The sequence below is a fragment of the Acinonyx jubatus genome, chromosome E1 (assembly GCF_027475565.1).
Source record: "Acinonyx jubatus isolate Ajub_Pintada_27869175 chromosome E1, VMU_Ajub_asm_v1.0, whole genome shotgun sequence".
Lineage (NCBI taxonomy): Eukaryota > Metazoa > Chordata > Mammalia > Carnivora > Felidae > Acinonyx > Acinonyx jubatus.
In genome coordinates, this window is record NC_069397.1 from 10,857,069 (window position 1) to 10,976,987 (window position 119,919).

General features: G+C 55.3%; 6 protein-coding genes across 14 annotated transcripts; 3 read left to right on the plus strand and 3 right to left on the minus strand.

Moving 5' to 3' along the window:
- Positions 1 to 5,313: 5,313 nt before the first annotated feature.
- SHMT1 (serine hydroxymethyltransferase 1) lies at positions 5,314 to 31,659 on the plus strand. Its single transcript, XM_015079580.3, has 12 exons — positions 5,314 to 5,608; positions 12,935 to 13,049; positions 14,371 to 14,516; positions 17,537 to 17,652; positions 18,019 to 18,179; positions 22,485 to 22,566; positions 23,412 to 23,624; positions 25,628 to 25,744; positions 27,241 to 27,363; positions 29,446 to 29,562; positions 30,150 to 30,260; positions 30,606 to 31,659. Exons 2-12 carry the CDS (start codon positions 12,954 to 12,956, stop codon positions 30,776 to 30,778), a joined length of 1,455 nt encoding a protein of 484 aa, XP_014935066.3. The 5' UTR covers positions 5,314 to 5,608; positions 12,935 to 12,953; the 3' UTR covers positions 30,779 to 31,659.
- Positions 31,472 to 45,509, minus strand: SMCR8 (SMCR8-C9orf72 complex subunit). Its single transcript, XM_027047581.2, has 2 exons — positions 42,620 to 45,509; positions 31,472 to 36,698 (listed from the first exon to the last, which is right to left on the minus strand). The coding sequence occupies exons 1-2, from the start codon at positions 44,977 to 44,979 to the stop codon at positions 36,245 to 36,247; spliced, it is 2,814 nt and encodes a 937-aa protein (XP_026903382.1). The 5' UTR covers positions 44,980 to 45,509; the 3' UTR covers positions 31,472 to 36,244.
- Positions 45,510 to 45,759: 250 nt separating this feature from the next.
- On the plus strand, positions 45,760 to 71,846 carry TOP3A (DNA topoisomerase III alpha). 2 transcript variants are annotated; one of them, XM_027047578.2, is made up of 19 exons: positions 45,760 to 46,158; positions 48,982 to 49,041; positions 50,216 to 50,289; positions 51,102 to 51,177; positions 52,568 to 52,676; positions 53,672 to 53,815; positions 53,973 to 54,143; positions 54,419 to 54,519; positions 56,142 to 56,216; positions 57,515 to 57,597; positions 58,664 to 58,871; positions 60,712 to 60,897; positions 61,089 to 61,218; positions 63,913 to 64,026; positions 64,128 to 64,293; positions 65,474 to 65,617; positions 68,114 to 68,236; positions 69,261 to 69,904; positions 71,252 to 71,846. In XM_027047578.2, the coding sequence occupies exons 1-19, from the start codon at positions 45,979 to 45,981 to the stop codon at positions 71,428 to 71,430; spliced, it is 2,967 nt and encodes a 988-aa protein (XP_026903379.2). In that variant the 5' UTR covers positions 45,760 to 45,978; the 3' UTR covers positions 71,431 to 71,846. The 2 variants fall into 2 exon arrangements, with proteins under 2 accessions (XP_026903379.2, XP_026903381.2); XM_027047580.2 differs by lacking the exon at positions 56,142 to 56,216.
- Positions 71,847 to 77,684: 5,838 nt separating this feature from the next.
- Positions 77,685 to 82,890, minus strand: MIEF2 (mitochondrial elongation factor 2). 6 transcript variants are annotated; one of them, XM_053212554.1, is made up of 7 exons: positions 82,634 to 82,890; positions 81,658 to 81,833; positions 80,566 to 80,720; positions 80,199 to 80,379; positions 79,779 to 79,883; positions 78,578 to 79,672; positions 77,685 to 78,227 (listed from the first exon to the last, which is right to left on the minus strand). In XM_053212554.1, exons 3-6 carry the CDS (start codon positions 80,707 to 80,709, stop codon positions 78,618 to 78,620), a joined length of 1,485 nt encoding a protein of 494 aa, XP_053068529.1. In that variant the 5' UTR covers positions 80,710 to 80,720; positions 81,658 to 81,833; positions 82,634 to 82,890; the 3' UTR covers positions 77,685 to 78,227; positions 78,578 to 78,617. The 6 variants fall into 6 exon arrangements, with proteins under 6 accessions (XP_053068529.1, XP_053068526.1, XP_053068528.1 ...); XM_053212551.1 differs by lacking the exon at positions 81,658 to 81,833; XM_053212553.1 differs by lacking the exon at positions 81,658 to 81,833 and having other exon boundaries at positions 82,238 to 82,890.
- A 1,226-nt stretch (positions 82,891 to 84,116) lies between these two features.
- On the plus strand, positions 84,117 to 99,139 carry FLII (FLII actin remodeling protein). Of its 2 annotated transcripts, none has more exons than XM_027047572.2 (30): positions 84,117 to 84,274; positions 85,959 to 86,069; positions 86,378 to 86,449; positions 87,651 to 87,731; positions 88,030 to 88,115; positions 88,239 to 88,400; positions 88,694 to 88,797; positions 90,586 to 90,761; positions 90,856 to 91,013; positions 92,110 to 92,194; positions 92,605 to 92,752; positions 92,923 to 93,059; positions 93,258 to 93,470; positions 93,756 to 93,935; positions 94,584 to 94,666; positions 94,800 to 94,874; positions 95,115 to 95,198; positions 95,315 to 95,486; positions 96,028 to 96,132; positions 96,223 to 96,414; positions 96,603 to 96,791; positions 96,880 to 97,019; positions 97,115 to 97,361; positions 97,509 to 97,663; positions 97,779 to 97,839; positions 97,925 to 98,053; positions 98,137 to 98,243; positions 98,337 to 98,442; positions 98,561 to 98,626; positions 98,713 to 99,139. In XM_027047572.2, the coding sequence occupies exons 1-30, from the start codon at positions 84,212 to 84,214 to the stop codon at positions 98,845 to 98,847; spliced, it is 3,822 nt and encodes a 1,273-aa protein (XP_026903373.1). In that variant the 5' UTR covers positions 84,117 to 84,211; the 3' UTR covers positions 98,848 to 99,139. The 2 variants fall into 2 exon arrangements, with proteins under 2 accessions (XP_026903373.1, XP_026903374.1); XM_027047573.2 differs by having other exon boundaries at positions 92,926 to 93,059.
- LLGL1 (LLGL scribble cell polarity complex component 1) lies at positions 99,099 to 117,117 on the minus strand. 2 transcript variants are annotated; one of them, XM_027047575.2, is made up of 23 exons: positions 116,947 to 117,117; positions 113,373 to 113,470; positions 111,113 to 111,194; positions 110,895 to 111,025; positions 109,785 to 109,943; positions 109,543 to 109,705; positions 109,324 to 109,459; positions 108,945 to 108,999; positions 108,628 to 108,782; positions 108,322 to 108,545; positions 108,059 to 108,126; positions 106,820 to 106,973; positions 106,642 to 106,746; positions 105,641 to 105,933; positions 105,154 to 105,301; positions 104,717 to 104,870; positions 102,434 to 102,729; positions 101,656 to 101,920; positions 101,355 to 101,469; positions 101,045 to 101,157; positions 100,642 to 100,762; positions 100,408 to 100,487; positions 99,099 to 99,788 (listed from the first exon to the last, which is right to left on the minus strand). In XM_027047575.2, the coding sequence occupies exons 1-22, from the start codon at positions 117,025 to 117,027 to the stop codon at positions 100,409 to 100,411; spliced, it is 3,195 nt and encodes a 1,064-aa protein (XP_026903376.2). In that variant the 5' UTR covers positions 117,028 to 117,117; the 3' UTR covers positions 99,099 to 99,788; position 100,408. The 2 variants fall into 2 exon arrangements, with proteins under 2 accessions (XP_026903376.2, XP_026903378.1); XM_027047577.2 differs by lacking the exon at positions 116,947 to 117,117 and adding an exon at positions 113,786 to 113,928.
- Positions 117,118 to 119,919: the final 2,802 nt, after the last annotated feature.

Genomic DNA, 119,919 nt, shown 5'->3' on the forward strand with positions numbered 1-119,919 from the left:
ACCGTAATAGGCGGCCATCCTGTTCCCATTTATATAAGTGAAATGAAAATATGGTCACCCAAAAACCTGCACATGGATGTTTATAGCAGTTTTGTTTGTAACAGTAAAAGATTGGGTGCTAGGGCGCCTGGGTGGCTCAGTCGGTTAAGCGGCCGACTTTGGCTCAGGTCACGATCTCACGGTCCCTGAGTTCGAGCCCCGCATCGGGCTCTGTGCTGACAGCTCGGAGCCCAGAGCCTGTTTCAGATTCTGTGTCTCCCTCTCTCTCTGACCCTCCCCCGTTCATGCTCTGTCTCCCTCTGTCTCAAAAATAAATAAACATTAAAAAAAAATTAAAAAAAAAAAAAAAAGATTGGGTGCTAATTCTGACCAATGCGTTTTCTGCACTTGTGATGATCATATTTTTTTCACCTTTATTCTATCAATATGGTAAATTGCATTGATTGATATTCAGATATTGCAATATACTTTGCATTTCTGGGATAAACCCCACTTGATGAAATATATGAGCATTTTTATATTTTTCTGGATTTAGTCTGTTAAGATTTCATTAAGGATTTTTGCATCTCTGTCCATGAGGGGTATTGGTCTGTAGTTTTGTTTTCTTCTAATGATTTTTGTCAGGTTTTTGTAATAAATAATGCTGGGCTCATAAAATGTGTTGAAAGGTGTTTACTACTTCTCTATTTTTCTGAAAGACTTTGTATAGAATTGGCATTATTTCTCTCTTAAATTTTTCATAGGTAGGAAAACTATTTGGGCCTGGAGTTTTATTTGTAGGAACTTCTTAAAAATATGAATTCAGATTCTTTACTTGATATAAGGTTATTCATAATTTCTATTTCTTCCAAGTCAGTTTTGATAATGTGTGCCTTTCAAGGAGTTTGTCCATTTTAATTCTCTTATTATGCTTTCAATGCTTTTATGATATGTAGGGATGTCTCTACTTTTTTCATCCTGATAGTAGTAATTTATATCTTCTCTCTTATTTTCTTGATTATTCCAGCTAGAGTCTCATCAAGTTTATTGATTTTTCTACAGCTTTTGATTTCATTGATTTCCCTTCTCACTATATTCATGTATTTCTTTAAACGGTTGAGCACAATTATGAAAGCTGTTTTAATATTCTTATCTGCTAGATTCAACACCTCTGTCATTTCTGCATCTGTTTCTATTCATTTATGGGTTTTCCTCGTTATGGGTCACATTTTTCTGCTTCTTGGCTTGTCCACTAACTTTTGATTGGATACAGGATGCTGTAGATGTTATTTGTTGAGTAGCTAGACTTTGTTGTCTTCTTTTAAAGGTGTGGACTTTGTTCCAGGGACGCCTGGGTAGCTCAGTTGGTTGAGCGTCCAACTTCAGCTCAGGTCATGATCTCATGGTTTGTGAGTTCGAGCTCCACATCAGGCTCTGTGTTGACAGCTCAGAGCCTGGAGCCTGCTTCGGTTTCTGTGTTTCCCTCTCTCTCTCTCTCTCTCTCTCTCTCTGCCCTGCCCTGTTAGTGCTCTGTCTCTCTCAAAAATAAACATTTAAAAAAATTAAAAAACAATTTAAAGGTGTTGGACTTTGTTCTGGAAGACAGTTAAGTTACTTCTGGATCTGTTTGATCTCCTTGAGACTTCTCCTGAAAGTTGTTTTTAGGGGTGCCTGGGTGGCTCAGTCGGTTAAGCATCTGACTCTTGCTTGCACCTCAGGTCATGATCTAATGGTTTGTGGGATCAAGTCCCACATTGGGCCCTGCACTGACAGCATGGAGCCTGCTTGGGATTCTCTCTCTCCTCTCTCTCCATCCCTACCCCCCCCTCACCTTCTCTCTCTCAAAATAAATAAGTAAACTTTTTAAAAGTTTTTTTTTTTTAATTTCAAAATAAGCAATTCACAGGAAATTTCAAAGGTAGTACAAAGAGGGCCTATGTACCCTTCACCAGGTTTCTCCCATGGCTTCATCTTCCATAACTACAGTACAATACCAAATCAGGACATTTACATTGATAAAATATGTGTGTATAGTTCAATGCCATTTTATCACGTGTATAGATTCATGTAATTACCATCACAATCAAAACAAAACCATTCCATAAAGTTCTGTCTCATTGTACCCCTTCATAGTTCATGCCCCAACCCCACTCTGGCAATGAGCAATTTGCTCTCCATTTCTCTACTTATGTCATTTCAAGAATGTCATATAAATGGAATCATACAGTATGTAACCTTTGGGACTATCTTTTTTCGTGTGGCATCGTGCCCTGGAGATCCGTCCAACAGCTCAGAACCGTATACGTCGCTGGCTAGTATTCCATGTTATGGATGTTTGTTTAACCATTTAAGCAAGCCGTAACTATATTTTTATTTACATTTTTTTAAATGTTACGTTTTGTTACAGTTCTTTTTGTTACAAGTCTACTGTTTAATCTCTCAGGATTAAAAGAAAAAAAGAAAAACCTATTATTAGGATTCTAAAGAATTACACAACAAAGGAATGTCAAGAGGAGGGCACAATTGCCCCATTCTCTGGGAATACATCAGCTATTTCAGCTTAACCCCTGAACAAAACGAAATACATTGTTTATTTTTTCTAAGTGACATAATGTGGCATCGCTATCTTCATCTGACCTTATAACTTCCAAACAAAAAGCTTCATCTTAAGCTTGGTAAAAAAACTTTTAACAGGATGATAGCCTGCCTCAATATGTAGCGTGTATCTTAGGGGACACATTTTTAAATGATTATAACACAGGAATAAAGCTATTAACAATGAAGTCGTCAATTCAGAATCTGGAATATTCAGTCCAAGGACTTTGCCTCAAAATCTTCATCCCTTGTTTGCCTCTATCTGTATTCTCTTTTTGGCAACTGAATCAGTGCCTTGAGACCAAAAGGATATTTCTTTTCATCACAGTAGATTACATGTTATTTAGTGTTTGCTCCTGTTGTCTTGCTTGAGTTTTCTTTCCTTTTTTCAAAATTTTATTTAACATTTATTCATTTTTGAGAGACAGAGTGTGTGGGGGAGGGGCAGAGAGAGAGGAAGATGCAGAATCTGAAGCAGGTTCCAGGCTCTGAGCTGTCAGCACAGAGCCTGGTGAGGGGCTCAAACTTAGGGACTATGAGATCATGACCTGAGCCGAAGTCCGAAGCTCAACCGACTGAGCCACCCGGGGCGGGGGGGGGGGGGGGGGGGGGCGGCAATTGCTTGTGATTTCTATTTGCTGCTTCTTTCTCATGTTGACCTTTCAAAACACTCCTTCTATGAGGAGTCTGAAAATTTTCTTCTACCTTTTCTCTTCTTTTCACCTCCTTGATCATCTCCTTGTTCAGAATCAGAGGCTCCACGTGACCCCCGTGTTAGCTGAAATTCCGCCTTTTGATTCAACTTTTGTGTTTCCCTCTGGGCTGTCCAGCTCTTTTCTTGGTTATCTTTTTCCTTCTGACCCTCTTCGTCCTTTTTAAGCTGCTTTTTAGGTTATCATATCGCTCTCTGAAGGACAAGGTTATGTTACCATTTTGGATCGGCCTCTTGGTTTTAGAATCTTGACTTGTGTAAATAGGGGATTGGAAAAAACGAACAGCTCATGTGACAGCTGGTTTAACCATTCACCTGATGAAGGTCATTTGAGTTGTTTCCGGTTTGGGTGTATAACAAATAAAGCTGCTATGAACGCATACATAGAGGTTATGTGGACTAAAGTTTTCATTTCTCTGGGTAAGTGCCCAGGAGTATGATTGCTAGGTGATATGGAATGTGTATGTTTACTTTGTTAAGACACTGACAAACTATTTTCCAGAGGGTACCATTTTACATCTCTACCAGTAACGTATGAGATCCAGTTCCTTAGCTTCTTCTCCAGCATTTGGCATTAGCCTTATTTTTATTTCTTTATTTGTTTTTAAGTAGGCTCCATGCTGGGAACGGAGCCCAACACAGGGCTTGAAATCACCACCCTGAGATCAAGACCTGAGCTGAAATCAAGAGTCAGATGCTGAACCAACTGAAACACCCAGGTGCCCCAGCACTGTTTTTTTTTATTTTTGGCCATTCACATTGCTATGGAACGAACTGTGTCATTCCTCCTTCCCCCACCCCAAATTCATAGCTTGGATGCCTAACCCACAATTTGACTGTATTTGGAGATAGGGTCCTTAGGAGGTAATTAAGGGTAAGTGAGGGCACAAAGGTGGGGCTTCGATCCAATAGGATTAGTGTCCTTATGAGAAAAGATACCAGAGATCTTGCTGTCTCTCCCTCTGTGCACACACACAAGGAAAAGCCATGGGAGGACACAGTAAGAAGGGAACCATATACAAGCCAGGAAGAGGGCCCTTACCAGAAACCAAAAGGGGGATTCTGGTTAAATTGACCAGGCCAGGGTGATCGGACATCATCAAGGACGGTGGATAAGGAATGCAACCAGATATGGGGGGGTGGGGAGAGGTTCTGTTTAAATTGCCCTAGCTGAATTCTTCCTAAAATTGGACAAATACAGAAGTCCAAAAAGAGTAGCTGAAAAGGTCAGGGAGTGTGACTGGAGTTTGGTCAGCGAGAACATATTTGTCAGTTCTTTTCCCTATACCGTGCAGCCCCTTGGTTTTTTTTTTGTTGAGCCCTTATAATGTGTCATGTACAGCTTTAAGTGTTTTAGATATGCTTATTAATCCTCTTGTCAGGCAGATATGATTATCTCCACTTCAAAGTTGCCGAAGATGAAACTCCCGGGAACTGACTGGTCTAGGACTCCAAACATGGAGAGTTGGAACCCTGGCGCGTCTGGGTGGCTCAGTGGGTTAAACGTGGGACTTTGGCTCAGGTCGGGACCTCCCCATTCTGAGTTTGAGACCCGCCTTGGGTTCTGTGCTGACAGTTCAGAGCCTGGAGCCTGCTTGGGATTCTGTGTCTCCTTCTCTCTCTGCCCCTTCCCCACTCACGCTCTGTCTCTCTCTCAAAATTAAACATAAAAAAAAAAAAATTCAAACCCACATTTGTACTAGTTAAATGATTAGTTAAATGAACACTGCTAAACTGTAAATAGGACAATGTAAATGTCAAATATAAGCCACAAAATTCACCCCTAATCCTATGGCCTACCCTAATTAACAATTAACAGGGAAAGGCCCTCCGCTGTCGCCCAGGAATCCACCCCCGCCCCTAGCCTGCAGCCAGAGACAAGGGGAACAGCTGCGCCCCGCAGCCTTTCCTGGCCGGGCGGGGACGGGAAGCCCCGCCCACCGCTCCGTTGCAGCCAATAGCGCCTGGGCCTTTGGGGGCGGGGCCGAAACTGTGATTGGGCACTTCTGGGGGCGGGGCCGGGCAGGGAGCTGAGGGCACCGACTGGTGTGCGAGTCGCGGCGCGCCAAGTTCTGGGTTCCGGACTCTCACGCAGGTGTCACGTGGCGGGCACACTGTCGGGCGCGGGTCGGCGGGTCTACGAGTGGCAGTGGCGGCAGCAGCGTGGGGCCTCGGGGTCGCCCGGCCGGTGTGCGGGACACTGCTCCGGTAGGTGGGCGGCTTTGGGTGCCAGGACCTTGGTGTGCCCAACGCTCTCGGGGCGCTTTGTTGTGTGCGCCTTTCCGCCCCGCTTCCCCCGGCGGCTCTGAGAAGCCGGAAAAGGTGAGGAGCGCTTTACTAGTGCCTGGCATGAGGGGTGGGACGGCGGCGAGCCCGGATGCCCGGTCTCTGGTCACTGGTGGGCTCGGCCTTTGACACAGATGCGACGGCTTATTGCTGTTAGAGGAGTCGCTCCCTGCTGAGCAGTTTTCTTGTAGAGCATTTTAAATTTAAGCGCAGCCCTTCACCTCGCTACAATATGCTCTCAACAGCGCTGCAAGTGGAGTGCTATCACGTGGCCCATTTTACAGATGAGGAAGGTGAGGCTCGAAGAGAAGAGCCGACTTAGGCGCGACCTTGCAGATAGCAAAATGGCAGAGCCCGGAATCAAACGGAAGCTCTCAAAGGCTGTGCGTTCAACCATTGCATATATGGCCTGCTCTGCTTTTGGAGTGTGAACAGATCCCCGCGGGGGAGAGGCTGCGCCTGTTGTCTGCAGTCTGTCACCCCCTGTTCTAGGAGACAAACGTTGCACTGTAGGATTCTTGGCCTGGTGCCCTGTGCTTCATGGTCCTGGAAGTGAAGTGACCCTTGGTCCGCTGAGACCAGCACAAACATGTGTCTTTAGGCAGTTGCTAGACTGGAAACACCAGTTCAGGTTCTTATGGAATCACATTTTAAATTTCTTACTTGAGGGAACACACACTGGAGGTGGGCAGCTTGTGCTTTCATTTAGTGTGCAGTGTTCTGGGAACATGTTTTGGAACTAAAGGTAAACCCGAGTTCAGATTCTGGCTCTTATCTCTGTAGGACTTTAGACCACTTAGCTCTCTTAGCCTCGGTTTCCTTCTCTATAAAGTAGGAAACACAGAATCTGTGTGTGGGACATCCAGATGGCATCCAACAGGGTAGTTCCCTCAGGAGACTTCTGGCTGGTTCCACTTGCAAAGGCCCAGGGAAGATTTGTAGGCGTGGGGAGGCTGAGGACCTTGGCAAGTAAATTCGCTTACCAGGTCTGTTTCCGTGAGGTTGAGGTGAGGCTCGTGCTACACGTGCAGAGTGCTATTTCCCCAACAGAAATATCCAGCACTTGATGATAGTAACGGCTGCAGTGGGCTGTGTTCTCCAGGGGTGCTCAGCCCAGGTTCCTGAGTGGTGACAGAGATGGCCCTAAGGACCCCAGGTTTCTTTAATAACCATAGTAGCTGGTAGGTTTCAGTGCCTGGCCTGTTCTACGTGCTCTACGTAGGTCTTGTAGCTCATTTAACTCTCCCTCCCAGTTCAGAACTGTCTTCCCTCCTGTGTTTTATATGAGGGGACTGAGAAACACAGGTGTCAGTAACTGGGGTTGCACATTAGGAAGAGGAGAGCAGGATTTGAACCCGGCAGGCTGCCTTCAGCACAGTTTCCTCGGGTGTGGGTGGGGAGTGGGAGAATTGGAGGGGCCTGGCTTGTGAGATGTCTGCCACCTGCTCTTACATACCCTTGATCTCCCCCAGATGGGTTTCTGTAGTTGTTACTTTCAGATTTCACAGATGGATTGAGGAAATGGCTTAAGACCAGATTTCTAGAACCCAGTTTGAAACTTGTACTGTCAAGGTGAAGAATCTGTTCTCCCGTCCCTGCTCTCACCCTTGGTCCTCAAGTCTCATCTCTTGAGCCCCTGCTTTGTTCCCCCAGCTTCAGCCACAAGGGCCTGATTTCTGGCCCTTCACAAGTCAAATTTCTTACCATTTTAGGGCTTTTGCACTAAAGGCTATAAGGGGAGGAACACTTTCAGAGGGGAAGGTGTTCTTATCCCAGATCTCATAAGCTTGGCTCCTTCGCACTTAAGATCTCAGCTCAGGCACCTTCCACGTCTGTTCTAAGTCCTCATAGCAGTCATCACCAGCTGAGATTATCTTGTGTATTTCTTGTTTCCACGTTTATTAGTCTGCTCCTCATAAGAGCAGGGCCCCTGTCTCATTGACCCGCGTATTCTTAGTTCCTAGCTCAGTGCCTGGGACACAGGAGTTGCTCTATAAATATTTGTTGCAGGAATGAATGAACTAATTGCAGGCTAATAACAGGAGTAGGGTAGATCTCTTCAGTATCAAAAGCTTGTTTTGAACTAAACATAGAATTAACCGGATGATCCAGCAATTCCACTTTGGGTCTAGACTCGAAAGGATTGAAAGCGGGGACTTGGTATTTGTTCATGTTCACGGCACATTAACAGCATCACTTATGGTAGCCAAAAGGTGGAAGCAACCCAAGTGTCACTGATGGATGAATGGATAAACTATATACTGTGTGGCATCTATATACAGTGGAATATTATCCAGACTTAAAAGGGAAGGAAATTCCAGCACGTGCCGCAACATGGGTGAACTTTGAAGACCTTGCACCACGTGAAATAAGCCAGACAGAAAAGGGCAGTGTGTGGTTTCGTTTACCGAGGTAATTGAAATAGTCAAATTCATAGAAATGGAATAATTGTGACCACCATCTTGGAGAGGTGTTCAGTGGGTACCCAGAATTGCAGTTTGGGATGATGAAAAAGTTCTGGAGATGGATGGTGGACGTGGTTGCACAACAAAGTCCGTGTATTTAAGGCCGCTGAATTGCACTTAAAAGTGGTTAAAATGGGGGCGTTTTGGTGGCTCAGTCGGTTGAGTGTGACTGTTGATTTTGGCGTCAGTCATGATCTCACCCCGAGTTGGGCTCCGTGCTAAAGGTGGAGCCTGCTTGGGATCCTCTCTCCCTCTCTCTGTCTGCCTCTCCCCTGCTTGCTTGCTCTCTCTTGCAAGCTCTCTCTCTCTAAAAAAAAAAAAAAAACATTAAAATAAATTTTTTTAGAGGGGCCCTTGGGTGGCTCAGTAGGTCAAGCATCTGAGTTCCACTCAGGTCATGATCTCGCAGCCCACAGGTTCAAGCCCCATGTTGCACCTTGTGCTGACACCTCAGAGCCTGGAGCCTGCTTCAGATTCTGTGTCTCCCTCTCTCTCTGACCCTCCCCGACTCGCAGTTTCTCTCTCTCAAAAATAAACATTAAAAAATATATTTTTAGAGAGAAAGCATGGGGGCGGGGTGGGGAGAAGGTGGGGCAGAGAGAGAGAGAGGGAGACACAGAATCCTGCTCCGGGCTCTGAGCTGTCAGCACGGAGCCCAACGGGGGGCTCAAATTCACAAGCAGTGAGATCATGACCTGAGCCCAAGTCGGCAGCTTAACCGACTGAGTCACTCAGGCACCCCAATAAACATTAAACACCCCATTAAAAATGGTTAAAATGGCATAGAAAGACAAATACCATTTTGGTTTCATTTATTTGTGGATTTTAAGAAACAAAACAACTGAACAAAGAAAAAAGAGAAATTAATAGACTCTTCAATATAGAACAAACTGATGGTTGCCAGAGGGGAGGTGGCTCGGCGGGGGGGGATGGGTGAAATAGAAAAAAAAATTTTTAAATAAAAATTTTAGGGGCGCCTGGGGGGCTCAGTCGGTTAAGCGTCCGACTTCAGCTCAGGTCATGATCTCGCGGTCCATGAGTTTGAGCCTTGCGTCAGGCTCTGTGCTGACAGCTCAGAGCCTGGAGCCTGTTTCAGATTCTGTGCCTCCCTCTCTCTGACCCTCCCCCATTCGTGCTCTGTCTCTCTCTGTCTCAAAAATAAATAAACGTTAAAAAAAATTTTAAATAAAAATTATTTTAATTAAAAAATGGTTAAAATGGTAAATCTTATGTATATTTTATCAGTTAAAAAAATGAGGAAAAAGTTCAAGGTATATTATTTTTCAGGCAACCTCCAAACCTCAAGAAAATATGCTCTTTTCTAAAATACGTGTCTTTTCTAAATATAATATTAGCTTAAAAAGGATGACCTTCCCTCTGCCTCTTAAAAGAGGGATCTCTTTCTTGTTTCATCAACTATCTGGTCCTCCCCGGTCAAGTTGACACATAAATTAGCTATTTACATTCAAGATCTTTGTCTTCCTTACTGTAATTCAGATTGCCCCAGGATATAGTAGGTCTAATTGACTTCAAAGATACCACAGATGAGATCTATAGTAGGTGTAATTGATTTAATTGAAACAAAACAAAGAATCTTGATCTCTGTGTTTGAATAAAGCATTCAAACTTCTTCATGGTTAAAAGAAAAAGGCTTAGCTTGGACTCAAGAGTATGGGTTTAAGAAGGATGTGGATTAAGTACCCCATGTGGGGGATGGCTTGATCCTGAGTGGTATGGGATACAGGTGGGTGGGCAGTGACAGCTGGAGGGCGGGGCCACACGTGCAGCCCCACCGCCCCCCACAGCTACGGAGGTAACTGACTTGGAATTAGCATCTTCCGGTAAGGAAAAGATTTGAAGTGAGGGCACGGGACTGCAGGTGGTCTGCTGAAGGGAAGCCAGTGAGAGCAGAGATGCTGGTGGGGACTTTTTGTTCTTTGTCCTGAGCACAATGGACCTGAACTCCTTTCCCAGAATGATTGTAGATCTGACCTGCCTGGGAGGAGGGGGGCCCCAAATGGACTTTAGTTATTTGGCGGTTGAGCAATAGTTTCTCTGTGTTGTTTGCCTGCCACCTTCGAGCCCCTTTTAACCTTGAGTAGTCAATATGTAAAAGAAGCTTTTCTCTTCCAGATTCTAGGACCAGAGGGCCTATTTTGACTCTTGTGCTGTTTTTGGTGGGTTTACCACCTGCCAAGGGCATGTGTGTTGACCCGAGGCAGAGGGTCTTGGGTTGCTGGCCGTGCTTGAGTGTGGGGATCAGCACGGAGAAGCCCTCCCTGGACACGGTGCCCTAAACCATCCCTTCACGTGGCTTATTTCTAATCTCCTGGTGCTTGGGTTAAAATAATGACTGATTTGAAAGCCCAGTTAAGGAATTTCCTGGTTAACAATTACTGGTAGTTTCTTCTTGCTGGCTCTACTGGAGGTTAGGGACGATCCCTGTGATTTGGGACTACTGTTTTATTTAGCGGGAATGCTTGTCTAGCAAGTGAGAGCGTGTGTGAGCTTGCATAGGAAAACTACACTCTTCTGCTAAATGCCCCCTTCCCTCTCCCCCTGCTACCACCCTCCTGACACCAGATGCATGCGTTTTCCACACATCAGCAATTCTGTGACACCAGCGGGTGGGGGGGGGGGGGTGTCCTACAGTTCAATTCAGTTCTGATGCTAATTGGAGTTAGTGCAGACCTCACAGGTTAAGGGCTCAGTCCCAGAAGACTGCCCCCCAGTCACAGATGTAGAAGGTCTCCAGGTTACCCACAACTTCTGTATGACTTGGCTACACATTGGAGGTTCCTGTGAATCACCCTCCTTGGATTCAGTCATTTGCTAAGCTCACAGAACTCGGAAACATTTGCTTACCTTTACCAGTTCATTCTATAATAAAAAATACCATAAAGGCAGGAAACAGATAAACAGCCAGATGAAGAGACACTTAGGGTAAGGTCTAGGAAGGTCCCAAGTGCAAGAACTTCCGTCCCCCTAGAGTTGGGGGTGCACCATCCTCCGGGTACATGGATGTGTTCACCAGCGTGGAAGCTCCTTGGGCCCCATACTTTTGGAATTTTCACCGAGGCTTCCTCACCTCTGCCTGATCAATCACTAGCTCACTTTCTAGCAACTCTCCCCTCTCTGGAGAATGGGGAGTGGGATGGAAAATTCCAAGCTTCTGCTCATGGCTTGGTCTTTCTGGTGACCCGTCAGGAGCCCACCCAGAGTCACCTAAGTAGGACAAAGGCACTCATCCACCGCCCCGCGCCCCCCCCTCCCCCATCACAAGGGTTTTAGGAGCAGAGATTAATTATCTATTTCTTATTATTTCACAGTACTCTCAGGAAACGGGCTCTCTCCTCCTGACTGGCTTTCCCCGTCTAGACGTCCTCTAGATTTATCTCCACCAATAGGTCCCTGACCCAGCGGTCAGCCTTGTCCTCTGTGCCATTTTCCTTGTTCTATCCAGCTGCACCCGTCTTGTCCGCTGCTGGGCTTCCCCACAAGGGGAGCCCCACGGAGGCAGGCCCAGTACCAACGCTGTGGTTGCCACAGGGAAGGTCCTCGAGAAATACTTGGCAAATGAATGAACTGAAATCAAAACTTACCAAATGAATGGCAAAGTGCTGAAAAGCCGCCAACTATTGATTAAGGGAGCTTAGTTCCTGTGAATATTTACACTTTAATACTGGAGGATATCCTACTGCTCACAAATTCTCGTTCTTTGCAGAAACATAGGTTAAGAAACTTGCGTTTTCCAGTCATTCATATATATATATTTTTTTAAGTTTATTTTTTTTAAACTTTTTTTTAATGTTTATTTTTGAGAGAGACTGAGTGTGAGTGGGGGAGGGAGGGAGGGAGAGAGAGAGAGGGAGACACAGAATCCAAAGCAGGTCCCAGGCTCTGAGCTGTCAGCACCGAGCCGACGCGGGGCTTGAACCTAGGAACTGCGAGATCATGGCCTGAGTTGAGGTCAGACACTTAACCGACTGAGCCACCCAGGCGCCCCTATTTATTTATCTTTCAGAGAGAGAGAGTATAAGTGAGGGAAGGGTAGAGAGAGAAGGAGAGAGAATCCCAAGCAGGCTCCGCACTGTCAGCACAGAACCCATTGCGGGACTCGAACTCACAAACCGTGAGATCATGACCTTAGCTGAAAGCAAAAGTCAGATGCTTAACTGACTGAGCCACCCAGGTGCCCCCTGGTCATCTATATTTTAATGGGATGCCATTTTTCTGCTGATTTTTCAGACGTGCAAATATGACCTGTAGTTTTTACAGGAGGGTTTATGTTTAAGCAAGCATGTGCCTCAACTCATAGCTGCTGTAGGAACTCTGTGGGGTACTTAGAATGTGTGTTTGGGGGTTTTGAGTCCGTCCTTCATGGCCAACCTGCTGTGTAGCCCTGGGCTGAAATCCTTTTCTAAGCCTCATTTTCATTACTTGAAAAATGGGAAGAAAAACCCCAAAGTCAGCAATTCATTTGTTCAGGCATTTGGCAAATCTTCCTTCTTGTATGGCTGTGCTGAGTTCTGGGTGGGGAATTAAAAAAAAAAAAAAAGGTTAACCCTTCTTGCCTTCAAGGCACCTACTTTAGGTGGGGAGATACCCTGTAACCAGGAAAAGTTTAGTTTTGAAGAGGGTCCTGGGCTCTCTCTAGGCTGGATCAGGCCTCATCCGGGAGGGCGGGGAGTTCTCTCTGCTCACGGGCTAAGAAGCTGATGTCCACAGTTCAGAAAGGAACCGCACAGTTGTTTTGCAATAGGATGTCGTCTTCATGTTTGCCAAGCAGTTCTGAGGGAAAGGCCATAGAGATGTCAGGACGTCGGCAACTCGGGAGAACCCACAGGTTGCCGTGAGCTTTGACTGAGTTTAATGCGGGCAGCGTTTCCATTTTTAGGCAACCTTGAACCGGTGCAATGACAACTCAAGTCAACGGGGCTCACAAGGATGCTGACCTGTGGTCCTCGCATGAGAAGATGCTGGCACAGCCCCTGAAAGACTGTGACACCGAGGTGAGATGTCTTCACTGATGCTCTGAAAGCGGAGGTGGGCGCCGGGCTGGCTCAGCAGGAAGAGCATGCGACTCTTGATCTCGGGGTCATGAGTTCAAGCCCCGTGTTGAGGGTAGAGATTACTTAAATAAATAAACCTTTAAACTTGTTTAAACAAATAAGCAGAGGCTCTTGTTTAATTCTCCAGCTCTACCCCTAAAGAAACCTTATTCGGGGACAGCTTTGCCGTTAGTAGAAGAATGCCAGATTTAGAGGCAGTGGCTGAGAAAGTGGCTAAGAGTCCTCCGCTGTGGGTAAATATGGAGATTTCTGAGTTTCTGCAGAGTGCAGAGCACTGTGCTGGCTGCCCTGGAGGAAAGGGTCCTGGGAGGGGTCATTGAGATTTGGCCCTTTCCTTCCAGGCCAGAGGAGTATATGTAGACACCGAGAAGCATCTTTTGTGTGTGTGTTTTTTTAACAGCTTTATACTCAAGAGATCATTCACTTCCCATACAAGTCACCCAGTGAAAGCACACACGTCAGTGATTTTTAGTACGTTCACAGCCAATTTTAGACCACTTTTATCCCCCCAAAGAGAAACCTCGACCCCATGAGCAGTCACCCCCGTGCCCCCTCCCCACAAACTCCCCAACCCTCGGCCACCAGTGGTCTCCTTTCTGTCCATGTGGATTTGCCAAAGCAACTTTTATTTTAAGGAAGGAGAGCAAGGAATATAGTTCAGGGAGGGAGAAACTTGGTGAAACATAGGGATAAAAATAATGAGATAGTGTAAAATTAAAAATCGGTGGGGTACTTATTTATTGATTTTTAAGGTGGGAGACTTATTTTTTTTAAGTTTTATTTATGTATTTTGAGAGAGAGAGAGAGCACACGCGCACAACTGGGGGAGGGACAGAGAGAGAGAAGGAGAGAGAGAGAATCTCAAGTGGGCTTCACACTCTTGGTGCAGAGCCCGAGGCGGGGCTTGAACTCATGAACCACGAGATCAAGACCTGAGCCAGAGTCAGCCACTTAACCAACTGAGCCCCCCAGGTGCCCCGGGATACTTATTTTAAAGATCATTTTCTCTCAATTTTGTTTCCCTTGATCCATTGTCTTCTAGTAATTCCTTCCTGAACGCTACAATCTGAGGAAGATCTCTCTATTCTTTAAGTTCTATGGGAGTCTCCTCAGTCGAGTTGTTAGGGTTTATGGTCCACTTTCGGGGGTAAAATGCGAATCTTTAATAGTGCGTCTTCGCGTTAATAGGCTATTGCTTTGATCAGAGCAAAATGCTAACCTGAAATGTCCAGACTTTCACTGTCTCTTCTGATCTTCTCAGGTTTACGACATCATCAAGAAGGAGAGTAACCGGCAGAGGGTTGGGCTGGAGCTGATCGCCTCAGAGAATTTCGCCAGCCGGGCAGTTCTGGAGGCTCTGGGCTCTTGCTTAAATAACAAGTACTCTGAAGGGTACCCAGGGCAGAGGTATGTGAATGTCACCGAAGGCCTGCTTCTGACACAGTGACGTGGGCTCCTGAGTCTGAACAGAGTCCAAACAATGTGGACCTGTCAGAAAACAGCAAAGCACTCAACTGTGGGGATTTCTATTCCGCGCTGGTCCTGTCGTAACTCGTTTGCGATTCCCAGCATGTTCTAGTGCTGATATTCTTAGAACAGCTAGCTATACTCAGGGTCCTTTACCAGTCCCTGTGGGGGCTTTCTAGAATAACAGGCCAGTCCATAAGGAGTCTGGAGCTGCTGGGCCACTGTCGAGCCTCTAGAAAAAAAGGTCAGTGCCCTGAGTGGCACTGTGGAAGGTTGCTGCTCTGTGAGTAATTAAATCTGTACCGGGAGTGACCTGGAAGTGACAACTCAACCTGTCTTCGCTGCATGGAATGTTGGGTTTACCTGCGCTGTGATCTGAGAACCACAGGAAGTTATATTCATTTTTGGTTTTTTTAAAGTTTATTTATTTTGTGTGAGAGAGAGAGAGCTCACCACATGAGCAAGGGAGAGACGGAGAGAGAGAGGGAGACAGAGAGTTCCAAGCAGGCTCTGTGCTGTTAGCACAGAGCCCAACATGGGGCTCGAAACCACAAACCGTGAGATCATGACCTGAGCCGAAACCAAGAGTCAGGTGCTGAACTGACTGAGCCACCCAGGTGCCCCTCAATAACCCCTTTTTGACCACACTTGAGTTTATGCCATCGAGGTGACTCAGGGTGGGGCCGCTAGATGCGGAAAGACCAAACGGGAGATTAGACAAAACAACATGAAGAACACAGCTTAGATCCCAGGCCCAGATCAGGCTTCTGAATCCCCTGCCCCGAGAGCTGAATTTCCATGCGGAGCTGGGGACAGCATCTGGGAACAGCTCTGACGTTAATCAGAGTACTTGCTGGGTTTCATCAACCCTGAGCACTCACTTTTTCACATTTTCACATCTCTGAAACTAGGATGAAACTGATTGATGGCAAGCCATCGTTTAATTGAAAATTCTCGGCGGTTAGTAAGATAGCAGTTGCCTCGTAACTGAGGGTGAAATGCAGTGCTGTGTTCTAGGCATTGGGCTGAGCATGGCCACGTTTGTGTTTGTGTGTCCTGCAGCCTGACTGCAAAGTCCGCACTCTCACCCCCCCCTCCAGATCAGGAGATGGACTCAGGTAGGTGAAGGAGGCTGCACCAAGGCCCGTGGTAAAGGGCACAATGAGGTTTGCATGCTCCAGATCTGGGATGCGTGTGGCTCATCTGTCTGAGGCAAGGCAGGAGGGGCGCCGGAGCCTCACCATGACCTTGAATGCCATCCTCATGGCTGCTCCCCTGGAAGATGGTTAATTGCCAAGTCCCTTTGCAGCCCTGACATTCCTGAAGGTCCTCAATGCTTCCCCAAGCATGGCCTGCTGTCCCTCAAGCTTGGGGAGACCGCACCCTTCTTTGGTGACAAAGCAGAGAATGTGGGGCTGGAAGGGACCTTCCAGATTATTCAGCAAAGCCCCTTTCTGTTTCAAGACTTGTTCATCACAGCATCATTCACAATAGCCAAGAGGGGGGAGCATCCCAAGTGTCGGCGGATGGATGAATGGATGGATGAATGTCGGTTAAGCGTCCGACTTCAACTCAGGTCATGATCTCGCGGTCCGTGGGTTCGAGCCCCGTGTCGGGCTCTGTGCTGACAGCTCAGACCCTGGAGCCTGTTTCAGATTCTGTGTCTCCCTCTTTCTCTGACCCTCCCGTGTTCATGGTCTCTCTCTCTTTCTGTCTCAAAAATAAATAAACGTTAAAAAAATATATATACAGATACATGGGCCACCTGGGTGGCTCAGTCAGTGGAGTATCCAACTCTTGATTTGAGCTCAGGTCATGATCTCAGGGTCATGGGATCCAGCCCTGCGTCGGGCTCTGCACTGAGTGTGAAGCCTGCTTGAGATTCTCTCTCTCTCTGCCCCTCTGCCCTCCGCCCCCCCCCCCCCACTTGTTTGCATGCTCTCCCTCTCTGTCTAAAAAATAAAAATATAGATACTACATGCTGCCACTGTGAGGTATCCAGAGTTGTCAAGATCACAGAGAAAAGGGAATGATGGTTACTAGCAGCTGCGGGGGTGGGGGGAGGGGAGTTGCTGCTCCTTGGGTATAGAGTTTCGGTTTTGCAAGATGAGAAAGTTCTAGAGATCTGTTACACAGAACGGGAATATACCTAGCCGTGTGAAGTACTTAAACACCAGTAAACTGTGTGCTTAAAAATGGTTCAGATTTAAATTCTGTTATATGTCCTTTACTGTGATGAAATTAGTATACATATTAAAAATTTTTAAGGTTTCTGTGACTGTCAGGTAGAGGTGTTACAAATGGTCTACTGAGTTATTATGATGAATATACAGATAAAAAAATATGTGGTAAATTTTCATATGTAATTATGAAACAAGTATAATTTTATTAGAACTGCAAAAACAAAAAATATTCCACACCCCCCCCCCCCAGCCCTTAGAAACCCCTTTCCACATTTCTGTCACTAGGACGCTGACTCCTCTTGGAACCTTCTATAAGGGAAAGCATACAGTTGTAACTGGCTTATTTCACTTAGCATAAGGGTAATGTCCTCAAGATTCATCCACGTAGCCTGCGTCAGAATTTCCTTCTAGAGGCACCTGGATTGAGCATCCGACTTCGGCTCAGGTCATGGTCTCGCAGTTCGTGAGTTGGAGCCCCGCCTTGGGCTCTCTGCTGTCAGTGCAGACTCCACTCTGGGTCCTCTGTCTCCCTCTCTCTGCCCCTCCCCCACTCTCAAAAATAAACATCAAAAAAACCCAAGGAATTTCCTTCTAGATGAGGTGATGCTTGCTCAGTCACACAGCCAGCTTGGCACGGAGAGGAGATGAGTGGTATGGGGGCTCGGGGTACGTGCTCTTACTGCTTCTCTGCTTTTATTCTTCTGTCGCAGCCTGAAGCGTCTTTGGCCTCTGTACTGTGCACAGAGGTTGGGGGCCTAACTCTGCTTTCTCCCGCAGGTATTATGGCGGGACCGAGTTCATCGATGAGCTGGAGATCCTCTGTCAGAAGCGGGCGCTACAGGTCTATGATCTGGACCCCCAATGCTGGGGGGTCAATGTCCAGCCCTACTCAGGTAATTGCCTGGGCAGACCCCTGCCTGCCAGTCTCCCAGGGCCGCCTTTCACCCAAAGGAGTCTTAACAAGGACTCTGCCCACAAACGAAGTAAAAAACAGGATAAGCCCCTCCTGGGTCGGCGCATCTCTCTCTCTCTCCCTCAACCTTGGTGTCCACCTGACTCACCCTTCCTCAACACCTGTCCCTTATTCTCGGGGGCTTTGCTGCAGGGGACGCTCCGTGGCGCTGTGGGGGGTGCACAGTGGTGGCCAGGCCTGTTCTGTCCACTCCTGGTTGATGGCCTGCCTGGTGGCCAAGCTCTGGGGCCCTGCTTGGGGCCTCGTGGGCAGAAGTCACCATACCGCGTCTGGTCTCGTGTTCCAGGCTCCCCGGCAAACTTCGCCGTGTATACCGCGCTGGTGGAACCCCACGGGCGCATCATGGGCCTTGACCTGCCCGACGGGGGCCACCTGACCCACGGGTTCATGACAGACAAGAAGAAAATCTCTGCTACGTCCATCTTTTTTGAATCCATGCCCTATAAGGTAAGAGGGGGGTCTCTCTCCATTAGCTCTGCTGTCCTTTGGCTCAGAAAGCCTCCAGTGTTTGGCTGCACCTGTAGGAACAGGTAGTCTGCTCGTCAGGCGCTAAAGGAAGTCCCCACCTCTTGCTGTCACCCCCCTCCCCGCCCCCACAGCCCCAGCGACTCCTCAGGCATCCAGGGGGCAGCTGAAGCACAGGGACACGGGTCAGGGAGGCGGCTAAAGAGAAGGCCCAGCTGCAGCCAGGGCCCCCGGGGACAGCCCTGCTCGGAACCCCCGGGGCAGCACCCCCCCCCCCCGCGCCCCAGCCCAGGACGGTGGCTATCCTGGAACAGGGGGCCTGTGCACCCTGCCGCCCCTCACACACCTGTCAGCTAGCCACAGCCTGCACGAGCCACGTGCCCCGCATGGGACTGGCGCGTATTCGAGGGGGGCCCTTGTCATTATAAATGGTTTGGTCGAACGATGCATGGCACGCTCATGGGCTCACGGTCAGTGATGGGGAGGAAAGCAGTAACCAGCACGCGTGCCTGTGGGGTGGTGGGGTGGTGCACGTGGTGACTCTTCCTCCTGTCCCGGAGCCAATTCCTCGTGGCGTCCGCTGCCCAGCGGGCCGCTCCAGGCGGGTTCACGTGTCCCACGGCGAGCGAAGGTCGTGGTGCCTCGTTATGCTCGGCTGAGTGTCAGACGCATGGAAGTCAAGCCAGTGTTTCATCTTGGCGTTTCGCGGTCTCTGTTGCTTGCCCTTGACTGTTCGCCGTGTGTTAGCCTTTGGCTCAGTCCTAGTCGTCGCACGGGTGCTTTTGGGGTGCAGGTGACGGTCCGCTTGTTTTCATGGAAAGCTGAGGTGTTTCGCACCAGGGGTGTCCTCATTGGCCAACAGTGGACAACCCCTCGAAGGTGGATTTTGAAACGTGACAGGAGGAAGACGGTGCTCCGCCTTTGCGCATGGAACTCAAAAGCCAGTTTCTACAGTTTCTCTCCCTACGGAAAGAGCGGTGGTGGAGCGGAACCCCGGGCTGGTGTTCTGGTCTCATGTGCGGCCTTAGGCAGCCTGACTCTTTAGCGTAATGTCCTCCATTACCCAAGAGGCTCTTCTGGGTGTTAGTGGGCTCAGCACCCCCGTCTCTGCGTCTTTGACACACACCGTGCAGGCTGTAGCCCCCTCTGTGGGTGGAGGGTAGAGGCTCCCCTGGTGGTGGGCCTGCAGGGGTGTAGAGAGGAGGGGCCTAGGGGCCTGGCCAGCCGTGGGCACCGGCCCTGTGCAGGGAGGAGGACACAGAGCTGACTGGGCTCCAGCAGCAGCTGCCACGCCCCTCCCCTGCCCACCAGGCTGCCTCCCTGCCCAGCCTTTCCCAGCCCTGCCCTCGCCATGGGGCTCTCTCCCTCACGCTGGGGCTCTCTCCCACCCTCTGGCAGCCGCCTCACACGGGCCCAGGCATTTCATCTCTCCAGGGGGAAACAGCACCTTGAACCTTCTGTCACCTCCTCTCTCCTCTGTGACCATTCCCCTCTCCAAACGTCCTAAGCTTCCTTCCTGTCCCTTTGCACCTCTCTGGCCCCTCAGAAGTTTCTTACAAATGCCTGTGAATTCTCCCTGGAGCTGTTTTATTGTCGAATGTTTAGAGTTTTGTTTTTTTTTTAAGTTTATTTATTTATTTTGAAAAGAAGAGGGTGCAGACGTGGGAGGGGCAGAGAGAAAGGGAGAGAGAGAATCCCAAGCAGGCTCCTCATTGTCAGCACAGAGTCCGATGCACGGCGCGAAGCCACGAACTGTGAGATCATGACCCGAGCTGAAGAGTTGGAATGATTAGGGTTTTTAAAAAAAGAGGAAAACCTGGAGCACCTGGGTGGCTCAGTCGTTAAATGTCCAACTTTGGCTCAGGTCATGGTCTCGCGGTTCGTGAGTTTGAGCCCCTCTCTGTGTCTCCTCTCTCTCTCTCCCCCTCCCCCACTTACGCTCTGTGTCTCTCTCAAAAAATGAATAAACATTAAAAAAATTAAAAAGAGAAAAATGTTCTAGGGTGCCTGGGTGGCTCAGTCAGTTAAGCATCTGGTCCCACATCAAGCTGTGTTCTGATAGTTTGGGATTCTCTCTCTCTCTCTCTCTCTCTCTCTGTCTCAAAAATAAACACTTAAAAAAAGAGAAAAACCTTGTTAAAAAATCCTGCAAGTTCAAAGAGGAAAACGTGGAAGAGAGAACAGCAACACACTTTGGGGGGGGTAATTCTCTTTTAAAATTTTTTTTAGAATTATGTCCTTTTTTTTTTTTTTTTTTTTTTTTTTTTTTTACTGTGGGTTGGCTGTTGATTTTCATCAAGGTAACAGTTTCTTTGCCAAGTTCAGGTAACAGATAGAACCGGTCCATTCCATTTGAAACAAAACCTTCAGCCCGCCTGTGCAGAGGATGTCTCAGCTGCACACAACTTGCTGTAATCCTGTCGGAATTAGAAGCGCTTTTTTCCTTTGGAAAGGGCGGCCGCCGTCCCGGAGTCTCTCCCCCCACGGGGTAGGGGTGCAGAACCCAAGGCTTCTCTTACCACCTCCTCCCCAGAGAGCTCCCATGCCCCCTCCCCTAAAATCTTTCCTTTTGACTTGTACTTTCCCCTTGGCACAAATGATGTAACACAACTTCAAGACACTGAATTTACTAAGAACTGTGTCGCAAGGGGGGGCCTGGGTGGCTCAGTCGGTTGAGCAACCGACTTTGATTCGGGTCTCGATCTCGCCATCCCGTCTGTGAGTTCGAGCTCCACATCGGGCTCCCTGCTGTCGGCACAGAGCCTGTTTTGGATCCTCTGTCCCCCTCTCTCCGCCCCTCCCCGACTTGCTCTCAAAAATAAATATAAAAAAAAAGTTTTATGTTTCACATCCAGATGGGTCCATGGTTTATCTCAAATCGATTTCTGTGGGGGACCATAGGGTGGGGGTCAGATAACACTCTTTTTTCCGGCTGACCTAGCGCCACTTACCGGAAGACCATTCTTTCCCTGCAATGTTGCTGTTGTCATGGATCGGATTGACCCCCTGTCACAGGGCTTCTGTTTCTGGCCTTCTTCTGTTCTGTCAAACTGTCCTTCCACAAGCTCGTGCTGCCTTAATCACTGTAATTTTTTGTGTTTTAAAATTTCTTTCAGTAACGTTTTGCATGGAAGTCTGGAATACCTTTTGGTAGATATTTTATGGGTTTTGAAACTAATGTGATATTATTTAAAAAAAATTTTTTTTTTTACATTTACTTAATTTTGAGAGACAGAGCATGAACAGGGGAGGGGCAGAGAGAAGGAGACACAGAATCCAAAGCAGGCTCCAGGCTCCAAGCTGTCAGCACAGAGCCCGATGCAGGGCTCGAACCCACGAACCGCGAGATCATGACCTGAGCTGAAGTCGGACGCTCAACTGACTGAGCCACCCAGGCGCCCCACTAATATTATTTTTTTAAATGTTTGTTTTTGGGGGGGGGGGGGCCAGGATGGGCAAAGAGAGAGGGAGCGAGAGGATCCCAAGCAGAATTCACGCTGTCAGTGCAGAGCCTGATTCGGGACTCCATCTCAGGAACTCTGAGGTCATGACCTGAGCTGAAATCAAGAGTCCAGGGGCTTAACCGACTGAGCCACCCAGGCGCCCTTAATATAATATTATTCTTATTAAATTTTCCTTTCCGATGTTTTGCTGCTTATATGGACGAATAGAACTGGTTTTTGGTTTTTGACCCCACATCCAGTGACCTTGCTAAATTCAATTACTAATTCTAATAGCTTGCCCCTAGAGGCTTGGATCTCCCAGGTAGGCGGTCATCGTGTCTGTGAGTAATGTCAGCTTTGTGCGTCTCCTAATCCTGGTGTCCTTATTTCTTCCTCTTGCCTCTGTGTACCTGGGACTAGAAGAGGTGTTAGCAGCATCTCGTCTCATTCCCGAAGGTAACAGTGTCTTAGCACCTGCCCTGTGCGGTGCATGTTTGTGGCTCCTGTTTCACTCTGCAGTGGCGTTTTGGTTCCTTCTCTTTCCCGGAAGAACCCCGAGGCGGGGGCTCACTTTTCCTCTCGGGACCCCTCAGGGCATCCTGCCTCCATAGGCGATACCTGGCTGTCCACGCCACGTGCACAGGCCAAATACACCGGTACCCCACCTTGCCCTCAAGTCACGCTCTGGGACGTCTTTCCTGTGTCCATGGTGGAGTGGAGCGAACAGCTTTGGGCAGGTGGAGGAAGTCATCTTACCCTTGATAGTTGGCACGAGGCCCGGTGGGAGGACAGGCCCGGTGTGGTGGACGCAGCCCGAGCCTGCTGTCTCTGTGACATTCCACAGGTGAACCCAGACACTGGCTACATCAACTATGACCAACTGGAGGAAAATGCCCGTCTCTTCCACCCAAAGCTGATTATTGCAGGTGATGAGCTGGGGGGGTAAAGGCACCGTATTCGTAGCAGCCCCCTTGCCTATTACAAAATGAAGATGTGATGTTCCCCAGCTCGCTGTCTCTGCCTCGAATAGCCGGGCTTCTTGGGTCTAAGTATATTCTGTTCTTTCAGGACAAAGATCTGTTTTGCCACCTTTAGTACTAGGTGGCAAAAGATCTGAGGCTGTTGTCAGAGAAGCATCCAGAAATGTTAACGCCTGGAGCACTTGGCTAGCTCAGTTAGAGTACGTGGCTCATGATCTCAGGGTCGTGAGTTCGAGCCCCGTGTTGGGTTGTAGAGATTACTTAAATGAATAAAAACTTTAGAAATGGGAATCCCTGACTAACTGATGGAGGAAATAATAATAGTTAGGGGCCATCCCAACCACCGTGAAGAGGCACATGACCTGAAGAGGCAGGTCAGAGTGGTTGCCTTCGGCACATAAGGATGTTTTTTGTTTTTATTTTTTTGTTAATGTTTATTTATTTTTGAGACAAACAGAGGGTGAGCAGGGGAGGGGCAGACAGAGAGGGAGACACAGAATACGAAAGAGGCTCCAGGCTCTGAGCTGTCAGCACCGAGGCGGACGCGGGGCTCGAACCCACGGACCGTGAGATCGTGACCTGGGCCGGAGTCGGATTCTTAACCGACTTGGCCACCCAGGCACCCCCACAAGGATGTTTTTGAGGGTGTTTTTCATTTCCGTTCTCGGGGTTTTGGAGGGAGAAATCTTTAAGCTTTCGAACATGCCCATGGCGAGGCCCACATGCAGGCTTGCGCTCCAGGATATCTGGCTTGGGTATCTGACTTGACTTTGTCACCTTTGCCGTCCCAGGGACCAGCTGCTACTCCCGAAACCTGGATTACGCTCGACTGAGGAGGATCGCAGACGACAACGGGGCCTATCTCATGGCCGACATGGCGCACATCAGCGGGCTGGTGGCTGCCGGCGTGGTGCCTTCCCCCTTTGAGCACTGCCACGTGGTGTCCACCACCACCCACAAAACCCTGCGAGGCTGCCGCGCCGGCATGATCTTCTACAGGAGAGGTGTGCTCCGGGGCGTGGGGTACTGGCGGGCTGCTGGCGTTGGCCTTTCTCCTCTGGGGTGCACGCTCGGTTCGGGAAGCTAGGAAAACCCAGGGTCCCTTGAAGGGTCCCTTAAAGAGCTAGTTAGGGGGCGCCTGGGTGGCTCAGTCGGTCAAGCGTCTGACTCTTGGTTCCAGCTTGGGTCACGATCCCACAGTTCGTGAGATCGAGCCCCACGTTGGGCTCTGCGCTTACCGCATAGAGCCTGCTTGGGATTCTCTCTCTCCCCCTTTCTCTTCCTGTCCGTCCCCACCTCTCTCTCTCAAAATAAATCAACTTAAACAAACAAACAAAAAAACCTACTTAAGGAGGGGGCGATCAGTCTGCAGAAAAGATCTGGAAAGAAGCCCTAAGCACGGCTCTTGCTTCGTTCCTTGGGCATCTGGGTCCTGGAAAAGGAGGAAAGGTATTGTGCCGTGGGTCGACTAGTCTTACCCACAAGGGGCAGGCGCCGTAGCAAAAACAAGATGTGCGAGGCTGGCCAGGGGCTACCAGAAGGCCTCGTGGTGCAGCGTTATTCTGGTGACCTCGCTGTGGTCCAGGACGCCTATCCCAGACAAGGACTCACAGTAATCAAAGCGCGAGACACTGATGTATAAACCATAGTTACCACTTTAGTCCTTTTAGTGAGGAATTTCTGTTGACTGCCTCCAACCCACATGTAAGCACTCCTTTTATTTGGCGATCCCCGCCCTTGGGAAAACCAGATCTGTGATCAGATCATCTGGCCCATGATGAGACCGCATCCTCACGCACCTCCAGAGAAACCAGCCCCTGGGTGACTGGGTCTCTCTCCCCTGCGGCCTCCTTGCCTAGCCCCCTGGCCAGGACTGGACACACCCATATGCCTGCTAGCGTTCTCAGGTCCTGCTGTCTCAGGATCTTCTTCGGTTGTACCCACGGTTCAAGGCAGGTGGCCAATCCCACCTGCCTAGAAACTGTTCCTTTCTTCCCACTGAGCACTGATGTGATTTGCTGCACCTTGAACAACTCCTGAATCTGCCACGGACGCCCTCTGTGATCCCGGGCTGCTTGTGCAGCCTCTCTGTGCCTCGTTTCCTCACCTCCAGAGAGGGGATCCTAATAATAGCACCCGTCCCTTCCGACCCTTTGGGAGGAGCACATGAATTAACCTTAATGTAAAGTGCCTCGCACGGTTCCTGGCTCACAAGCAGCTCTGTAGAGACAGTAGTTCCTACAACTGATGATTAACTTTGTTTCAGAAAGGAATCCTATTCCTCATTAGAGCCATTATCATATAATATATATCATTATATAAACGAGTCTTCTGTCCTTCAACATAGTCGTCTCGGAAGACTGCTCTCTTGGACACTTGAGGAAATACGCCCAAGGCACATTCTTCATTACGATCTCAGTGTAGGGAAATTTCCTTTTTTTTTTTTTTTTTAATGTTTATTTTTGAGAGACTGAGAAACAGAGCATGAGCCGGGGAGGGGCAGAGAAAGAGGGAGACACAGACTCAGAAGCAGGCTCCAGGCTCTGAGCTGTCAGCACAGAGACGGACGCGGGGCTAGAACTCACGAGCTGTGAGATCATGACCTGAGCTAAGTCAGACACTTAACCGACTGAGTCACCCAGATGCCAGAGGAATGATGGGCGTTCTATCCTTAACGGTTCTTTTTTTTTTTTTCCTTTTTTTTTTAAGTAAGTAAGCTCCACGCCCAACATGGGGCTTGAACTCAGGACCCTTAGATCGAGAGCCGTATGCTGTACTGGCTGAGCCAGCCTGGCCCCCCTTTGTGGAGGGAAATCTCTGTCCTTTGATTTCATGTACAGAGGGTGGTCTGCCCCCGCTCCGGAAGCAAGGGGCCCCTCTGCTCTGTACCATCCAGCACTCGAGGCCAGGCTTGTGCTTAGCACACTCTGGGTTTGAGTCCGGGTAGGGAGAAGACAGAGGGGACAGCCCGTCTCACGTTCCCATTGTGTTGTTTTTCTTCATCCAGGAGTGCGCAGCGTGGATCCCAAGACCGGCAAAGAGACGCTGTACAACCTGGAGTCGCTCATCAACTCTGCCGTGTTCCCGGGCCTGCAGGGAGGTCCCCACAACCACGCCATTGCTGGTAAAATGCCACCAAACCCCACCCGGAGCCCTTGGATGGCACCTGGGGCTGCGCCCTCATCCATGGCAGCCCCACGCAAGCTAGGGGTCCTCCTAACTTTGCTCTTCCGTGGCCCCTAGTTCCCACCTCACCTGTCCACCAAAAGTGTGTACCAGGACTTGCACATCGGGGAGAAACTAGAACATCTCTGTCCAGGAGATGCTAACGAGCGAGAAAAGGGAAACTGGCGACGGGTGTCAGTCAGGGACAAGGGGAGCGAGCGATGACCACTCCACACGCACGGCCACCCGTAGGCAGAACCGTGTTGGGTGAGCTTCTGTACAGTGGGTGCGGCCCGCTTTAAGAAATAACGGGGAGGGGCCCCTGGGTGGCTCGGTGGGTTGGGCGTCCGACTTCGGCTCAGGTCATGATCTCGCGGTCCGTGAGTTCGAGCCCCGCGTCGGGCTCTGTGCTGACAGCTCGGAGCCTGGAGCCTGCTTCGGATTCTGTGTCTCCCTCTCTCTCTCTGACCCTCCCCTGTTCATGCTCTGTCTCTCTCTGTCTCAAAAATAAATAAACGTTAAAAAAAATTAAAAACAACAACAACGGGGAGGGGATTTAGCAACGAGAAGAAGGCATGGCAAAAGGAGTGGGCGATTAGCACCCAAACCAGGCAAGGGCACGTTGCCTGTCCGCTGACATCCTGACCCTTGCACTGCTGGCCTTGAGGCCGCATGGGAAACGCCTGGGTCCTATGGCATGGTCACCCAGCAGGCTGTCATCGAGCCATTCCGTTCCTGTACAGACAGCTTAGGAAATGTGTGATGATCAGAGTTTTAGGCCCCTGGGAGTAGGGAGGGGGTGGGTCTCCACTGGTGTCTTCCCTTCTCCCTTTACACCTCTCCACGTCCGTGGTCTCTTCAACTCTTGGGTGATGGGATGACCCACCCTGCAGGCGTTCCGGGCCCCTTCCTGTCGTTTCCACCAACACCGATTAGAGGCTTCTGCGCCAGCGCTCAGGCACACGTCTTTTGCCTTCTTCACCTTCTGTGCCCCCTTGAACAGCCCTTGGGATTGACCAAGGTGCCGGAGGAGTCTGGACGTGCAGGCAAACAGGCCTGCACCTCTCACCGGGCCTCTGATCTTTCGGATCTGCGTGATCTGGCATCAGAGCAAAAGCTTTTTGGGGCAGCTGAGTTTTCATGTTCGCAAAGGACCGTAAAACCCATCTTGCTTAGGAGCTGCTTTCCTGTGGTGATCTTACTAGCACAAGACTCCCAGGCCTGGAGAAAGGCTACCTCAAAAGCACCTCCTCAAAGAGGAGAGGCCTGTGGGTTCAGCCAGGTAATTGTAGCATTAAAAAACTACGTACCATCTGGTGGAGGGGGACTGTGGACCCCCTCTTTGGTGATACTGAAAAGCAAGGAGGCCTGAGTGGAAGCGAGCGGTGTTCTTGGACTCCTGGTCGGTCTCTTGGTCCCCTCCTGCCTTCCTGACCCCTTCTCTCTTCCCGCCAGGGGTCGCTGTGGCCCTGAAACAAGCCATGACTCCGGAATTCCGGGTGTACCAGCGCCAGGTGGTGGCCAACTGCAGGGCTCTGGCTGAGACCTTGATGGAGCTGGGCTACAAAGTGGTAACAGGTACCAACAGAAAGTGCTGGATGGCCCCCCCACCGACCCCGGGACGGGGGTGCCCCTGCTCCTCGGGGTGGCACTTTAAACCTCGCACCTAGGCCTGGGCGCTGCAGCCACGGCTGTGCATCATCTGTCACTGGCATGTGATGCGACGGGTCCTCAGGAGACCTTTGTGAAAGGCCTACCTGAGGCTCGACTGAGAAAGGTTTGGTACCAGTGGTCACACGGCTGGTGGAAGGCACAGTCACAGCTTGGAACACAGCAGGCTCCCAGAGCAGTCTCCCCGGCGATGCCCCACGCCATCCCATGGGGGTGTCTCCACTCACCCCTGAGGGCCCGGGTACAACAGGCGTTCCCAGTAGGAGTTCATGGGAGTATTATATCCATGTCTGCTTGAATACAAAAGCTGGTGGTGCTGAGTAAACTCCCATGAGATGGACCTTCCGGGTGAGGGCCCGCTCGGGGGGGGGGGGGGGGGTGCGGTCGCTTCTGTCACCGCGGGTTTCACGGCTAGGACGGCATTTTTCTGGCAGACTTCTGCTCACAAGGCCGCTGTGGATGCTGCCAGTGGGGTGGTCTAGGGAAGCGGGTCCCGGTAGGCCACTGACTCAGGTGCCTACTCCCTGCCCGCGGCCCTTTACGGGGATTTCAGGCCCCGGCCTGAGGAGTGGGCTCCCCACCAGACTATTGGTGAGCAGCAGAGCTGGGACAAACGCTGTCTCCTCGGCAGGTCTCGGGAGCACCCGTTTTCCGTTTCACTTCACTTCCTCTTCCCTTTCTTTCTCCTTCATCCTCTGCCTCTTTCAGTTAGAAAGCCCTAGAAATCTCAGTGTGGGCTGTGAACTTCAGGGTCCCTTAGATCACTCTGTCAGACATGGATGTGCACACCAATACCGCAGGCACCCTGTTAACATGCAGGTTGTGAAGGGGCGCCTGGGTGGCTCAGTCGGTTAAGCGTCCGACTTCGGCTCAGGTCATGATCTCGCGGTTCGTGGGTTCGAGCCCCGTGTCGGGGCTCTGTGCTGACCTCTCAGAGCCTGGAGCCTGCTTCGGATGCTGTGTGTGTGTCTCTCTCTCTCTCTCTCTCTCTGCTCCTCCCCTGCTCCCTCTCTGTCTCTCAAAAATGAATAAACTTAAAAAAAATTTTTAAAAGATACAGGTTGTGACTCGGCAGGTCTAGGTTGGTTGGGGGGGGGGGGGTGTGTGTGTCCTGCATTTCCATCCAGTTGGCGTGGGACCCACACTTGGCACTACAAGGAGTTAGACCAACGTCCCTGTGGCTACAGACAGCAGACGGCAGCCCCTCAGCCCAGCGAGGCCCAAAGTCTCACGTCAATCTCGGGAGAGGTCTCCACTTTCCTGAGCTCCCAGGCCTGCCCTCACCCCCAGTTCACTCTCCTCTGAGGACACAGTGTAGATGGCCGAAGCAGATCGTGGCGACCGTAAGCCCAGGAGCCAGCGTTCGTGATAACCTGCTTTGTGCATGGTATGGGCGAAGTGCCATACGTGGCACCTTATTTAAACTTCGCGACAGCCTCGTGAATTATTGCTCTTATTTTGGAAATGGGCGTCTGAGGTCCCCAGATGTTGAGCTGCCTAAAGCCACAGCAAGCGTGGGGGCGTGGCTTAATCTCTGGACTGTGGGGTCCCGCACCTTTGAAGTCATTGCTGTTGTCCAAGTGAAGGGCCCGGGATTAATGAGATTTCAAAGTGGAAAGATCCAGGTGCTTGGAAGACCCCTGGTGGCCTTGGTCCAGTTCCAGAAAGTTCTCGTGGCCTCGATATCCTCATGTGTTGGGTCAGGGCGCTGGGCAGCCTAAGCTGGAAAAGCTACCGTTGGTTCCCCTCGGGCTCAAGGACCTGCTCCCAGTCACCAGGTACCCTTTGTAAACTATCACCTCTTAGGTCCTGGGGCATCTTTTGTTTAGCATGGGACTAAAGTCTCTCAGGACACGTGGTGGGGGTGCTCACCTTCCTCATCACATCTGCTTTAGCCTCCTTGATCCCTACCCTCATTTCTTAGGAAGAGAGATTCCTTCACTTGGGAGTCAGCTTTCCACATTCCTACATGTCCAACTTGGTTTCCAGGTGGTTCTGACAACCATTTGATCCTCGTGGATCTCCGTTCCAAAGGCACGGATGGTGGCAGGGCCGAGAAGGTACTAGAAGCCTGCTCTATAGCCTGCAACAAGAACACCTGTCCAGGTAAGAATCTTTGGTGGTCTTCTCTTCTGTACCACTCCTGTCTTAGATTTCTTTTGGCCAGAGTTGTAGCCGATGATAGTTTGGCTCTGGGGACAGACATCAAGGGATTCTCAAGGGGCACATACACCGTATGGCATGGGGCAAAATCCTGGCTCTCTTCTGGCCTGCTCCTTCTGACGCGGCTCTAACCCTGCCAGGCACAGAGGGGGAGGGACTGAGGTGGACTGCTCGGAGGGGCTACAGGCATTTGGAGAAGGGAAGCAGAGGCCTCTGGAACAGGCTGGGTTTCTCAGGGGGTTGTAAAAAGAATGTGGGTGATGCATCCCTGACTCACAAGGATGCTAGCCTCCCTTTTGGGAGGTCATGCCACTGAAGGCAACCTCCTTGCCGTTTCATCACAGTGGCCACAATGTGCGACCGTCTCCTGTGCCTTTGTGGCCGCCTCTGGCATTTAAATCAGCAGCGCTCTGCTTCCGAGATACAGTGGGCACCCACAGGCCAGTTTTTTGGCCAGCTGTCTTCTTAAATGCACAGGGGTCAGTGGGGAGTTGGGTGCAGCCAAAGGACAGAGCCCGTTTGTCTTGAAGGTGACAAAAGCGCACTGCGGCCCAGCGGACTGCGTCTGGGGACTCCGGCACTGACATCCCGCGGATTTTTGGAAAAAGAGTTCCAAAAAGTGGCCCAGTTTATTCACAGAGGTAAGGAGAAAGGGTTGGAGGTTTGCCGCTTTAGACTGTGTGTGTGTGTGTGTGTGTGTGTGTGTGTGTGTGTGTGTGTGTGTGTAGTTTCTGATTGTGGCTGAGCAGGGCTGAGCGCTGGGGACGAGAGACGGCAAAGATCACTTTAGCAGCCCATCTAGTCTGAGAGGCTTGTAACTTGTCCTGCCCAAGGAAGGGGGCCACATGAGAATCCTTTCCGAGGGGGATGTGAACACCTAAGGCTGTCACGCCCCCGGGCCTCGGGAGTGTCTCCCGGGCCCAGTGGGGCTGCCGCACTGGCACTGTGAGCCCACACGGGACCCATTCTGTCTCTTGCGGGCGCAGGGATAGAACTGACTCTGCAGATTCAGGACGACGTTGGTGCCAGAGCCACCCTGAAGGAGTTCAAGGAGAAACTGGCCGGGGACGAGAAGCATCAAAGGGCCATCAGGGCTCTCAGGGAGGAAGTGGAGAGCTTCGCGGCTCTCTTCCCTCTGCCTGGCCTGCCTGCCTTTTAGAGGAGCTGCCAGCCCCCACCTGCCCGTGGGCACCTGCCCGGCACCCGACTGTCGGGACTGCACAGGGACCGCTTGCTCGAGGACCTGGTGCCCTCGTGGGGAGACAGGAGAGCTGTGCCACACAGGACCAGGCTGGGTCAACTTCATGCCCTCGGAGGGGGTTTCTTTTGGACTTTCCTCACATTATCTCCAGAAATCAAAATTTGTTTAAGACCCATTGTTAGTAATTCTGGGACAGGTTATTAAGGAGTTTAAATTTGATCCTTTCTCTCAGTGCTTCTGGAAAATTGCAATTATTTAGCCTGGGTCCAGGGCAGATGAGTGGAAAGACCCCAGTAGTTGCACTCGCCCTTCTCTGAGTTCCCGGGCTTCCTCCAGACTCTGCAGTACAGAAACACCCAAGTTCAGAGCTTCTAAAAGCTGCCTCTTCTTAATGTCTTGTTACGCAGCGGGCTGCTGCAGCACCGACTGATGACCGTTACAAATGAGAAGGCGAATCCTGAAGCTAGGTCCGGACTACCAGTATGGTGGGAGTTCCTCCGTGGCACTCAGGGTGTCGTGGACACGGTCTCGTTCGCCCCCCACCCCCGGAGGGTACCAGGGCCCATCAGGTGTAAGCACCGGCTGAGGAGAGATGGCTTTCCTTCCCTGTGCCAGATAACCAACTCCCCCCTGTAATCAGGAGACCAAGCGTCACCTTCCCAGAGAAACTTTATTTTTCACAGAGCCAAAGTGCAAAACATAGATGACCATTTTTAATAAGCACAATCGAATGTGTAACCACAGAATGTCTACAAGAATCATAAGAGCTTTAAAAAATACAACCAATTTTTATATTTCAAAAATATCTGAACTCAAATAAATTAATTTCTTAAAAAGTACACTTCGCACACTATTTGTTTGGCATTTACTCCGGTTAAACTCTGGTGCGGCCAGACCCAAGAGCCGGCGTCACACGCGTGTTTGAAGTACTCGCGTGGTGACGACCACAGCTCACGTGGTGGTAGAGGACTCACGTTCACACGCGTGGACAGAGGGACATGCGGTAATAAAATAGCTTTCCCAAAATAACAAACACGAATTCATCACAGACTATGCTTTTCACCGTAGTCTTCAAAGGTGGCGCTTATATTAACCCAACCTGTGTAGCCAGCCAGTGTGGGGCAGTCGGTGGGTCCTGCCCGGAAGGCGCCCCTGGGGTCGAGGGTCCAGCACGTTACTGGCATCTATACCAGCACGGGCGGGGACAACGGCCGCAGACTCCCACAGGGTGTGGGTGACACAGCAGTCCCCATATCTCTGCCTCAGTTTGGGAGCCATCATGCTGCCGGGACAGTCTTCCGTTCGGGGGCCTGGCTCCTACCCCGGCCAGGGCATCTCCAAGACCCTCCTGTGTAGCCTCCACTTTGGAGCTAGATAAGGACTCCCAGGAGGCGTGGGCTCCACACCAGTGGCTTAATTCACTGCAAAGTGCTCGTTCCACCCCCCCCCCCCAATCCCTCCTCCTCCCCACTATGGTCATACCAAACCTGAACAGAGGAGGCTAGATTAGGTCAGTGCTCACAGCGTTCTCCTTTGGGAGCTCAGGAAAACTTGGTGTCTCAGGCCCTATCAGCTGAGACTGGTTTTATTTCCGGCCAGAAGTAGCAATTTGATGCTTTCTCCTTTTTGCAGTCTGCTAACACTGTACCTCTTTTAAAGATTCCAGTTTTGTCACTTTCTGTCACAATACTGGGGAAAAGCCAGAAAGCTAGTTGGTTTGCTTCTAAAGCACAAACCAAGGCACTTTCTTCCGAGCTTTCTAGGGAGATGGGAAGTAAAACCGGATTGCTGGCTTGGGAGATCAGCTCCTCGGAAGATCGTCCACACTCCCCGACGGGTTCCCTGCCGGCTGAGTGTTACCGCAGAGGAGAAGCTGACCTGCCTTGCAACAGCAGGTCCGGGGAGGTCGGGACATGCGTCTCGCACTGGCAGAAGTGGGTGGTCACCGTGCGTGCCGCTCCCAGCCTCCAGAAACATGTCGTTGAACTGTAGCAGCCCTGGCACTTGGGGTAGAAACTGTTGGACTTCCTAGGATTTGAGCTGGGATATGTCATTTGAGGTTGAAACCTACAATACCTTGACTATAGCAACGGAGAAGCAAAAAGCTAGATGGGAAATGACAGGTGGGCTGTCGCGGTTCATTTCCAAATTCCAGCGCAATCTGTGTAACTCCAGCCCTTGCAAGTTAATCATGGAAAAGTCACAATTTCTAACACCCCAAGATTCCACCGAATGGAGCAAGGTCCCTAGGGAAATGGTGAGGTGTGAGGCAACAGCTCAGGCTGGAGCGTCCCAAGGGCCACACGTGGGCCTCTAGAAACCACGACTGCGTAACTGCTAACCTTATCAGGCTGCTCTCAACCTGGACTGCTTGAGAAAGGGTGGCTGGGGGCAGGGGAGCGGTAACGGATTGGAAGTGAAGTTGAAATAAACTCAGTTTTGGTGCCTGGGCCTTCAAAATGAGTCAGGACTGACAAAGTCAAGGGGCACGGATGGCCTCTGTTCTCTGCAAAGTGTTTTCAAGATGTTTTATCTGAGGCAAACCTGAAACGAATATTTTTAAAGAGACAGCCCTGTCGCATAGAGCTCCCAGCCTTAAAATTTGCAGACGCGGGACTTCTAGTGGGTTCCGCTTCTCCAAAGTGGAGGGGATCTGAGAAGGGCAGTCCCACAGTCTCAAGTGTCTGCCCACACTGGCTCAGTCCCTCGGCCACTTTAAAATCCCTTTGGAAAGAAACATTCTTGGCATCAAGCAATCCTCGGAAACTGCCACACTGAAAAGCTAGGTTTTTACCAAAATTTAAAACTGGAGTCTAACTACTTGTCAGGGAAGCCAGCTTTCTTTCACGGAGGAACGACTCAAGGGAGACGCTCCTCACCCACTCTTTCTGAGGCTGGCCCCAGGACAGGGCACACCCGTTCTGTTCACACCCGACTGGTCTCTTGGCCTCAGAATCCTGGGGCCTCTGGAACCATCCTCGAGGCAGAGCTTCCAAGCAAACACCCTCCAAAGTGACTTCTACTTCAGACTACCGTGTTGCCTGGCCTTAGCTTCTAGAAGGCCAGATGTGACTGACCTTCTGCCTTAATCAGTTTCCCAGGTGACAGCAATGTTAACTGTAGAGTCCATGATGCTGTGGAACAGGATGAAAAGCAATGGTGGTGCCAACGATCGCTTTCAACTTTGTCAAACGGACCCCACAGACCCTTCTTTCCCTTGGAGATAAAGTGTCGTAAGGTCATGTCCCTGGAGGACTGAGTAGACAGCAGTGAGCCACCCAGTTAGAAAACAGAGCAGCATCTTGAACATGAGGGACACGGGAGGCGGCAACGAAGAGGGGAGCCCATGGAGAGAAACAGGCATCCTACGCAGCCTTCCCCACATGCAAACACACGCTTGACATTTAAAAGCTGCCAAAACATTCCTGGTGACTCTTCTGTGCGTGAACAAAGTAACGGGCACGGGTACAAAGAACACCTGTGAGATGTAGACAGACCGTCTACCTTAAAAGGTCCTCAGTCCCAGCCTCGGGAGCGAAATCACACACCCTCTGCCAGGAACGTGGACCCTGACCGGAAGCCGGCGGCCAGGAGCCAACGGGCCACATCCTTGTGTGGAAGACCCGGGCGAGGAAGGGGCCACGGGAGGGATGTGACGCAAACCCCCCCCTTGGGTTCCCGCCTCCGCTACCTGACCTCGACGGTAGGCCACAAAGCTGACAGACCAGTCTCGACAGCAAGACCCCAACTACCCGGAACACGGCACCGGCAGGTGCACACACGTGTGCTCAGGAGCAACCGCCCGTGGCTGGTTCGGGTCTGTTTTATCACAATTTTCTTGGAACGAATTAAAAAGCAGAAATATTAAGAGTTCTTCCTAGTTGGAGAAAAAAAAAAAGCAGCCATACAAAAAAAAAAAAAAGTGTAAAAACTTCAAGGTTGCAAGAAACTCTATCAAGAAACCAACAGCAACTGAGTAAGGAGCCTCAGGGGGGTCATGGTGGGTGAGTCGGGGATTGTCTCCTTCCCTGAAGGGAGGACTCACACGGGACGGGAGTGAGCTGCCGAGAGGTGAATGTACTTCCGGGGGCCCGCATAGGGGCGGGAGCGAGCCGCAGTGAGGAGCATGTACTTGGGGGACCCACATGGGGACGGGAGCGAGCTGTGGTGAGGTAAGCACACCTTGGGGACCCGCGCGGGACGGAGTGAACAGTGGTGAGGTGCGTGTATCTGGAGGGCCCGCGTAGGGGCAGGAGTGAACAGCGGTGAGGTGTGGGTATTCCAGGCCCGCGGGGGACAGATCCACGAAGACAGCCAGCCACACAAGGAGGCTCTCCTCCTTCCTGGGGGAGACCCTGCCCGTGGGTTCTCACCAGCTGGGCTGCCCGCCCGGACCAAGCAGCCGGGTGGAACCGCGCCGCCGTCACCGTGCCCACAAGACCTGCAAGAGGTAGTGAAGTGGTTGCAAAGGTTTGCTGTGGGTGGGGGACTGGGGTGTGACCTCGGCCGAGTGCCAGCATGTCTGCAGACCTTCCCCAAGAGGACAGCGTGGACTCGCTCCCAGAAAGGCTGGTGGGCTGGGCCCCAGAGGCCTGCCGGCTCTTGTCACTTGCACGGGGGCAATGGCACCGTGGCCCCGGGCTCTCCAGCTGCGAGAGCAGTTCTCACTCACAAGCAGGGACTAGCGACTAACGCTAGTCCCTCCTGCTGACCCGGGGGAGCAAGGTACGAGCCCCCCCCCCCCACTCCCCCAGGCACTTCTGTGCCTAGTGGGGAAGCGAGCACCAGACAGGGTGCTGCTCGCTCTGCCTGCAGCCTTGGGGCGCAGGTCACGCGTCTGCCGCCACGGCTGCCTCCCCTCCGTGTCACTCATTCAGGGGCTTTCTCTGGGATGATGGGCTCTAGGGGGCCGAGTAAAAGACCCTAGCCGGGGTCTGAATGGGGCAATGGATGTTCCGTTGTCCAGTTTCCCACCAAACCATTTCAGTTAACGGGGCGCTTCCCTTCATTTTGCTGCCCATGTGTCTGGGAGCTGAATGCGTAGCCTGCTCCTCCCGCGTGGGCTTCACCTTTCCACCCCTCACGCCCCCCACCCCCACCCCCCGCACCGCCAAAAGGGCGCTGGCTCTCTTCTGGCCTGGCTACCAGTCCTCAGGGAGCCAAGCAGCCCCCTCCTCGCCAGGGGGGCCGAGAAACCTAGTACTGTCCTTACTGACGCCTTCGGAGAGCCAGGCGCCCGCCTCTGCCAGAGTCCCGACTCCCAAACCGCCTGAAGCCACGTGGGAACCAGCGCCGCCACCTTGGTTTCCTTGCCACTCAGGTCACTAGCAGCCTAGACGGCTCAGAGGGCCGCCTGCTCGTGCCAACCCCTCCCCTCCCCGTACCCTGAGTCACAGGTCTTGGTCACAGTGGCTGGGACTGACCTCAGATTTTGTACAAAAAGCTGGGGACGTAGTCGAACCTGAGCGTGGGGTGGCCGGTCCCGGGAGGCTCCTGCACGTAGTGCAGCTTCAGCAGCTCAGCCAGGTACTGGACCACCTTCATGTCTTCGTTCACCAGACCCAGGTTCAGCTTCAGGAAGCTCGCCCGGCGGCTGGCCAGCAGTTCCTCGGTCTCCCTGTCGTGGGCAGGCAGGTGCAGGTGGTGGCAGAAGGTGTAGAGGAAGGCCTTGGAGCAGAGCTGGGTGAGCACGCTCTGGACGTGCAGGTAGTAGGTGCTGCCCCGCTTGATGTGAGTGCGGTGGTCGGCCAGCCGGGGCACCAGGGCGCCTCTGTAGAGGGGGCAGCGCAGGGTTTTGCTGTCCAGGTCCAGGATGCTCGTGTAGCGGCTGTAGCGGCTCAGGGTGTGGAGGGTGCCGGCGCCGGCTGGGGACGTCACTCTGAAACACACAGGCCAACGTCAGGAGGAAAGACTCGGGGCGGGGCGGGGGAGTCTTCCCGTTTCCAGGCCGGCTTCCGCCGGCCAATACTCACTAGCTCTTTCTGGAAGGCAAATCTGATCATGATGCTCTTCAAAGGGCTCCTCGCCACCCTCGTGACCGAGTTCAAGTGCCCTGGCATGGCCCACAGGCCCTGCTTCCTGTTGGCCTCTGAGGCCCCATCTGTTACATCCATGACTTCCTTGTGGCCACGCCAAGCTTTCAGAAGGGCCTCAAAATCACCGGCCTTCGTGCTCTGCCCAGAATGCCCTTCCCTTCCATTGGTACTTGGTTTATGGCAATTCAAGCCTTACTCAGCCATCCCTGATCCCTTCCTCTGCTTCCCTGCTTTTTTTGCTTTGTGACCCTGGCCAAGTTCCTTAGCCCTTCAGAGCCCCCTCTGTAAAACAGAGATCACTGGTCCTGCCTCAAGCGGTCACCGCAGAGACAAAGTGGGTTGTGCTTAGGAGAGTACCTGGCCCTCAGTATTACCAGCCCAGCAATGATCAGCGTGGGGACTGCCACTTAGCTCTAGTCTCTCCCACTGGACAAGGCTTCTGCAGACCCAGGACCATCTGATTTGGCCTCCTGCCCCACTGCCCACTACTGTGCCCATACATCAGAGGCAGGCAAGGCTTGTTCAGTGAGGGAAGGGGTCAGAGTGATCAACCCTAGTAGCTCTGTACAATCCTCTAGATCAGGGGCGCCTGGGGGGCTCAGTCAATTAAGCATTCGACTCTTGGTTTTGGCTCATGATCTCACGGTTTGTGAGTTCGAGCCCTGCGTCGGGCTCCGTGCTGACAGCTCGGAGTCTGGAACCTGCTTTGGATTCTGTGTCTCCTTCTCTCTCTGCCCCTCCCCAACTTGTGTTCTGTCTCTCTGTGTCTCAAAAAATAAATAAATGTAAAAAAAAAAAAAAAAAAAAAAAAATCCTCTAGTTGAATTTTCCCAGAGAGTCACCCTGCAGTCTGGCAAATATCTGGCTGACCAATAGGCGGACACAGTTCTGGAATTCAGGGCTTGTGCCAGACCTGAGATACTGTGGACAAAGGACTGACAATCACTCGGGACCAAGGTAACCTCCTATTTTTTCCTTCCTGGGTGCTGTCATCTTGTGTAGTTAACAGCATCTACTACATATCAGGCAGTGACCTAGGGGCTGAACAGGCAACGAAGAATGAGCCTGGTCAGGCTGGGAAGAAAGCACAGGCACATGGTAGGTACACTGAGTAGAGATGTGGTCTGGGTCTCCACGGGGAGGCCCGGGGCCAGGAAAATCCTGGAAGAACGGCCTCGGAGCTGGGCCTTACAAGAAAGGTGGGCTCCAAGAACCTCAGGGGGCATCCAGACCATACAAGAACAGGACCACAGAGACGGGAAAACAGAGCCACATGGGCCATGTGTCGTGAAAACCACGAGGAGAGCAGTGGGCTGGGGACCCCATCACATAGGCGATGAAGAAGCAGGGCTTGCAGGTGGCTCACTGGCTTCTCGGGGACACCGCCTTCTCAGTCCACTCCTGAGGCACCCTTACCTCCCCCGGAAGGGGGCCCAGGCCGCAGGCCAAATGCCTCCTCAGCCTTGGCACATCCGGCCCCCCGAGGTTCTGCCGCAGCAGAAAAGCCAGGCCTCACCCCGTCTTCCTGTCCCTCCATTCCAGCCACCTGTCCTGCTGGAACACCCTGCCTCGGCCCTGCCACTCCCAGGAGCTCTGACACCCCCACACCTACCCCTACCTACAGAGGCACCACTTTTTCAGAAGATGCTGCTCCTTCTAACTCTCCCTCCACCTGTTTGCCACGAAGCTCGTCAGGAGGCGAGCTAGCACGGAAAGAGGCAAGCCCCAGGCCTTTGGTCCTCTGCTCCTCCCACACCTGTCTTAGGTTCATTACCGCCCATCCCAACACCGGAGGCAGCCTCTGGACACATGTGGACACTGAAGCCCAGAGAGGGGCCGTGGCTCACGCAAGGTCCCCCAGCTAGAAAGTGGCTGAGTCAGGACGCAACCAGGGCCTCTACCCGCCCCTCCACGCCCCACAACTAGCACTCTCTCCCGTGAGAACTGAGCTCTGTTTTTCAAACAGTCCAGCGCTTGTTCCTGCTACCTGGAAGCAATACAATTATCCCTCATTTTGATTTCAAATGGGAAACCAACATGAGTTGGTACCCATGAGTATTTACCCATCTCTTATACCCACGTGTGATAGATCGGACAGATGAGCATTTCCAGGCAGAAAGCCTACTTCAGTGGAAAAAAAATCCAAGGGCAGTGAAACCGGCAGTTTTGGGGTGAGAGTCTTTAAAAACAGATTATCATCTGAGCTGATTTTGGCTGGAGTCAAAGCACCTGAGAGGGGACAGACCCTCCTGGGTCAGAGTTCTCGGATTCCAGATTAACCCAGCACGGGGGGGGGGGGGGGGGGGATCAACCCCTGCCATTGCTGAGCAACCCATCCCTGGGCAGGAACTTCATGGCCACTCTTCTACTACTCCTCTTGAATGCTGGCCCTCAGACGGGCCTCAATCTGCCTCGCAGTTTGAAGACTGCTTCTGCCTGCTGGGCTGACTCACCACCTCTCCACAACTCTGAGCGTGTCCAAGGACAGGCTCCACCCGGGGGCTCTGCGACATTCCGGATGTGCACCTTCCCCACAACTGCACACGGTAAGCATCTTAAGCCCCACTCACAGACGTGTCCAACAAGCTTTGCGAACGAACGAGAAGACTGGCCCAAATTCACACGGTGGATAGTGGCAGCGTCAGGACCTGAGCTCACAGCGCCCACTGTGTCCCTCCCTAACCACAAGGAACCACGACTCCTCGGGTTTTCATCTCAGAATGAGAATGAGAATTTCATGCTCGGAATTCATACTGGGTCGACTGCTCACCTCCCAGGATTTCTTTGGGTGAGCGGTGGCCAAACCAGTCCCCACTCCCGTCACGTGCCCCCTAGGGAACAAGGCCTCCGACCCCTGCCCACCGTATCTCGTTCCAGAGCGGGACCCTCTGGAGGCAGACACTGCCAATTCCCAGCGTGTGCGCACGCCCAGAAGGTCTGAGAAGCAGAGCAATGGGAGGCACTTCCCCCCTAGGGAATGTCTGCAAAGCTCTCGCCTGTCACTTCTGATGGGTCCCTCGCCTTCACAGAGGGATGCTGAAAGGCTCTAGAGCCTGGCCGGGGAGGGCCACGCTCAGCGGCCGCTGCCTTGGCCCGCCTGCCGTGAGTCGGTACGCGTCCCTGCGAGGTTATCCGAGAAAGGCTCACAGTGATCAGGTACAGACCAGATGCGATGGGCCCTTCCACACCTGCTCTCACGACGCAGGTCTCGTCAGCTCCGTGTGCAGATACAACAAACAGGCTCAGAGGTCAGGCTGACAGAGTGGGGACAGAGCTGGGGCTGGCGTGGGGGGCCCCATGAAGACAGCGCCTGTCCTATCACGGGGATGCACCATGGCTGACTCACAATTCTGGCAGCAGGCCGGGTGGCCGGCATTTAATAGCCGCCTATAAACTTTTGGCAAATGGTCATTCAGTGATCCAACCCTCTCATTTGCTCAGGAGGGAACAGAGCCTCGCGTGGAGGAGTGACCTGTGGCTAAATACTGGTAGGGCCGGCCCGGGACTCAGACCAACTCGAACCCTTTGCACCGCGGGGAGCCCGTCCGCCAGCTACTCTCTCGCACCCACAGACTTCATTACTGGATCATAGCAGGTGTTCCAAGGCAGACCAGCCTAGGCCTCAGAATCCTCAACACAGCACTCCAGCCAGGTACCCAAGAGAGCAGAGCTGGTGTAAGAGATGAACTTCTTTTGCCGTTCTGACACATTCTAAGGAGGGAATTTCAGGGAAAGCAGAAAGGGCGACACCGTCCTGAACCTGGCCCTGGATAAGCGGGCCGTCAACAGATTGATGTGCGTTTTAGATTCTCCATCTTTAGAGGTGAATAAGTGGAAAGGTCAAAGGTTGGGGTGAAGGAGTCAGTTGGAGAAGAGGTGTGTTTAAGGGACACCGACGCGTTATTCCACCAAGACAAGTAGCAAAGACAATCCATGAAAAGTCCTTCCCTTCCTGCAACAGATGGGTTAAACCCGAGCATAGGGCTGGCATCAGCCGAGGGACGGGATCCCGAGAGGAAGGACAAAGCCCACAAGGGCACCCAGTGCAGCCCTCTAACTCCTGATTCTGCATCCACAAGCAAGGACTCAACTCGGTGGCTTCCTTTGTGGCCCAAGGAGGGGACTGTTCCAGGTGTCTTGGCCATGTCATACCAAGTCCCCATGACATGCTGGCAAGCCCACCCTCCTGGTCACTCAAGCCAAACACCTCAAGCCTTCCCCAAGCACCTCTGTCCCTCATTTCCCACACTTCACTAACCTGCCCCGTTGGTTTTCTTATAACACACGATGCACCTGCTGTTGGAACTCTCCTCCCTGTTCAGCAAGGCTCTGGCCATCCGTCTCTGCTCCCGAACTACGAAGTCTTCCAGGGCAGCATCCTTGCTCAGGTACCCCCAGATGGTACCCCAGCACCCGCCAGCGTGGCCAACGAGCCAAGTCAAGACGGGGAAACAACACTTGCTTGAATCTCGGCACCACGACCCTGGGGAAAGCCTAACGCAGCAAGGGTTAGAGTGAGGGCCGGGTAACTTCTGCAAGAGGAGCAAACAGGGCAACTCGGGACACGGTGACCTCACTGATACCGAGGACCTCAGCAAAAGGCAAGACGGAAAATCAGAACAAACGGTTGCTGACTGCAGCGGGGCAGAAATTCCTTTTGCTCTTTCCATGTGACATGGGAGGTGCAGGCTGCCTGCGTCAGCGCCTCTGTTTTACAGATGTGCAAAGTGGGCCGCTGGGAAGAGGATGAGGGCACACCCTGAGGGAAAGAGACCCTTAAACCAGACAACTTGTCAAGCAGTATTTGGAAAAAAACAAAAGAGAGTCTGCTAAACCTCCAGTAACTTGGAGAGATGAAAGAGCATTCAAACAGAGAAAGTAGGAATTGGGCCTTGCATTTCCTTATTATTTAAAAAAAATATTTTTTTTAATGTTTATTCATTTTTGAGAGACAGAGAGAAAAAGAGAGAGAGAGAGAAAGCGCGCGCATGAGCAGGGGAGGGGCAGAGAGAGAGAGGGAGACACAGACTCCGAAGAAGGCTCCAGGCTCTGAGCTGTCAGCACAGAGCCCGAAGCAGGGCAGGAACTTTCGAACCACCATGAGATCATGACCTGAGGCAAAGTCAGACACTTAACCAACTGAGCCACCCAAGTGCCCCTTGCATTGCCTCATTAAGACAGACTTCTAAGTTGGGGGGTGGGGGGGAACAGCCTTCTAGGGTGAACAGGACAGTGGAGTAAAAGCCACTGGACCCCTCTGATGTCCCTGTCACCAGTGATGGCTGCCATCTTCTAGGAATACCACAGACCTTTCTCAGAAGCAGGTCTCTCAATCATTTATACCATAGTGTGAGTTTGAGGATCACCAAGAGCCTGAGATCTGGAAGTCAGCCGTCCCCCAACGCTTGCTGTATACCAGATGAACTCCATGTCCTACTGAGTCAGAATCTCTTGGGGGATAGGGCCCAGAAATTCACGGTCTAAACAAATTCCCCTAAAGAATTCTGACCCGACAGGTTGCAGACCTCAGTTGGCAACCACTTAGGAACTGCAACCCCTCATGGGAGGGACAAGGAAAGAGAACCAGAGAAACGGAAGGACGTGCCCAAAGTTACAGAGTGAGTGTTGGGGGTCCAGTCTGGAAGCCAGGTCTCCCGATTCTGGCCCCACCACGCGGACGTGTTAACCTCACCCAGAGGGATGGATGTTCAAAACCTCGTCTCTGACTGGACAGGGCCCTTCCCCACCCCCGGTAAACAGTTACCTCTGCAGGCCGATCAGCTTCCACTTCTGAAAATCTGTGATGTGCAAAGGAGAGGAGACCCAGTGCTTCACCGGTTTGGCGTGACGGCTGTGGTTGGGGACAAAGATGGACAGCGCCGTCACGAGCTTCCTCACTATGGCCTCATCCTCCCCCAGGACCACAAGGGTCCTCCCGCTGAGCAGGGAGTAGATGGCTGGATGGGCAAAGGGGTACTGACGGATGAATTTTAAGGCGTTCTGGCCAGCCCTCTTTTTATGCCTCTCAGAAGAGGGCCCGGTGGGATGAGCAGAGGAGGGAGTCCTGTCTGAGCTGGTGGAGGCTATACTGCTCATATTACTGGTAGTGTCCGAGTAGTTGTCCAGGCTGGTCTTACTGACATCCCGGCTAGCCAGCAGGCGGCTTGGGTCCAGCTCAAAAGCAGGGAAGCCTTCAGAACTGTTGTCTCGGGAAGGGCTGGCGTTTTCCCCCGCAAAGTCCACATGGAACCCCTGGTCTTTCTGCCTGTAGCGCTGCGGGGGGCTGCTCACTACTCCGTCCGGGTCAGAGTGTGTGGGGGCTGGGGTGGAGAGGGGCACCCGCAGACTGTCACTCTCCTTCCCAATGCAGCAGGAGGAGTCCGTTTGGGACAGGGTGTTTTCTAAGCTGCCCTCCTCTGCCTCACCCAGCTCTGGCGGGCTGATGCTCGCCTGGAAGTGGATGGCTCCCTCGCTGTCATCTGCGTACGACTCTTCTTCGTTAATGGCACTTGGGTAGCTGGCCTTAAAGTCATCAGGGATGAGGGCCTCAGAGGGGCAGGTGCTGAGGACTTCGATGCTGTCCTCGCTGATGGTCCTGTGGCTGACCGCTTTGCTCCGGACCACCTGGGGGCTCAATGGCACCGTGAGGCTGGCCTGGCTGTCAGACTTAGACAGCACAGAGGTGGACTTCTCCGTGCCCAGAACCTCGATGCTTTCGCCACTGCTGATGCTCCCTTTCATATCCATATCCAGGCAGTCCAAGTTTTCCTGGGGGTCAAAACTGCTCAATTCTGTCACCTCCACTTCCTTGTACTCCTCATCTCCAAGTTCCTGCTCCATCTTGATCGGCACAGACTCCACACTGGACTTGTAAGAACCAACGCTAATGAACACTTGAGGAATCGGACACTCGTCCAGAGACCTGGAAGGCGGCCTGCCTGGACTGGGCTTAGGGGGCGCGCTCTCTTGCTTCTCTACCATCCGGTCGTCCACCTCCACAAAATCTTCAAAGAGGAAGTTTGTTATGTGCTGTTGTTTCAGAAGCGCTCTGTCAATCTGGCTGGTCAGGAGGTAGCACAGGTCTCCTCTGAACATGTGCTCTATGTGGCTGAGCTGAGCCAGGGTCTGGGTGAAATACTCCGTGTCACAGAGCTCTTCCAAGGTCTTCAACTTCTTGTCAAAACACTTGGTGGACTTTGCTTTGATGAGCTTAGGGGTGTAGGCAGGTCTGCAGGTGTAAAGGTCCGCGTCAGCCGACTCATCAGGGTTAGAGGTAGTGGCTACCTGGTCGGCCTGATCCTGCGCGTGCTCTGTCTCCGCAGAACACAAGGCAGACCCCTTCGACTTCCGATGAGGGTATGAGAGGATCTGCTTCAGCAGATCTTGATGTTCAATTATGGACTTCTCCACACTGGCCAGCTCGTTGGCTTTCTCAATTGCCTGAGATGAGTAAAAGCCCTTGTCGTTGGCCTTCTTCTGGATCTCCGTTTCGGTGTGCAGCACTGTCCTGGTGTAATCCAAGTCTTTCAGCTTTTTTTCAAGTTCTCCCGCAAATGCCTTCCTGTTGCCCGTCTTCAAGCACTCCGAAGCTTTGGAAAACTCGGCTGAGAGCTCCTGAAACTGCTGCATGATTTTGTGCTGGTCCGCTGAGATATAAGCCATGCAAAAGGGCCTCACAAAGCCCCGGGCCTCCAGGTCGTACAGGGTAAGGTGGTGCACGTACGCAAAGGCTCCCTCCTTGGAGTCTCCCAGCACCACCTTGGAGTCCTCCACAAAGTTCAGCTTGGGGTAGGCAGAACCCGGGGGATGGCCCACAAAGGAGGCCTGGTAATCCACAGACATGATCCGCAAGGAGAAGTAATTGAGATCAAAAGTACCAAAAACTTTGGTGTCATTGGGGATGGTCAGCAAGGGTTGGGGTCCCACCTGCTCGGAGAACTCGGAAATAAGGATGAAGTCCCGAGAGAACTTGGCCCCGGACAGTTTGGACCATGGGTTGGCTCCTTGGCTGGCGAAGGGGAAGAGTGGCACCGAGTACTCCTCGGGCAAGGCGGGCTCATTGTAAGGCTCCTCCTCGTACTCCTCCTCTTTGGTGAAGGCCACCACGTCAGGGGCGCTGATCATATTTCCAGATGTACGGAGAGAACATTGAGAAGTGAGAAAGAATGCGGGGTAATCAATGCAGGGAAGCCATGCCTCTGGAAGAGGAAGCAAAGTCCTTGCGGTCTTCTTTGCGCCCTCAGGGGTACTAGGCTGTCTCTCGCACACTCGAACGCTCGAACTCCCACAATCCCGTCAGAGATACAGCTAACTCTTCCAGAGCCCCGAGGGGCCTCATGAACTCCGCAGGTCCAGAAGACCGGGTAGGCGGGTTACCCTCCTCCTCCTCCTCCTCCTCCTCCTCCTCCTCTGGCGAGGGCGTCCGGCGCAGGACACCTGCAGCGAGGTCACTCGCACACCCGAACCCACCGCGACAGCAACAGCCCAGCCCTGAACCGGTGCCTAACGCGGGACTACGGGCCGCCGCAGGGGCCAGTCAAGCCCTGCCGCCCCCACGGCCCGAGGGCAGAAACCGTCGCGGCTCCTTAGACGCCACAACCTGGAGCAGGCTACCGCGGCGCCGCCATCTTGGCATCACATGACTCGCGGTGTCTTGCGCCGCGTGACCCGGAAGCGTCCGCGTAGACTTCCGAGCGGGAGAGAAAAGGATTGTGAGCGAACGACAGCTCTGGGCGGAACTTTCCAGCGGCCTCTCCCAAGGACAATCGATTTACCAACCACTGTCGGGAAAGAAAGGAAGTGGGGCGGAGGAGCGGAAACGCACAAGGGGTCCCGAGCGCGGGGTCGTCTGGGAGTTGCAGTTCGCGGTCCCGTGGCGCTCGCACCGGGCGGATGTAGCCCGAGAAGGCGGGCGGAAGCCGGACGCCTAGGTGCGGGATTCCCTGTCGAGGCCGTGGGTCCGAAGCCCCGCGGGCTTAGGGGTGGTGGCCGGGACGCGGCAGGTGGCGCTGGCGGCTTTCGGGGGCCCCAGTTCCCTTACGGTGGACGCCAGGTGGGCGTCACCTCTGGCTTTTCCAGCATGCTTGGGCACCCGGCGGGCGGCAGCGGGCGCGGGGCCTAGGGATGATCTTCCCTGTCGCCCGCTGCGCTCTCCGCTGGCTGCAACGGCCGAGAGCCAGGACCTTGTCCCGCGCTGCCATGGAGGTGGCCTTGCGAGGCGTGCGGAAAATTCTCTGTGTGGCCGAGAAGAACGACGCGGCCAAGGGGATCGCCGACCTGCTGTCCAACGGTCGCATGAGGCGGGTAAGGCGGCGTATTTCCGATCAGCTGTGCGGGTGAGGGAGCTGTCCCGATCACCCAGCGAGACAGCGCGGCTAGCGCTGGGAATACAGACGGAGGCCGCTTCTCCCACTTCTGGGTCATTGCAGTGGCTTCCTGTCTTCTTTTCGGACTGGTAGGCATTTAAAAGCGAAGACGCTTCACCCATGTGCTTGAAAACCTTGGCTCCTCCTTGCGCACAGCCGCGGTTCCCAAACTAGTCTGATAATCGGTACTAGCTGGGACACTGGCTATTCTGTGGGTTTGGGGTGAGACCAGGGAAGGCTGTGTCTTAACAGTATTCCCTGTGATTTGAAATTTTAAGTTATTGGGAACCCCTGTTCACAGCACTTTAACTTGGCGGTCAAGCCCTGTCCCAGCATTCCCAGCTAACCTGGCTCTCCCCATCAACGGCGCATCCCCTGGGTTCTGCGGCCCCACTGGCTTTACAGTCTGTAAACGCGTATTAAGAGGGCGGTACTACCTAGGCTATGGGATTAGAGGGAACAGCTGCCCTATTCCTACTAGTACAAAGTCACTCCCGAGAGACAGGCAAGTAAGGGATGAAAATTTGTTCTGGACACACTGGAGGTGCAAAGGAAGGGAAAGGTAAAGAATTTGTAAAACAGGCAGCATGGAGATGATAAGAACTGATCAGGAAAATCTGTCAAATAAAAGTGGATTGCGAAATGGTTTTCTGGAGGCAGAAAGCAGAAGTTCCCTGCTCTTTTCTTCTTTCAAGATCTCAAGGTCCTTAGACCTCCATTTCTAGCTCGTGGAGAGTGGGAGCAAGAGCTGAGGTTGTGTCTGAAGAGTTCAGACCTCTGGCCCCTCACAGGGAGAACTCTGATAGCTTTCTCCCTAACCTTTCACTATTCAAATTCTGGGCAGCCAAAGTGACTTTATAAAACACAAGTGTGACTCCAGTAATCTCCCACTTAAAACCCACATTGCTTATCTCAATTGATGCAGAACAAACATTTGATAAAAATGTAATCCCCTTCGTGATCTTACAGAATAGAAATCCTAAAGGAGCCACAAAGAACCATTGGTGCTAATAAATATGTTCAGCCAAGTTATGGGATACAAGATCAACGTACACAAATCAGTAGCAATGAACAATCTGGAAAGAAAATTAAAAAAAAAAACAATTCCATTTACAATAGCGTTCAAAAGCACACTGGAAACTGCGACCTTCTTTATCTGGGTAGTTTTTTTCATGGTTTTATTTTTATATTCAGAAAGATGCATCTTAAAGAATTCTGTAGATTTAGTGGCAGCAGTATGGGAGTTCCTACAGATTACTTAGAGAAGGGACTTGTATTTTTTTTTTTTTTTTTTTAGAGTGGACAGCACTGCAAAAAAGATCACAAAAGCAGGGGCTCCTGGGTAACTCAGTTGATTGAGCATCTGACTCTTGATTTCTTTGGCTCAGGTCATGATCCCAGGGTCGTGGGATCGAGCCCCGCGTCAGGGTCCTGCGCTGAGCCTGGAGCTTGCTTGGGATTCTTTCTCTCTCCCTCTCTCTCTGCCCCTCTCCCCCGCTCACATGCTCTCTCTCTAAAATAAAAAGAGAAGGAGAGATCACAAAAGCTACATTCTTGATCTATCAACCGGGTGTTTTTTCTTTCCCCAGACTCCGAAACTGCTCTAAGTTTGGGGTATCCAGTTTCCCTGAGCACCTCGCCCACACATGGGAATCACACATAATTGTGTGCCACCCCAAAATGGGAATTACAGGGGGGCAAGTTTGAAATGTCAGGAAAGACATTTCACATCCTCGAGGCTACCACTGGTAGAGGAGACTGCCTGCTGGAGCTCTGGTTGTGGGATCACACACATGTTATCAGACAAGTTATTTACCTGGAGAGGATCAGAACGGTGGTTTTAGACTGTTCCCAAGAGACACAAGGGACAATGGATGTGCCCCTCAGGAGTCACTTGGGACTGGGCTGGGGAAACGTACCTGTAAAAGTACTTTTTTTTTTTTTTAACGTTTATTTATTTTTGAGACAGAAAGAGACAGAGCATGAACGGGGGAGGGTCAGAGAGAGGGAGACACAGAATCTGAAACAGGCTCCAGGCTCTGAGCTGTCAGCACAGAGCCCGACGCGGGGCTCGAACCCACGGACCGTGAGATCATGACCTGAGCTGAAGTCGGCCGCCCAACCACCTGAGCCACCCAGGCGCCCCCCTGTAAAAGTACTTTTAATGCTGCTGTGGAGGACGGTGGGATCTATTCAGAGAGGGTCTGATTCGTCCATGCTCGCAGCTAAAGAATTGCTTTATAGACTGGCTTCCAGTGCTGACTGGGGCTTGTAGTGTTACTGGATTTTAGAGCCAGAGGAGCACTTAGAGGTAACTTTATTCAAAAATAAATTGATGTTCAGAAAGGCGAATGATTTGCCTGTGCCCAGCAGTTTTACAGGTGCGGTTGTACAGCCAAAAAGTAGTAGAAGGATATGGGGAAGAGGGAGAAAGTGGGCAAGAGAATTCCGTCCTAATCCTTTCTCTGCCTCTAATTTGTGACGTGACCTTGGACTCGTCCAGGCTCATCTATTCGTCGTTATATTAGCTGACCTCAGGGTTACCTTCTGGCATAAAAACTCCATGGACTGTACCAAGCATGTGCTCGTAACTGTTTTGAGGATCCTCTTGATAACTGGCCTTAGTAATTTAGCCTAGTTTTTATCTTTAGGAAATACTGTTATTTTTCAGTATGACCACTTATCAAAGTTCTGCTTGATCTTTAGGCCGAGGAGTCATTTGTTTTCAATGTAACTTATTTATTCTTGTTTTGTGTTATAGAGGGAAGGATTGTCTAAATTCAACAAGATCTATGAATTTGATTATCATCTGTACGGCCAGGTAGGTGCTATAATATTTCTGTCCTGCAGCTGAAGTGTGCTGTTAGATCCATGGGCCATTTTGGTGTATGTTCCTCGAGTTTTTAGTTATGGCTGTAAAAATAGAAGCTGCTAACTACAGGTTGCCGCTGAACTGCTTGTACCTTAAGAGTTATTTCAAGGGGCGCTCGGGTAGCTCAGTCGATTAAACGTCCAACTTCAGCTCAGGTCATGATCTTGTGGTTGGTGGGTTTATGCCCCATGTCGGCCTCTGTGCTGACACCTCAGAGCCTGGAGCCTGCTTTGATTCTGTGTCTCCCTCTCTGCCCCTCCCCTACCCACACTGTGTGTGTGTGTGTGTGTGTGTGTGTGTGTGTGTGTGTCTCTCTCGAAAATAAACATTAAAAAAAAAAAGTTATTTGATCAAGAAGGACAAGCCTGGCCATCATAGAAGAAGTCACTATCTTTCAAGAATAATTGTTAAGACCTAAAGATCTCTGGTTACAAACGAATATTTTGTAATTTATAAGGAGGTCTCTTTTTAATGAAATATGGCCCCTTCTCTTTGTAACAAGAAAGAAACTAAAACACAGTAGTTTGAGGAAACTTTAAATCCTATAAAAGGCATCATGGTGCTAGAATTAGAACGGTCGTTAGTTTGGTATTTGGCTTCAAAGAGATGCATTTATGTTCATTTCTCCCCAACTAGGTTTTGTTTTGTTTTGTTTTGTTTTGTTTATAGACTTAATTTTTTTAGAGCCATTTTAGGTTTTTGGAGCAAAATTGAGAGGGGGGTACAGAGATTTCCAATAGACCCCTGCCCCCACACATCCACCACCCCCCCACCATGATCAACATCAGATCACCAGAGTAATGCATTCTTTACCATCACAATTGTACCTACACTGACACATCATAATCACCCAAAGTCCCTAGTTTACATTAGGGTTCTCTCTTGGTGTTGTGCGTACCATGGGTTCGGACAAAAGTAGAACGTACATCCGTCATTACAGTATCATGCAGACTATTCCCACTGCCCTTAAAGTCCTCTGCACTCCATCTCTTCCTTCCTCCTCACCTCCCCTCAACCCTCGGCAACCCCTTTTTTCTCTTTAACAGAAGTTCCTCCCTTTTATTTGAATGATGTGGCAAAATATAATTGCCGAAAGACTAACTCGAATTTTGTTATCCTTCAGAATGTTACCATGATAATGACTTCAGTTTCTGGACATTTGCTGGCTCATGATTTCCAGATGCAGTTCCGCAAATGGTCAGTACAATGCCTGGGGGAAGAACTTTCTGATTATTACAGTAAGTTGTGAAATGCTGCCGGGATTTTGAGGCATGTTGATCTTACTGTATAATTTCTAATACCCAGATGACTGTCTTTGTCCATTCGGGCTGGTATAACAAAATGTCATCAACCGTGGGGGGGCTAATAAACCATAGAAATTGATTTTGCCTGGTTCTGGAGGCTGGAAGCAGGAGATCAGGGTACACGTAGACTGCTGACCTCTCACCATGTCCTCAGCTGGTGGAAGGAGCGAGGGAGCTCTGTGCGTCTTCTTTTATCAGAGCATTAATCCCATTCATGAGGTACCACTCCCGTGACCTAATCGCCTCGCAGAGTCCCCACCTTCTAACACCATCACATTGGTATTAAGATTCCAGCATGTGAATTTTGAGGGGACAAACACCATGGAGACCACGGCAGTGACCTAAAATTTACTGAACCGTTGTGAATTTTTACCGTGTGTTGAGAACAAACAACCACTTTGAAGTGTTATTTTCCTTAGAATAGCCAGACCTATTTCATGTAGTCGCTGTGTTACATTTATCCTATCGCAGACGTGCGTGAAAGGGCTCCAGAATTTCTTCTTAGCAGCTGCTGCTGTCACAGAAAGCAGAAAGTGCTTTGTGCAGAGGGTCATAGCCTTGCTTTTAATTCTCTGGCATTTTCACGTGGGACTTCTGTTGGGGATCCATCCGTGAGCTCACTGAGCGATTTTTTTCTTGTAAAAATGGAGGACTTTCCATCCTGTGCTGAGGTTGGATGTTTTGTGTTTTCATCCTCTTTTCTAGGCACAGCTGCAATCCCCTTGTCCTCTTTGAAGCAGAAATTGAAAAGTACTGCCCAGAGAATTTTGTAGACATCAAGGTAGGATCTTTTGGAAGACATACAGCACTGGAGTTGAACAACTCCAGAGTGCAAAATAATTGAACAGTGATTTCTGTATTTTGAATGCATCAGAATTTAGAGATCACGTTTCCCACCAAACTTAGTGCCATGATTTTAAAAATTATTCCTACTCAGGGCACCTGGGTGGTGGCTCGGTCGGTTAAGCGTCTGACTCTTGATTTCAGCTCAGGTCGTGATCTCATGGTTGGTGAGATCAAGCCCCAAGTCAGGTTCTGCACGGACAGCCTGCCTAGGATTCTCTTTCTCCCTCTCTCCCTCTGTTTCTCCCCTCCCCTGCCCCCTCAAAATAAATAAATAAACATTTAAAAATTCTTCCCACTCATCGTATAAATGAGGCCACTTATTTTTTATTTGTTTATTTTCAAAGATTTTAGTTTTAAATAACGTCTCCACCGATGGAGAGGTCACAACCCCAAGATCAGGAGTCACAAGCTGTACTGACTAAAAATAAGCCTTTTTGGGGCGCCTGGGTGGCTCAGTCGGTTGAGCGTCTGACTTCGGCTCAGGTCACGATCTCACGGTCCGTGAGTTCGAGCCCCGTGTCAGGCTCTGGGCTGATGGCTCAGAGCCTGGAGCCTGTTTCCGATTCTGTGTCTCCCTCTCTCTCTGCCCCTCCCCCATTCATGCTCTGTCTCTCTCTGTCCCAAAAATAAATAAACATTAAAAAAAAAAAATTAAAAAAAAAAAAAATAAGCCTTTTTACTAGTAGTGGTTGTTTAAATAAATCCTAGGAATAACATTGTTAAATGATTTATTCTAACTGATGAATCACTAAATTCTATTCCCGAAACCAATACGACGCTATGTGTTAACTAATTAGAACCTAAGTAAAAAAAACTTGACACGTCGAACAAGTTAAAAAACATTAATCCTAGCTTCCATCCCAAATTAGCATGGAGAGACAACAAGGTGTAAATGGTCATGTGACAGGCGAGTTATGAGTGCTCAGGGCACCTGTAGCAGTGGTCTGCTAGCTGGGAAACCTTCTAGGGGTGAAACTCAATTAGGGATCAGTTTCGTTTTTGACCAGGACGTGATCAGAACCACGAGAGTTACAAGTGTGTGTCAGAGCTGAGGTTTAGGTCTTGTCACACTAGGGCAGGTGCATTAAACCCTCCACCTTCTAGAAGCTCACTTTCGGGTCCGTGATTCTAAGCTGGAGGGTTGTGGTAGCAGCCTCGGCATCCTTACAGGTAGTAGGAGCAGTTTCCTCAGATCGCTCCCTCTCACCAAGGCGGCGCATCCCGATAACATCACTGATGTTCGGTTTGGTCACACGTCCTTAGCGTAGAGGTGTCACCTCATGGCGACTGCGCTCTCACCGCTCTTCCCTGGCTGGGAATTTCAGAAAACTCTGGAACGAGAGACCCGGCAGTGCCAGGCCCTGGTGATCTGGACCGACTGCGATAGAGAAGGGGAAAATATCGGGTTCGAGATTATCCACGTGTGCAGGGCTGGTAAGTGACGTGGCTTCTGGGTTTCCACACCCTGGGGCCACAGAAGTAGATGGTTCCCCTGTGTGAGTGGGTCAAGGCTGAGTTCCTCCTTACAGACTCTCCCCGCTGGATCCGTCAGGTCTCACCAGCAGTGTGTCCAGAGCAAGTTACTGAACCCACGGGAGCCTCAGCCTTCTGGAAAGTCAGGCCAGTCTGACACAGTTCCTAGGGTGGCACGAGGACTAAAAGAGTTACCGAGTGGCACAGATCCCGCAGCCCAGGGCTTGTTTCGCGTCAGGTCCAAGTAGATTGCCAGCTGCTTGAGAGCAGGGACTTCTTATCATACCTTTTATAAGTATAGATTGAATATTTGCAAGAGAATGCATATGCCGTACGGACAGTACAAAGAGTAATTCTAGAATGTTGTTCATCTGCCGTATTCTTTGTATGCTGCCTGAATATTAATAAATACTTGCTGAGACGAATTTAAATGCCTTCAGCGGGGCTAATGATTGCAGGTAACTTAGCGGAAGTGATGCACAGGTCATTCTCAGGCTTCAGAGAGTGGACGGTTTCTATTTTCCCTGAGTGTTTTTGTGTCGAAAGCTGTAACGACTGCTGGGAATTTAAGTACGTTAACTTTCAGGGACAGTGTGTATGTCCTATGTTATTTCCGTGCCAGGACATGAAATTCCCTTGTAGGACCTTCTAATTGACAACATTTTATTTTCCCCAAACGTCTAAGAATGAGTGAGATTAGAATCTTGAGAGGCTCATAAGGAGAATAGCTAAAATTCACACACTGTTACTTCTGACAAAACTAAGCTTAGCGGTTACAGCAAAGTTTCCTTCTTAGGTGGCTAGCATACTGTTAATTTCACCTAATCAGAAAATTGGGTGCCTCACAACATCTCGAAATGGCTTATCTTTCATTCAAGGTGGTTTAAGAAAAGCGAGCCCTTTATGATGGGAAGGCAGTGTGGTTTGACTTTGATCTTGGTGACTCTGTTCCACAGTGAAGCCCAGTCTGCCAGTGCTGAGGGCCCGTTTCTCTGAGATCACCCCCCGAGCCGTCCAGACGGCCTGTGAGAACCTGACCGAGCCTGATCCGAGAGTGAGCGATGCTGTGGACGTGAGGCAGGAGCTGGACCTGAGGATCGGTGAGCCACTGGCAAACTCCCCTGGGGGTCTGCGTGGCACATTGGGGGTTGGGTTATGAACCAAGAATGAGGCTTGTGTGTAGATATGTGCAGCTGGCTTTGATCTTACGGTCCACCGCTTTCTCCTTCCTTCCTTCCTTCCGTCCTCACTTCCTAGGAGCTGCCTTCACTAGGTTCCAGACCCTGAGGCTGCAGAGGATTTTTCCCGAGGTGTTAGCGGAACAGCTGATCAGTTACGGCAGCTGCCAGTTCCCAACCCTGGGGTTCGTGGTAGAGAGGTTCAAAGCCATTCAGGCTTTTGTGCCAGAAATCTTCCACAAAATTAAAGGTATGGCCGGAGGAATTGTTTACGGTGTAGAACCTAAGGGCCTGGGAAGAACCAGGAGCAAAAATGGCACTAATTAAATGTGTGAGTTTTTTAGTCTTGCTGCCCTTCGTCCCACCCCATTATGATGCGCAGAATCTACTTAGTTACCTGAATGACCCATAATCCCAAAGCCATGTTTCCTATTCCTTTGGAATTTCAGTGCAATGTGCTTTCTTCTCTCTGTCCCATCATATGGCTTCTCTGAGTCCTGCCCTTCCTGTTTGTCCCCGATACAGTAACTCATGACCACAAAGATGGTGTCGTAGAATTCAACTGGAAAAGGCATCGCCTCTTTAACCACACAGCTTGTCTTGTCCTCTATCAGCTGTGCATGGAGGTAAGAGATATTTGGAATTTTAATGATCGAGGAAAACTGTTCTGGAAGTTCCCAGGCCACTCCTTCTGTGTTAGCAGAAGTGACCCTGTTCCCTTTTCCCACTGAACTGTAGCTTTCAGCTCGCATCTCAGGACCTCACTTTTAGGGAACCTGTAGGACGAACTCCATGAAAATGGTACTAAACGATGTGAAACCACAGGAGCTGCAGACCTTTTAGATAAAGGCAGAAATTTTAAGAAATACATAGCTGAAATCTCTCCCTAAAGTAGAATGCTGTTAGCAGAGGTCACTCAAGATCCTCTAGACCTGTCTGGAACAGTAGACTTCTAGAGCTGGAAGGGGTTTGGACAGCATCTGGTCCAGCTCCCTCTTCCCCTGGTTAGATGAGATCTAGAAAGATGAAAGTCACAAACGAGCAAGTTAACTTCATCCAGGGGCAAATGCCAGGAAGGAAAAGTAGGGGGAAGGAACAGAGACCAGCCTGGGGGCAGGGAGGGGACCGTTCTAGGCATGGTGGTCACGGAAGGCCTCTCAGGGCCACATCTGAGTGAAGGCCAGAGTGATTAGCAGGAGACAGCCAGCCACAAGGGGGCCGGGGGGGGGGGGGGGTAGAGAACACGTGTCAGTAGAGAAGTAGAGAGAGCGGCCCATCAGAGGACCACAGGCCAGTCGGTGGCCGAGTTGCGACCCTCATACTGATCGTCCACCTTGTGGTGCTGCTGCTTTTCAGCCAGTACCTGACTGCTGGCTCTAACCTGGAGGCTGCACACAGTGGTGCCTGAGAGAAACTCTGAGATCTCTACTTTGATGAGTCACATGTGCTCCCGGCTGTAGCGCCCTGGCAGGTTTATTAATTGATTTGGTGAAGGGGGAACAATGACCGGTGAGCACCGGCTGCAGTGCCAGACACGCTTTATGTTACACTATCCTGTTTCGTCCTGATAGCACCTGTGAGGGTGGCGATCCTGTCCCCGCCTCACAGATGAGGTGGGAGAGAGTGAAGTAATTTGTGCGTACTCTAGAGCCGGTAAGGGGCACAGCACAGCTGGCTTCTAGCGTACCTGACTCTCCAGCTCCTTCCGGAGACCACCCTGCGTCCAGGAGTCACTCTGTCCACGCCTCTGCCCTTTGACCCTAGAGGTCACGGAACTACCTGGCACGTCTCTGACACTGCACATTTACCTGTTCGAGAGAAGGAAACACCCCTGTTCGCTGGGGTGCGGTGAAGATGGTCACCACATTGGGCTTTCCAGCTTGTAGTGTACGATTTCTCCTATTTCTAACTTGGTACCATCCTGACGTTTTAAAATGTAACACCGTGCACGTGTAGGTAGGAAACAGTGCTTAGGAGATGCACAGGCTGTCGTGTTTCGCGGGCCCTGGAAGGCACCTTGGGGCTTGTAAAGTTACCCCTCAAAGTCTTGGTTTGGGCGGGAAGGTGGTGAGGTCTCCACCACACCGCAGGCTTCGAGCCCACCTCGCTCGAGGTGCTGTCGTGGCTGGAGCAGGGGCCTCTGCTCGTGGTGAGTGTCCTCCAGAATGGTGAGCAAAGGCTACCGCAGGACAGCTAGAGAAGGTGCGCAAAGAGGTTAACGTGGCCTCTGCTTTTTCTGGCTCTCTAGGATCCCAGGGCAACCGTGGTAGAGGTCAAGTCTAAGGCAAAGAGCAAGTGGAGGCCTCAAGCATTGGACACTGTGGTATGTTCCAGATGACTGCACCGGGCGCTCTGATTGCCTGGTGCTGGGACCAGGTTTCTACAGCAGACGGTGGCCGGTGGCACAAAGCATCACCCTTCACAAGGCCAAGCGGGAGAGCCCTTGGGGAGAACAGAAACCCCAAAACAGAGGCTGCTTAGTCTTTTCGTGCTTTTTTAAGTTAATAAATGCAACGTAGCTGCTTTGTGTGGGGTTTGGCAAACAAAAAGAGGAAGACACGTCCCCCGTCATCCTTACGTAATCTCTGATCCAATGTGAGCATCTCCTCTTCCTGTTTTTTCTCGTACACGTAATTTTTACAATGTTGTGATTAGGATAGCTTGTCTTTTTCCACCCGAGCATTTTTCTTTAACGTGTGCCTAATCTATGTAAACGTTTTTTAAAATCTGTATTAAGAGCCTACCTTAGGACAGGGTTTCTCAACTTTTTAGACCCACGAAGAGCCACCCTGCTGGACACGAGTTGGAGTTAACTACCTTAGGAGTTCCCCTTCCCAGTCACCACCAGTCAGGACAATTCAGGGTACAGTTGCCGTCAGGATTCACCCTGGAGGTTGAACATACAGAACAAACAGGCTAAGAAACACATGGGGATTGGTGGGCAGTGTGGTCTTTACCTTGGGCGTGGCCCAGTGTGTGTGTGTGTGTGTGTGTGTGTGTGTGTGTGTGTGCGCGCGCACACACGCACGTGGGAGTGATTTGTAGGAATGACAAGGGGAGAGTTACAGACCCATTGCATAGGACAGGCATAAGTGTATTGGTCCTCACTGGTTAAATAGGCTTTGACATAGAGCCGCTGACATTGGTGGAATGTGACCAAGGGGAAGGACAACCGATTATCTCCCAGGAGTTTTTGAAGAATGGTATTCATCATCCAGAAGTTAGTAGGGCTCCAGTGGTTTTCCCAAAGTGTGGTTCCCAGACTGCCTGTATTAGAATCTGTGTATTGGCTTGCTGGTTAAAAAAAAAAAAAAAAAAATGCAGATTTCTGGCCTCTGTCCCAGCCCTCTTCTATCAGAATCCCTAGTGCTCAGGGCCCAGGAATCTTTTCTCTTCCTAAGTGATTCTCGCTTCTGCCCATCAGAGCCTGAGAACCACTGGGTTGGAATCTGCCTCTGCCTGGCAGGCCCAGAAAGCTTTCTTTGCTACAGTCTTTCTCCCTCTGCGTGACAGCAGCTGGAGTGACAGTGGCCAGACATTTGTGAAGATGAGTTGTGTGGCTGTGTTGTGCCCTCTGACTCCCACACTGCACTCTAACTTGCCTGTTGACACATTTAACAGGAGCTTGAGAAGCTGGCTTCTCGAAAGTTGAGAATAAATGCTAAAGAAACCATGAGGATTGCCGAAAAGCTCTACACTCAAGGGTAAATATTTGGGAATAGAATTTGGTGCATCTTTGTCAGGGTGAAGTATTTTATTTTGCTTCATTTTCTTTTAAAGATACTATTTTTAAGTACTTTGTATACCCAACATGGGGCTCAAACTCACAATCTGAGATCAAGAGTTACATGCTCCACCCACTGAGCCAGGGTGAAAATATTTTAGAGCTTATGAGTAAATACAGACTGTCTAGATATCACCTGAGCTCTGAAGTAGAAGAATTTTGACATTGACTTTTCTGATAAGGAAAAGAGCCCGTTGAGTGAATTCACATCTCAGTGTTGACCTCTCAACAGTCCCCCCCCCACCCCCCGCCAGGGCCTTGGCAGGTGGCAGACCGCACCTTTAGTAGTCGTTTGCCATCATAAATCATCGCGCTTCAGGGGTTGTGACCATCCCAGCACCATCCAGTGACGGCGTGGTCCATGCTGTGGACCACTGTGGCAGCCACTCGCCACAGGTGACTATCAGGCACTTGAGATTTGGGTCGTGCGAATTGGGACATGCTGGAAGTGTAAAATATGCGCTGGGTTTCGAAGACTTGTATGAAACAAAAGGATGTAAATGATCTCGTTAATGCCGTTTAAGTGGCTAGTAAAAAATGGTAAATTACATGTAGGGTCCACATGATGGTTTGTTAGGCAGCATTACGCTTTCTATACCTGAAAAAAATTCGTAGAAGCACACTCTGTTGCTGCTCTCAAGGCCATGGGGGGGTCACTGGCAGACCATTCATAGATCAGGCCAGGGCTGTGTCCTGGCCACACAACGGCTGGCAGGCTGAGCCTACTGTGTTCCCCGCCTGTGCTTCCCCTGTCGTTTATCTTGTGGCTTCTTGGGGCATCTCAGCAAGAGAGCCTGCTGTCTCTCACCCCATCAGGGGGTCCCATCTGAGAACTTTTGTCAATGTAGGTAAGCTAGGTTGCCTTCAGTTGCGTTGGCTAGCTCAGATGGGACATTGCAGGTGCCACCAGGTGCTTTCAATCGAATTCGGTTGTTTCTAGAGCAATTCTAGCAATTTCTTTTTCTATTCGTTTGCCTTTGTTTTAGGTACATCAGCTATCCTCGAACTGAGACAAACATCTTCCCCAAAGACTTAAACCTGACGGTGCTCGTAGAGCAGCAGACCCCGGATCCACGTTGGGGGGCCTTTGCCCAGAGCATTCTAGAACGGGGCGGCCCTACTCCACGCAATGGGAACAAGTCTGACCAAGCTCACCCTCCCATCCACCCCACCAAATACACTAGCAGCTTGCAGGTTGGTTTCCCTAACTACTGCCTCCTAGAACCCAGGGGGAAGTGAAGGGTTAGCGGCACTTGAATTTACTCTGTGGGCTCTTACTTGAGGAACTGAGTGATTTTGAAATATCTCTCCATTTTAGCAAAGAGATGTCAGTGTCCGAATTCTGCTGCTTCAGTGTTCTGCTTGGTGTCCATGAATCCCCGCCCCCAGAGCAGGCTCTGCTGTCCAGCCCACTTCCCGCTCTGTCAGACCCCCTGCAGCTTTGCCAAGCCCCCCACACGTGGACTAGGAGGTTCGCCTGCCCTGTGCTCTTGCACAACCCCCACAGAGCCTCCCACAGAATCGCTTGGCCTTCTTGGCCCCTCGTTAACTGGAGGAATCCGGCCCCCATCCTCCCCAGACTCGATGGGTTTCCATTGCCATCCTGACACTTGGATACTGTGACACCGGCCTCTTGTCTTTGGTCCGGTGGCTGCAGGGCTCTCGGGCAGCCCTGCCCTGCCGTGTGTCTTGCCTATTGTCCTTCCTCAGCTGGAGAATGAGCTCCAGGAGGGCCCTGAGGGCCAAGCTGGTTAGGCTTGTTTGACAGATGCAGGCTCGTTGCAGAGCTGAGCCACATTTGGTCCTTGTTTCCTTTTTTTATTAACACACATTGTTCTCTGGCCCTAAATGTAATACAGGTCCATTTTAGTTTAGAAAATTCCAAAGAATATGAGGAAGGAAAATAATTTGCCATTTCCTCATATGCCGAATTTTTTTTTTTTTAATAGATGTTTGCTCATTTTTAAGAAGAGTGTCTGAGCGAGGGAGGGGCAGAGAGAGGGGGAACAGAGGATCTGAAGCCAGCTCTGTGCTGACAGCAGAGAGCCCAGTGGGGGGCTCGAACTCAAACTGTGAGATCATGACCTGAGCTGAAGTCAGACGCTCAATCAACTAAGCCACCCAGGTGCCCCTGAAATATTTTAAAGTATGATATTTAATGATTGCATAGATGTACCATAATTTCTTTTGCCAAATCTATTTTTTTGTTGTTTATTTTATTTTATTTTTTTTTTGAGAGAGAGAGGGCACACGTGCACAAGCAGGAGAGGGGCACAGAGAAAGAGAATCTGAAGTAGGTTTCAGGTTTCAAGCTGTTAGTGCAGAGCCCGACATGGGGCTTGAACCCACAAACCGCAAGGTCATGACCTGAGCCAAAGTCGGATTGCCAGCCAACTGAGCCACCCTGCTCATCTGCAGGGTGCAAAATCACCCCTGCAGAAAGCACCCCTGCAAAACCTGTTTTTTAAGATTGCTTTCAACTTTCTGAAACATAATAACCATTGACCTTTGTGTAAATATCTGTGTGGACCTTTCGTTTCCTTTGGATCCATTCTTAGAATTACTGGCTATGAGTATGAGCATCTTACGGGCTTTGACAGATTGAGCCTCGCTCAGTCCTTGATTACTTCACTGGTAGAAAGTCCCATGAACCTTGTGAACGTGATGGTGTAGGGCTGCTGGCTGTAACTTTACTGTGTCTTCTATGCAAGGGATCCCTTGTTAGTTTATTATGTTTTTACCTTGTCTCCTCCCTTGGTGGGGTTTATGTCAAAAGAAGCACCTCTCAGTCTGGAAGGTAGGATGCCTTCCTTGCTTATCCTCACCTGATTAGGGTTGTGTCTAAGTCCACAGCACACAGCGGGTATGCCCAGCGCTCCGTGCTGCTGCGGGGGCTACGGGAGCCACGTGCCCTGTTTCATGTGGAACTTTGGGCCGGAAGGTGGCCTCGGCCACATCAGACTACTGGTGGTGCTGCGATCCTTGAGAGGCTATCTTCTGGAGGGAGTTGCAGACCCTTTCTCTTTCTTCCTAGGGAGATGAGCAGCGACTGTATGAGTTCATCGTTCGTCATTTCCTGGCTTGCTGCTCCCAGGATGCTCAGGGGCAGGAGACCACTGTGGAGATCGACATCGCTCAGGAACGCTTCGTGGCCCACGGCCTCATGATTCTGGCCCGAAACTACCTGGATGTGTACCCATATGACCGCTGGAGTGACAAGGTACTAAAGCACAGGCCCGGTCAGAGGCCAGAGGCCACGTCTCACCCCGTGGGCCTCGGGGAAAGGGGAAGACAGCCGTGTTCCCGACCCCAGTGCTGTCTGATGGAACGGGGCCACGTTCTTTGAAATGGAAGTTGTCTTTTGCCTAAGTGCCACGCAGAATGATCTGACGCTTCTTCTGCTCTCTGTAGACCCTCCCCGTCTACGAGAGAGGCTCCCGCTTTCAGCCCAGCACTGTGGAGATGGTGGACGGAGAGACCAGTCCCCCCCAGCTGCTCACCGAAGCCGACCTCATCTCCCTCATGGAAAAGCACGGCATTGGTCAGTAGCTTGCTGTCCTGGTAGCTGGCGGCTCCGGCACACTCTGTATGGGCCAGGCACCGTGTCTCTTCTGGTCTTTGCCACAGCTCTAACGTGGCCATTATATTCTTCACCCCCTTTGTAGCTGAAGTGAGGCTTAGAGAGGTTAAGAACCTTGGTCTGAGTAAGTCCGCACATGGTGCTCTTAACCACTGCTTTACAGCAGCCGAATGAGGACATCGATGTGTCCTAGGACTCGGGGGCGGTGCTCTGGGAGCACCCTGGCCAGGTCCTGTCCGTGGACTCAGGATATTTGGCCGACACAGGGATTTGCTTCTATTTTGAATAAGTTACCAACATTTAAGGCCTGAGAGATTCCACATAAAAAATCCGTGTCTTCGTCTTGCGAGGCGTCGGGTCTGGCAGCCCGCCCCTTCGCGCCCAGAAATGGAATTGGAGTTGAATTGGAGTGGTGGCTGTCCCTTCCCCATCGCTCACACTTGGCTCCGCTCTCCGCTCGTTACCTGCCAGGCCCCTGCGGAGTCTGAGTTTGCTGCCCTGCGGCTAGCCACACGCGGCCGTGCCCTTGGTGTTCCTTAAAGCATTCCTCGTAACAGTATGGGAACTGGAAATTAGGTTAAAAGGAAACTGGGCCAGAATCGGCTTTCCCGGTAAGCCCCGTGGCCCAAGGTTTACAGGTGGGTCCCTCGGGACAGATCTGCCACCCCTCGTCAGTTTTCGTCACGGCTCTGTGGATGGTCTCCGGCAAACCTAGTTCAGAGGGGCAGCAGCACGATGGAGAGGGAAGTGGATGGAGGGGAAGTGGGAGTTCCCTGGGCGTATTCCTGGGGCACAGCTGCCCGCCCTGGGGCACAGCCGCCTCACTACACAGTGGGTTTTGTAGTCCTGGGACTTAGGAAGGAGTGCCCTCCTGGAGTCCTCTGGCCATTGCTGTACTGTCCGCAAAGTTGCAGGGTTCGCTAAAATTAAAGTTAGTTCACCCATCAGGATTCACTCATTAAAAATCTGAGGCTTCCACAGCTAGATGTTGGTCTAGGCCCCGGAGACACAGACAGGAATCAAGCCTGGTCATTCCATTCCCCCAAGGGCTCATCCAGCGGGAGAAAGAAATCAAAGCAACACTTAAGTCCAGCCTGATGGGCTCTGGCAGGGAGCGGGCAGGGGCCTTAAACCTCATAGGAAGGATTCCTGGCGAGTGAAGGCAAGCCAGGCACCGGCCGAGTCTGTAGGAGGACAGAGGCACAGGGAAGCACATGGCACTGTGGCCGGGGGTGTGCGTGGAAGGTGAGGCTGGGAAGATGACTTGAGCCTCACTGCGGGGCCGGCATGCCTGCCTAACGAGCTTGGGTGTTGGCCTGTGGCTAGCAGAGCGCAGTTTAAGATTTCTGAGGAAAAGAGCAAAGACTTATTTTTTTATTTTTATTTCTTTTGAGAGAGAGTGAAGGAGGGGCAGAGAGAGAGAGGGAGGGAAAGAATCTCAAGCAGGCTCCACACTGTCAGTAGGGAGCCTGATGCGGGGCTCGATCTCACAAACTGAGACCACAACCTGAGCCGAAACCAAAAGTCAGCCACCCAGGCGCTCAAGAGAGCTACGTTTTTTCATATGTTACCAGCTTTAAAAAAAAAAAAAAAATGTTACCAGCTTTATTGAGGTATAATTCACATACCACACACGTGACTGATGTAAGATGTACAAATCAGCGTCTAGTATATTCACAAAAGTGTGCAACCCTCCCCACAATTAAACGTAGAACGTTTTCATTGTCTCAGAAAGAAACCCCGTGCCCATTAGCAGTCACACCCCATCCCCCCTTCTCTCCAGTCCCTCCAGTCCTGTGCAACCACTCATCTTTCTGACTAGAACGATACAGCGTGTGGCCTTTTGTGACCGGCTTCTTCCACTTAGCGTGTTCTCAGGGGTCATCCACACTGTGGCGGGAATCAGTACTTCTTTCCCTCTTGGCTGGTGCTGTCCCGTTGTGCAGGTACACCATGGTTTGTTTATCCATTCCTCAGTCGATGGACTTTTGGGTCCTTCCCATTTGTCCCGGTGCACATTTGTGTCCAGGTTTGTGTGTGGACAGTTTTCGGTTCTCTAGGGTAGATAACCTAGCAGTAGAATGTCTGGGTCCTATGGTAACTCTGTGTTTACCTCTTAAGGAAGTTCTGGACTGTTTGCCGTGGCGGCTGCACCGTTTTACGCTCTGGGAGCAACGCTTGAGGCTTGAGGTTTCTCCGTGCCCTCGCCAACATTTGTGGTTATCGGTGCTTTTTGGTTATACCCGTTCAAGTGGGCGTGCAGTGGTACCTCTGTGGTTTTGATTTGCATTTCTCTGATGCCAGAGCTACATTTGCAGAGAACCCTTTGGCCACAGCATAAAGAAGGGGTGGGTGGAGGAAGCAGCCAGAAAGGAGGAGACCGAGCACATCGCACTGGTGCAGATGACATGACGTGGGCTCCAGCCGTGGCTCTGCCACATGGAGCAGAGGACAGAGACGCAGGAGTTATGAACCTGACATTGACAGCTTAAGTGAGGAAGTGGATGCGAGGGAGAAGTGTGGTTTCTGCGTGGGCCGGATGCGAAGGGAGGTGTCTTACCGAGAATAAGAAGTCCAGGCAGAGGAAGGTGCCCACAGGACACCAGGGCGGGGGGACGGTCTGCATCACCCCGAGTAACCAGGACTGGCTTTCAGGTACTGATGCCACTCATGCGGAGCACATCGAGACCATCAAAGCCCGGATGTACGTCGGGCTCACCCCGGACAAGCGGTTTCTGCCCGGGCATCTAGGCATGGGGCTTGTGGAAGGTAAGGAGGAGGAGCTTGCGGGGGTTTTGGCGGAGCCGCGTAACTAAAGTCCCCGAAGGTGTCTCCCGGGGCCACGTAGAACACCGCTCTTGCCCCTGCAGGCTATGACTCCATGGGCTATGAGATGTCTAAGCCCAACCTCCGGGCTGAGCTGGAAGCTGATCTGAAGCTGATCTGTGAGGGGAAGAAGGACAAGTTGGTGGTTCTGAGGCAGCAAGTCCAGAAATACAAACAGGTTTTCACTGAAGCAGTGGCCAAAGCAAAGAAGTGAGTCCGGATCCTACTTGTGTGCGCATGCGGTCATTTAGCTCTGCTTCCTGGGCCGTAACCTCTCCTTGGGCAGCGGGAGCGGGTGGGGGTGATTCAGCAGAAACCGGGCGGCGCGGCTCCTCGCGCCTCGTGAAGTGTGCGCCGCGGGTGGTTAGGTGTCCTCCGGCCAGTTCATCACAGCCGGCGGTGTGCCTGGCAGGGCCGTCCCCATGCAGCTCCTTCCCCTTCGGGCTTTCCTCCCGAGGGTTCCCCTTCCCCTTAGAGCTTCGCCAGCATACAAACGGTAATCGGAAAGATCTGGTCCGGTCATGCCAGGCTATTGGCGCCAGATAGAGATGCCATTCTCTTGATTTTAATTGTCCTGAGTTAACAGGCAGCACAGCCGTGGGGCAGGAAACCTAGTCCTGGTGTAGGACACGTTTGCTCTGTGGAGTATTTTTTGGAGGTGGCCACGCAGCAAGCGGCACGTGTGCATGTTGTTAGACGCAACCCTGTTTTCTACCCCATGCCAGTTTGGCAAAGAAGCGGATGAGCCGGGGCACCCGGCGGGCTCTGTCGGTAGACCATGTGACTCTTGATCTCAGGGTCGAGTTTGAGCCCCGTGTTAGGTGTAGAGATTACTTAAAAATAAAATCATAAAAAAAGAGAAATGGATGAGCTAGTTTATTTATTTTTATTTTTGGTTATTCTTGACAGAGAAAGAGAGACAGGGCATGCGTGGGGGAGGGGCAGAGAGAGAGGGAGACACAGAATCCGAAGCAGGCTCCGGGCTCCGAGCTGTCAGCCCAGAGCCCGACGCGGGGCTTGAACTCAAGGACCGCGAGATGATGACCTGAGCTGAAGTCAGACGCTCAACCAACTCAGCCACCCAGGGGCCCCAGGATGAGCTCATTTAAATGTCAATCCAGACAGACAGACACTTCTGGAGTGCATGCTAGGACCCTGTGCAGTTTTGTTTGGTGCGGGGCTGGTGACAAGGCAAAAAGTACCTGCCTCTAGCTGGATCACTCCCGGGAGCTGCCAGGAGCCAGAGAGGAGCCAGGGTCGCTTGGCCAACACAGCTCCGTCTGCCTCCGTTCTCCACATCAGGCCTGCGGTGAGCAGCCCGCCGGTTCCCCTGGTCACACTCGTGCTGTGCGCACGTAAGAATATCGTAAATGTTTTGCTCTTCCTTCAGATTGGACGAGGCCTTATCCCAGTACTTTGGGGAAGGGGCAGAGGTGGCCCAGCAAGAAGCCATCTACCCAGCCATGCCAGAGCCCATCAAGAAGTGCCCGCAGTGCAACAAGGACATGGTCCTCAAGACCAAGAAGAGTGGCGGGTCAGTGCCAGACTTGTCCCCGCCGGTGCTCACCCAGCACTTGCTGGGTTGGCCATACAGCCCCCTGCAGGGCCCTGTCGTTTCACTTCTGTGTCTGTCTTTGTTTGTTTGTTTGTGTATTTATTTATTTATTTATTTATTTATTTATTTATTTACTTTTTAATGTTTATTTTTGAGAGAGAGAGAGAGAGAGAGACCGAGTACTAGTGAGGGAGGGGCAGAGAGAGATGGAGATACAGAATCCAAAGCAGGCTCCAGGCTCTGAGCTGTCAGCACAGAGCCCGACACGGGGCTCGAACCCACAGGCCGCGAGATCATGACCCAAGCCGGAAGTCGGCCACTTAACCGACTGAGGCACCCAGGCGCCCCTCTGTGTCATTATTTAAAGGCAGGCCTGCTGCTGCTGGCCCCTGCACTAGGTATTGGAGGTAGAAGGCTAGCTGACAGGGACCCAGCCTTGGAGTCATGACATGACCTGGGATCCAGAGGAGGTGGGGGATGACGGCAGATTTGCGTCCCTTGTGGATCAGACGCCGCCCACTCACCGTGTGGAGGATGGTGGAGAAGCATGAGCTGAGGACCCCATTGGGTCTGAGTTCAAATCTCACTTCTGCCACACACAAGTTTTGTGCCCCAGAGCAGGTTACTTAACTACTAAGCGCCAATTTCCATAAACCTGGGGCGGTGGGGTCTACTCTGGGAAGGGTGAGGGTTTGGCGTCATGGGTCAGAAGTCTAGTAGCGCAGGGCCTGACGTGTTAGAGATACTCAGCGGCACTGCTTGTCTTCTTCCGGTTTTGGCGCTGATTTGGACCTGGACGAGCCACATCCCTTCTCACTCTTAGTGCAGCAGTCGGTAGGCAGTTTGTTGCGAGGCTCCCCAAGCCGGCCCCTGGCCGCTGGCAGGTGTTCACAGCAGGAGTGGGGAATGGAGATGGTGGCCATCATTTATCACGTGCCATCCCTATGGGGGGCACGATGCACGGTCCTCGACGTACATTCTGGACTCCATAACCACACAGCAGGGTGGTGTTTTTACCTCAGTTTCGTACGGAGTGGAGGCTGAGGCTTCGTGGGCCGAAGCGACTTGTCTACAGCAGGCAGCCCTGGGGAGCGGGAAAGGCAGAATTTCATCCCAGGTCTTCGCGGCCCTTCATTCCTTTGCCCCCTTTGGGCTGCAGCCGTGTGCTGCCACGGGAGCAGGTGGCATCCCCGACTACTGACCCGTCACTGGCCTGGGCAAAGAGAAGGCCAGGCCGGCTCTCAGAAACCAGAGGTTAATGGGCCCAACTTGGCAGTGGGCAGCAGGTGCACACATACAAGCCGGTGCTGGTACAGGCTTCGCCCAGTGCGGACTGCCACATGCGAGGGCTTAGTAAGTCCTGTGCTGTGAACTCTGAAGTTCTCCGAGTGCTTGAGTCACCGGGGGGAGTCAGGGAGTTCTGGGGATTGTCTTGTGGAATTTACCACTCCAGGGCTTATCTGATAGTTGCCGTTTCTCAGTGGATTAGCTGGTCTGGTCATACCCAGGCATGCTCAAAGGACATCGTAAACTGTGTTCATGTTGGCTAGTCCAGCCCTAAAGTTCCGTGGCTGGAAGCTGTAGGGAATTGTTGGCCAAGGGGCACCTGGCTGGCTCAGTCGGAAGAGCACACAACTCTTGATGTCCGGGTCGCGAGTTTGAACCTGACGTTGGGTGTAGAGATTACTTAAATAGATAAAAACCTCAGAATGATGTGGTGCAGGTGTCCTGAGTAAAAGCTCTTTCATCAGACAGACAGGGTTCTATTCCCAGCTCTCTTACTCACCGCATGTGCATCCTTGGGCAGGTTTCCAGACTGTTCCCCACCTCAGTTTGCCCCATTGTAAACTGAGAGTATCAACGGTTTCCATCAGAATTGTCATGTGGAGAAGCTGGGGAAGGTCTGAGAGCACACAGCCCGGAACCTGAGCAGAACCTGAGCAGAACCCTCAGGTCGTGGCCTTGCTATGGCCCGGGTTGGTCAGTGGGTTGTTTTTTGGTTTTGTTTTATTTATTTGTTTTGAGAGAGAGAGCGCGGGCATGTGTGCAAGAGCATGGGTTGGCGGGGAGGGGGGGGGGGGCGGAGAGAATCCCAAGCAGGCTCTGTACTGACAGTGCAGAGCTCAACTCGGGGCTCGACCCCCCCTGAACTGGGAGATCAAGACCTGAGCTGAAACCAAGTCGGAAGCTTAACTGACGGAGCTCCCCAGGCACCCCGGTTTGGTGCTTCTAAAGAAAGCAGAGTCAGCAATACGTATTCCTTTTTTTCAGGAAGGTGGGAGATAAACGCAGGCTAGTTTTTCTCATTCAGTACCAGCGACTGTGTATCCATTTACGTGTCCTTCAGAAAAATCAAGATCTCCCTTAATCAACTGAGGAAAAGTCTCCCTGCCAGATGGGTGACAGTCTAGGAGTGTTTATTTCCTGCATGCAGTCTGGTGGCTCCTGCCTGACCCCGCTCCCTCTGCCCTCCAGGTTCTACCTCAGCTGCACAGGTTTCCCAGAATGCCGATCGGCCATGTGGTTCCCTGACTCTGTGCTGGAGGCAAGCAGGGATGGGACTGTGTGTCCTGTTTGTCAGCCGCACCCTGTTTACAGGTGAGCTGGCCCCTGAGTCGGCTGCAGGAAGAGCACAGGTGGGAGGGAATCTCCCGGGACTTTCATTCCTAGACCGCTGCGTGGCCGGGGGCGAATCGGTGCTCTCAGCAGCAGCTGGGTTGGCAGTCCTAAATCGGTCTGTGTCCCTTCCCTTTCCAGCTAGATTGCTGCCAAGTAGGGCATGGGGAAGAGAATATTTGTGTGTCGGCCGTGGCTTCCAGGCTCCTCCCAAAGGCCCAGAGCCCTCGTGTAGAACCGGTCCTCAGACCTTTTGGCCATAGGACCCCTTACACTGGTAAAAATCATTGAGGAGCCCAAAGAGCTTTCGCTGTGGGTTAAGCTCATCAATAAGCTTATCAATTTAGATTAACTTATCTAATTAATCAACTTACCTAATTAACTTAGGTTAAGGTTATCGATAAGCTTATCAATTTAGATTAACCATCTAAATTGAAGTGGAGGCATTTAAAGACATATGTATTAATTTTATAATGCATACACTGCATACTGACATAAATGGCATGTTTTTACTTACTTCCAAAGCAGACCAAACCAAACAAAACAATGCATCGTTTCCCATTTCTCTAAGTCTAATGTCTGGCTTTAGATAGGAGACTGTTGGACTCCGGCCTCTGCTCCCAGGCAGTGTGCTGGGCCCGTGGCATGGGCTGTGGCCTTTGGCAGAGTCGCATGCCTACAGCAGGGAAGAATGACCACTGTAACTTCCTAGCCTTGTAACAAAATACCTTGAAAGGGCCCGGGAGCCTCCAGGAGCCTGAGAGCCGCTGGTGTTACAGGAAGTGAACCTTTCAGAGATTTCTGTATTTTGGTGATTAATTGGGATCTTAGATTTCCCCTGCCTCCCCCTCTGCCCTCGTGACAGCTGGACGGGCTAGCGGTTGGCAGGTGGCTGACGTGGGCTCCTGGGGTACCGAGGGGAGGCCCAGGGTGGGCGCAGCCCTTTTCGGACCAGAAGACTTCCAGCTGGTGGTTCATGCTTTCACTCACCTTCTGGCCTCACTAGGTTGAAGTTCAAGTTTAAACGTGGCAGCCTTCCCCCAACCATGCCTCTGGAGTTTGTGGGCTGCGTCGGAGGATGTGATGAGACCCTGATGGAGCTCCTGGACCTAAGACTCTCACAGGGTGCCCCCAGAGCCAGCCAGCCAGCCAGCCAGCCCTCTAACCACCTGCAGGCTAGCCAGTCCCTGAACAGAATCGACAGCGCCCCCCGGGCCCTGCCACCACCCGCCGCCACTGGTGAAAGTGACTCTGTGACCTGCAACTGTGGCCAGGAGGCCGTGCTGCTCACCGTCCGGAAAGAGGGTCCCAACCAGGGCCGGCAATTTTATAAGTGCAACGGTGGCAGCTGCAACTTCTTCCTGTGGGCCGACAGCAGCCCCCCGGATGCAGGGGGGCCCCCCCCCTCGGCACCAAGACCCTCAGGTGGCTCGGCAGGACGCCCGCCTGGCCCGGGGCATCGCCGGGGTGGGTTTGGCAGACCTGGCGATGACAGCGGAGGGGGCACGTCGTGCCTATGCAGCCAGCCCACCGTCACCCGGACGGTGCAGAAGGACGGGCCCAACAAGGGGCGCCAGTTCCACACATGCGCCAAGCCAAGAGAGCAGCAGTGCGGCTTCTTCCAGTGGGCGGACGAGAACGTGGCCCCAGGTGAGACGGGACGTGTGTAGCCGGCTCTGCTGCGGTTCGCACGGCGTCCACCTCCTAGAGCAAGGGCGGCCCCTGAAGGGAGGGCGGGGCAGCGGTGGGGCCGGCAGGTGCGCGCGTGGTCTTCATGCCAAATTCAAGGCCCACAGAGCTGCCCACTGCGCACCCGGCACTACGCTAGACACGCTATCTGTGCGTCTTCCACCCCCATCAGCTCAGCACGTGCTCACAGTTGTACAAACGGGGCAGCTGAGTCCCAGCGAACTGCCTCCGCCGGGGGTCGCACCGCAGCACAGCCCGAGGTCAGCCGGACCGCTCGGCTCTGCGCTCCTCTAGCCTTGGTAGGCTCGCAAGGTCCTTGTCTTCAGCGGCGGAGCCTGGCCCTGGGGATGTCTAGGAACCTGCCCAGAGTTACATGGTTTGGGCCTGGTAACTGGGTCTGGTGAGAACCACCACCCAGACGTTGGGGCAAGGCAGATCACGCGCCCGGAGGCACTTGGAAGCGGTCCCCGCCCACCCCAGTGTGCAGCAGAAGCTTAGTTGGTACCTGAGAATAGCCAAAAGGCCTGTTGTCGGACAGAGCTGGTCCCAAAGCCTAGCTATAGAACCTTGAACAAAGGGCCCGGCCTCACCGCCTCAGTTTCCTCGGTGAGCTGGGCACTTGCCTACCTTCCTTAGGGTTCCTGTCTCAGAAGAGTTTAGTTAAGTCTCAGACGGTGATTCTAACACACATTGCCCGCTCTGCTTGTACAGGAAGAACCCAGAAGGCTGGGGAAGGCACAGGGCTGGCTACCAGTGCCCGAGGGGGCTGGAGGCAGCCACTGCCACGACAGACTCGGTTTGCAGTGTGTGAGAGGTGGTCCAGGAAGTGGTGTCTGACGTCCAGGCCAGCTGATCAGTTGTCCCGGGTGACACAGGGCGGTCCAAACTAAGAGGGCCATTTGAGGGCTGGAGGAATCCAGAACTCCCGTTTCCTGGCACGGACAGTGGGGAGCAGGTTGTTGGTCACAGGCCTGCTGGGTTTTGCTGCTTCTCCATGTGGCCTCAGGCCAGTTGGCAGGATGTTGCTTCTGTAAAGAAGGCCTGTGTGAAGTGACAATAGTGCCCTCGTCAGGATAGTGATGGTGGGCTAAGGCCTTCAAGGACACAGGGTCCTTTAGGGAGTGGTGTCGGGGCAACGGAAGGGGGGGACACACCATGTGCGGCGAGGAGGGAAGGGAGCCTGGCCTGTGGGCGGACGTGACCATACAAAGGCCGGAGGGACGCCCCCCGCCCAGTGCTGGGACCTGTATTTCTGGCCACTTCTGTGTGTCTGTTCCAAAGTCAGCCTTCCCCTGACTCTTCCCACAGGGAGTCTCGGAGTCCAGACCTGGCCAAGAGGCAGGGGCAGAATCCAGGGACCAGAGGCCAGAAGCAAAAGAGCCCGGGCCACTTCCTCAGACACGGGCTCCACGGCCAAGAAGCCCCGGAAATGCAGCGTTTGCCACCAGCCTGGACACACCCGTCCCTTCTGTCCTCAGAACACATGAGGCAGGGGAGGGGAGAGAGGGCCACGTCCTCACACCTGCCCCTGCCCCTTCCGTCTCAGGAATAAGCTGTTTTCACCGGGACCAGGCTGCCCTTCGCTGCCCTGGAGGCTTTGCGGAAAGTGGCGGCTTTTGGAGTCTCACCGCCTGTCGTGCTCGGGAGTCCGGATCCGGACCGCTGTCTCGAGAAGTCCGTCTCTGGTGGACGGTGGCTCCCCGCCTGGGCTTCTTGCTGCTGGCGCCGCAAAGCATTTACCAGCGGGGTTGGTGCGTCCCGTGCTGTGGCTCCAGGCAGCCTGGAAGGGGCTTCGCCCACAGACATTCTGAGAAGGGGATGGGAGCGGCTCTTGTTCTAGGATTGTGTCCGTGGGAGCGACTCCCACAGCTTGTGTGCCTTAATAAAGAATTCCGTCCCTCTCTTCTGGTGGGTGTAGTGCAGTGTCCGGTGAACGGTGGCGGGCACGACGGCCACAGATGCCAGCCAGTGCTCGGGGGGACCTCTCGCCTGTCTCTGGCCCCCTGCGCCTCTCTTCCCGGCCCCTGCCCGTCCTCCCTGTCCACACGGCAGGCAGCGAGCCTAAGCGCTCCCACAAACGGCTTGCCCCACAGAGCAGAGACACGATACGAGATTCCGGATGCTTCCACGCTTCGCAGAGGTGGCCGTGTCCCTGGTCTGTCTTTGCAAAACCCTCTGAATGATACATAACCGTGTGGTTTCTTTCACTGGTTAGAAGAGAAGCAGAAACAGGGTGTGAGTTGCCCGGAGTTGCAATGCTAGTAGGTGACGAAGTGAACTGCCCTTGGGTTTTGGACTCCTGGCCCTGTACCGTTCGGTTTGACTGACAGCTCCGTTCCCTGCCTGGATGGCAGCGGGCAGCGTTTTTTAAGAGCAGCGGGTGGCCCAGAGTTGCTCGTGGCGCGTCCGGGCGGCGGGGTGGGTCACGGCCCTGCTGTTGTGTTTTATTCCCCTCCCCCCAGCCCTCGGCAACAGCAGTCTACTTTCCGTCTTGACGGTTTTCCCTGTCCTGAACATTTCTTATAAACGGAATCACAGACATTGCGACTTTCTGTGGCTTCTTCCGACTTAGCGCGTCGTCTTCCAGGTTCATCCGCAAGCGCGCGTCAGTACTCGTGACCGAGTGATATTCCGTCATGTGGGTGAACCACACTACGTCCCTCCGGGCAGAAGTTGACGGACATTTGATCCGTTTCCACATTTTGGCTCTCATCAATGGCGTTACTATACGCTCAGGTACAAGATTTGAACATCGTGGGGCGGGTGCCTGGGTGGCTCCGTTGGTTAAGCATCCAACTCTGGATGTCAGGTCAGGTCCTGATCTCGGGGTCACGAGTTTGAGCCCCACTTTAGGCTCCGCTCCGCGCATGAAGCCTACCTAAAAAAAAAAAAAAAAAAAAAAAAAAGACGCGACCCCCGTTCTCAATTCTTTGGTGTGCACACCTGGACTGGACCTGCCGGCTCTCCGGGTAATTCTGTGCGACCGCCAAGTGGTTTTCCACAGCAGCTGCCCCGTTTTACGTTCCCGCCAACAGCGCACAAGGGGGTTCTCTGCATCCTCGCCAGCACGTATTTTCCTCCTTTGGATAATTATTTTATTACCCATCCTAATGGGTGTGAAGTGTTCCTGTGGCTTTGACGCGCATTCTCCGAACGGCCGTCGACGTAGCGCATCTTTTCATGTGCTGTGTCTTGTTGTTGCGTAAGAGCTCTTTATAGGTTCTAGATTTTACGTGCGTATCTGCGGATTTTACTCTTCCCACAGGTATCTCCCGTGTGTGCCACTACCGGGTTGGACTGTCCCCGGGTCAGACCTGGCTGGGGTGCCTCCCCGGACTTGTGCCCTAACTGCTGAGCCGGAGAGGCCTCGTCCGTAACAGGGTGATGGTACGCACCTGGGGGCTCTTTGGCGGGAGGTCAGAGCCAGGCCTGACTGGCTGCAGTGAGAACGTCACCGACAGAACCCGCGGGGGAGTTTTCCAGGTCCCTTGATGGCCTGCTCAGGCTGGCAGCGTTCAGGCAACAAGAAATCGATCTGTCCCCCTCTAATGGTGACTGGAAAGGTGTGGACCCCCGTGTGGACCCCCACGCACAGCTTGTGCGGTGCAGGGCCGAGGCGAAGACCACCCCAGCTCGCTGAGTCCCAGTTGCAGCTGAGCACTAGGCCAGGCGGATCACGCGCCGTGTTAATCGGCTTCCCAGCCTCCCTGCAAGGCAGCGCCTGCTGCCCGGCTGATGGTGGAGATCGCAGCCCGGATGGGGACCTGCTTACCCCTAGAAGCTGTCAAGCAGGAGTTGAAGTCGGCTGCCATGCCTGCACCTCGGAGCTCTGGGAGAGTCCACACTGTTCTCCACGCTGCGGGGCGAGCCGCCTGCCGCCCCTCGGAGGAGAGGAAGCCTGGCTGATGCCGCGCACACCTCCCCGTCAGCTGGTCTGCCTGCCCCGGGCTCACAGAATCCATCTCTGAAGCTTCCTGGTCTTAGAGCAGCTGGAAACTACACACAAGCCCCCTTCCCCGCCCCCCGCTGCTCCACGCGTGCCGGGCACACTGGACACCAGCTCCTGGGACAGCGGCAGGAGACGCTGCAGCCCTTTGGGGTGAATCACAGCCCACGCTCCTCCCAGGAACACGTCAGCTGCTCAGACCCCGGGATCGCGCGTGGTGTTCGAGTTCCCGGGACTAGAATACAAAGTGGTGCAGGTTCAGCGAGCGCGCCAGGTGGTACCACTCTTCCCCCACCCCGGCCGTCCCTTCCGGGGTCAGATGTGTGCGCCCCGTCCCCGCCTCAGACTGCCGTGTTCATGGTGGGGGAGCGGGGCTCCGGGTTGCGAGGTCACGACTGAAGGAGCTGGAGAGTCTGGCCTTCCCACCGGCCTGAAGGCGCGGCCCGATGGACTGTGCTGTCCCAGGAAATTGGCAGGAGGGCAGAAAGGACGCAGAACAGCGTCCCGGGAGCCCGCCTTTGGGGTACAATCTGGGCTTCGTCCGCTACAGCCTTAGCGTCCTCAACAAAGCGAGTGCAATCAAATGGTCGTGTTGCTGGGGTTTGCTTGCTTTTTTTTTTTTTTTAAATAACTTTTTCTGATCACAAAAGAAAAACTGACTTCTGAAAAATGTAAATGCGTAAGACATATGCGATGTGCCAGGTTGAAGGCCTCCGTTTTAGGGGGAACAGGCCGGAGGTGGAGCAGTGGCCTTGGCCTACAGGCTGCTGGGTGGGCAGCTCCAGCCCCCACCCCTGGGCCCCAGTGCCCTTTTCGTCCCCGCCAGCCACATAAATCTGAAGGGGAAGGGCCCTTTGCCACCAAACTTGAGAAGTGCCTTCCTCGCGTGCCTCGTGAGCTAGCTCAGAGGCAATTCTCGAGGTAGATTCTGGCTCGTGAAGGAACCAGGTGGCCCCTCAGCTGACACTGAAGTGACAGCTTCTCGGCGCGGTCCAGGTAGGTGTGGAGAGCCACAGACAGCCGGCACGGCTGGTGGGAGCGTGAATCTCCCAAGTCGTGAAGTCTGCTGGAAGGAGGTTGGGAGGCGCCGAGATGGGGCAGAGGCGTGGGCGTGGGCCCCGGGCTTCCGCCTCCCCGACGCAGACACTTGCCCTTCCTGCCTGGCCGGCCGGTGTCAGCTCGGTGCTCTGGGCCAGTTTTACGGTCTGCTGACCCACGTCCTTCCAGAATGCAGTTTGGCTAGATCCTTCAGGGTCTGAACACTGAATGCTTTGCACTCCCAGGAATGTCCTGTGCCACAGCTTGTGTGCACAGAGGCTTTCTTCAGGGTTTGTTGTTGTTGTTGTTTAATGTTTTTTGTTTATTTTTGAGAGACAGAGCGAGAGAGCAAGCAGGGGAGGGACAGAGGGAAACACAGAATCCGAAGCAGGCTCCAGGCTCTGAGCTGTCAGCACAGAGCCTGACACGGGGCTCGAACCCACGAACCGTGACATCATGACCCGAGCTGAAGGACGCTTAACTGACTGAGCCACTCAGGCACCCCAGCGTTTATTGTTTTTTAAGTACAATTATCCACCCGCTTAGGGGTGGGGGATACATCCCAAGACCCCCCCGCAGTGGGTGCCTAAAACTGCGGATAGTACCAAACCCTGTATACTCTGAGTTTTACTATGCCTTTTCCCAGAATACATGAGAAAGTCCAATTTATAAATTAGGCACAGTAGGAAATTCACAATAACTTATAATAGAACAACTATAACAATATATTGTAATAAAAGAGATGTGAATGTGTCCTCTCTCTCCCTCTCAAAATACCGTATGGCACTGTACCCACCCTTCCTGTGAGGATATGAGATGATAAAATGCGTGATGAAGGGAGGTGAATGGCGTGGACCTTGTGACGTAGCGCTAGGCTGCTATTGACACGACGATACATCAGGAGGGTCATCTGCTTCTGGTCCGCAGTCGACCAGGCAGAACTGAAACCGCGGAAAGCGAAACCATGGGTAAGGGGGATCTACCGTCATCGCGAAGATTGGAACAACTGGACAGGCCGGCTCTAGGGAATGAAAGGTAGCCCCACTTCGTAGACTGTTCTTCAGCTAAGCGTTTCCTGAAGATAAGTGCAGACAAGTGGATTTACAAAAAGGATACGTTTTATGGACAGTCAGATTTATTCTGGACTCAGGGTGGAAGGGGTGTCGGTGACATGTTTTAAATCAGTAAGTTTCTATTTGCTGTTTTGGGGGGGGGGGCTATTTTTTGTTCTTTATCTGCATCGGCGATGCTCTCTGAGCAGGTAGCATCTCTGCTGTGCCACAGTCATCAGAGCTCCTGGCTTTGGGTCGCATGGTAAAGCTAAGTCAAGGACACAGATTGCCTGCTTTTGCCACCGTGGCCAGAGTCTAAATATTAAGACATTTAGACCCTGGGCTGAGCCCACAAGTGGCTCAGACAGACTTGGAGTGGCCCTTGCGTTAAAGGGGGGGTGCGTGAAACTGATCAGCAACCGCTCTGGGCTGGCCCGGCACACGAGGTCCTGAAAAGGCTCTTAGCAAAATGATGATTTGTTTCCAGTTCTCTGGCCAGCAGCTGAAAGTCCCAGACACTAACCTTGGGTAAGTGATGTTAACCACGAGCACCTCCTTTCTCTCTTTTTTTTTAATTCATCCTGGGTTTTTCTTACTGAAATCATAGCGGGAGAATTTCTCAGAGCTACCTGAAGCATGGGGCTTCCACGGAGGGCACCACGTGGTGGGGTTTGATCATCTACGAAGAGGGGCTCTGGACTCAGCTGGCTTCCAGACTGCTGCCCCCGGCTGTGCCCAGCCAGCCCTCCATGGGGGTCCTGAGGAGCACGGCTTGGTCAGACACAGGCCTGGCGCCGGGAGCCCCTTGCTGTGTCGGTGGGGAGGCGGCAGGGGCCAACAGTCTGGTTCCTATGTCAGCCAGGCCCCACGCGAACACCACTCGAGCAGTTACTCCGGACACCTGCCTGAGAAGTTGGTATTACGTAATTTACTTTACCAACAAGAATACCAAGGCCCAGCCTCTGTCTGCCTCCAGGCTGCTCCCTTGCCAACACCCGGCTGCCATTACAGTGGCTCAAAGCTCCCTGTGCACCGGTTCCCAAGCCAAGTGACCCGAATGGACCTTGGCTAAGCCAGTCTCCCGCCCTCTGACCCTCACCACCGCCTCTCCGTGGAGCCATCCAGCTGTCTGAAGGCCTGTGGCAGGGCCCTCATGACCTTCAGAGGCAGCCCACGGTCCCACATCCAGAGGTCCAGGCATCTCGTCTATTCCATGTGCAGGCTCTCAGACGAGAGGGGACATTGATCCTGCTCCTTGTCCTGTACTCCCGGTTCAAAGGGGTGGGTTCGCCTCAGGAAACACACCAAGATGGGAAAGAAAAGCAGGACGGGAACAGTGGCGGTGGTGGCCACACCCTGAGCACTCATGGCCCAAAGCACACGGAGGGGAGGTGGGAACCTCACATTTCTCTGAACACTGACGAGCTGGCTGGGGGGCAGTCCTGGCTTGCCACAGAAGACATGGGGGCTTGAGGAGTTTAGGCTTTGGGGGCAAAAAAGCGTCCCTAACTAGTTGGTTCCCACTGCTAGTTCCCATTGCTAAAGTGAAATGTCACACCAGGAATCCTGTAGTATCATCCCTCCACGTAACCTACTTTTCCAGTTCGGTCCTGACACCTATCACAGGCTGATCCCGAGACCTGTGGCCAAGCTTCCAGGACTCCAAAGACCAGTGTATAAGGGCCCAGCACAAATCACACAGACGTTTGAATTTTTCCTTTTATTGTCATTCACATTCTTTGAGGCATAGCTTTGCTTCAGCAAGAAGGATACCAAAGACGGGAGGGATGCCTGGGAGGTGGGGCGGCCCTCCCTCCCCACCTCTGCCAGGCTTCAGTGAGGACACAGGCGTCAGCGGGGAGCAGTTCAGGTTGGCACTGTGGAGGTCAGGCCCGCTCAGCCGGCTTCCCTGGGGAGGCACGGCCTCCGCTCTCCGGCCAGACCCAGCAGCAGCTGGTCGGACGGCCCTGCCTCTAGGCAAGGTGGGCAGCACAGGGAACCTTGGCTCCCCCAGCAGCGGAAGGGGGCTCTCCCAGGGGCCTCTCTGCCCAAAGAGAAAAATGGCCCGGTTGGAGGGAGAGGGGCCTTCCCCTGAGGTACGAGGTGGGCAGCACGCCAGACTGAGCTCCTGTTCCAGGCTAGAGGGGAGAGCTCGACAAGCCAACTAGACACGCAGGTGACGTCGGGAGACGCGGCCTTTAGATCAGCCCCAAAGCTGCAATCCGGGGGTACCAGGTGACTCCGGCCCCTGGGGGACAAAACAAACATGTCGTATTTACCATCCAGCACCAGAAGCCTCGAGATGCCTGCAGCTGGCACCCGAGGAAAGCGCTAACTCACCCTCTCGACAGAAAAACGGAGCTGCCTTTATCCCCTGCCTAGGACAGCAGAAGCCGTGTTCTGTCAGTGCGTTCACTGCTGGTGACGACGGGCCGAGCCCAAGGTCCTAGGGTCGGCCCGAGGGGCGGGCTTGGGGCTCCCCGGACTGCTGCCCGGGACATGCTAACCCCGCGGACTTAGAGCACCCTCCTCTATTCTGGCTAAAGCGAGAGAAAAAGTGCTCTCCAAATTCCTGGAGGGGAGGCGCACACAGCTCACCAGCATCAGCACGAGTGCCGGCCGCCCTGTCCCCACCCATCTAGAGCAGACGCTCGGGGGCCTGCAGGCCGCTGTAGAGCGCGAAGCCGATGTCGTCAATCTCCTCCTCACGCAGGCCGCTCAAGAGGTTCACACCGGGGTTGAAGTGGCAGGGCAGGCTGGCCCGCTCCAGGCTGTCGAGGAGCGACTCCAGGGCCTGCAGGAAGCGCTCCCCCAGGGCCGCCTCGGCCCAGCCCACCTCCTCCTCCCCCAGGCGCAGAACCACCTGGGTCAGATGGCAGCGGTCCAGCCGCCCCAGGGCCGGGTGGCCGCGGCAGACCCCGCACAGCAGCCGCAGCAGCCGTCGGCGGGTCCCGGCATCACGCTCGTCCAGGGCCCGCAGCCTGGCGGCCTCTGCAGGGTACAGGTCCTGCAGCCAGAGGTTCCCGGCCAGCCCCTCCAGGGGCCAGGCCAGAAGGAGGCGGTCTTCGGCGTCAGCACCAGTGACCGCCAGGAGCACGGCAACGGTGAGCTCGAGGCGCTCGTGCTGCACGTCGAGCAGCAGCTCCTCCGAGGCTACGCTGGGCCGGATCAGGCACCCGAGGAGGCCACCGATGGCCGGCCAGTTGACGGAGGAGGCCAGGGCCTTGCGGAGCAGCTCCAGCAGGGCCCGGGAAGAGAGGTAGCCGCCCACCAGGAAGCGGTCCCAGGGGCTGCTCCCGCGGGGACGGAACTCAAGCTGAGTCCTGCGCACGGCCCAGCAGCGAGGGTCCCTGGCCACGGTGTCCACGCCGGGCACCAGGCCCCACAGGCCCACCTCCAGCACCAGGGGAACCAGGAGGCGCACGCGGCTGGCGGCCCCCCCCTGGAGCCCGTCATAGAGCGGCCCGCCGGGCACAAGGGCCCCGAAGGGCAGTTCTGGGAATTTGTTCCGCAAGTAGGCCTGCAGCTCAAGGGCGATGTCACCGGCCAGCTGCTTGGCCAGAGCCACGTGGGCCTCTGGGATGGTCACGTGGTCCCGCTCGAACGCCAGCAGCTTCTCCTGAAACGTCAGGCACAGCGGTGCTGGGGAGCTCGGCTGAGGCAACGGCTGAGGCTCGGTGTCTGAGGGCCCCTCTGCAGAATGAAGGGGTCAGGGACTGTGTCAGAAGACCCCGCGAAGAGCCAAGAGAACTCTACCCAGTTACTAGCCGTGTGACATCCTGGGTCTCGTCTTCTTTGCCTGTGAAACAGTCACCTGAGAGGGCACTTAAGCTCAAGTCCTCACGCACAGGGAGCACGTGGTGACAAATTCTCACTGCCTCAGATCCCCCACACCCTAAAACAGCTTCATGTAGAAAGGGAAAACAGGTTACTGGCATCAGTCTCCCCACCTGGGGCCCCTCGCTGTCATAACGCTGCTGCCATGCTCTGGTACCACCCTCCCAGTCGCGTCTGGGTGGCCGGAGCCTTGACGCCACCCAGGAGGTTAGCAGGGCAGAGAAATACGCCACCATTAATCATGCAGGGAGACGGCACCCTGGAGGAGCAGGGACTTGCACGGGTCACACAGGGCAGTCAAGGCAGAGTCTGGGTTGCATCTCCCAAATCTGACCACAAGAGGGGGACCTACCCAGGTTTGGGGGGAAGGGGTGCCGCTCACCGGGGGCAGATGGCAAGGGGGTGGGGAGCGATGCTGGCTGGCTGAGGGCAGCAGGTGGGGTCCGGGGCTGCAGGCATGGTGTGGTCTTGAGTAGGGTCAGTTCCTTCCAGCTCTCCTCCAGGCATGTGGTGTCCCCTTTGGCATCATCCTCGTCTCGAGGGCTGGTGGCCCTGTCGATGAGCTGCAGGCCGAGTGACAAGGATCAGAGCATCTGAAGCCTGGGCAGCCGTGCCAAAGCCGGCGGCAAAGCCGAGGTAGCCGGGGTAGAGAAGCAGGTCCCAGCTGTGGGCTGTCCCCACCACCCTCTGGGGCCCCGCTGCAGGGAGGACAGCGGTCCCCAGCTATGAGTGGCTCAGTCTGGCCTTACCCGCTTCACAGCCAAGGTAGCAATTCCCAGCACAGCGGCCCCACCGACGCCCAGCACCAGGCGGGCATTGGCCAGGAGGAAATCCACAGTACTGCCCAGGACCTCGTCACGCTGCCTCCCCCGTTTCTGGGAGAACTCTGCCATGGTCTGTCTGCCTGTAAAAGAGCAGGGTGCAGGGATAGCTAGATGGGGGCGGCCAGGCTGGCAGTGGGACAGACCCCATCCTGCTGGGGTCGCTGACAGTAGAGCCCATGAGAGGCGATCCTGGGAACTTCTCAGCAGAAAGGGTTTCTTGGGAGGAGATGGGGAGCTGCCCAAACCCTCCTCCCCCAAACCTGCAAACAGCTCACCCATCCTCTGGACAGGGAAGGTCACATAGGCCTGAAACTTGTAGCAGGTCAGAGAAGGAGGCCCGTCTTCTCCATCCCACCCTCAAGGACCCCCTGCATCACCTCAGACCGTGAGGTGGGTCTTATCATCACGACTGCCATCTTAGAGAGAAACAGGCTGCCAGACCACACAGGGAGCGGTGTGGACTCGGACCCACGACTGCAAAGCTTCCTGACTCCTGCCCACCCCCAGCGTCCAATCGGTCTCCAGGGGCCTATGGCCAGGTCCTAGAGGCTGCTTCATCCTGGTTCTTAACAAGGGCTGGGCAGAGCAGGAGAAAACTGAGGCCTAAAGACACAGCTGGGGTCCCAGGCAGGCTGCTCTGGAGGGCCCCTCAGGCCTTTGAGGGAACCTCAGTGAAGCTCAGGGGGCCTCAGTTACCCACCCCCCCTCCCCAGATCTCAACAGGGTAATAGAGGTATCAACTCAAAGGATGGGAGGACTGAGATGGCCCAGGACGCCCAGGGAGAGCAGGAGACACTCGTCAACAGGTAGGTGCCATCAAGGTTGAAGACCCAGTTGTGGGGACAAGCAAGCAAGGTTTCTCTAAAGACCCCAAACAGAACTGGCTCAGTGCATCTCTGGGCCCCTCAGGTTTAGAATAATAACGGGGGGTGGGGGGAGGCGGTGGCCGTTGTCCTCAGAGGCTGGGAGCCCAAGCAACAGAGAGAGAGGAGGGTCCGAAGCCCCAGCTTTGTTCACCTGTAAAATGGCACAGGCAGTGGTGAGGAAGGATTCACAAGCGAGGAGCCCAGAACTGTAGCGTGGGTTAGAGCCGGGCACTTGGGAAGCAGAGGCAGAGATCCTTCCCAGACCCAGGCCACCAAGCTCCAGCCTCAGGTTCTTCCAGGGGAAATCCTGCCCTCAGGCCCTGAGAGCTGAGGGGGTGTGTGACCAAAGCACAAGCTCACATACCAGGCAGTACCTGACCAGGCAGAACCGTCTTCTGTGCAGACGCCTGAGCAGATGACCAATGGGCCCAGAGCCATCTTGGGCACCAAGGACTTCTGCCCTCCCTGCTCAGCTGTGGGTGCCCACGGCTCAGTTGCCAGGTGACCAGATGCCTAGAGCAGCTAAAGCCTGAATCACTGCCAGACTCAGCCCCAACACCTCCCCCAATTTGGCCAGACTAAAAATAGGACAAGAGGGCTCTGGGGCCTGGGTTGGTCAAAGGCTAGGGTGATGACCCACCAAGGCCCTGAAGCCATTTTTAGTCTCCTTATCGGTGATCAATATTGTCACCCGTTTCCAGAGGAACCAAGAATACCTCCTATCTAAATACCTCCTATCTAAAGTGGACTCGGAGCAATCCTTGGCGGGGTCGCACAGGCCCCAGACAGAAGCCTTCCAACTCCCCGAAGGGGGAGGGGGCGCGGGTGGTTAAAAATAACCGGACTCTGGGCTTCCGGGCCCCACAGCGCTCTGAGATGCCTCCCGTCTTGCCCTTCCTCCGCCACACCTGCTACCCAGGGCAGGGGCTGAGCGGGCCGCGCAGCAGACCCTAGTGGGCCTGCCAGGGCCCCTTTCACCGGGATGGCACCCAGGCCCTGAGAAATGCTGAGCGGTACGCTAGACGTGATGGGGCGGAGTCGACATTCGAACCCCAGCCTGGGGCCCAAAGCCCTTCCCTCGTTCCCGGTCCTCGACCAGGGGCCCCGGCGGAGACCACGCCCCCGACCTGCGTCCGACGCACGCTCCACGCCCGGGACTGGGTGACCGGGGCCGCCCCGTCACACTCCGGCTGTACGTGCGTCGCGGCTTCAGCACAGCGACCGGAGGACACAGCGAGTCTGCTCGGGCCCCTGAGCCCGGACCCGCCTGGGAATGGAACTTGGAGGACCCGGGGACCGAACACCGAGGCCCCGGGGACTGCCGCTGACCTCCAACGCTTGCAGACAAGCAAGCCCTGCCTCCAATCGGAGCGCCCGAGGCCCCGCCCACGTTCGAAAATACTGCGCAGCTTAGCCAATGATACGTAGGCCACGCCCCCGCTCCGGCAATCGCCCTCCCTCTTGGGCGGGACTCTTGGACGCACTCCGGATTTAAAGGCGCAGGGCCGAGTTTCCCCCCCCCCCCCGCCCCCCGCCCCCACTCGAGACCCGGTGGTGTGGTGGTGGTCATTAGAGTTCAGAATGTTCATTAGAGTTCATTAGAGGCAGTCCCAAAGGCCCGTTGTGAAGGCGTGTGTGCTTGCATGTGAGGCAGCGGTGTGGAGAAAGATATCTGAGCTTACGTTCTTTCCCGGGCCTGCAAACAGGTGTTACCTGGTCCCAAGGCCCGCTTGCCTGACCCTTTAAGTCACCTCTGAGGGCGCCTCGGTGGCTTCGTTATTTTATCTGTTGGTCTGCTGGGCACACAGCGTGACTCAGGAGGCTACCCATGCCACTTGTTCCGTGTGACCTTGTGCGGGCCACTTTTCCATTCTGGCCTCAGTTTGCTCTCCTGTAAAATGGGTATTCAAGGCCGCCTCCTCTCCTGCAAAGGATGATTATGCATATAACCTGTGGCTCCCTCGGCATTTATTTATTGGGGACCCACTATGTGCCGGCTGGTGGGGGAGCAAGGAAATAGATAAGGGTGGGTGTTGACTCTAAGTGGGAATAATAATAATGTGCCACTTACTGAGTGCCTGCTGTATGCTCCGAGCTACAGTTTATTTGTTCCTGGAGACAACCTTAGGAAGCATTTCACAGGTGAGAAAACTGAGGCCAGGAGCAGGCCTGGGGTTTTCCTTGAGTCCTAGGTCCCAAGGACCCAGGCGTCATGCTACCATTGGTCGCCATGCAGGGCCCAGTGCGGGGATAGACGCTCCCAGGTCTCTGCGTCCCTGGGGCCTCGGTCTATAATCTCTCCAGAGGTCATGGCCAACACCAGCTGATGCAGCAGCCCATGGGGACAGTGCCTGGGACCTGCAGGGCCTGTGACACCCCTCCCCCCCACCATAGGTCACTGGAATTTAGCCTGGGGGTTATGAAGCCTTCGGGAGCACAGGGGGAGCCCGGACTTTTCGAGGCCTCTCGGGTCAGCGAACAGACGGGGAAACTGAGGCCCAGAGAGGTCTAACGCAGAGTGGGCGGGCCCGGCGCTTCCCCGCGGCGCGCCGCGTGCGCGGGCAGGCGAGGGGCGCGGCCCGGGCTCCGCCTGCCCGCGGGCCCGGGCGGGGGCGGGTTAAAAGGGCGGAGCCAGCGTTGGCCCAGCCCGCGGCTCGCCCCGCTGCCCCCCGCGCCCGGTACGGCCCCGCAGCAAGAGCGGCGCCATGGAGGCCACCGGGGTGCTGCCGTTCGTGCGCGGCGTGGACCTCAGCGGCAACGACTTCAAGGTGAGCTGGCCGGGCGTGGGGCCGGGCCTCCCTCCAGGCCGTCTCTTCCGCCCGGGCCCGCGCCGGTCTCTGCTTCCTGTCCCGCCCGCCTCCGGGCCCCGCGCCGCCCAGGACTGAGGACGGCCCGGGGTGGGGCTCCCCCCGGGGCTCGGGACCTTGCCGGGAACGGACCCCCGACGCCTCAGCTTAGGGCCCGCATGGGAAGAGCGAGGCCGGCCTGGGCCTGACGGACGCTTGGGGGCGGAGTCACGCCGGGGAGTGGTCTGGGGGCCCCCACCCCGCGTCCCAGACCGGGCGTCTGGGCCCCGCCAGGGCCGGAGAGTGGCCTGGGGGGCCGCGAGCCTCCGCTCCCGCCTCCCCGGCCCTCCTTCCCCGCCCCTCTGAGGTCATACGCCCAAGCCAGGCCCTGACTCATGGCCGGCTACCGGCTGTCGGCTGGCTGTCGGGGGCGGGTCTGGAGCACACTCATCACTGCCCTGTCCCTGCCACCGCCACCCCATCCTGTGTGGTCTTGGGCAAGTCACTTCCCCTCTCAGAGTCTGGGTTTTGTCATCCGGTGAAGGGACTGTAATGTAGAGGCATGGATTGGTTGGTGTGGAGACTGTCAGGCTGATGTGCAAGGCCTTGGGGTGGCTGCTGTCTGAGCAGCTGCTGGACCGGTAGACTACGGCCTCAAGGAACTGGAGCCCAGCCTTCCAGCCAGTTGGTGGGTGAGGGGGTTCTAGAGGGTCAAGAATGAGGTGGGCAGTGCTGGTAACCAGAGGAGTGGAAGGAAGAGCTGGCCCAGCACAGGAGGGGTCAGTGAGCAAGCAGCTGAGGCTGGGGGTCAGTGTCGTGTCAGCCTGGGTCTTCAGCATTGGGGGGGGGGCCCAGGCTTTGACTAAGGTTGGGTTAGACCAGGGCTGAGGAGGCTGGCAGGTCCTTCCTGCATTTACCCACGTGTGCACACACCTTTGACCCAGGGCCCAGGCGGCCACACCACTTTCCTCCGTCCCCATCCCTACCATCCTCACCTGAGGTCTCCATTGTCCTCTCCGGACTGGGAGAGTCTGAGTCACCAACTGAGAATGTGGCTCTAGGGGAATGGGGACACCAGCCGAGGGCGCTGAAGGCACGTGATGCCTCAGACTGCCTGCCATAAAGGCTAGGGGTACTGAGGCAGGCATTCGAATGTGGGGAACGAAGACATGAACAAGGCCTTGCACAGGGGGTTGGACCTTGGCAATGGCTTGTATGCCGATGGCAGGTTGGGGCACAGTCAGGGCCTTGTTGGAGCCTTAGGAGTCCCCCCATCTCTGGAGGCCCAGGTAGGGCCTGGAATGGCAGGCACAGGCATTTGAGCCAAGTTAACCACACAACTGAGCACTGGGATGTCCCCTGGAACAAGCCAGTTCCGTCCTGGCCCTTTGAGGGCTCAGAATCCAACAAGAGATCTTACACCAATAGCCATCCTGATAATTAGTCGGTCCTAACACTTTTATCATGAGGAGCTCTTATTAGCCCTGTTACATTGATGAGGAAGTTGAGGCACAGAGTGGCAAAGTGACTTGTCCAGGGTCACACAGCTGGTGAGAGGTAGCTCTGTTGCTCTCCCCAGGCTCCCATGCAAACGGGGGGACACAGAGGGTGGTGGAGCAGGGGCGCCCATCATCCCAATCAGTCTCACCATGACACATACCCCCAGGGCGGCTACTTCCCTGAGAATGTCAAGGCCATGACCAGTCTGCGATGGCTGAAGCTGAACCGCACGGGCCTCTGCTACCTCCCAGAGGAGTTGGCAGCCCTGCAGAAGCTGGTAAGGGGCTCTGGGCAGTCAGGGAGGGTCCCTGTGGATCGGGCTGGGCCAGGTGGGCAAGCCTGCACAGAAGGCAGTCGACATAGAGGAAGATGCTGACAGCCATGAGATGGAGTGAGCACCCTGTCCTGGGAGGTATGCAAGAAAAAGGCCACCGTGGGAGGGAGGGAGGGTGGGAGGCTGCAAGAGGTGGGCTGAGCGTGTGTGGCTGAGGGCCCCCTGGATGGTACAAGGTTCTGGTGGCAGTAGGGGACTCTGTAGACACCTTACCCACACTGCTGAGCCTCTGCTTCCCTGTCCTGGCCCAGGAGCACTTGTCTGTGAGTCACAACAACCTGACCACGCTTCACGGGGAGCTGTCCAGCCTGCCGTCACTGAGGGTGAGTGCTGCCAGAGGCCATTGAGCTTGGGGGCTGGGGCCAGAGTCCAGCCAGTGGCGTGAGGGCAGGGCCAGACCCCAGGCTGGACCAGCACCTCTGGCCATCCTGTGTCAGACTCGGGGACCTGTTCCTAAAGGGGAAAGGACGTCGTAATCCGCTGCATTAAGTAATGCGTGGGGGGAGGGGGAATGTAAAAAACCCAAACTCCCACCCATTTTAGACAAATACAGTGAGAACAGTTGACAGCAGCCAAGCACTGTTCCAACTCTTCCCTGTGGGTTTTTTTTTCATATCGTCCTGACCTTCGCCAAGTTCACAGATGCAGACACTTGGCCACGGAGCCAGGTCACTTGCCCGAGGCTGAGGTCACTTGGCCAGGCAGGGGGAGAGCTGGGGTAGAGTGCGGTTTGGTCAGAGCGGTCCTCTCGCCCCTCTGCTCTCCATGGAGCCTCTGACGTCCCAGAACATCAGGTCCCCATCCAGACCCTTCGGGCCTCGGTGAGGGTTTTTTCTGTCCAAGGCCAGAGCCCTGAGCTGTTAAGAGCACAGCCTCTGGACTTGGGCTGCCTGAGTTCTAATCTGGGCCCTGCCACTTCCTGGCTGCATGACCTTGGACGAGGCCCCTTCCATGTTCTGGGGAGGGTTCCGTGGGTGACGCTGGGAAGGGGCAGTGTGGTGCTGCACAGACACGAAGGCTGAAGGAGAATTGGCCGCAGCCGGGTTGTGGTGTCGCGGCACAGTTCTCTGGCCCGTTCTCTCTGCCCCTCAGACTTTCTGCATGTCTGTAGATGAGGTTTCAGCCCCGAGAGGAGGAAAACAGACTCGCTCTCAGTCCACACTCTGATTTCTCTTTGGTCCAGCCCCCTTCCTCTGCCCTAGACCCGCTGCCTCAGAGCTACGCATTTATCTCGCCCTCTGGACTTGGGAAGAAGAGGGATTGTTCATTCAGAAAGGGCTCCCCGAGCATGCTGTACTGGGCCCTAGGGCACATTTGAGCTGGGCTTTGAGGCGTGCATAGGAGCTCATCAAGGGGGGCTAGGAAGAGCTCTCCAGGTAGAGGGACTATGAGCAAAAGTCAGGGTGGGACGGTGCTTGAGCCTGCCCTCGGGTGGGTTTCCTGGGGAGGTGTCCTTCCCTGATCTCTCTGCTGCTTCCTGGGGGTGGAAGCCAGGAATCATGGACTCTCATGGTGTGTCCCCAGGCCATCGTGGCTCGAGCCAACAGCCTGAAGAATTCCGGAGTCCCCGATGACATCTTCAAGCTGGATGATCTCTCGGTTCTGGTCAGTGGCTGCCCACCCACCTGGCGCCTGTGTTGGCCCACCAGTCAGTTCTCCTCTATTAGAGTGGTCTCCTCAGCCGCTGTTACACCGTTTTATAGACGGAGAAACTGAGGCTTTAGAGTCCCTTGCCCGAGCTCATTCACGGAGTCAGATCCCTAACCTGGGCACCCTTCCTCTCGGGGTTCTGACTGTCTGCTTTTGGCCCCGAAAGCTCCTCAGCCACTCCTTCCTCAGTCCCCCACCTGACCCCCAAGGCTGGCCCTAACACCCCTGACCTGGCCTCGCCCGTTCTACACAGGACTTGAGCTACAACCAGCTGACGGAATGCCCACGGGAGCTGGAGAATGCCAAGAACATGCTGGTGCTGAACCTCAGCCATAACAGGTGCCTGTCGGCTGGGGTGGGGGGCAGAGTCTGGGGGGGACTGCAACACGGGGTTGCATCCATCCAGGAGGGGCACATCTGGCCCTGACGGCCCCTGCCTGCCCCACCCCCACCCACCCGCAGCATCGACACCATCCCCAACCAGCTCTTCATCAACCTCACCGACCTGCTGTACCTGGACCTCAGTGAGAACCGTCTAGAAAGCTTGCCCCCACAGATGCGCCGCCTGGTGCACCTGCAGACGCTGGTGCTCAACGGGAACCCGCTGCTGCACGCACAGCTCCGGTGGGTGCCTCCTCAGACCACGCCCCACCCCCGAACCCTGGGGAATCTGGCCTTGTCCTTCAACTCCCCAGTAGCCCTGGCCCTTCCTGCTTTGGGCCCCCACCACATCCCTGCCCCTCCTGTGTGGGCTGGGCCCCTCAGGCCCCATCTTTCCTAAGTATCAGGTCCTACCTCAGTCCTGAGTCCTGTCTACCCCACCCTACAGCCGCCCTCGACCTTGTCTTCTGAGACCCTCTCAGCCCCCCCGTGCGCTTGGGCCTGCCCCCGGCCTGACCACCCACGTCTCCCTGCAGGCAGCTCCCAGCTCTGACGGCCCTGCAGACCCTGCACCTGAGGAACACCCAGCGCACCCAGAGCAACCTCCCCACCAGCCTGGAGGGCCTGAGCAACCTCGCAGGTTGGCAGTCCCTGGGTGATCTCGGGCTCTGGTCCCCTCGGGTCCCTTGCTTCCTTACTCCCTTATGGAGGAAGGGATAGATCCTGCTTGTCTGCCCACCTGCCGGAGGGCAAAGGACGTGGTTATGTTAATGAGTAGTTCTTTCCTTACCATGACAGCTAGTGGTAACACCAAATTATGAGCACTGGCTTTTTTTTTTTTCTTTTAATTTACATCCAAGTTAACTAGCTTATAGTGCAACAGTGATTTCAGGAGTAGATTCCTTAGTGCCCCTTACCCATTTAGCCCATCCCCCTCCCGCAACCTCTCCAGTAACCCTCTGTTCTCTGTATGTAAGAGTCTCTTATGTTTTGTTCCCCTCCCTGTTTTTATATTATTTTTCCTTCCCTTTCCTTATGTTCATCTGTTTTGTTTCTTAAAAGTCCTCATATGAGCGAAGTCGTATGATATTTGTCTTTCTCCGACTAATTTCGCTTAGCAAAATACCCTCTAGTTCCATCCACATCGTTGCAAATGGCAGGATTTCATTCTTTTTGACTGCCGAGTAATACTCCATTCTATATATATACCATGTCTTCTTTATCCATTCATCCATCGATGGACATTTGGGCTCTTTCCATACTTTGGCTATTGTCGATAGCGCTGCTGTAAACATCGGGGTGCATGTGTCCCTTTGAATCAGCATTTTTGTACCCTTTGGATAAATACCTAGTAGTGCAATTGCTGGGTCACAGGTAGTTCTGTTTTTGGTTTTTTGACAAACCTCCATACTGTTTTCCAGAGTGGCCCCACCAATTCTCATTCCCACCAGCAATGCAAAAGAGATCCTCTCTCTCCCCGCATCCTCGCCAACATCTGTTGTTGCCTGAGTTGTTAATGTTTGCCATTCTGACAGGTGTGAGGTGGTATCTCAGTGTGGTTTTGATTTGTATTTCCCTGATGATGAGTGATGTTGAGCATTTTTTCATGTGTCGGTTGGCCATCTGGATGTCTTCTTTGGAGAAGTGTCTATTCATGTCTTTTGCCCAATTCTTTGCTGGGCTATTTGTTTTTTGGGTGTTGAGTTTGATAAGTTCTTTATAGATTTTGGATACTAACCCTTTATCTGATAAGCCATTTGCAAATATCTTCTCCCATCCCGTCAGTTGCCTTTTAGTTTTGCTGATTGTTTCCTTCTCTGTGCAGAAGCTTTTTATCTTGATGTGGTCCCAATAGTTCAGTTTTGCTTTTGTTTCCCTTGCCTCCGGAGATGTGTTGAGTAAGAAGTTGCTGCGGCCAAGGTCAAAGAGGTTGTTGCCTGTTTTCTCCTCGAGCATTTCGATGGCTTCCTGTCTTACGTTTAGGTCTCTCATCCATTTTGAGTTTATTTTTGTGTGTGGTGTTAAGAAAGTGGTCCAGGTTCATCCTCCTGCATGTTGCTGTCCAGTTTTCCTGACGCCACTTGCTGAAGAGACTGTCTTTATTCCGTTGGATATTCTTTCCTGCTTTGTCAACTATCCATTGGATATTAGTTGGCCATACATTTGTGGGTCCGTTTTTGGGTTCTCTGTTCTGTTCCATTGATCTGAGTGTCTGTTTTTGTGCCAGTAACAAGCACTGGCTTTATGGCTAGACTCAGCAGTATGAGGAAGTCTTTCCAAATGGAGAAACTGAGGCTCAGAGAGATTAAGTCACTGGCTTCAGGCCACGGAGCCTGGAGGCCAGTGGAGGTGGGGCTCACATTAGGGCTGGCTGCCCCTGGAGCGGGCTGCGGGGGCCCCAGCTGATGCACCCCACTCCACACCCCAGACGTGGACCTCTCCTGCAACGACCTGACGCGGGTGCCCGAGTGCCTGTACACCCTCCCCAGCCTGCGCCGCCTCAACCTCAGCAGCAACCAGATCTCGGAGCTGTCCCTGTGCATTGACCAGTGGGTGCACGTGGAGACCTTGAACCTGTCCCGCAATCAGCTGACCTCACTGCCCGTACGTCCGGGCCTAGGGTGGGGAGAGGGAAGGCTGCCGAGCCGCCCTGGCTCCTGCCCCTGACTCCCGCCCCCCGCCCGTGTCTCCCCTCTAGTCAGCCATCTGCAAACTGACCAAGCTGAAGAAGCTGTACCTGAACTCCAACAAGCTGGATTTCGATGGGCTGCCCTCGGGCATCGGCAAGCTGGCCAACCTAGAGGAGTTCATGGCTGCCAACAACAACCTGGAGCTGATCCCTGAAAGCCTCTGCAGGTGCCGGGGCGAGTGGGGGCGGAGAGACTTATGGCATAGAAAACCCCAGGTTCGTAGTCAGAACCCCCCCTGCAATCTCTGCCCATCATGCAACATGGATGGGTTAACTTGGCTTTGTGGGTCAAGACGCACGTCCTGTGCCAGCATGAGTTTGGGACACAGCGCCATGTCTGTCTCCTTCTGGAGGTCACTGTGTCCACTGGCATGGCCTCCTCAACACTCTGAGAAGTCCTTCAGGCAGAGAACAGAGGACCCCTCAGCAGCTTCCAAGCTAATTTGAGGACAGAGTATGGTTTGGGTTGTTTTTTTTAAAGTATATTTGTTTATTTTTCTTTCTTCTTTTTTTTTTTTAAATGGTCAGAAATTTTTTTTTTAAAGTTTATTTATTTTGAGAGACAGCACAAGAGGGGCAGAGAGAGAGGGAGAGAGAGAGAGAGAGAGAGAGAGAGAGAGAGAGAATCCCAAGCAGGCTCCTCACTGCCAGCATGGAGCCTGATGTGGGGCTTGAACCCACAAACCGTGAGATCATGACCTGAGCCGAAATCGAGAGTCAGATGCTTAACTGACTGAGCCACCCAAGTGCCCCTATTTGTTTATTTTTCAAGAGAGAGGAAGAGAGCACAAGTAGGGGAGAGGGCAGAGAGGGAGAGAGAATCCCAAACAGGTCCCGTGCTGTCAGTGTGGAGCCTGATGTGGGGCTCCGTCTCACAAACCGTGAGGTCATGGCCTGAGCTAAAATCAAGAGCCAGACGCTTCACCGACTGAGCCACCCACGCGTCCCCGAGAATGATTTTTAGTGTCCTGTTGGTCACGTGCAGGAGCCTTTAACTCGGCAGAGGGCCTCTTTGAAAACTGCTGTTGCGTAGAAGCCACTAGAAGATCTTCCCAGTCACGTAGCTTGAGGAGACTCCAGTCCCACTTGCGTTAGCCTTTCCTGCCTCTCTCGGCCTGTTTAAACCCGGTGGTTTCGTAACTAGCTGGGCTACTCAGTTCTTCTGGTCTTACCCGGCTCCCCGTCTCTGGGTCCTGGAAGTTTCCCTGCCTCCCCCACAGCCGCCTCTGTCACCTCCCTGAGGCTCCGGCTCTGTCCTCACAGGTGCACAAAGCTGAGGAAACTCGTCCTGAACAAGAACCGCCTGGTGACCCTCCCAGAGGCCATCCACTTCTTGACGGAGATCGAGGTCTGGGCAGGCCGGGGCCAGTGCCAAGAGGGGCCTGATGGGGAGGGCGGAGGTGCAGACAGACACCCCCTCAGGAAAGAGCGCACAAAGCAGTGTCACTGGGGTGGGGACACCCAGCAGAGGCCCCCTGGAGCGGCGGCAGGGCCACAGTTGGGAGAAGGTGAACCACATCCCGTGTCCGTCCCATGCTTGATGGCATCGTTTTAGCCCCGTGACCAGCCTGCAAGGTCCCGTCTCACAGATGGGAAAGCCAAAGCCCACGAGGGGCGGCCGCAGAGCTGGGATGAGAAAGAACCCAGCCCCCGCCCTGGACCTCTCAGCACTAGCGGCTGCCGAGAGCGACAGACGGGGGTGGGCGTGACGGGGCGGTGGATCTCAGGCCCACCACCTCTGCTCACCCCGCGAGGCAGGTCCTGGACGTGCGGGAGAACCCCAGCCTGGTCATGCCTCCCAAGCCCGCTGACCGTGCTGCCGAGTGGTACAACATCGACTTCTCGCTGCAGAACCAGCTGCGGCTGGCAGGCGCCTCCCCTGCCACGGTGGCTGCGGCAGCAGCTGGTAAGCAGAGGAGGTCGGGCTGGTCTGGGAGCCGGGGGCATGCCTCTGCCGGCCTCAGCTTATCCATCTGTACATTGGGTGGGACACACATAGCTTCTGGATCCTGGGAGATGGGGTTGGCCCCTGGTTGGCTCGTGCCCGAGGGCCCAGCTATTTACTCCTCCCCTAAGCAGTAAGTGGGCCCAAGGACCCCCTGGCTCGCAAGATGCGGCTGCGGAGGCGCAAGGACTCAGCCCAGGATGACCAGGCTAAGCAGGTGCTGAAGGGCATGTCGGATGTGGCCCAGGAGAAGAACAAAAAGCAGGAGGTAAGCCAGGTCAGGGGCTGGGAGGGGACAGGTGTCCCTGGGCTCTTCTTAAGACAGACTGTGTGACCCAGGCCAAGAGGGAGAGTGGGTCCTGGGTAGAGAGGACAGCCCATGCAAAGGCCCTGAGGTGGGTAGCAAATAGAGATCTGCCTGAGTGACTGTGACGAGGCAAGCCATGCCTTGTGACCGTGACCCCAGGAAAGTACTGATGCGCGAGCCCCTGGGGGCAAGGCACGGCGCTGGGACCAGAGCCTGGAGAAGCCGCGCCTTGACTACTCTGAGTTCTTCACGGAGGACGTGGGCCAGCTGCCTGGCCTGACCATCTGGCAGATCGAGAACTTCGTGCCTGTGCTGGTGGAGGAAGCCTTCCATGGCAAGTTCTATGAGGCTGACTGCTACATTGTACTCAAGGTGAGAGTTGGGTGTGTTGTTGGGGGCTAGGACCCCCCAGTAACCTTATCTTAGATGGCTCAGGGCCCCCAGCTCCACAGTTTTGTTCCTTGAGGCAAGGTGGGAGGGGGAGGGCTTTGCAGAGGAGGTGGGGTGGGGATGTCCTAGGCAGAGGTGTGACAGCCTAGCCCACCGTGAGACTGGGGAGTCTGTGGCCGTTAGAGTGGCCTTTGGGGGGTGAGCTGGGAAGCCAGGACGCCTTGGCCAGGGCTGACACGGCCTATGCTGCCCGCCACCCCCCACCAGACCTTTCTGGATGACAGTGGCTCACTGAACTGGGAGATCTACTACTGGATAGGCGGGGAGTCCACGCTGGACAAGAAGGCCTGCTCTGCCATCCATGCCGTGAACCTGCGTAACTATCTTGGTGCCGAGTGTCGCACCGTGCGGGAGGAGATGGGCGATGAGAGCGAGGAGTTCCTGCAGGTGCCAGCCAGCCAGAGGGCGGGGCCTTGGGCGGGGTGGGGCCGGGGAAGTGGGCGTGGCCAAAGGCTGGGGGCGGGCCAAGACCTCTGGCTCACACTGCCCACCGAGAGGTGTTAGGGGTGGAGACCTAAGGCAGTCAGGGAACTGGGTGAGGCCAGTGGTGGGGAGCCTGGGCCGGTGGCCAAGAGAGAGCTGGGGAGCTGGGACCAATAGCGCCAAGGAGGCAGGGCCATGCTCAGGACCCTGAGTCAGAGAGCAGGGTTAGCAAGCTGTGCTGTCCTTTCGGCCAGCTGGCTACGTGGAGATGCCCATACACACGACGCTTTACTCCGCTCTCTTCCATGAACCTGCTTGGTCCTGTGCCCTGACACGCGCGTATCTAGACATGCTGTGTGCGGCTAAACCTTAACAAGAGTGAACGCACCATGAACACATAGTTTTGTAGCTGGTAACGTTGAAATAACGAGTTTACGTTTATAGACACAGATCTTGTTCTTCTTTGTTGTTGTTTTGTTGAACTTCATCACGGATCTGTGGCACTTGATGCAGGGACAGGCAACTCTGCCCCCCCTGACAGGAGGTATTTGAAGGGGGGCTGGGGGGGGGGGTAGCTCCGTGACAAGGGACCACACCCTCTCACACACACAGGTGTTTGACAACGACATCTCCTACATTGAGGGAGGAACAGCCAGTGGCTTCTACACTGTGGAGGACACACACTACGTCACCAGGTGAGGGGGTGTGTGGGTAGGTGGCACTAACCTGGACTCAGCTGGGAAGGGTTGGGGGAGAGGGTGTTAGGGCTAAATCGGCCCCTTCGTGTCCCTACCTCCCACCCCCTGGTCACTCTCGCTCTGCTGCCAGGATGTACCGTGTGTATGGGAAAAAGAACATCAAGTTGGAACCTGTACCTCTCAAGGGGGCCTCCCTGGACCCAAGGTAGGCCCCCACGACCTGAGGTGGGAGTGCTTGAGCCCAGACCTCCTCCCCACTAGTGGGGGGCAGATTTGGGTTTTAGAAGAAGAGGCCTTCCAGCAATCCTTTTGACCCCTGTCTTACCGAGTTTCGTGGTACCCACAAGGGGGATAAACCCCATAAGGAGGGATTGGGGCCGGGTCTAGGGCATGAGGGCAGTTGCTGCCCACGTCTAGCACCGCCCCTTCTGCCCCTCCCATCCAGGTTTGTTTTCCTGCTGGATCGAGGGCTGGACATTTACGTGTGGCGGGGGGCCCAGGCCACACTGAGTAGCACCACCAAGGCCAGGTACGAGGAGTACGCCCTGCTGGGACATGGTGGGGTGTCTTCTGCAAAGACCGACTGCCACCTCTAAGAAGGGGCACAGGACTCACCAAGGGCTTTGCACGCCACTCCCCCTCCAGGCTCTTTGCAGAGAAAATTAACAAGAACGAGCGAAAAGGGAAGGCAGAGATCACACTGCTGGTACAAGGTCAGGAGTCCCCAGAGTTCTGGGAGGCGCTGGGCGGGGAGCCCTCTGAGATCAAGAAGCATGTGCCTGATGACTTCTGGCCACCTCAGCCCAAGCTGTATAAGGTGAGCTGTGGTGCTGGGTGCAGGGCTGGCCTGACTTCCTGAGCCTCGCACCACTGTGGTGGCTGTGGACTTGGGTGGGGAGAGGGTGCCACCTTCTGGACAGGAAATAGCCAAAGGTCTAGAGGCTCTGAGTGAGGCTGTGAGAGACAGTGTTAGGGTGTGTGTTTCCAGGAAGGTGGGGCTAGAGAGAGAGGCTGCAAAGTGCCTGGCTTCCAGGGCTGAGAACCTGGCCTTAATTCTGCAGGTGACGGGAAGCCCATGGGGGTTTTGCAAGCAAGAAAAGGACAAGTTAGAAGATTAGAAAAGACAGTAAGGACCTGGAGAGGGTTGGCAGGGAAAGCGCCATTTAAAAGCCCTTCCACTGATAGAATGCCCTTAAAACACTGGTGGAGGGAGGAAACTAATGTCCAAAGAGGAGCAGGCGATGGTCCTGAGCACCCACAACAGGGCAGAGGCCACACTCCAAAGCAGGGGGCTGCTGGTGGGTTGGGCTCCTTCCCCCAGACCCTTCCCTGTTACACCCGCCTCTTCATCCTGCCAGGTGGGCTTGGGCCTGGGCTATCTGGAGCTGCCACAGATCAACTACAAGCTCTCTGTGGAACATAAGACACGTCCCAAGGTGGAACTGATGCCGAGGATGCGGCTGGTAAGACACACAGAGGGAGGAGGGCGAGGGAGCCAGGACCCCTCCGTGGTGGTGGGGCATCAGCATTGACCTCCAGCCTTTGCCCCGCAGCTGCAGAGCCTGCTGGACACGCGTTGCGTGTACATCCTGGACTGTTGGTCCGACGTGTTCATCTGGCTGGGCCGCAAGTCCCCGCGCCTGGTGCGCGCCGCCGCCCTCAAGCTGGGCCAGGAGCTGTGCGGGATGTTGCACAGGCCGCGGCACGCCACCGTCAGCCGCAGCCTGGAGGGCACGGAGGCGCAGGTGCGTGTGTGCCTCTCGGGCGGCCTCTTTACCGTCTATCCTGCCGGGCCCCGCCCCTCCGGCCACCAGGCCCCGCCTTCATTTCTAGACCACACCCCGCTTTTCCGGACCCCGCCCCCGAGCCACCCGACCTCTGCCTTAACCGCATCAGACCCCCACTCCAGCTGGTGTTGTCATCCCTTTGGCAGGTGTTCAAGGCCAAGTTCAAGAACTGGGACGACGTGTTGACAGTGGACTACACGCGCAACGCAGAGGCCGTGCTGCAGGGCCCGGGACTCACCGGGAAAGTGAAGCGCGACGCGGAGAAGAAAGAGCAGATGAAGGCTGACCTCACCGCGCTCTTCCTGCCCAGGCAGCCGCCCATGGCACTGGCGGAGGTGCGGGCGGGGCCCCGGGGGCGGGGCGGGGGAGGACTTGGCCCAGGACCTGCCCTGCCCGGTGGTGACTGGCGGCCGTGGCCTGCAGGCCGAGCAGCTGATGGAGGAGTGGAACGAGGACCTGGACGGCATGGAGGGTTTTGTGCTCGAGGGCAAGAAGTTCGCGAGGCTGCCGGAGGAGGAGTTTGGCCACTTCTACACGCAGGACTGCTACGTCTTCCTCTGCAGGTGCCAACGCGGCGCGCCTCCGTCGCCCGGCCCCTCCCCTGGGGCTAGGGGCCTCGAGCCCCCGCTCACCGCTCTCTGACCCCCCCACCCCCCAGGTACTGGGTCCCCGTGGAGTACGAGGAGGAGGAGGAGAAGAAGGAAGAGAAGGAGGAGGAGAAAGCAGGGGCGGAGGGCAAAGAAGGCGAGGAAGCAGCGGCTGAGGCAGAGGAGAAGCAGCCGGAGGAGGACTTCCAGTGCATCGTGTACTTCTGGCAGGGCCGGGAAGCCTCCAACATGGGCTGGCTCACCTTCACCTTCAGCCTGCAGAAGAAGTTCGAGAGCCTCTTCCCCGGCAAGCTAGAGGTAGGTCTGTCACGCCCACCCCAGCTCCCGCCACCCCCCCCCCCCCCCCGCCCCACCTCCTGAGAGGGACTCAGACCCAGGGGAGGCTTGGCCTGAGGGGCAGGGTGGGGGTCCAAGGAGCTGTCCTTAACATCTCCACACCCCCAGGTGGTCCGCATGACACAGCAGCAGGAGAACCCCAAGTTCCTGTCCCATTTCAAGAGAAAGTTCATTATCCACCGTGGCAAGAGGAAGGCGGCTCAGGGTGCCCTGCAGCCCAGCCTCTACCAGATTCGCACGAATGGCAGCGCGCTCTGCACCCGGTGCCTGGCCTGGGCAGGGGGAGGGGGGCGCACGGGGTGGGGCTGGGAGCATATGGTGGGCAGACGGGGGTCAGTGGCCAGCAGCACCTCCCTGCTGACCCCTCCCACTCCCCAGGTGCATCCAGATCAACACAGACTCCAGCCTCCTCAACTCCGAGTTCTGCTTTATCCTCAAGGTGGGCTGTGGGTGCGGCCAGCACTGTGGCTCAGGGTGGTGGGTTGTAGGGGGGACCTGACTTGAACCCCCTGCACGCTCCCCAGGTTCCCTTTGAGAGTGAGGACAACCAGGGCATCGTGTACGCGTGGGTGGGCCGGGCTGCGGACCCGGACGAGGCCAAGCTTGCGGAAGATATCCTGAACACCATGTTTGATGCCTCCTATAGCAAGCAGGTGACCAGGGCGGGTGGCAGGTGGGCAGGCAGTCGTGTGAGGGCCGACAGGGGACCTGGGCCAGACAGACGCTTTCCCCACAGGTCATCAACGAAGGTGAGGAGCCCGAGAACTTTTTTTGGGTGGGCATCGGGGCACAGAAGCCTTATGATGGCGACGCCGAATACATGAAGCACACTCGGCTCTTCCGGTGAGGCCAGAGCCCATACCTCTCCCCGCGCTCCCTCCTCAGTCCTGGCAGGCTCCTGCGACCCTCAGCCTCTCCCTGACCCTTGACTTCCAGGTGCTCCAATGAGAAGGGCTACTTCGCCGTGACCGAGAAGTGCTCTGATTTCTGCCAAGATGACCTGGCGGATGATGATATCATGCTGCTAGACAATGGCCAAGAAGTGAGCCCCCTGCCCCCCCGCCCATTCAAGGGGCCTACCCGCTGGTAGATGGGAACCCGGGGCTGGAATGGGGGTACTCTCAGGTCCCGTGAGACCACCTGTCCTGCTGTCCCCACAGGTCTACATGTGGGTGGGGACCCAGACGAGCCAGGTGGAGATCAAGCTGAGTCTGAAGGCCTGCCAGGTGAGTCGGTGGTGGGGGGAGGGCCGGGGCCGGGCCTGGCGGTCCCGGTGCACCGCCCAAGACTCACGCCTTCTCCTGTCGGTCAGGTGTACATCCAGCACATGCGATCCAAGGAGCACGAGAAGACCCGCCGCCTGCGCCTGGTCCGTAAGGGCAACGAGCAGCACGCCTTCACTCGCTGCTTCCACGCCTGGAGCACCTTCCGCGAGGCCCTGGCCTAGGGTGGCCATCACCCGCCTGCAGTGCCCCCGCTGCGACCCCACGCCAGGGCGAGGAAGGGCCTCTGTCCGTCCACTGCCTGCCAGCAGAGGCAGCCCCCGCTCCAGCCACCACCCCCAGCGCCACAGTCCCAGCAGCACCAACGGGGAGACCCTGACCGGTGCCCTCAGGCGTCTGGGCACCTGGAGTCCCTCCCTCCTGAGCTCCTGTGTGACGCCTCCTCCCCACCAGGGATAAAGCAGATGTGGCTGCCTTTTAAGAGATATTAAATGCTTTTATTTTCAATATTAAAAATCAGTATTTTTAATATTAAAACAGCGCTAATTTTAACAAAATGACAGGAAAAAAACCCCAAGGTACAATCTACAGGGAAATCCATCCTGACCGACCTCCCCGCCCCCCACCCTCGTACACACGCACACGCACGCTCGCACACGCACGCTCGCACACGCACACACACACCCTGACTGGGCCCCCAGTCCTGGGTGCCCGGCAGAACTCCCAGTCGTATATATGCGCACATCACAGACTTGGGGGGGGGGGGGTGGGATGGGTGCTGGCCCAGGAGCAAGTACCAAAATAGTTTTAGAAATGCCTGTCCAGCCCGGCACAGGCGTTAGAAAAATATTCTTTGCAAAGGCAGTAGGGAAGGACGGTGTGCTGAGTGGGAGGTGGCATGGGGCTTGCCAGGCCCAGCAGTCCTCGCCCTGTAGCGCCTGGCTTCCAGATGGCCAAATGCCTACTGGAGCGGCCAAGGTGAATCTACCCCAGAGGCTCTGGGCTGAGTCCCGGGCCCACACCCCCCCCATACCGCACTGGGGCAGAGGTGGGCAGGTCCCTCTGGAGGCTGTAGGTTAGCAGGTGTGGGTCTATGCGGAGGGGCCAGGGGTCCTGGATCCCAGCTCCCAGAAGGGCAGTGGGTAGCCAAGCAGTTCTGGCCTTCCTGGTAAAGGAAGAGAAGAGGGGTCAGAGAAAGCCAGGGAGCCGAAAAGTGCAAACGGCCTGGCTGCAGAAGTGCCACCGTGCCCCCTCTAGGGCAGGCAAAAGGGCCACCCCACCCATATTAGGAGCAAAGGTCTTGCAGGGACAGCCAGAGGTGGGCTTGCTGACTCTGACCACTGACCACGCTGGGCACACTGAGGCCCAGGGCGTGGCCAGGGAGGAGGCAGCAGTAACCCCGGCAGCAGATGAAGAGGGAGCTTGGGGGTGGGGGGGGTCTCTGCCCGGCGTAGGGCCAGGCTGCGTGGGTAGGGGCACCGGGCAGCGAATAGGTTGGGCAGACTTCTGGGCTCCAGATCCAGGCCCCACTCACCAGGCTCACCTGGCAGGACCCCACCACAAGAGCCTGAGTGATCATCTCTGCAAAATGGGCTGGCCACACCGGCCCCTGAGCCCCGAGCTGCCACCACCTCTAAATGGTTTGCTCTGGCCTGGTTCCAAACACTACCCATGCCATCCAGGAGCTGACAGGCCGGCCTAGCCTTTCTAGTACCGAACCATGAAAATCAGGGCTGTCAGACAGTAAGGACCAGGCAGACCCAGGGCCCCTAAACCCGCAGCACCTCATTTGATCAGGATGGCACAGGCTCGAGCCTCGTCTTCGGCCAGGTTCCTCAGATTCTTCTCAGATTCCTCTGAAGAGCTGCGGGGAGGGGAGCGGAGATCAGAGGGTCCTGGGACCTGGCCCTTCCTCGGGCCTCTGTGCCTAACTCGGACAGAAGGCAGGCAGAGGGTAACAGAGGGAGGCTGGGGAGGACCCAGGGCAGCCCCTCTGCGGACCCGCCCACCCGCCTCACCCCAGGAAATCCTTCACGTCCTCCACCGTGACGTCCCCTGTCGTGTCCAGCGTGGTGTCAGCACTGGTGGCCGAGTCAATGGACATGGGCGAGAGCGTGGCCTCGGGTGGCTCTGGGGTGTCTGCAGGAAGGAAATGATCGGGACCCCACCTGGCCATCTGGGCACCCTCTGCACTCTACCTTCCATCCCCTGGGGACCTGACTCGGACCCAAACCCAGCCCACAGTGAGACTTGGGACTGAAGGCAGACCGCCACCTCCCTCCCCGACTCCTGCCTGGCCTGGCCCCCCCACCCAGGCTTCCAGCCTCTGTCAGGTTGCTGCCACCTACGGAGGCTTGCCCCCTGTCCTGCCTCAGCTGCGTGGATATCCTGCCACTTTCACTTCACATCCAGCGTCCTTACCAGCTCCCTTGCTGCGGGCAGGACCAGGGCTTCCATCGCGGCTCCCTGGGGCCAGGACCATGCCTGGGGTCCCATTAGCCTGGCTCAGCTTGGGCGACTCTCGGAGCCTGTGGCTGTAGAGATGAGGCCACAATGGGTGCCACAAGCAGGCGCCTCAAGTCCCAAGTGCCAGACCCTACCCTCCCTCTCCTGGGGCCCAGGACCAGAGAGGGGTGACACGAGGGAGGGCCACCCTTGTTCCACGCAGGATCCGAGCATGAGGATGAGACCAGCCTTAGTGAAGGCCCCCTGGGCTGCCCCTTCCACGCACCTGGTGCGGGTGGTATCTCGGGGCCAGCTAATGTCCAGAGAGCACAGCGGCTCTGTGATGTTCCGAGCACTCAGAGAGAAGCGTTCAAACTCCGATGGAGAAATCAGGTAAAAACCTGGGTGGGCGGGTGAATAGTGGGGTGCAGTTAGGGGGTGTGACTGCAACCACAATCCCTCAGTGGCCTCCTCCTGGCCTGTGCCGGCCAGTCCCGAGCCCGCCCTGGGGCCCCTCTGCTGACGCTCCCCAGCAACTCTTCCAGCCCCGCTCAGGCCCCTTCTGCCCCAAGAAGCCTTCCCCTCACCCTGGCCGTGGCGCGTGAAGACACAGGAGGCGATGCCGCTGATGTCCTCCTTCCGGATACAGGAGTAGTGTACCTGGGGCCGCAGGCCAGGCACCGAGAAGACGTGCACGTCGCCCAAGTTGGTGAGGCAGGCCAGGCAGGTTTCAGCGTAGTCCTCACAGGCCACGCTGGCAAACGTGGCAAGGGCCACCTTGCGCACCCGACAGCCCTCGTGGGCCGTGAGCTTGAACTTGGTCTTGGCGCTCACCTTGGGTAGTGTGAACACCTGGCGGCAGGCGGGCGGCCGGTGAAAGGGGCTGGCCCTGTCCACACCCGCAGGGCCCACCCTCCCAGATGCGGGCACCAGCCCCCGCCCCGAACCCGGCCTGCCAGTTGGGCCTGCAGCCCCGGCCGCCCGGCGGCCTCCCGCCTGGGCACCCTCTCCTCAGACTTCACCTAGGAAACCTCCCAGGGTACCCCCATCTGTGGCCAAACCAGTCACACTGGGTTGTAAGGGTAAGGTGGCTGGTATCCACTCAGGTCACGAGTTCCTGCCAGACAGAGCCCTGAGGAGTCTTCAGAGGGTCCTGGCAGGGACTCGGTGAGGCAGGAGGGTCCTGGGGGGATGTGGCTGGCTGAGGGAGCATCTGGGTTCTCCAGGGGCCATCTCTGCTAGTCCAGGGGCATGTGTCTCAGGCAGACAGGGGGTCTCAGCAGATGGGGAGCACAGTGAGGACAGAGTTCCTGGAAGGTCTAACGGTGTCAGGTGGGAGCCAGGAGGGTCGCCACGGTGGTTTACCTTGAACTGCTCCTCAGACGCGATGAGCACAGCGTGGCCGCCCTGCATGTCAGGTGCCTGTGCCAGATCCCGAGAGGCCTCATAGGGCTCGGGCAGCGGGCGGCCGCGCCCATCCAACACGGCAATCGCCACCACGGGTGCACGGTGCATCAGCTGCACCTCCTTGCCCAGCACGGCCTCCACCGCCCGCTCGGGTCGCTTCTCACCACCTGCCGTGGCCGCCGGCACCTCCAGCGCGTAGGCAAACACGGACCCCGAGTTGGTGCCTGCCCACATGGTGGGTCCATGATGGGCCGCTGCGGGACGACGGGGGCTGGTGAGGCGGGGTGTTGGCCGCATGATACAGGTTCCTCCCCTCCTCTCCGGATACCCCGGAATCAGTTCTCTCGTGTCCCACGCCTCCCCAGGGACGTCAGAGGGCCTCAGGCCCGAGGCACCTTCTCTATATTACTGACGAAATTTGGGGCCTCAGATACAGCCCTCCTGCAGAAGTGGGAATGGCCTCCAGGACATCTCGAGGATGTCAACAGGCACCCAAACTAGACCCTGATCTCCCCAACCCCATCCCACTGTACCCTCAGCCCCCATTTCAGGAACAGAGTCCCCCCCCGCCCCATGCAGCCCTGACACCCCCTCACCATATGCCATCACTAGTCTTACTGACAGACTTGGAACCAGCCCACACCCTGCAGATGCGTTCCAGCTGGCCACAGCCCACCCCCCCGCCGTGTGCTTTCGGCCCAACAGCCAGACGCGGAGTCCTCGGGGCCGGGCTGGAAAGAAATGAGGCCTGCGGGACGTTGTCTAGCCAGCTTTCCCTGTGTGGGCTGAACCTCTGGGGAAGGTCCTTGGTGGAGAATCACAGCTCAATGTCCAGGAGCCAGCAGGAGCCAGAAGAAGCCAGCAGGAGCCAGCAGGAGCCAGCAGCCACTGCTGTGTGCCCTTGATGAATCGGTGGCCTCAGCAACAACCACCAGGGGGAGCCAAACCCCAGGAAAAATAAGCAACTCAAAATGTTGCCCAGACCTAGGACACCCAGCCAGCTGGGAACCTGAACGCCATAAGCCTTCTCATGGTGACAGCGGAACAAGGTAAAGAGCCTGGGGCTACCATGTCCAGACTCTGAGAAAATCCACTAGATAAAAGATCCTCAACAAATACATGACATTGGAAGGCGGGGGGGGGGGGGGGGGGGGAGGGGGGGTGGTCCCCTGCTCGGATTCAAGAGCCTGTAAGTCACATCAGTGAAACACCAAGTGCAGAATGACTAGATGCTGACCCAACATCAACCATAAAAAGGCATTTTGGAGATGAAAGGAGAAAGCCACCACAGCCCGAGTGTGACAAGAGACTGGATCAGCACCAGTTCCGCGGGGTGCGATGCAGGCACCATGGCTGCCAGTTATGTCTGTTAGACACACACTCAAGTCCTGATGTACAGATATTCATTGAAAATGCTCCAGCAAGATAAAAGCCACTGTGGGGGGGGGGGGGGGGCTGAGTGGCTTCGTCAGTTAAGCGGCTGCCTTCAGCTCAGGTCATGATCTCATGCTTCATGGGTTCAAGCCCCACAGTGGGCTTTCTGCTTGGGCTTTCTGCTGTCTGTGCAGAGCCAACTGTCCCTCTTTTTCTCTGCCCCTCCCCCACTTGTTCTCTCTCTCTCTCTCTCTCTCTCTCTCTCTGTCTCTCTCAAAAATAAATAAAAATTTATTAAAAGCCACCGTGTGGGGCGGGGACGGTGCAGCAGCAGATGGCTGGCTGTCTTTGTGGGGCGACTGCACTCCTGTTGTTGTGTATGGTTAAAATTCTCCATGATACGAGGTAAAAATCCATCAGTGAATCAGTCAATAAACCAGACCACATCGGTCTGCAGAGGACCGTCCCGGGGCTCCCACCACTCAGGGCACTCGCCACTGCAGAGTGAGGTGGCCAGCACCCAGCGTCTCCCCAGCCTCCCCATCCTCTGCAGCCACCACGCCCGGGTCATCTCCCCAACACATACCCACCTCAGCCACTGGCACTGGCTGACCCCCACACTCTCCTCCCCCAGATCTTGGGCTCCCTTCTCCCTCTTCAGGTCTCAGAGGCCCGGCTCACTCACCAACCCCTCACAGTTGGGAGTTCCAGGGGGGACCACTTGGGGTGGCCGGGGCACTGTCACCAGCTCAGTCCGGCGCATAGGGTGTGCCTTCCAACCTCCCAGATGGCGCGCGGTCCCACCCTTCCCTGTTTCCTAGATGGCCGGCTCAGGCCCATCCCCCCAGCCCGTCCCCCTGGCCTCACCATCTCGAAGGAACGTGTCAGCGAAGTAGAGGCAGCGAACAACACCCGAGAGGGAGTCGTCGGCAGAGCGGGGCTCAATGCGGCGCTGCACGGGGGTCATCTCCACGTCATGGGGGCAGGCCTGCTCGGCCAGCTGCGCATTGGCCTCCTGCAACTGGAGGGGCACAGCCTCCAGAACTCCGCCTCCCCAACCCCCTCTGCTCCCATACAGCCTGGTGCCGACATCCCAGCACCTTCCCCGGCTCATCCTGATCAGCAGGGCGGGCGGGGGTGGGGGTGGGGTGGGGGGTGGGAGGGGGACGGGGGATGGGAGGGGGGCCCAGGGGCCGGGGCTACTGAAGGGAACAGACACTTGGCTCTCGGAGCTGAGGCTCCACTGCTGTGCCTGGCCCCAGCAGGCAGAGAGGTGGCATCCGGGCAGCGCAGCCCCGCCTCACCTTGCTGTTGGCATTAGCGGCCCGCTTCTTGCCCGAGACTCGGCTTTTGCGGATGCGCCGGAAAGACTGGCGCAGAGACTTCTTGAGCGACTTCACCCGGGACAGCGGCCCTTCCATGGCCAGGGAGTCGTTGGGGTGCAGGGTGCACCTGGGGGCAGGCAGGTGCCAGCTGTGCCACGGAGCGGACTCCTGGAGAAGCCGCCGCGCTCCTGCCGGCCCCGTGGCTCAGGAAGCCGGAGCCCCTCTGCCCCTCGAACCCAGCAGCCGGGGGCGCTTAACACTCTACCAGCAGCACTTTTCATAAGGACAGAGCTGCCAGCGGGGAAGGCGGCTTTAAGGTCGCCCTACCTGCACCATGTCAGATCTCAGACGGGGAAACTGAGGCCCAGACAGGTGTGGGGAGACACCAAAGGTCTCACAGGAGGCTGGGGCCAGGTGCAAGTACAGCACCGGGCCCGCCCGCTCACCGGGCCCGCCACACACACACCTGGCCAGCACAGGGCTCTTGCGCTGGTAGTCGAAGAGGCCAAAGCCATGACTGGTACCGAAGGCCACGAGGCTCCACTCGGCATGGAGCGTGACAGCGGTGACAGCAGCTGGTGGCAGGCACTGAACCAGCACTCGGGGCTGGAAGCCAGCGGGCCACGGCAGTGGCCCTGTGCGCGGACTCAGCCGCTCGTGGCCCTTCCACGTGAAGCCCTCTCGGTCCTGGAGGAGGTCCACACTGGCCACGCTGACCGCCTGTTCTGATGGCACATCACTTAGCTCCAGCACCAGCACCTGAAAACACAGCCATGGCAGGGTGGGGGAGGGGTCAGTGTGGAGGACAGGACTACCCGGGCCCCACCTGAGCCTGCAAAGCCACCGTTAGGCCAGTCCCAGTACTGTCTCTCGTTTATCTGCTTAACAAGCACTCACTGAAAGCCTAGTGTATACCAGGGCCTTCACTGAGCACTGGGGAACACAATGGTGACCAAGACCAGCTGGTCCTTGCCTTCCAGGAGCACAATATCCCACCCCTGCAAGTCTCTCTCCCTTTAGCAATGAGCATACATTGAGCACCTTCTGCATACTGCACGAGTGACAGGGGAACAGCAGTCACCAAGACCCACTGGCCTTTGGAGCAAAGCACCCCCCACTAGCCGGTCTCTCATTTAACGGTAATTACCCACTGAGCCCCATATACCGTGTTGAGTGCTGGGGCACGGCAGCGACCCAGACCTGCTGGTCCCCACTCTCAGTGCCCACCGAACACCCGTGCTCCCGCCCCTGGTGTGGTTCCCGGTGGCCAGAGCTTGGACTCCAGGCCTCCTAGAGGTTCCACCTCCCTGGCTGGCCTCACTGCAGCCAGCCCCACCTGCAGCCCCATTCCCATCTCCGGGCTTTTGCCCATGTGCGTCCCCCACCACTCCACTAGACCCTCTAGGTCAGGCCCACCTCCTCCAGAAAGCCCTCTGAGACCCCAAGCCTGGGGCACCTCCGCCTTACCTGGCCTGCAGTGCCAGCCACCACCATCTGGGCTGTGTACTTGCAGAGCGCCACCTTCTGCACGCCGAGCCGAGGATCGTCGCTGTAGGGGTCAAAGCAGCCCACCTGCGGGGCGGGATGGAGCGATGACATGGGGCAGAGCTGGGACCCGGCTCCCCAGGGCCGGGGCAGGGCCTACCTTGCGAAAGGGCGGCCAGTCATCCTCAGTGGCCTGGGCCAGGCTGTCAGCGTGCTCGCAGTCTGTCTGGAAGAGGCCAGCTGTGCTGAGCTTGTAGAGCGGCCGCAAGGCCACACCAGATGCATCCCAGAAGCGCACGGTGCCGTCCTCGTGGCTGTAGGGAAGGCAACATCAGGCCCACCCCGGGTCCCCGTGCACCACCCCCATCCTGCTCATCCAGTGACCACGCGCTAACCACCTACTACATATGCCAAGCACTGACCAGACTCCCACTGCACACAGCAAACAGGAGGCATCTACTATATAGAGCAAACACATCTTGAGTGCCTACAGTATGCCAGACCACACGCACCGGGGCCCCTCAAACTGAGTGAGAAGGTATGGAAATAATCACCAGTGTGACGAGCAGGAGATGACAGAGGAGATAATGCAGGGAACAGAGGACTACGGGCGCATCCAGAAAAAGCGATCGGGAGTTAGCCACAGAGCAGAAGGATCATGAGGCATGAGGCAGCCATATAGGCAGAGCAGCAGGAAGCCTGGGGAGGCTGGGAGGAAGCAGGGAGGGGAAGCGGGGGGGGGGGGGGGGGCAGGAGCAGACAAATCTGGGGTGCAGCCTCAGGACACAGCTGCAGAGCCCACGTCAGGGACCTTTGGGCGGTGGTGGGAGCCCAGAGCCAGGGCGAGAAAAGGTGTGTGAGTCTCTGGGGCTGGTTGGGATACCTCCAAAAGCTCTGAAAGCCATGATTAGGAGCTCTCAAGCAGGATAGGGGACACTGGAGTCAGAGGCCTGAGGGTCCCAGCACAGGCAGGGGCAGGGCAGGAAGTTGGGGCCTGAGTCACTGGGCACGTCAGCGCCCGCCAGGCCCAGACTGGGCTCTCTAGCACCTGCCCTGGGCAGATGAGCGTGGGCCAGCCCAGATTTTCCGGTCCCAGGGCAGGCCGGGTGGGTGGAGCTCAATTCTAGACCAAAAGGCAGGGCAGGGCGGGGCCTTTAACCAGGGCCTAGGGAGGCTTCATCCCAATCCACCCTGCAGGAGAGGGGAATGGCCTGGTCCCACCAGGGCTGGGGCCTGAGTCACCAGGCAGGTCAGTACCCACCAGCCCAGGATGGGCTCTCCTGAACCTGCATGGGCCGCACCACGCTCCATTTGCCCAAATACACACGCGTACACACACACATACACACACGCACACGTCACACCTGTGCTTGGCCATGGAACACATGTGTCTGCCTACCCAGTCAGCAGTAGCCCCCGCTGTGATGGCTCCTGGGCCAGGTTCCGGCCCCCGGTGATGGGCCAGCTCTGGGAGAGGGAGGCAGAGATGTGGAAGCGGAAGGTCAGGACAAACACCTTCTCTCCTCACCTTCAGCATGGCACCCGGGGCCCAAGCTGCCTGAATTCCCCGTGTACACCTGCCACATCCCCACCTCCGGGCCTATGCCTGCAACACCCTCCCTCCCCATGTCCCCGCCCCTGCAGGAGGCCCTGGGCACACACCGAGGCGCTGGAGGCAGGCTGGGGGCTCTGCTGCTCGCCGGCGCTCACAATGCGGGCCCACAGCTTGGCGGGGACGTTGGCGACGTGTGCCGAGCAGGTGATAGCAGATGAGTGCAGCGGGGCCAGGTAGGGGGCAGGCACAGCAGGCCAGCCAGGCGTTTGCAGGTCGAGCACCACCAGCTCCTCTTCGAGCAACACAGCCAGGGCCTGGGGCTCGTCGAACTCTGCGGGGCGAGGGCTGGGTGAGCAGAGCCACAGGGCGGGGGGGGGGCACAGGGCATGGGGTGGGGAGGGCAGGGCACACACCGTCCTCGGGCCGTGTGCTGTGCACCGTGAAGAAGTCGATGATGCGGGAGGTGAAGTCCAGCGTCACCAGAGTCTCAGCCCGGAGCACACTCACACAGTGGCGGTCACCGTAGCTGGCGCGGGGCATGCCTCCACTAAAGATGATAAAGTGGTCCCTGCACGGCAGGCGGGGAGCCACGTGAGCCACCCAGACCCCAAGTGCACACTGCCCGACCCAGGGAGAGCGCTGCAGGACATCCCTGTGCCCCAGAGCCCACCCTCCTCCCCCCTGCAGACACAGCCCCCAACCCACATCTGAGAACCAGCTCCCCACCTACCCAGATGCACAGTTTCGCCACAGAATCTTGTTAATGGCTTTGCAGGGGAAGGGGCCTGGAGGGGTGGGACAGTGTCGGGCTCATTCGCTCACAGGGACCAGAAGGGCCCCAGGTCACATTTCTCCAAGCTTCTCCCGTTCCTGCTCTGCCTCCATCATCCTGGCCTCACAGCTGCTTCCTGACCCCGAAGGGAAGGCCCACTGCCCAACCGTGCCCCCCAGCAACCTCACCTTCGAGGACGTGGCTCGGCATGGCATCTCACACAAGGCCTCCTGGGTACCCCCACCAAGGCCGGGCAGCCCCAAGTGCCTGAGCTCGGGGTCCCCAGTCAACCCCATGCTCAGGTGGCAGGGCTGCCCTCAGCCTCCCCGGCACTCACCGTAGGGCGTGGTGGCTACCGTGGGCTGTGTCACGGGGGAGCCGCCGGCACCCGCAGACCAGACAGCGTAGCTGCCGTCACTGTGCGAGCTGACCAGCGTGTTGCCGCTGCGCTCCCAGCACAGGCTCTCCAGCTGCTGCAGGGGGGTCGGGGGGGGGCAGTGTGAGCAGGGCCCTAAGCAGAGGGCCCCGGCTGCAGGTGCCGGCCTCCCTCACACACCTGGTTCCCCAGGAAGACACGGTCCGCGCACTGCGCCGCCCTGTTCCAGATGACCAGCAGGCCCCGGCTGTAGCCGATGAGGATCTTGGTGGGGTCCCGCAGGTGTCCTTGGAGTGACTCCACGGGGCCCAGCGCCTTCCCACACCGGTAGTCATCTGGCACGCTGCAGAGGGGCGCAGGTGAGCCGGCAGGAGCACCACCCGGGCGTGGAGAGGCTGCTGGGAGGTCCGCCTGCCTCTTACCTTCGAAGAACGTCGTCCGGGGCAAGAGTCTGCCCCTCGAGCAGCGTCAAGGTGGGCACGTCCAGGAAGAAGACGCTGCCACCCTCGGTGCCCAGGGCCGCCAGGTCACCGGCTGCCAACAGCAAGACCACCGTGACACGGGCGAGGCTGAGCGGGCCACTGCAAGGGATGAGGGGAGTGGGTGAGGGCGCAAACCCGTCCGCCCGCGGAGGAGTGGTGTGGAGGGGGCTGGGCTGCTACCGGCAGCTCATTATGGACCCTCTGCGCTCATAGAGGCCGGATTATCGAGTGGGCTGGCTGGCGCACTGGGAAGGCGAAGGTGGTGGCTGCGGGCATCACAATTAGCTCACTCAATTATTCATCAGGATGTTGGGAAGGAGAGGGATAAAAATAGGCTCCTCAGGTCTTGGAGACGGGCTCCCGACCCCTCCCCCTCACTAGGAAGGAAGGTAGGAACCAGGCCAGTGCCTGGGCCAGGACCAAGGGCTCTAGGACACACACAACCCTCCTGAGCCTCACCCAGGAACCCTGTCGCCAGCCTCAAGATGTCTCCCTGACTTTGCAGGAGGGCCCCAGATTGGACCTGGCCTGCAGAGGATGGGAGACCCCAGAAGTCCACCCCCGTGTGAGGGTGTCACCCAGCCCCCAGAAGGAGTAGGACAACTCTGTTTCAGCAGAGCCAGACCGAGAGGCCCCTTACACTCTCACTGGGGGTCTAGGCCCACTCCACTGACCCCTGGAGCATCCCGCTGGCACCTCATACAGCCTGGGACAATGCTCCTTGCCCCCCAACTGCCCTTTCACCCATGTACATTATCACCCATTGCCCCCTCCAAACTGTTAAAGGCCCCAGCGGTCCCCAGAGCATGGACACTACCTGCTCACCTCAGACTTGGCCAGAGCCCCCTATTTCACACCTGCAAAATCCACAGGGCACATCTCTCCGGGCCCCGGGCCCAGCCCCAGGTACCCTGCCACCCCGTACCCTAGCTTGAGGGAGGCTTCCTACCCCCACAGCACCTTTGCAAGGCTGGCTTCCACAACCTTCCCCGGGCTCCCCCTCCCACCCCCTGCGCCCGGCAGCTGGTCCCCAGCCAAGTCCTCCGGTACCTGGCACAGTCAAAGCCCGGCCGACTGGGTGGCTGGAAGCTGAGTGCTTCCTCCAGGTGGGCGCAGCCATTGTGGTGGACGATCTCCCAGAGATGCAGGCTGCTGTCGTCCAACAGGGTCAGGAGGCGGCCCTGGTGGATGAGCAGAGACCAAGACTGGGCTGGCCTGGGATGGGGAGGGCATGGGGGCCACGGGAGCCAGTGAGGGTGGAGGCTCACCTGGCCAGGCAGGAAGTGCATCTGGGTAACAGTGGCCGTGTCTCGGTGTAGGCCGGTAAACTCCACGCCAGGTGCACCGTAGCTGAGAGCACAGGTCAAGGGCAGAAGCAGATACGGGAGATCCTCCTTTCTGAGAACGATTCCAACGGGCCCCAACCAGGCCTGCCTATCCAGAAGCCCTCCAAGGTCCAGATGGGACCCCTCCCTGAAGAAGCACTGTCCTATCCCCCCAAGATATCCCCAGGCTCAGCGTGCAGGCTCCACTCTGCTCCTGCAAGTCAGTTACTTCCTCATCCGTAAAAGGGGCTAGTGAGTCCCACTCCCACCTTGTAGGGCTGATGCAGGGCAAGTGAGAATAAAGACATACCCAACACAATTGGCCCAGGCCCGGCAGGCAGCCAGGGTTCTGCCCTGTGTTAGCCGTGTGCGTGTGTCTGTGTACATAAGAGCTGGGCCCCCCAGGTTTGGATCATACAGGCAGAGACGCCAGGCCAAGCCTGGGCACGGAAGTCTGGAGCAGAGGAGAGTCCAGGCTGCCTCTTCCCACAGCTCCAGGCCAACCTCCGGCTATGGGCAAGGAAACCAACCTCCCTCTGGGGCACGCAGCCAGCAGCCCCCACTGTGACCAGGGAGAGGCCTCAGCCTGCCCATTTCACAGACAATCCGCAGAGGCTTAGACTGGGTGACCCGCTTCAAGTGTCTGGTGTCAGTGCCAGAGTCACAGCGACACCAGTCGGGCAGGGCCCAGGGGGCCCCAGGAGGGAGGGTTAGGGAGGGGTCAGCGTTGCCCAGCAACAACGCAGGAGCCGGTTGCTTTGGAGCTAGAGTTGGGATTCCCTGCAGGAGCCAGGAGAACACAGAAGAGGGGACAAAAGAGAGGGCAGGAGCGCTGGGCGGGAACCAGGGTTGCCAAGGAGACGGGCCACCCTTGAGGGGGAGGGGTGGCTTCTGTGGCCAGCCTCAGTTTCCCGACCCAGGGCTGGGAGCTAGGGTAGACTGGGGGAAGGACTGAGGGGACAGAGGAGGGCCCCAGCTTCCTCCGGGGATGTCTCCTCGCCAGTACATCAGGTTCTTTGTGAGCGGGAGGAGCCTGTGCGTGAGACCACGGAGAGACAGCTCAAGTGGCCAACAGAGTCGCGTGGAGCAGGGCACTGAGAAGAAGAAAGGGCTTCGGGACCACAATATACCTGTGAGGCAGGCCAGCACCACAAGGAGTGGGAGCTGGCCAGGAAGTGCATGCCCCCTCCAGGGCAGGTGGGGACTTGGGGGCACGGGGTCCAGGCACTGCCCCCTCCCCACCCCCTTCCCTGCCCCACCAGTGCCTCGGGGGCCCACGGGAGAGGAGGGGCATCCTGGCCCAGCCACACTCCCTGGAGAAGGCAAACTCACAGACCACAGGCCCAGACGCCCACCCCTGTCTGGCCACCCAGCCCTGGGGTGGGAAGACCCCCATCCCCCACCCTGCCTCCTTCCAGGCACTGACTCATCTTCTGCCAACCAGTGTCCCCAACGAGGGTACTGAGAGCCAGAGGGTCCCAAGAGGAAGGGTGAGGGTGGGCACCCCTCACCGAGCCGCCTCCAGCCAGACCCCACACCTCTGTCTCCCCACCCAAGGGGCTTCCCCGAGGGCAGTGGGGGTGGGGTTCTCCATGGCAGGCAAGGAGCATTCAGCTGCCTGCTTGCCCCCACCCCACCCCCACCCTGCGCTTGCAGGAAAATGCCCGCTTTGTGCGGCTCACACGGCCCATTGTGCAGCCGCCAGCATCCAGGTGGGGGCCGCGCCGCGCTCACCATGCTGAGCCTGGCACTGCCCCCAGCCCCTTGGCCGAACACACGTGTCTTCACATTGGCATACGTGTGTGCCCAGTCACCAGGGCAAGGCCCACTGTGTAACCCTGGCCCACTCAACACCTTTGCTGGGTACCGTGCGTGGTTAGCCTCCTGGCCTGGTGTCCCCAGTCAATTAATTGCTGGAACGACGCTAGGGTCGCCTAGGTAACTGGCTGGCTGAAATGCAGCGATGGACAGCTGTGACCACTGCAAGCAGACCCCATCCCCACCCCCCCCCCCCCAACCATCTCCGCAAGGAAGAGTCTCAGGGCAGAAGCCACACCACCAACCTCCGCCAGGATCGAGGTGCCTACTGCGGCCTCCCAGGCCAGCCCCCCTGCCCCCCCACCCGGCCCAAGGAGCCCACATACAGGGAGCTGCAATCAGGAGCTTCCGAAGGGCCCTGAAGGCCTCAGTTCCCAAAGGATACATCTTGACGGCCCCAGACCTGGTGCCGATGGCCATGATGCGAAGCTCCGGGTCAAAGGCCAGGGCGCTGGGCTGGTTGGGGAAGCCATGCTCCACGGTCTGCGGGGGAGGGGAGGGCAGTGGCATTGGCACAGGCACAGGCACGGTCGCCCCTGGCCCACCTGAGTCCCACCCCAAGGCAGCCTCCAGACTATGGCAGCTGCAGAGCAGGACTGGAGCTGGTCCGTCTGAGCTCTGTGCCTCAGTGTCCTCAACTCTGAAACAGGTGTTCGCGTGTCCCGTCCACACCGCAGAGGCCCTCCCCCTGCCAAGCCCCTGTCTTTCTCAATACCCGTGTCCGGCCCGCTGTGTGCAGGGCTCTGGCAACAGAGAGAAACAGGACCAACGGGGTGCAGGCACAAAAGTCAACCCTACCTGTCCCCCAGAGCAGGGTTCTGCATCCCACTTTTAGCGGTGAGCCGCCATGCTGTCCGTAGTCTCATATGATGTCCCTGGCACTCCCCACAGGCCCCACATGGAGATCGGAGGGCAACACCCAAGATCAGCTAGGTGGAGGCTCTTGACCCTCCCCCTCCCCCAGGGCCACTCCTCTTGGCAGGGCCAGTCCCCCCCCCCCCCCCCCCCCCCCCCGCACAGACCCCTGCCCACCAGGTTCTCGATCCTTCCTTCCACCCACTCGTGCTTTCCTCGGTTTTCCCACATCCACCAAGGAGCTCCTACTCATCCCCAGAGGCCCGGCTGGAGGGGCCCCCACCCACTGTCCTCAACACCCATGTGGGACACCGCATGTGGGTCCAGGTATCTCCTGACCACTGCCTCAGCAAGACACACATTTCAGAAGAAACCCTGGTCCCCAGGCCTGTAGCCCCGGCCTCCACCAATCCAGACAGGGACTGAGCCCTTTATGCAGCCTGCATGGGCTCAGGCTAGTCACAGTCCTCCCCAAGCCTCAGTTTCCCATCTGGGCACGAGGGGCAGTGCGCCCAACCTGAGGACAGAACAGTCCGTTTAGCTGGGGGGTAGAGGGGAGTGCTTCCCTTCCCGCCCCCACGCTAGCATCACCACACGTTTGCTAGATCTGACCATCTGACCGTGTCTAGCCAGTCCCCACCCTCTGCTCAGGACCCTCTCCAAGCTCCCACCTCACCACCTGACCCCTCCCTGTCCTCTTCTTCCCACTCTCCCCCAGCTCACTTGACTCCAGGCCCAATGGCTTTCTGCTCTCCTCCAATTTACTAGGCAGACTCCTGCCTCAGGACCTTTGCATCTACTGTCCCTCTGCCTGGAACGTGCTTCACCCAGCACTGCCCAAAGAGGGGTCCTTCCCACCATTCAGGTCTCAGATCGGGAGTCAACTCCTCAGAGCCCTCCCTAAGCCACCCTGCTCTAGCAGCCTCCCTGTCCCCACACTCCACACCCTCAGCCTACTTTATCTACAGCACTGGCTGTTATCCAAGCTACTGCACGTTTTACTCTTTTGCTTTGGCTTTTCACTGTCTCCCCCACAAGTACATGAGCATCCTGAGTGAAGAGGCACTTGTCCCTTCTGGTCACTGTGGTGTCCCCCATACCTAGAAGGGGGCCCTGCACACAGTAGGAGCTCAGTATCTGTTAAACTGACATAGAGTGGACATCCCACAGGCACCTTGTGGGCAGGGCGGGGATTTGGAGGTGAGACTGAGTCCAAAGTCCAGGCTTGCTTCTGACTCCCCTGCCATCGCTTGGGAATGTGGGACCTATTTATTCTCTAGTGATCACCTACCACCTCCTCTTGTGACCAAGCCCCTTGCCCCAAACCACACCCCTCCCGCCAATGCTGCCCACTCAGAATGGGGCCTCACTCTCCTTAGCAGGGAGCCCTCGGCTTCCACCAACCCAGGGCCAGCCAAGCGGAGCCAAGCCTCTCCACCACCTCTCCTCTTCACACCCGACTCAAGGAAGTGACACCTTAACACGTTCTCTCGCCTCCCAGGGCTTCGCCCTCATAGCCACCCAGCATAGGAAGGGGGCCATCTGGGAGACCCTGGGCACCAGCCTCCCCTCTGGGCCCCTCAGGCCCCTGGCAAGTGCTCAGCTGCCAAGTCTGAAGGTCCTGGCAGCCTCCCCATCACCAGGAAACCTTGCCTGCCCTGAGAGACATTCCCACCTCAGCCACTGCAGGTCCAGTCACCCCAGAGCGTTCTCCTGGACGAGAGTGTCCTTGAGTCTGGCCCAGGACCACAGCAGTCCCTCCAAAAATCCCTGCCCCTCAAGGCTAAAGTCAAATCCTGTCGACAAGGGGACACAAGGACAAAGTGCCCCAACTCGCTCTGTGACTTTGACAAGTCAGACGTCACCCCTCTCTGAACCTCGATTTTCTCACCTGTGTGACGGGGATAACAACTCTAATCCCCAAGAGCAGTGAAGGGCTGTGCATCAGAGGTTTGGAGTAAAACTGAGGCCAGAAGCAACACCCCAGGAGAAATTAACAAGGCAAAGGTTGGGGCCTGGATCTACCACACATCAGAACAAGGGTGGGAGGAGGTGGGGGCTCCAGGCAGCCCCTTTCCCATGGCCCCTCTTGCCCTACCTGGGAAAAGAAAGGAAGGAGCAACCTTCCACCCCCTCACCTCCACCTTGGCTCAAAGGCAGGTCAGCTGGCCCATGTGATACAGGGAGCCAGAGCCCACAACCAGGTGGCTCCATTTCACAGCAAGGGAAACTGAGGCCCCACACACTGAAGGGTAGTTGAGTACAAAGCCAGGCATCTTCCTTGGAGTCCCCAGCAGCACAGGGCAGGTCAGAGCCCCACAAGGCAGAGCCTAGGGCCTTGGGGGAAGGAAGGAGAGGAACATGGAAGGGATTTCCCAGCCCCACCCCCAACATCTGCCTCTCCTCCTCACCCCTCCCCACTGGCCTGGGTGCAAAAGAAAAACAAACTGGGGCCCTGGGCTGCCCTCAGGGCTAAGCAGGGGCTCCGAGAGCCCCCAAAGGAAGAGAAATAAAGAGACAGAGGGTGAGAGTCGGAGTGAGAGTTCTAGCAACTGCACAGGGACATATGCAGGCAGAGACACACGCAAGAAAAGACCGGCAAAGACTCACAGATGCAGAGACAGAGAGATGAAGGGAGACAGAGAAGAGGTACCCAGAGATACACAGGGACAGAGGTAGAGACACCCCCCACTCCCCGGACACACAGGCATAGGCTGAGGATAGGGAGGTGATCACAGGCAGAGACAGGGACAGAGACCCAGAGACAGGCAAAGAATCGTACAGAGACAGAGACACACAGACCCAGGTAGACAGAGACCTACAGAGACCTGCAGAGCCAGGGCCAGTGAGGCCCACAGAGACCCGGACAAGCTGACTCGGAAAGTCAGCGAGAGACCCAGACCCACCCAGAGTCCGAGAGTGGAGCAGGGAAAGAGGCGAGAAGCGGGGCCCGAAGAGGGGCGCGCGTCCCGGCCCCCGCGCCCCGCCCCAGCTGGGCGCCCCCTCCCCCCGAGCCCGACGTGGCTCCGGCCCCCGGGCCCCCGGCTTGGGCCCCCGGCCCGCCCCCTCCTGCCCAGCCCGAACCGCCGCCACCGCCGCCGCACCTTGTTGAAGGCGAAGAGCTCCTGCTTGAGCTTCTCGCGCTGCGGGTCGGCGCCCTGCCGCCGGAACCGAAACTTCATCATCTTGCGTCCGGCTGCCGGCGCCGCGCCCGCCGCCGCCGCCGCCGCCGCCGCCCGCAGGATGCGCCGCGCGGCCCCGCCGGTCCTGAGGCGCGGGCGGGGCGCCAGGCGGCCCGGGCGCGGGCGCGCGGGGCGGGGCCTGCACGGAGGCGGGCGCAGAGCGCAACCGATGTGCTGCCCGACCAATAGGTGTGCCCATACGCCGCCCGCCCCGCCCCTGCGGGCTAGACAATGGGGGAAGACTGGGCCCCCGGGTTCGGCAGGGCTCGCGAAGGTACTCTCGCCGAGCATGCGCTGCGGTGTGGGGCCTGCCGGGACTTGTAGTCCTTGAGCCAGGCCTCCTGCGTGGGCGGCTGGGGACGAGCTTTGGAGGGGGCCGGCTAGTGTTCCCGAACTTGGAGGAGGCGTTTTCCTTCCTCCAACGAGGAGCGACGTGTTTACTCGGGGTGATGAGGCAGACCCGTCCCGAAAGCCAGGAGAGTTCTGACTGGGGCAATTCCCTGACCCCCGCAGCCTCAGTTTCCCCATCTACGCTATGGTCTAGTGATTGCCAAGTTATATTTACAGTTTCACGGGACACCGCTTTGTACCCCAGTGGGCCAGAACACCTCCCCCACCATGCTTTTACCCTGGCTGGGTGGTCAGTCAGGAATGCCCTCCTCAGCGCCTAGCCCCTGGGGAACTCCTACACATCCTTCAGCATCCAAACTCCAAGGCTACGTGTGGCAGCACCGGATCCTTAGGAGGGCCATCAGGTAAAGACAGGGGCAGGTAAGTAAGAGGCCCTTCCTCAGGAAGTGACATTTGGGACGATCCTGAGATTGGATTTGGGCTGTTCCGAGATGGGGGAAGGGCCTCCCCTGCTCAGGGAACAGTGTATAAACAAAGCTGCACCCCGCCTCCACTCTCAGAGGGACAATCGGCCTGTCCCCACCCACCTTCCAGGCCGCCTTTTCTCATCTGGACGATGGCCTCAAGGCTGAACCTTTCCTTCCAAGGCTGAGGATCATAGGCTGCCCGGGGCTCAGGGCTGGGCAGAACGGAGGAGTTCCCAGAAGCCCCGGTGGGGCAGGTGGACCCGGCCCCAACCCCAGCAGCCTGACTTTTGACCCTGAGGTAGCTGCCAAGCAACAGGGGCCTGGCCATCTCCCCGCCCCCCCCCCCCCCCCCGCACCGCTCCCCCGCCCGCCCACGCCCTTGGGGCTGCATCTGGAAGAGGAGCTGGTGGGGGAGCAGCGAGGTGATCAGAACAACCAATCTTAGGAGCACCTACTCTGGTAGGCACTATTCCCAAGCCTTTCCTAGTTTCAAATGACTTCATACTCTCAACTTACGGGTGAGGGCGGAGGAAGCCGTATCCCCCACTTTACAGTTGAGGAAGCTAAGATAGATGGGCAAAGGCCAGGGGAGAGCTTTGACCCGAGCTGTGGGCAGAGCTGGCTGGACAGAAGGGTCAGATCCCTCTGGCCACTGCCCATCCCACCCCCAACACAGGCAGCTCAGGCAACTCAGAGGCCTGGGTTCTGGTCCCTGCCACCCTGCCACTGGCTGAGTGATAAGCCCTGAGCCCCAGTTGCCTCCTCTGCAAAACGAGAGCCTCACAAAGGGAAGCGTTGTCAATTTACAACCCCGGCATCAGCACTTACAAGCTGTGTGGCCTGGAGCCAGTTACTTAAGCTCTCTGTGCCTGTTTCCTCACCTGTGAAAATGTGGAGACTATTAGTACCTACCTCAAAGGGTTGTTGTGAAGATGAATTGAATTAGGACTTGTAAAGCCCTTAGAAAGCTCCAGGCAGACAGGAAGAGCCATGTTGAGTGTTAGCAGTTCAGAGAGTTCTTGCTAATTGCTATCTGAGCTCTTCCCCTCTATCACCCTGGGCAAGTCCCTGCCCTCCTCAGTCTCCATCTGTCTGTCTTTGAAAGGGGACTTAGTCATCAGGCAGTAAGCAGCCCTGCCTCCCCACCACACCCCCAGCTCACAATTGCAGGGGGTGGGGGACCGGGCTGAGTGGAAACCGTGACCACCTTGTACCATGATGGGAGACGCACGGGGGCTGTGGGAGCCCAGAAGTGGCATCTGACCCAAGGAGGTGTCCTGGAGGGAGGGGGAAATTCAAGCTTACCTGTAATGCATGAGGAGTTTCACAGGAAGAGAGACCTGGGGGTGGACAGAGAAGGGTCCCATGGCAAGGAGGCGTTCGTGGTATCAGAACTCACCCCCATGCTTGTTAACAATGCAGATTCTAGGTCCCCCAGATGTGAATGCCCCTGGAGTGAGCCCCCAGAATGTGGATTTTAAAACAGCCCTTTCTCGGGTGACTCAAGCCCAGCTTGGCCTCATCTGATCAGTTTGAAGGGGGTTAAATGGGTACACGGAAGTACAAACGGGTAAACCGAGACTTGGGCAGACTTGCCCAGCCCCTGAATGGCACCGGAGAAGGTACCATCCCAGGCTGGGAGGGTCTGGGGCACTAATGACTCTGTCTCTCCCCTCCCCCAAGAGCCTGGTTGGGAACAGGCCTGTGATTACTACAATAGCCCTAGGGCAATAGGGCCAGGCCACTAGGCTCATCACTTGATGCAGGAAACAGGCTCAGGGGAGCCCAGGCAAGGGCTTGAGCACAGGATCTTCAATGATCTCAGGCACCCCCATACCTTCCTGGGAGCACTGAAGGGAAAGCAGTTTCCTCCTTTGGATCTCCCAGCTTCGGGTCAACCTCAGGCCAGGGGTGGATTGCTCCCTTCTAGGCATTTCCTGGGTGGGGTGGCCTCTCCCTTCTCCCGCCTCCTCCTAGGGCACTCCAGGGCCCTGGCCCAGCTCTAAAATGAGACTCCGGTCTGGCTTCAAACCCCAAGACATCTTGCTAACTGGATGACCCCAGGTAAGACACTTGT

Bases quoted from the DNA above. Each gene is read 5' to 3' on its own strand.
- SHMT1 (XM_015079580.3), top strand. From the start codon at position 12,954: ATGACAACTCAAGTCAACGGGGCTCACAAGGATGCTGACCTGTGGTCC. The intron at 18,180-22,484 runs GTAAGAGGGGGG...GACATTCCACAG, and splicing joins TTGAATCCATGCCCTATAAG to GTGAACCCAGACACTGGCTA. The intron at 25,745-27,240 runs GTAAAATGCCAC...TCTTCCCGCCAG, and splicing joins CCACAACCACGCCATTGCTG to GGGTCGCTGTGGCCCTGAAA.
- SMCR8 (XM_027047581.2), bottom strand. From the start codon at position 44,979: ATGATCAGCGCCCCTGACGTGGTGGCCTTCACCAAAGAGGAGGAGTAC. The intron at 36,699-42,619 runs GTAACTGTTTAC...TGTGTGTTTCAG, and splicing joins AAGCTGATCGGCCTGCAGAG to AGTGACGTCCCCAGCCGGCG.
- TOP3A (XM_027047578.2), top strand. From the start codon at position 45,979: ATGATCTTCCCTGTCGCCCGCTGCGCTCTCCGCTGGCTGCAACGGCCG. The intron at 53,816-53,972 runs GTGAGCCACTGG...CTCACTTCCTAG, and splicing joins GGAGCTGGACCTGAGGATCG to GAGCTGCCTTCACTAGGTTC. The intron at 60,898-61,088 runs GTACTAAAGCAC...TGCTCTCTGTAG, and splicing joins ATGACCGCTGGAGTGACAAG to ACCCTCCCCGTCTACGAGAG.
- MIEF2 (XM_053212550.1), bottom strand. From the start codon at position 80,919: ATGGGTGAGCTGTTTGCAGGTTTGGGGGAGGAGGGTTTGGGCAGCTCC. The intron at 80,380-80,565 runs GTAAGGCCAGAC...CTCGGCCTGCAG, and splicing joins CTACCTTGGCTGTGAAGCGG to CTCATCGACAGGGCCACCAG. The intron at 79,673-79,778 runs GCAAAGAAGACG...TTCATTCTGCAG, and splicing joins CTCAGGTGACTGTTTCACAG to AGGGGCCCTCAGACACCGAG.
- FLII (XM_027047572.2), top strand. From the start codon at position 84,212: ATGGAGGCCACCGGGGTGCTGCCGTTCGTGCGCGGCGTGGACCTCAGC. The intron at 88,116-88,238 runs GTGCCTGTCGGC...ACCCACCCGCAG, and splicing joins CTGAACCTCAGCCATAACAG to CATCGACACCATCCCCAACC. The intron at 94,875-95,114 runs GTAGGCCCCCAC...CCTCCCATCCAG, and splicing joins GGGGCCTCCCTGGACCCAAG to GTTTGTTTTCCTGCTGGATC.
- LLGL1 (XM_027047575.2), bottom strand. From the start codon at position 117,027: ATGATGAAGTTTCGGTTCCGGCGGCAGGGCGCCGACCCGCAGCGCGAG. The intron at 105,934-106,641 runs GTAAGGCGGAGG...CTGTGTTTTCAG, and splicing joins TGGCTGGCACTGCAGGCCAG to GTGCTGGTGCTGGAGCTAAG. The intron at 100,488-100,641 runs GTGAGGCGGGTG...CCCTCCCCGCAG, and splicing joins GACGTGAAGGATTTCCTGGG to CTCTTCAGAGGAATCTGAGA.